Consider the following 115,803-nt stretch of genomic DNA (forward strand, 5'->3'; position numbering starts at 1 on the left):
ATACTGTACATAGACAATAACGAACTGAACATTCCACTAGCTAAACATTCTGTACATAGGTAACAACAAACTGAACATTCCGCTAGCTAAACATTCTGTACACAAGTAACAACGTACTGCCATGGGCGGCTATTTCTCCAGACCTCTCCCACATAGAAGATGTCTCGGATGAGATTGAGAAATCAATCGGAACACATCGCAGGTAACTTCCATATCTCGAGTATCGTTAAGTTGAAATGAACCGACGTTTATCCGAATGCTTGGGTAAAGGGAAGTAACTCGGTTTGTTTGGCTCCTCCTGCTTCGAGTTTGGCTAACTCAGTAAAAATGCGGACATATATTCCGGGCCTGTTCGTTGTCAACCGATCTCACGGGGCATGAGGTGTGATGAACCTTGTGTACATTGGCTCACACACAGGGCACATCACACCATGTACCCCTCGAGGTCGGTTGACCACTTGTAATGTGCCGCCGCTGCCTTGCCAATATCTACTAAAATGGTTGTAACATCCGATATTGACATTGTTAACAGAGTTGATACACCGCCGCTCTTAGAGGGCGAGACCCGTGAAGATCAGGGGTAGAATAGGTCTTCAGCAACCAATGTTTGCCGCAAAAGGCGACTATGCTTGTCATAAGATCCGACTAACGGGATCGGGTGGTCAGGCTCGCTGACTTGGTTGATACATGTCATCGATCTCAATTGCGTGGATCGATGCTCATGATGTCAATCACTAGATTGTCTGGTCAAGACTCGATTATTTTACAGACCGCCGTCATATAGCTGGAATATTGCTGAGTGCAGCGCTAATCAACAAACAAACAAAACAAACAAACTTAGATGGCGAGCCTCCATGTCTAGTGTTACCATTATGGGTTCTGGCAATGACATTGTTAGGATAAAACATTGATCAGACGACTGACCAAATATGATTTTGTATATTTTCAGTAACAACATTCACACCACTTTATATGAAGCACAGTTACTTTTTCCGCTAGTATATATCTGTTTCCTTAATAGAATCGCTATTCATTATCGGCTGTTAAGCAAGTGCGTGCCATGTAAAGCAATGGTTTCAGTAGCATTGTATAAAACACACTAAGTCTTAAAAAAGACGGATTCATTTTTCCTCCTTTTTACCAGGAAATATTAGGTAATGATTTGAAAATAGGGAAGAACTGAACGTTATCATACTCATACATTTCCGAGTATGTCTCATATTTTGCATGAGGAAACAAGGCCTGGTTTCTTGTTATTGAGGGTCTGGTGAGGTGAAATGGGTTTTAATATAACGTCGCGTCCAAGATTATTGCACTTTAATAGCCATGTTCATGCACGCGTGTTTGTGTGTGTGGCTGCTTGTACTAGTCCGGACTGATGCCGATTTATAGTGCAAGCACACTGAGATACCATGCCGCAGTTCAACATGATGCCCTACTAAGGCACAGTATACTGACTCCGAGCCGACCAGTCCTTGTTTTAGCCCCTTAATACCTAGCGCCAGACATGGCAAACAAGTAACAACAAGTACCATATTTTAACGTCTTTAGGTATGACGCAGCAAAGCCCAAATAATATGCTACTAGCAAACAATAAGATCAATTATACATTAAATTTTCTATCTGCGCACGGGCAACAAATTGCAAGGATGTCATAGTTACTTCACTGTTCACGGTTCTGTGTTGAATCGAAGCTTGTTCTTGTCGATGGTTAGGTTTGACAGTGACAGAGGGTTGGGGTTAGGTTTGAGGGCCACACTGTAGTCGGGGTCGTCCTGGTTGTGGTTATCGGGACTACAGCTCTTTGTGGAAAGTTGGCGAGGGGGGTCTGTCCCCCGATGTTGATAGGGTAAGGAGTAGATGGACTCTAGGGCGTCATTCCCTTCAGGGGTAACCCGGTGGGGTGGAGAAGCAGAGAGGGTGTTGCCTTGTCTCCTGGATAAACACATAACTCGTGGATGTCTATTTCTGTGATAACAGTTTAACAGAAAATTTATAATGAAGATTTTAAGTAACTTTGTCTTCATGAATATCATGAGTATAGGCATGGTATCATTTCTGAAACGTTAGATTTGCTATGAATGATTTAAATATTAATACACGTCGATGTTAAATGTGGCACCAACCTTTTCATATACAGTATGCAGATAATCCCAAAAGCCACAACTCCAGCCAAAAAGCCAACAGCAAGGAAAACAAGCTGCAAGTTTGATCCATCTGAATCTGACACAGAACGTGTACATAAATAAGGAGATATAAATGATTTGGATACATCAGTTTGCAGACCTACATATACCGATATACGAACTGTCTGGTACAAGAGAAACTATTATGAAGGATGTAGAAATCAAATAGCTACAGGAGCCTGTTAACCAGTTAAAGAGCGACCTCACCTGTTGACCCTGATCCATTGGTGTTTGGAGCTGTTTTCGTCCCCGCTGAAATAATATAATCAACAATATCAACAATTATGAACTAAACAGTTAAGGGCCACTATTTAAAGTATCAGAATATGAATGCGTCGGATAGTTCATTTATGTAATGATATTCTCCTGCCGACACACACATTTCATCTTGTAGGAATGGTGGCAGGTGTAAACAGACCAGTGTCATTTAAAGTCTCTATGTTTCCGGTTGTGAAGCTAATATGACGTGAGAGTTAGAAATACAGTCAATTGAAAGTTCAATAATGTAATCCGTTTGTGTTTGAATGATGTTTTGCTGTCTTGCAACCAGACAATTGTAAGTGACAAAGGGCATACCTTTACATGTGACAGTGACGTCAGAACCATTGTGTCCTGCTGAAAAAAGAATTCAATTGATTGACGGAATCGTTTTCTCTCAATGATAAACCTATTAGTTATTATAACAAGTTATATAATTAATGCTGCCATGTGTAAAAGTAAATTACCTTCCAGTCTCATCCATATCTTGTCGGGGAGATAGTCACGGATAACATCCACCTGTAAACTCCACTCTGATTGGCTGATGTTAATCTCCTTCATGAAGTGGACTGCCAGGTCGCCACCATGGATTGTGTACACTGTACGTGTCTTGTCCTTGATGGACAGGGGGCGGTCGGGTAGCCTAGTGGTTAAAGCGTTCGCACGTCACGCCGAAAACCCGGGTTCGATTCCCGACATGGGTACAATGTGTGAAGCCCATTTCTGGTGTCCCCCGCCGTGATATTGCTGGAATATTGCTAAAAACGGCGTAAAACCATACTCACTCACTCACTCACTTGATGGACAGTGTGGTCACGTGGCTGTTGCCCAGTCTGACGTCCAGCAGGGTGACGCGGCTCGCAGCTCCACTGACTGTACAGGTGCAGGTGCTTGTTTCCCGAGATGACATCTTCAGTCGGTTGCTGCTGATGTAGACCTCCTTGCCTGTTTGTGTCTTGCTGTCACACAACAAGACACTGGCGACTTGCTCTAAAATAATGTGTTCTACTTGTCTCAGAAAGAATTTGTCCAATAATAAATCACTTCGAATTGGAATTGTCGAAGTGTCTGCTATTTATACAACTAAAACAACATTTTGTATCATTACTTGCAATTCTTTTTGCCGGCACACATTCAAATCTAAACTAAGTAACCAAAGTATAACTATCTAAGAATGTAGGTTAATATTAATGTCCGCAGTTTTTATACACTTCAAGTTCACAGGTCACCTTCCGGTACGTTTAATGTTTCGCATTTTAAAGTTTGCTGTTCGATCTATTTGGGTGTTGAAGAGTAGTATTAGCTATGACCCTGTTCATGTCATCCAAATGTTATTACTATTCTTAGTGACTGTTAATGCCAATTTTAACATTATTTCTGTTTTATCACGGCGGTAAGAAAGCCCAAATTGATGCAGGTCTTGGACGTTTACTTTAGTGAAATCCAGCGCACGGAAATGGTGAAAACAAACCTAGAAACATTATCAAGGCGAACCTGGATTCGACCCCACTGTCATGCTTCTGGCACCCCAAACAAATTACATTTGGGGTAAAAGCCTAAATAGCGGTTCAAACAATATAAATGGATCAATGAAAATCTTTGATTACACCAGTTGTTCGCGAAATAGGTAAGCCTGGTTCCCTTCCGGCAGCGCCCGCCGCATGTTTTGCTTGAAAACTTGGATATAATACGGGTTAGATAAACAAGGTGGAGCTCCTGCTTTTGAAAAAAACAACAGCTGGTGCTGTTATATAAAATCATGAGATAAAAGTAATCTTAACATTATTCTCATATACCAAGATTGTACAAACAATGTTAAGATCTTTTCGCCTCTTTGTAGGCCTTTATAACTGACTGTTAACCATTTGGATCACGGCTAGCCCGTTTACTAATATAGGTTTCAGCTAATGTAGGATGGGTTGTTTCGGATCCCTGTCAACCAGGTATCGGATTGTGAACGGGGTGTCCTGCTTCATAGTGTTTCGGGTTCGACTAAACAGTTTCAATATACCATCAGCACCAGCTTATGGCGTCTACATTCGTCAATTGCTTAGGTACTATAGAATTATTTTCATTACAACTAAGATTTTCAATCAAGGTTTCACCATCAAGGGCCTGGTTAAGTCATACTAGAAATTGAATGGTAGACATGCACGCCTCCTTACCCACTTGCACGTATTTTAATGAAAATGGCGGGTGCTAGCCGTAGAGCAGGACATGACTACCCATTTCGCGAACAGCTGGTACCAATTCAATGATCCAATCACATACTTTTCATTATTCACCTTTACTTTTGCCCGACGGAGTCGGCAGATTCTCGGGATCTGTACTCTCAGTTTACCTTTAACACACTGATGTATTACCACCAGATGTGACGGGCGTTTCTCTCCCACGTGGAGGTCCTTGAGGTGAACGATAGAGGAACTCGTGTCACTCTCCAGGATACAGTACCTCTTCTGACTACACTCCTCCAGAACCTCCGTGATCGCAGCCTGATAAGCCCTCTTCTGATGCACATCCGACGCGTTTAACAAACATTCCCCAAAGTCATAAAATTCATCATCGAAATTTCCTTTACAGGATCCGTCGTCACCGTCCTTCCTTACAGGTACTCTTTGCAAGAAGTGTTTGACCAACACTGATTCATTTCTGGAACACTTGATCTCTTCACTCCCCTGATTGTAACAAACGTTATTAGCTGTCCCATCTATGTTTGCCACATCTACTTTGTCACAAATGATGGAACCTGAAGTATAACGGAAAAAAAGCGCATGAGCTTATTTCACAAAGATAATTGATTTGAATTTTGAATTCAGTAGCATGGAATCTAAGTGAAGAGTGAGTATATATTCAACGTTGCATTGGCAATAAGAGAGTCACAAAGTTTTCAATGTGTAGAAATAAAGAAAGTTAATGACAAATACGGCTGACCTAAACAAGTATTAGGCACCTTTCAGAGGACAAAACTGTATACCTTGAAGCAGTGACAGAAGATAAATTCTGTCTCTGAAAAGAAACTCCCCCAGAAATTAACTCACCAACTCTACATAACAGATTGACAGGAAATAGAGAAACTGAACAATTCCTGTTATTTGATCATGATTTCAGTGTCTGATATTTCTCCTTAACATTCATCAAATAAAATATGCATCGTCACTGAAAATAATCTTGTTTGAAACTTTATTCAACACTTCATCAAGAAAATCTGAAGATATTCTGGTAGGGGGTCTGGGATTTTTTCAGCTATTGCTGCAAAACCAGATATCATTTATATCTAAAGCTATGAGCCAAAATATGTTTTTCCAAACACATTTGCAACAGTTTTACATTGGCAGACAGTTTCTTTATTTTACCAACAATATGGAGCATTTTATTTGCGACAAAGTAACACCCCAACCCCAACCCAAACCCAAACCCAAACCTCTTCAGAATATCAAATTTTTGAATCTCAAATGGATCATGGGAGGAATCCTTACAAAATTGGCATGATTTAAGTGGGTTATATTCCTCTAACGGAATATGCATTGACAGTGAATACAATTTTATTTAAAGCCTCATTCAAAACTTCATTCAAGTAATATGTATTCAGTTACAGCTTTCGTTCCAAACAAATCTGTGAGTAACTATATAATGCCGATCAGTTTTGACCATTCTGATAATCTGAGTATATTGCCTTAGAGTAATATATCAATGCCTGATCACAGATAGGAACATTTTTGCTCAAATGAGTAGTATGCGACATGGCTCAGAGCGTGGCCGAACTCAAGTTTATGTTTGCTGCATTGGGCCAAGCTTGGTAAGCAGAAATCGAAATACCCGAGGCCTTAGTCGTCTAAGCCCAACATGCATCACTCGTGTAAGGGGAAATTGAAGTCCTCCAGAGACGGTTCTTAGTTCACGTCGGCTGGCTCGAGGATCAGTTATGGGCAACTCCCATAGCTCATCTTTGGCAGGTAATTACTTCTAAAAAGCCCCTATGTTTTCTGCATCTATCGAGGTTTTCATCGTCCAATGTTATTGTCCCTCTTTGCGGTGGTGCCTACAATACAGCTGAAGACAGAAGTGTCCCCTGGTTGTGCTAGAGCGCTCAGACAACCCGGTGTCTCTGCCATTCGAACTGTGCTGGGGAATCTTCATGTTCGGGCCACCCGTGAAGTGGGCAAGATGATTGCCCTTGACAAGATGGGTGACAAGCCTGCACGTGTCTACTTCACCTCTATGCATTTAATGATCACCACACGGGGGTGTCCCAGTTGCCTGGTGTTGTTGACATTGATGCAGATTTCAGCACTCTTTATCCTCCGTGGTTCCGTTTTACTGTATACAGTAGGCCGACATTTACCTCGCCATGCCCCTGAGATTAGATCGTACCTGGGATTGTTCTCGGTCAGTGTCCGGGAGATCCTTCCCACCACTAGAGCTCTGAAGAAATTACCCGACCCGTCCAAGGGGTCCCATCCAGTCTTGTTTCTACATTCAGTCCTTAATACTAGACCCGTGAAGATTCCGGGGTTAGAAAGGTTTTCAGCAACCCATGCTCGCCGTTAAAGGTGACTATGCTTGTCGTAAAAGGCGACTAACGGGATCGGGTGGTCAGGCACGCTGACTTGGTTGACGCATGTCATCGATCCCAATTGCGTAGATCGATGCTCATGATATTAATCACTGGATTGTCTCTGGTCCAGACTCAATTATTTACAGACCGCCGTCATATAGCTGGAATATTGCTGATTAAATGATTCATGGTATTGAAGGACCAGAGTAAAGCAGTCATTTCTATAGTATCACTACATCCTTCGAGTTTGAGTTCAGAGGTTAATACAGCACCGTTAATAATTTGACTCATCATACCACCCTCCTCTACAGTTTATTCCTTGTTGGTTGTCCAAACAAACTAATATATTACCATCAAGAACAATTTCAAAGACAGCATGCGTGGAGTTTATGTATATCATCAGTCAGTCAACATCAGAATTGACAAAGTAGGATATAAATAATCAAAGAAACTGTAACCAGAAATTATATTCAACAGCTCTTCTCATACAAATAATGTTAAGTTTGTTTGTTTGTGTGTTGTTCATCGCCGCACCCAGAAATATTCCAGCTATATGGCGGCGGTTTGTAAACAATCGAGTCTGAACCAGACAATCCAGGGACTGACATCATTAGAATCGATCTACGCAATTGGCAACTAAATCTGCGAGCCTCACCACTCGACCTTGTGAGTCGCCTCTTACAAAGCATAGGTTGCCGAAGACCTATCCTCACCAGGATCTTCACTGGTCACAGCGTATAATGATAATACGATCTGAAGGATTCTAGGACTTAGTTCTATAGGATGCAACAGTGTAGACATCTACTTACAAAGACAGGAATTCGCCAGTAACACCAATAATCCAAACACGCTGACCGTCTCCATGGCTGTACGCGAATCATTTGAGTTCATATTTCCCAATCAATTGTGATCGTGAGTATGGTGGCCGAGAAGGGACATCGCTTTCTCGCTCGTGAGTCATATGCAGCCGGTTTTAGATTCAATGATAGCTCATTAGCTAAGCAGTCATGTATCTCACTACAAACAAATACGACTCAGTAGTGTCAAAACGGCCAATGAGGCACTTGTTGAATAAAATGTTGAATCTGTCAAAATCCGGCCTTGATGTTTCATGCTCTATAATCGAAACGGATCTGATATTCAGTCCTGTCATTTGTGTTTTCCTTGTCGTGAAACTTCTAAACTGTTCATCATAAGGTTTTATGCGTCCCTCGTTAGTTTTTCGGAAGGCACATTAAACGACATGTACCCCTCGAGATACTGATACAACTTATGCCGGGCGTAAAAGGAAAATGAGGGGTACAAATTACATGAATAGATCACTGAAAATCAGTGATGACGCCAGGTGTTCGCGAGGGAAGCTTTCTCCTGGTACTGGGCAATATACTTTCGCTTTTATCCTTGATAGTTAGACGAGGTCCGGAGTAACCTATCTTTTATCCTTGATAGTTAGACGAGGTCCGGAGTAACCTATCTTTTATCCTTGACAGTCAGACGAGGTCCGGAGTAACCTATCTTTTATCCTTGATAGTTAGAAGAGGTCCGGAGTAACCTATCTTTTATCCTTGATAGTTAGACGTGGCCCGGAGTGACCTATGCCTGTCTCGGGAGGCAACAGGAAGGATTGGGTGGCTGGCCTCGGCTGATTGCATGCATCGGATCCCGAAGACTTTGGGCGTCTCTCATAATGTCAGTCACTGGTTTGTCTGATTAATTACAGGATGCCATGATGTAGCTTGTTCTATATGTTGTCGAGGTCTACGACTGCTGAACTGTGTCCACTGTGTAGAACTCAGATGAAACCCACGACCACTGGTAAATTAGTGTCAAACAGAGGACTACAATCAGGGCGTATGCGGGATTCGAACATTCCTTCATCGGCTCCTGGCACGACTCGGGGACGCAACACTCAAATGCATGTTTTGCGTCTGTCGAGGAATTAACTGACCACAGGTTGACAGACTGAGTAAAGTAAAGTTTTCAAAACAAGGATTGTTTTCTCTGCATCCACAACAACCAAACTGTCTGGAAGTAAATGGAGAAAGGGACAGGTGTAATTAAGCTGTACCCATAGGTTCTTCCATTTTGATTATAGGTAGAAATTGTATAGCTGAGTAAGGTACAGAAGAACTTGAGATTCTACACAAGTCTTTTGTGCCTAGTATAGATAAGGTCTACCTCGAAAATCCCATTTATCTATAATACATTTCATCATATTGTGCTTAACATATGATCTATAAGTGAAATGGATGCAAATGATCATTACAAATTTCAAACATAAGGCTCTTTTCTTGTTGATACACATATGGACAAACACATGGTAGGAGACAGATTTTATTGCAGGCAAAGCATGGTGACAGGTCTTTTTTACAAGTTGGTTATAATCAAAAATCAATTTATCAGTGAATAATCATGTCCTGTAAACTGTCCTTGAATTAACTGTGCTTACATCAAGGGTTCCTGTAATAAAATATGGAAAAGCAGCTCCAATTTTCTATTTTTCGAGCCTAAATCCTTTGTTTAAAATTCAGACCTCGATGTTTATGCACTGTTCAATGCCATCACAAGGTGTTTACAATAACTAAAAACGACAAAACCCTTTCCATAACATAACATAGTCTACAAGCACCATGCACAATAAACAATGGTCCCTAGAGTGGAAGGTCGGTGGTTCGATCCCCTGGCCCCGTCACACCAAAAGATGTTAATAGATGGTACTTGCTGTTACCCTGCCTGGCGCTCAGCATCATACAGCCATGACTGGTCGGATCGATCTCTGTTCAATCCGCCTGAGGCCGTGTTGTCCATTTTAAACTACAGCATGGTATCTCAGTGGGTTAGCGCTGTAAAACCGGCATAAGCCCGGACTAGTAGCCACAAACATGCATGCACGTGAAGATCAGGGGTAGAATAGGTCTTCACCAACCCATGCTTGTCGTAAAAGGCGACTTTGCTTGTCGTATGAGGCGACTAACGGGATCGGGTGGTCAGGCTCGCTGACTTTGTTCACGCATGTCATCGGTCCAGATTGCTCGGATCGATGCTCATGATATCAATCACTTGATTATCCGGTCCATACTCGATTATTTACAGACCGACGTCATACAACTGGAATATTGCTGAATTCGGCGTTAAACAACAAACCAAACCAAACCAACCTTTATTCTATAGCCCTCAGTGACCTCCTTGATATTTTGCCCCATTCGGTGTCGGGGTCTCAGTGCGGCCGGCTCTATAGTCAATGTTCAGATGGCGTAGGTACTGTGATGCAGCCTCTGACGTCTTCAGCCTTGATGGAGGTGGAATGGGGTTTAACGTCGCGTTCAAGCTTGTAGCACCTATATAGTGACGTGCATGTGCGTGCGTTCGTGCGTTCGTGGCTGCTTGTACTAGTCCAGACTTATGCCGATTTTACAGTGCTAGCTATAGCCCACATGAGATACCATGCCGCACTTATCATGAATACCCAACTCAGACACAGAGACGGCCAGTCCTTGTTTTAAATCCTTTATACCGAGCGTCAGGCAGGGTAACTGATTTCAGCCATTTGACATGGACAGTTAAATACTTCCTGCGAACGTTATGATATTTTATCTCTCTGTAATTGACTTAAAGTGGCTAGGAAAACTGATATTCGCAACAAAATTGCAATCAGCTTTTTCATTTTACTTGACTTTTGAGAAAAAGCAAGAGAATAAGGCAAGATTAGAAAATGAGGAAAGTACTTTTTGTTATCGAAGACAATGGTACAATTGCTAAATATAAATTATAAACTAGATAATGCCTATAGTTATTCAAATGCGACCTGGAGAACGTTTTAGTTACGCTTCTGTTACTCAACGGCGTTAGTTTGGGAGTAGAAGTGCAATGACGGCATAGGACGCCAGACCTCTCCCCCTGTGTACAACATGACTGGAGTGAGATAGTTCGACGTCTACGACAGGACCAGAAACAGCTGGCAAAACTAGTTCATTTGGGACAATCATTGGTCGTCATTTGCAACAACAACCCCTAGACTGTGTTCTATCAACTGGTGTATTCAGTGGTTCGCCGCTGCCCCGCCTGCATCAACGCAATTGGGGTCTTATCCAATATTGTCACCTGGGTTTTGTCAATGACATTTTATGATACAACATTGATCAGAGTGAGTGATGGAGTTGAGTTTAACTCCGCTTTTGACAGTATTCAAGATATATCACGGCGTGTCAGCTTAATGTGGGAGGAAAGCCCCAAGTGATGCAGGTCTCAGACGTTTACCACTTCGGTGAAACCAACGAGCACGGGTATGGTGCTGACAAACCTAGAAACATAATCGGGGCGAACGAGGATTCGAACCCACAATCATAGGTTTCTGGCGTGCCCAAGGGACGCAACTCTGCATAGCGAATCGCGTCGCCTCAGGGGTCAGGCCTCAGGGGCCACCCGTGCTCCCATTGATCAGAAGAATGTCAAAATATGATTTTGTATATTTTCAGTAACATAACATTTACACCACTTTGTATGAAGCAGGGGCATGGGTGTCTCAGTCGTGTAGGGTGCTGCAATTGGTTGTGCAGAGTTTGGTCCCTTGGCACGTCAGAAACCTCTATGACTGTGGATTTGCCCAAATTGTGTTCCTAGGTTTGCCAGCACCATACTCGTGTTCATGGGTTTCAACAAAGTGCCACACCTAAGACCTGCATCACTTCAGGCTCTCCTCCCACATTAAGATGACAGCCTTCATGTAACTGGAATACTGTCCAACTGGGCGTAAATCCCACTCACTCACTCACTTTTACTCACTCACTCACTCACCCACCCACTCACTCACATGAAGCAAAGTTACTTTTTCCGATTTAATTCCGGATTTAAATAATGTGACATAGTGAACACATAACAATATATTTAACATTACTACACGAACTGAATTTGCTTTTTAAGGAGGTTGTTATATACAGATTGTTTAATGAGTCAGTTAACATTAGAATTAAAACTGCTTTAAATTTTTTTTCAGTTATGTCTCAGTGATTACTAACATGAAGTCAACAATGTATCAATTAAATTGTTAATTACAATAAAGATAAGTGACATGTTTCAAATGATTCATGGTATTGAAGGACCAGAGTAAAGCAGTCATTTCTATACTATCACTACATCCTTCGAGTTTGAGTTCAGAGGTTAATAAAGCACGGTTAATAATTTGACTCATCATACCACCCTCTTCTACCGTTTATTCCTTGTTGGTTGTCCAAATAAACTAATATAATACCATCAAGAACAATTTCAAAGACAGCATGCGTGGAGTTTATGTATATCATCAGTCAGGCAACATCGGAATTGACAAAGTAGGATATAAATAATCAAAGAAACCGTAACCAGAAATTATATTCAACAGCTCTTCTCATATAAATAATGTTTAGTTTGTTTGTTTGTGTGTTGTTCATCGCCGCACCCAGAAATATTCCAGCTGTATGGCGGCGGTCTGTAAACAATCGAGTCTGAACCAGACAATCCAAGGACTGACATCATTAGAATCGAACTACCCAATGGGCAACTAAATCTGCGTGCCTCACCACCCGACCTTGTGAGTCGCCTCTTACAAAGCATAGGTTGCTGAAGACCTATCCTCACCCGGATCTTCACTGGTCCCAGCGAATAGTACGATCTGAAGGATTCTAGGAGTTGGTTCTATCAGGATGCAACAGTGTAACATCTACTTACAAAGACAGGAATTCCCCAGTAACACCAATAATCCAAACACGCTGACCGTCTCCATGGCTGTACGCGAATCATTTGAGTTAATTTCCCTGTCATGTGATCGTGAGTATGGTGGCCGAGAGGGGACATCGCTTTCTCGCTCGTGAGTCATATACAGCCGGTTTCAGATTCAAACATAGCTCATTAGCTAAGCAGTCATGTATCTCACTTCAAACAAATAAGACTCAGTAGTGTCAAAACGGTTAATGAGACACTTCTTGAATTAAATGTTGAATCTGTCAAAATCCGGCCTTGATGTTTCATGCTCTATAATTGAAACGGATCTGATATTCATTCCCGTCATTTGTGTTTTCCATGTCGGCCGGACACAGGCTCGTTAAACTACTAAAATGTTCATGAAATGTAGAACGAAAGGCCGATTTCCAAAGGAGCAGGGAATGGTGTACTGTCGAGAAATTGATACACATAAATTATAGCCACAAAACATTCACATATTCATAAGGATTTATGCGTCCCTCGTTAGGTCTTCAAAAGGCGCATAAAGCCACGTGTACCCCTCGTGATACTACATACTGATATTGGGCGTAAAAGGAAAATGAGGGCTACAAATTACATGAATAGATCACTGAAAATCAGTGATGACACCAGGTGTTCGCGAGTGAAGCTTTCTCCTTCTATTGGGCAATATACTTTCGCTTTTATCCTTGATAGTTAGACTAGGTCCGGAGTAACCTATCTTTTATCCTTGATAGTTAGACGAGGTCCGGAGTAACCTATCTTTTATCCTTGATAGTTAGACGAGGTCCGGAGTAACCTATCTTTTATCCTTGATAGTTAGACTAGGTCCGGAGTAACCTATCTTTTATCCTTGATAGTTAGACGAGGTCCGGAGTAACCTATCTTTTATCCTTGATAGTTAGACGAGGTCCGGAGTAACCTATCTTTTATCCTTGATAGTTAGACGATGTCCGGAGTTACCTATCTCTTATCCTTGATAGTTAGACGAGGTCTGGAGTAACCTATCTTTTATCCTTGATAGTTAGACTAGGTCCGGAGTAACCTATCTTTTATCCTTGATAGTTAGACGAGGTCCCAAGTAATCAATGCCTGGCGTGGGAGGCGACAGAAAGGATCGGGTGGCTGACCTCGGCTGATTGCATGCATCGGTTCCCGAAGGGTTTGGGCGTCTCTCATAATGTCAGTCACTGGTTTGTCTGATTAATTACAGGACGCCATGATCTAGCTTGTTCTATATGTTGTCGAGGTCTACGACTGCTGAACTGTGTCCAATGTTTAGAACTCAGATGAAACCCACGACCACAGGTACATTAGTGTCAAACAGAGGACTACAATCAGGGCGTATGCGGGATTCGAACATTCCATCATCGAATCCTGGCACGACTCGGGGACGTAACACTCGAATGTGTGTTTTGTGTCTGTCGAGGAATTTACTGACCACAGGTTGACAGACTGAGCAAAGTAAAGTTTTCAAAACATGGAGTGTTACCTCTGCATCCACAACAACCACGACAGAGGAACTTGAGATTCTACACAAATCTTTTGTGCCTTGTATGGATAAGGTCTACCTCGAAAATCCCATTTATCTCTAATACTTTTCATCATATTGTGCTTAGCATATGTTCTATAACATGATCATTCAGATTACAAACATAAGGCTCTTTTCTTGTTGATACACATATGGAGAAACACGTGGTAGGAGGCAGATTTTATTGCAGGCAAGGCATGGTTTAACATAGGGGAGGAAACCCAGAATAATTGATCAAACACAGCGGGAAATCAATCCTTGAGTTAAAGGTCTTTTTTACAAGTTGTTTATAATCAAAAAGGAATTTATCAGTGAATAATCATGTACTGTCAATTGTCCTTGAATTAACTGTGCTTACATCAAGGGTTCCTGTAATAAAATATGGAAAAGCAGCTCCAATGTTTTATTTTTCGAGCCTAAATCCTTTGTTTAAAATTCAGACCTCGATGTTTATGCACTGTTCAATGCCATTACAAGGTGTTTACAATAACTCAAAACGACAAAACCCTTTCCATAATCCTTTCCCAAACATAACATAGTCTACAAGCACCATGCACAATAAACAATGGTCCGTAGAGTGGAAGGTCGGTGGTTCGATCCCCTGGCCCCGTCACACCAAAAGATGTTATAAGATGGTACTTGCTGTTACCCTGCCTGGCGCTCAGCATCATACAGCCATGACTGGTCGGATCGGTGTCCGTTCAATCCGCCTGAGGCCGTGTTGTCCATTTTAAACTACAGCATGGTATCTCAGTGGGTTAGCGCTGTTACACCGGCATAAGCCCGGACTAGTAGCCGCAAACATGCATGCACATGAAGATCAGGGGTAGAATAGGTCTTCACCAACCCAAGCTTGTCGTAAAAGGCGACTTTGCTTGTCGTATATGGCGACTAACGGCATCGGGTGGTCAGGCTCGCTGTCTTGGTTGATGCATGTCATCGGTCCAAATTGCTCGGATCGATGCTCATGATCTCAATCACTTGATTATCCGGTCCATACTCGATTATTTACAGACCGACGTAATACAGCTGGAATATTGCTGAATTCAGCGTTTAACAGCAAACAAACAAACATAGCATGCATAATATAATAGTCTATAACTGAAGAAAACATGATCTTGAACGCGACGTAAAACCCAATTTGACATCACCCTACAATATAAATATCACTAAATGATCACCACGTCAAAAAGTAAACGTTACAAATGACAAGGATGAGGAGTTCAACATTCCATCAGATGACGCTATCAATGTTAATGTCAGGTGTGGTCACCAACGATATCGACAGTACAAGATGCAAAATGGTCTGTAAATGGTCTCCTTAATAATAGTGCAATAAACAAAGCAAGAAGCATTGACACTCTGTCAGCAAGGCTGGCAAGGCTGGCAAGGCTGGTTTATCGTGTCTGTCGGTGAACAGGCACCAGGTAATAATCATTGCATCCTGCTGCTCCCTGGTCACGTGGGTCATCCGGCATGTGGTAGTGAGGTTTAGCAGCAAACCCTTCTGGTGATCCGATTGGCTGCTTGACACGTGACTCATCCGGTTGAGAGTAGTAGACCACGCCCTTATCGCCTCCTTCGTTATACGTGGAGCCCGAGTGTGCTGACCTCCCGAAACACAATAATGCTCAGTCACGCGCAGAGTCTTTCAGAACAAATGGATAATATTCGGCGTTAAACAACAAAAAAACAACTGAAGACACAACTTTGCGCGTAAGACCCCAACATGATGCTGTTCACAGAAAATAACCCATTTACTAGAATCATCAAGTATAGCTGCAGTGTTGACCTGGCGTGACATTACGAGCGTCAGGCAGGGTAACTGATTTTCAGCACTTTGACATGGACAATTAAATACTTCCTGCGAATGTTATGATATTTTATCTCTCTGTAATTGACTTAAAGTGGCTAGGAAAACTGGTATTCGCAACAAAATAGCAATCAGCTTTTTAACTTAACTTGACTTTTGAGAAAAAGCAAGAGAACAAGGCTAGATAAGAAAATTGAAGAAAGTACTTATTTTTATCGAAGACAATGATACAATTGTAAAATAATAAATATAAATTATAAACTAGATAATGCATATATTAATGCAAATGCGACCCGGAGAACGTTTTACTTATGTTTCTGTTACTCAACGGCGTTAGTTTGGGAGTAGAAGTGCAATGACGGCATAGGACGCCAGACCTCTCCCCTGTATACAATGCAACATGTCAGGAGTGAGATAGTTCGACGCCTACGACAGGACCAGAACCAGCTGGCAAAGCTAGTTCAGTTGGGGACAATCATTGGTCGTCTTTTGCAACAACAACCCCTAGGCTGTGTTCTATCATCTGGTGTATTCAGCGGTTCGCCGCTGCCCCGCCTGTATCAACGCAATTCTTACCTGATATTGTCACCTGGGTTTTGTCAATGACATTTTATGATACAACATTGATCAGAGTGAGTAAGTGAGTTAGTGAGTGAGTGAGTTGGGTTTAACGCCGCTTTAAACAGTATTCCAGTTATATCTCGGCGTGTCAGCTTAATGTGGGAGAAAAGCCCGAAGTGATGCAGGTCTCAGACGTTTACCACTTCGGTGAAACCAACGAGCACGGGTATGGTGCTGACAAACCTAGAAACCTAATCGGGGCGAACCGGGATTCGAACCCACAATCATAGGTTTCTGGCGTGTCCAAGGGACGCAACTCTGCACAGCGAATCGCGGTTCCTTAAACGACTGGAACACCCGTGCCCCTTTCACGAGTGACGAAGTGCAATTTATATATTTATTTTTTTTTAAATTCGAAAACAGTGTCTGATAAATTACTAAGTTCTCCCTGTCGCCCCTTTACCACCGCCGTATAAAGGGGGTTTGCGAAAAGAATATAGTTCGTGAATAACACTAGCCCTGTTAATATATGTTATGTGAAATATATTATTTCATATCGAGTATTAAGTTCCGTGGACATTTTTGTTTGTCATAATTAAACATTCCTGTTTAAAATGAAAACAGAAATCATTTTCAAACAGCAATTTTTTTATTGGCGTAGGAATACATAAACAGTTAGTACTGTGACCATGTCGAACGATCAGCTGAGCACTCTCCAGGCTTACAAAATCCGTCAAATTTGATCAAATTGTATCACAGATAAGTATGAAAGTTAACATAAACACATTTATAGTACCCCGAACATTGTAACTGAAACATTGTTGCTTGCTGTCATAAATTAAATTAGGAAAGTTCAATTCTCGGAAAATTCAAGCGGGCACTTTTCGCCTCGGCGGTACGTCTGCTGTCGCCAATTGTGCCTTATGTCTGGCCAAGCATGTCCGGCGCACGAATGATATTAACATTGCCATAGATGTTATATCCAGACATCAGACTCGTCAATAAGTTTCTGTGGTCAGTTGAAGAGAAGTTATGCACCTGCGGTTGAGACTGAGTACAGTCGGCATCTGACGTAAACAAAGGGGGATAACTCTTTAATGTTTTGATTCAGGAGAAAGTAGTTCCGGCACCTTGTTTATATCAGTCACTAGTGACGTGTGGTCACCAACGATATCGACAGTACAAGATGCAAAATGGTCTATAAAAACACTGTCTCCTTACAAAATAGTGCAATAAACAAAGCAAGACGACGCATTGACACTATTTCAGCAAGGCTGGAAAGGCTGGTTTATCGTGTCTGTCGGTGAACAGGCACCAGGTAGTAATCATTGCATCCTGCTGCTCCCTGGTCACGTGGGTCATCCGGCATATGGTAGTGTGGTTCAGCAGCATCTCCTTCTGGTGATCCGATTGGCTGCTGGACACGTGACTCATCCGGTTGAGAGTAGTAGACCACGCCCTTATCGCCTCCTTCGTTATACGTGGAGCCCGAGTGTGCTGACCTCCTGAAACACGATAATGCTCAGTCACGCGCAGGGTCTTTCAGAACGAATGGATAATATTGTTGTGTTTCTGCTGTTGTTGATATGTCTCACAAGTTGTATACATTATGACAAATACTAGTTCAAGCCCGTGTTCTTATTGGTTACCTTTTGACACAAATAGCCATGATGAAACCAACAGAGACAAACCCTGTGACAAAGCCAACACACACAAACACAATCTGGGTGTGACCTGCAATGAAAAGGAAACAATGGAAATATGTTATCCAGGACAAAACAGAATATCCTGACGTCGGAGTGCCTGGGGACAGATTAGACCCGTAAAGATCCGGGGTAGAATTGGTCTTCAGCAACCCATGTTTGCCGTAAAAGGCGACTATGCTTGTCATATAGCTAGAATATTGCTGATTTCGGCGTTAAACAACAAAAAAACAACTGAAGACACAACTTCGTGCGTAAGACCCCAACATGATGCTGTTCACAGAAAATAACCCATTTACTAGAATCATCAAGTATAGCTGCAGTGTTGACCTGGCGTGACATTACGAGATACGATGCCTCAGAGTAATCATTTATCTATGCCCATTCCAGCCTTCACCCCCACCACCCCCGAGATGCGTTCATGATGTACTTGTAAAATATGTAGATATTAACCACCTGCCACAGATGTAGTGATAAATACAATAGTACTATTTTCTTAATAATTCAAACACTCTTCACCTGACCAAGATCGTAGCGCCACATGTGTGTCATGAGTCTCTAAATCTGAAACAATTTTCAAAAAATGATATGGGGGCATATAGATCAATGCAATAACAATGTAGGACAAAGACGTCCAGTTTGACCAACTCAAGTTTTAAACTATGTTTTTCTATCCAATTGACGTTTTCTCTTTCAAAAGAAAATAAATAAGATGTCAGAAGAATGTATTCATTGAACCATGCTCGATAAACATTGTAATACATACACAATATATTTTGATTCACATTCTGTTTCCTCTCCAAATACAACATGCCCTGAATGGTCTAGGAACCTCAATTCAGCTGCTTGCAACTGACAACAGCTAATATCATTATTAGAATATCCCTATTTATTATGGTTGAGAAAGAGGTGCCTCCTTTCAGTATCACTTTCGCTTGATGCGGTTCACCTGTTTTAATCCGATATTGAAGAAGAATAACTGGGTGAATTTGGAATAAATAAAATTGTCTCTCCAACAGACCATAGAGTATATATTTTATTAAACAATCGCATTCTCACCCAATCAGCTCGTGGTAAGTTACCATACCTTATACATACATGATAGATTATGTTTCATTTCCTTAGCACTGTACGTTGATGCTAATAACGTTTCGTTTTTTCGTTGGTGTCAATCTAACTTTCAAATGATGTCAGCTTAATTTTGTGAATAATTATGCTGAATGAGTGAGCGAGCATATATAGACAAGTAGAAATAGTGAGTGAGTGAGTGAGTTCGGCTTTACACCACTATTAAGCAATATCACGGCGGGGGACACCAGAAATGGGCTTCAAACATTGCACCCATGTCGGGAAGAGAACTCGGGTCTTCGGCGTGACGAGCGAACGCTTTAACCACTAGTCTACCCCACCGCCCCTCCAAGTAGAAATAGCAAAGGACATACCCTTACATGTGACTGTAACGTCAGAGCCGTCGTGTCCTGTAAAAACGGAAGATAATTAATTAACGAAGACGTTTAATTTTAATGATAACATTACACGTTTTGTCATCAAAGGTGCCCTATTAAATAATTACCTTCCAGTCTCATCCATATTTTGTCAGGGAGATAGTCTCTGATAACATCCACCTGTAAACTCCACTCTGATTGGCTGATGGTAATCTCCTCCATGAAGTGGACTGCAAGGTCGCCACCATGGATTGTGTACACTGTACGTGTCTTGTCCCTGATGGACAGTGTGGTCACGTTGATGTTGCCCAGTCTGACGTCCAGCAGGGTGACGTGGCTCGCAGCTCCAGTGACTGTACAGGTGCAGGTGCTTGTTTCCAGAGATGACATCTTCAGTCGGTTGCTGCTGATGTAGACTTCCTTGCCTGTTTCGGTCTTGTTGTCACACAACAACACACTGGCAACTTGGTCTGAAAAGTCATATCACGATTGATAAGTTCTTCATGAGGAAGGGTGGTCGGGTATCCTAGTGGTTAAAGCGTTCGCTCGTCACGCTGAAGAACCGTTTTCGATTCCCGATATGGGTACAATATGTACCCCGCCGTGATATTGCTGGAATATTGCTAAAAGCGGTATAAAACCACACTCACTCACTCACTCACTGTATGAGGAGTCATAAATTTTATTTAACAAGGGATGATGCTTTGCTTTAAACATGATATACAGGAAAGTATATGATCATATTATGGTCTTATTTGCATATGTGAATATAAGTACGCACATCTGAAACTATGTATATATAATTATATATTCATGCATACACTCCTTCGGATGTATACAACGCTTAAATATTATATTATACATTGTGATAAATGGCAAGACAACTGCAGTAGGGTTTCCACCTGCCAGTGACAAATCCCAGGGTACAGCATGTTCCTTGAACACTTGCCACTTGGAAATTCTGGCTTAGAATAGATCCCCAGCAACCTTTGTCGAGCGAGGCGACTTAATATTGGGCCGACCGTCGTACAGCTCGAATATTGTTAATTGCTGCATAAAACGACAAACAAATCACTTTACTTTGGAGTGTCAGATATTTGGGTCAACTTGTTAAAAAGAGTACAATGCAATTATAGAAAGGAATAAAACAGAGAGCAACATATAGACTTGAATGGTTAGAATAGTCTGGTCAGCTGGCAGTTTCGGTACGTTTGATTCGTGACATTCAGATTCCACTATTGTAGTATGTGAGCCAATCTATGTAATGAGCATCACCTTGAAAACTAGTGCACAAAGACATTGTTTCAGTGGTAACATGGCAGAAACTAAAACAAACGTGGAATATAGTCTCGCTTAAAGTTAAAAATCTTCACTTTATGTCCCTGTAAATGGCAGGCTGTAATTTACCTTTAACACACTGATGTATTATTATCAGATGTGACGGGCGTTTCTTTCTCTCTCCTACTGGGAGGTCCTTCAGGCCATGGATAGAGGAACTCGTGTCACTCTCCAGGATACAGTACCTCTTCTGACTACACTCCTCCAGAACCTCTATGATCGCGGCCTGATAAGCCCTCTTCTGATGCACATCCGACGTGATTAATAAACACTCTCCAATGTCATAATATTCATCATTGAATTTTTCTACACAGGATCTGTAGTCTGCACCCTTGTCGTTACCGTCCTTACTTACATGAGCTCTTTGCATGAAGCCTCTGACCAACACTGATTCATTTCTGGGACACTTGATCTCTTTACTCCCCTGATTGTAACAAACGCTAATAACGTCCCCTGGTATTTCTGCCACATCCACTTTGTCACAAATGATGGAACCTGAAGTATAACAGAAAAAGTGCATGAGATTATTTCACAAAGATTATTGATTTGTATTTTGAATTCAGGAACAGGGAAGTTCAGGACAACGTCAGTGTGAAGAGTGTGTATACATTCAACGTCGCATTGGCAATAACAGCGTCACGCAGGTTTCCCAGCATCCGGCGGGAAATGAAACAGAAGGAAAAAGAGAGGTTCCAGATTACCTAGTCAAGGTGCTCAAAACGTACAATGTAAAACGAAAGGGCTAACATACAGTCTCAAGGCTTTGACGATGTACACCAAATATTTGACAACATTTAAACATAGTCTGGTCGACCATTGAGAGCAAACTGAAAACTCGAAAAACTGAAATATTTGAAAACGGTCCAAGAGGAAAGCAGTTGCAGATAAGAAAGCAACCGTCACATAAAGCACAGAAATCGGTATCTAAAAATAGTCGCCCTCATGCATATTCATGACCATCTCCACACGCGAGCCCGAAGCAGATGGTCATGAATATGCATGAGGGCGTCTATTTTGAGATACGGAGTCCTGTGCATAAAGTCATATTCTAATTAAAAGACACTTTTACTAATGACCTATTTCAAATTATAAATGCTGCTTAAAACACGGTATAAGCAGATTTAATATTTGAAACGCATTTATACAATAAAGTCCGACATTCTTTGCCATTGTCGCAGATTTTCATGCCATGTACTTTCTCAAACATCAACTCAGCTCCCCGCTTTATATGTCAACTATAGTGGAATCTAATCCTATCTGCAACACAGAGATATAATTATAAGTAGCATATAGTTGCTTCCAGTTCACTTGAAGAACGCATTTATGTATGCGACCGTGTTTCTAAACACATTTGAATTGTCAAACTTGATACTTTTTTTCAAGAAGCGCGAAATACAGTTTGACGGCGGAAATTTAAGAAATAAGTTAATTCTTTCGGCTGAGGGAAATATTTGACTCACCATACCAGAGCCATACAGCGATATAGAGAGAGCATATTCAAAACACTACAGGTTCATAACAAATACAGTTGACCTCAAAACCGTATCACCATGTAATTACCAGTGGCATGGGTTGTTTCATTGAAATATGGTGTCCCCCGCTGTGATATTGCTGGAATATTGCTGAAAGCGGCGTGAATATTAGTCACAAGTACATTAAACTTAAGTAAGTCGTGGTTAAATTTATCAACAAGGGCAAAGAAAGCTGTCTTTCAATTGCAGTCTGTTGTGTATAAACTTGGCGTTGTTACACCTCACATTTTCTTTAACCTGTTTGATTGACAAATACAGCCGATCTTATTGTATGGCCAAGAATTATGGGGCTGTCGAGAGTTATATTCTATCGAAAAGGTTCACAAAAGATTTCCTAATGTGGGCATGTCAACTCCCAGTAATATGGTTTATGGTGAATGTGGGAGGTTCCCACTATATATAACATCCTATACTCGATACCTACGCTATTGGCTGAAGTTATTATGTGTGCCTGAACATCAGTTGCCAAGGAAAGCCTATAATATGCTGGTATATCTTGATAATATTGGGAAGAACACATGGGCTTCCCGTATACGTCTAACTCTTATTAATTATGGCTTTGGATTCACATGGATCTCACAATTTATTGGTGACATAAATGTTTTTACAACAATTTCGTACTCGTGCTGTTCATATGTTCCGACAGGACTGGCATTCTACACTTTCAGGAAGTTCGAGATACGACACATATCGTAATATCAAGTTTCTCCTTGAACCAGAGTCGTATCTTTCAAATTTAAGATGCAAACACCAACGCAATACATTTATACGCTTTAGGCTTGATCTGAGTGATTAAAAAGAGAATAGAGGAAGATATTTAGATATTGAAAAGTCACTAAGAATTTGCCCCGTCTGTAACCTTGGTGCTGCAGACGAATTTCATGTTATGTTTATTTGCCCTGTACCATTGAATTGAAGTGAATAAAATTGAATAATGCTAACAGGAAATCGGCCTAGATGATGTTTTTGCGTCTCAATGAAGTGGTTCAAGTATTACGGTGAAGGTTCAGGTTTGGGTACATGAAGCGAATATAGATTCTGATTAAAACCGATCTCCAGTAATCCCAAATTGCAATCTGCAGAAAATATCTTCCGATACCTGAACATTCCTCATTCTGCCATATTAGAATGGAAACCACCTGTGTTATCATTACAGGTTTTGAACTTTGATTCGATTTTCTTTTGTTTAATTCGAAACCACACGCTGAACATATCTAATCTACGTGTGAATCATCTACATTGAAAACACGAGGTTTATCTCCCAGTTCTACATCCCTGGAGTCCAGGACAGGTCAGATTGCAAGACTAAAAAATGTCATGGAAAAATAGTTTTCAAATTCATGATTAGAATTATCCATGTTTGACAAATGGTCGCCTGCTTAACAACGACTAAAATACGTTTGTCAGTAAATTGCATTTGAGTCAAGCATTAGGTGGGAAGGAGGAACTTTAGCGACGGACACACTATCCATTATCATTATCAAACAATACGTAATGTGATGAAAAGGACAAACTGTTATTTGTGCGCATTAATCTACTTACCAGAGCAATAGGATACCATTAATACCAGTATTGTTCCAGACACCCTCACGTCGCCCATGGCTGCACACGCGTGCTGTGACTTCAAAACATTTCCTCATATCGACTCTCGGGTGAACGAGTCGGTGACTTATTTCCTGTGACCTGTGATAGTTTGCCCGTTTGGAAATGGGTCGGTCTGCAGAAATGTATTTTTACAATAAAAAAAATTTCTGCTCATGTTTTTGCATCAATAACCTTTACACCTTATATTTCTATAACACTACAGTACAACTAATATCCCTTTCACTTTAATTAACTATCTTTTGAACAGCCTCTGCTGATAACATTGTAAGATTGTGTCCATTAACAGTCGTGTGTGACCACTGGTAGTTAATGGGGCGCCGGTGTCCCGGTATAAACTCTCCCCCGTACAAATTCTCCCCCCGGAGATTTTATACCGGTACAGATTCTCCCCCGGAGAGGGGCTAGCAGTTGGTAAAACCCCGCAAATCGAAACAGTTCATTTATGAACAGTTCATTTATGATTTCCATTGGCGTGGTTAGGACCGCTCCACTAAAAAAAAGTCGAACAGTGCTCGATTATCTTGAACCGCATGGTTAGCCCAGCGGTTCTACCCGAGCCAATGGTAATTTTACAGAATGATTGCAAAATGATTGTGTGGGTTTAGAGAATTGAGGACGTCAAATCATTCTTCAACTTCATCATTTATTCTAATTCTTAGTTTCATATTCTAACATTCTTGTTCTAGTTGAAGGGTGCCGTTGCCACGAAATACTAAGGTAGCGCTGTCGGCTTGATTGACTGCAAAATAATGCAGAAACGTCTATGAATATACTAATATTTAGACGCAAATATGAAAATAAACGGTCACATTAATAATGTCTTACTTCTCGGTTACTGAAGTTTTGTATTTAATTGCATAATTACCGTTTTATAACCTCTACGGTCCCCCGCTCACAGCACAGTCTCTTGCACATAGCGATACCAACAACAACATAAAAGTTACTTCCCTTTACAACTTAAATGAAGACCGCTTAAATATAAAATTAACCCAAACAATTGATCAGAACCCAACAGATTGACATAGTCCTTTATAGAGCAAGGATTGGGCTGTTTTCTCACCCGATTGACTGACATACAACATTCACATGGTTTAGAATGGTACAATGAATGGTAAAGAATGCAAATTACACCATTAAGCGATATTTCATAAGAAAATATCATATCTCCGTTAAAACATAAAACCAATATTTATGAGTCAACATATTGATATCAGACTTTATCACTGTATTCAATTCCAAAATTTTAGATATAAGCTTTCGGACAGTTCAGTTCAAAATTCTTCAACCATTAATACATCACATGATATGTAGCTAGACGACGGGAATCTACAAACAGCTGAACACATCCTTACCACATACATTTCCTTATCTATTATTTAGGTCTATCACAAAATACCACACACACACTGCATAGCATAAGCGTTTAATAAACCTAAAACTATTGAACTGCATGACACGTCTGTATAAATAATCGGGGGGAGAAAATATTCTAGGGTTTGATTGGTAGTTAACCCTTGAGAATCTACAAATAGGAGAACACTTTTGTAACACTTACATTCCCTTAATTGGCATTTTAATTTTAATACCTCTAGTAAGTGCCGTTTTAAGTTTAGGATCCAGTGAAATGCCAAAATACTGCTTTTGCTTACAAAAACAAGAAATCCACAGAACCCGAAACTGACTCACTTAAATTTATACATGCCAACAGCCATGCACGCAAGTTGATTACCCAAATGGGGGAAGATGTGAAGCCGTTTTTTAAGTGTCCCCCGTCGGGTATTGCTTGAACATTGGGTGAAGCCTAACTAACGAAATCTGTAAGTAAAAGAACTATTTGTGAAACCAATCAACAACCAACAAGAAGTATACAATCAACAAATGTATTACAAAAGTAATTAAGTTTACAAATCATTACAAATTTACTGCACAGCAATTACAATGGCAGTAAACAATAGAGTTGTAGTACAATATTCAATGGCAATAAATACTTGCTGTGGTCAGTACCAAATACAAAAATACAGTGGTGATAGCAAAAGTCAGTGATAATAATATATAATCACCCAGTGGCGACAGTGGTCAAGCTTCCGATATGGGCTAGGCAGGGAATCAGGGACGATGAGTGATCCTCACATGAAAGCTTGTTCCGATGTGATGAAAATGCGTGAGAGACACGTTAACACGTTATTGTCCCCTTATATACAGCCCAACTAACTACTGGAAAGTTCTACACAGAGCCTTCACCAGTATAACGGCACGAGAACATTACAGAGGTTTCTATAACAAACTATCACCGTCCGCGGTATACCGGACCGGAAGTTTACACACCACACTAGCATCTAACTATAGTAACTTCCTGACGACTGATCACTGTCCAAACACAATACAATGAGCGTCTACCGAATCCCAACAGAAACAATGCAACATAGTCACAATCATTGTCAAACAATGAAATACGCTGCCATATAACAGCTTGTAAACATCAGTCATATTGCCAAGTCGTTTGTAACATTCGCTAGAAATACAGGCGGGAGTGACGTGTGGTACCTTATACAGCGCACAAGCCACAACTCAGGCGACATTAAATAACATCGGTGGCGGAGAGTTGTTGGATGGATGGCACTGTTTGGCAAGTTTGACTCCTACCCCTTCCTGAAGCTCATGTGTCACATGCGGTGTCTCCTAAGAGACTTTATTCGCAATATGAATCTGTTCAACCAGCAGTGAATGGGTACCCGGTAGGATGAGATAATACTTTGATTGTTTACCTTCTACGGCGTCATAAGGCAGCTTGGGTTGTACACTCCCCAGGAAGCTGAGAGTGAGTGAGTGAGTGAGTGAGTGAGAGGCTGGGAGGGTGGGTGGGTGGGTGAGTGAGTATGGAGTCACAGTAACAAGTGTGACCATCCTGGTTTGTGTCATCCTACCCCGACGGCATGATCCTTACTCATGCTGTCAGCCACTGGTTGCCATGTCAAAACGAACATGACGATGATTCTGGCATACTGCAGACTGCGTGGTGTAAGACAACATTCACTCAGTCACTCGTTGTATGGGAAAACCATCGTTTCAAGCAAGGAGACATTGAAGAAATCACCAGAAACAAGGTGGTTTCTAGTGTATCTGGGGTGTCACAGAATATGAAACAACGGAAGTGGGTACAGTGATAGAGGTTCACTTTTCTGGTGTTCCCAGCTGTGCTATTGCTGGAATATTGCTAAAGGCGGCGTAAAACCATACTCATTCACTCACTCACTAAGTAGCCTTTCATCTGTGTCTCGCATACTGTGCCGTTTATTTCAAGTTTCATACTTGATTGAAATTCACATAAAGACATGGTAAGGATTCAGTTTTTATTGCAGTGTCATTTAATATGATAGTTGTAATATTCATGACTTGATGGCCAAGTTCGATGGCCAAGTTCGAGTATGCTCACATCACATCATATTGTAAACGGACAAGTTTAAAATGGTTTCATACATGTTAATCAAGTTATTTAGATACGTGCTATTTCTAAGGTAGCCTTAAATATGGTGCATGATGAATCCTCTTTGTACAATGAATAATGTAGTGAGAATAAAAAGCTCTTTAAATCCGAAAACCGAAGATAATACTCAGATCACTCAGCCACGCAGAAAAATGATATAGCAGTTTGAACATTGAGAGACGAGGAAATACTTTGATAGAAGTAAAGACTAAGAGAGTTAAATTTCTGTTATGTATATATACATGTGTAACCGGGGCTGTTCATAAATAACACGGGTTGTTGTATGTGAAGAGGATTTATTGACCGTCTGAACAAACGCCCTGAAACATATACCTAAAAAAATAAATATACACTTAAATACATCTTTCACAGTGGTTAAAGCGTTCGCTCGTCACGCCGAAGACCCTGGTTCGATTCCCCACATGGGTACAATGTGTGAAGCCCATGTCTGGTGTCCCGGCCGTGGTATTGCTGGAATATGCTTAAAGCGGCGGTAAACCATACTCACTCACTCACTCAGTCACCTATGTATGTGGGTGGTACGTGTCATGAGTGTGCTGAAGACTTAAAAAACTTTAATTGTTATAGAGTTGCAGTTCAATAAGATGGCATGGTGTGTTGTCTATATAAGTCCTCATACATCGTAACATAGCTCCAGATATCGGCATCTCCACCTTGCCTACAGTTTGTCACCGACAGGGAGATATAGCAACAGAGATTCAGAAACTGTTAAAGTTCATATACCGCTATATTGCCTTACATGTAAAATACTTCAGGTTTAGTATTGGCCAGTGATGTGCTGATGCACCGCTACCGACAGTTTGGATAGTGTTATGTTCTCAGTGTAAGTCACAGTCCACTAACATGGAGTTGTACCGGTGTTAGTTATGTATAACAAAGAGGTTAAGGAAGAGAATTTATGAATGTCAACTTCCTTATTATGAGGAGCACAACGTTTCAGAGTACATGCTTACTCCTTCATCAGGTGAATCGTTCATCTGATGAAGGAGTAAGTATATACTCCGAAACGCAGTGTTTCTCATAATATAGAAGTTGACATACATACATTCTCTTCCTTATGTGTATCCCTTCTAAATGCCTTTCAAAGACTTAACAAAGAAGTTATCATCCATGAAACTCCTTGTCATGGTTACACCCCACTTTTAAAAACACTCTCAGAAAGGTGAGGTGAGGTGAAATTGGGTTTATTATTGATTATTGCACTTATATAGCGACGTGCATGCACATGTGTTTGCGTGTGTGTGGCTGCTTTTACTAGTCCGGACTGATGCCGCTTAGCGTGCTAGCCCACTGAGATACGATGCCGAAGTCTATCATGAATACCCCACTCAGACACAGTATACTGACTCCGAGCCGACCAGTCCTTGTTTTAGACCCTTAATGCCGAGCGCCAGACAAGGTAACAACAAGTACCATCTTTTAACGTATTTTGGTATGACGCGGCCTGGGTCCGAACTCCGCACCTTCCGCTCTCCGGGCGGATGCTCTTCCGCTAGACCATGGAGGCGGTCACTCTCACAAAGACTCTCATAATGGAGGCATCATCACATGCTCGTATGTGACAAGTATTTTACAGCCCACCAGTAGACTCTTGCTATTACAGAGGTTCAAGACTGATTTTGCATGACAACTGCCTATTGATATAATATGTCACACCAGGCTACTCCTTTGTGCCAAACATGACGTTAGATCGAGGGCTGTCTGTGTCATCCCTATCTGTATCGCTGGACCGCGATAGAGCCCTGTGCTCAGTTTTTGGAGGGGGTGCAATTAGAATCTTCGGAGCACTGTGATCAGTTTCAGGGGAGGATTCAACTTGAATCTTTACAGCATTGTTGTCAGTTTCAGCTGAGGATTCAAGTTGAATCGTCATAGCGTTGTCGTATGTTTTAGGGGAGGATTCAAGTTGACACTTCATAGCGTTGTGGTCGGTTTCAGAGGGGGGTTCAGTTTGAATCGTCATGGCGTTGTGGTTGGTTTGAGGGGAGGATTCAACACTTGAATCAGTGGGATTCAGGGGACGTGGGCCCCCGACTGTGGGTTGATGAGAGGAGGACACACCCAGAACCTGGTGGGGTACGGCGTAGATAGGATCCTCGTAGTCGTTGTCTTCCGGTGCATCGTGGGCTGTTTGTGGAGCAGCAGTCGGTTTGAGTTGGCGCTGCTTCCTGTACACAATAATAACTAATGTACTAGTTCACTGTAATAACTGTTTTATGTCATAATGGCTACCTGTAAAGGAAGGAATAACTGACGGTAGCGAAACCCGGGCACAATACGGTGATGTTCATAGATTGGAATACACAACTGATTTTTTTAGAAAGGGCTCTTAATGAAACGCCAATATATGATATCAGTTCAAAAAGGGTTGGGATTTGTCATGTTACGCATTATCCGTACCCCAGAATACGTTCATTGCGCGACACAATTCCTATCATGATCACTAGATCAGCGTGCACTCATATGACATTCCCCGCTCCATGGGGAGCATACAGCTCGATTTGCCTTTACCATCACACCCATTTGGGTATCCTGCTTATTTTGGGTATCCTGCTTATTTTGGGTATCCAAGCTTATTTCGAAAGTCATTTAGGAGACATCACTTGTAACATGTGTTTCAGTGTCAGGCAGGACAAGAGGCCTAGAACATCTCAGGAGTCACCCATTCACAACTCTCCGAAGCCGGCGTTGCTTGACTCTTAACTGGGAAGTTAACAGCAAGAAACATATTTAATCATCTTTTGTTTGGTTCCTTTGTTTGTTGTTTAACGCCGCACTCAGCAATATTCCAGCAATATGACGGCGGTCTGTAAATAATCGAGTCTGGACCAGACAATCCATCGACTGACATCATGAGCCTCGATCTGCACAATTGGGATACGATGACATGCATCAACCAATTCACCCGATCCCGTTTTCATCTCACAGTAAAAATATGATTATATTTAATTAAATGGCAGTTTAAGTGCTTCTGCTCGCAGGTTCATCTGTTTGTGACGAGGTGCAATTAGATGATCTAAAAGAAGAAAGCATAAACGTTTGTTACAATAACCAACACAAAAGCATCCAGTGCTCCAGGAATGAGAAACTCCTGGTGCTGAAGATACTGCAAAGGGCAACAGTAGATGCTGACTGTAAAGACTCCAGTACGGAGTACAGTTGTTGTCGCGCTAAGCTCGGTGACAAACTGTATGACATTGGAGGATGTTCTCTCAACCAGACAGATGCTGCTGCCAAGAGGACCTACCAGGCAGCCATCACGGAGGTTCTTGAGGAGTGAAGATAGAAGAGGTACTGTATCCTGGAGACCGACCTGGGATCGTCAATCCACGCCCTCAATGATCTTACAGTGGGCGACGCAGGGGCACGACCATCACATCTGATGGTCATTTATAAGTGCATCAAAGGTAAAGTGAGTGAGTGAGTGAGTGAGTGAGTTGGGTGTTTGAGTGAGTGAGTTTGGTAACGCTACTTTGGGCAGTATTTCAGTTCATGCAGGCTTTGTACATATCTATCATTTCTTTGAGGCCGGCGGGGGCACTGTTGGCCCAGTCGTCTAAGGCGGCGGCGCTGTGCAGAGTTGCGTCCCTTCGGCACGCCAGAAACCTATGATTGTGGGTTCGAATCCCGGTTCGCCCCGATTATGTTTCTAGGTTTGTCAGCACCATACCCGTGCTCGTGGGTTTCACGAGAGTGGTAAACGTCTGAGACCTGCACCACTTCGGGCTTTTCTCCCACATTAAGCTGACACGCCGTGATACAACTGGAATACTGTTAAAAGCGGCAGACGGGTTTGTCATACCCGTGTTCGTGGGTTTCACCGAAGTGGTAAACGTCTGAGACCTGCACCACTTCGGGCTTTTCTCCCACATTAAGCTGACACGCCGTGATACAACTGGAATACTGTTAAAAGCGGCGTTAAACACAACTCACTTGAGGCCGGCGACACGCCATAAGACTGGCATGTTGCAAACAACGGTAGACACGGCAGACACACGGTAGACAAACGGAAGACACACGGTAGAAACACGGCAGACACGCAGAAGACACACGGAAGACACACGGAAGACACACGGTTGACACACGGTTGACACACGGTAGACACACGGTAGACACAGGGAAGACACACGGAAGACACACAGTAGACACACGGTTGACACACGGAAGACACACGGTAGACACTCGGTGGACACACGGTAGACACACAGTAGACACACGGTTGACACACGGTAGACACACAGTAGACACTCGGTGGACACACGGTAGACACACAGTAGACACACGGTTGACACACGGAAGACACACGGTAGACACACAGTAGACCCACGGTTGACACACGGAAGACACACGGTGGACACACGACAGACACACGGTAGACACACGGAAGACACACGGTAGACACACGGTAGACACACGGAAGACACATGGTAGACACACGGTAGACACACGGTAGACACACGGTAGACACACGGAAGACACACGGTAGACACACAGTAGACCCACGGTTGACACACGGAAGACCCACGGTTGACACACGGTAGACACACGGAAGACCCATTGTAGACACACGGTAGACACACGGAAGACACACGGTAGACACACAGTAGACCCACGGTTGACACACGGAAGACACACGGTGGACACACGGTAGACACACGGAAGACACATGGTAGACACACGGTAGACACTCGGTAGATACACGGTGGACACATGGTAGACACACGGTAGACACACGGTAGACACACGGTGGACACATGGTAGACACACGGTAGACACACGGTAGACACACGGTGGACACATGGTAGACACACGGTAGACACACGGTAGACACACGGTGGACACACGGTGGACACACGGTGGACACACGGCAGACACACGGTGGACACACGGCAGACACACGGTGGACACACGGTGGACACACGGTAGACACACGGAAGACACACGGTGGACACACGGAAGACAGTTATGTATTCTATCATAAACTGCAGATGGCAACACAACACCAGTAATAACTTTTTTAGTGCTCCAATTAGGCCATTTACAAAAACGTCCAGTGAACATAGTTCATAGGAGCTAATGCATTGCACACAACCGGACATGCCATATTGACGGGGGATATGAGTATTTCATGCTTGTTACTCCTGTGTTTTGAATCGTTGGCGTAAGGACCTGGGACATATTTGTTACGATGTTAATGTTCAAGGAATCGCAAATCTGGATGGCAAGTCAGCTGGTAAAATGGGTGTCGTGGCGCTCGCCTACTACATCAGCACCACCGTCGTGGCCCTGGTTGTCGGCCTCACCCTCGTCCTCGCCATCAGACCAGGACGGGGAAACATGATGCAGTCCACCACACAGGAGGCTGGACCAGCTCCCCATCTCTCTTCCAGGGATGCTTTTCTGGACCTCCTCAGGTTTCATTTCATATCAACGCAATTGCCAAATATGTAATATGCCTACTGGGTCCTGGGTATGTGTGAAAATATTTTCAGTTATTTCACAACCCACTCTTGCCGGAAAAGGCGACTATGCTTGTCGTAACTGGCGACTAACGGGATCGGGTGGTCAGGTTCACTGACTTGGTTGATGCATGTCATCGTATCCCAATTACGTGGATCGATGCTCTTCACATCAATCACTGGATTGTCTGTTCCAGACTCGATTATTTGCAGACCACCGTCATATAGCTGGAATATTGCTGGGTGCGGCGTTAAACAACAAACCAACAGTTATTTTTCACTGGACATTTTAATGTATTGCTCAGTGTTAATTGACTAGTTTGTAACAAATGTTACATTACTGAGGCCAATAGATCTTCAGCAACCCATGCTTGCCGTAAAAGGCGACTATGCTTGTCGTAAGAGATGACTAACTGGATCGGGCGGTCAGGCTCGCAGACTTGGTTGATGCATGTCATCGATTCCAATTGCGTGAATCGATGCTCATGACATCAATCACTGGATTGTTGGGGCCAGACTCGATTATTTACAGACCGCCGTCATATAGCTGGAATATTGCTGAGTGCGGCGCTAAACAACAAACCAACCAACCAACCAACCAATTGCGTGGATCGATGCTCATGATATCAGTCACTGGATTGTTTGGTCCAGACTCGATTATTCACAGTCAGCCGTCATACAACTGGAATATTGCTGAGTGCGGCGTTAAACAACAAACAAACAAATCTGACTGTAGAGCTACCACTGAAACCCGAAAAAAATGTATTTAACGTTGTCGAAGCCACGTAAAATCATGACTTTTTTCACAAATAGGTATTTGGTATTGGCATCACACTGTTTAGTATCAACAATGATTATCTTTCATATTTTTAACTTTGTGAAACACTTTAACTTAGACAAGAAACATGTTATAAACGTCGTCCCGGAAAATATCGTACAGGCAGCCATTCAGCAAACAGGGACAAAGTATGTTTACATGGACAGAAGTGTCGTGAATATTTCACATGTCGTACAGGGACCTGGAAGAAATGCTTCTTTGGAGGATATACTTACCCCCAATACCACCGGACTGAGGCCACAGAGGCTGGCACAATGGGAACAGAAGAGTGTTTATATGATAGGGGTGAAAACGGGTGGTCAGGCACGCTGACTTAGTTGATGCATGTCATCGATCCCAATTGCTCGGATCGTTGCTCATGATGTTAATCACTGGATTGTCCGGTCCACACTCGATTATTTACAGACTGCCGTCATATAGCTTGAATATTGCTGAGTGCCAACCAACAAACTAAGATGAGGGTCTTGTTGTCGCTGGCTGACGCTTTGTCACAAATAGGTGCTCATGTTATCAACCACTGTTTTCCCCCCAGACTCGATTATACACAGTAATAATCCGCGGCGTGAAACAACACTCACTCGCTCACTGATCGTTACTCATGCTGTCAACCGCTGTTTTTTCCCATACTCGATTATGTACAGTTACATATCCGCAGCGTGAAAGAACACTCACTCGCTCACTGATCGTTACTCATGCTGTCAACCGCTGTTTTTTTCCCATACTCGATTATGTACAGATATATATCCGCGGCGTGAAAGAACACTCGCCGCTCGCTGACTGCTCGTGCTCTGTTCAACAGGTATACTGGCGTACTGTGTCGTGTTCGGGCTCTGTTTGGGAAGACTAGGAAAGGCCGGTGAAGTGATGCTAAGATTCTTTACCTCGCTCAATGACATCACCATGACAATGGTTACGCTTGTTATTTGGTACGTATGGAATACAGGTTACGTCATATATGTCAGATAATGCTGAAAGCTTCTGATATGTGATATGATAAAAATAACAACATGCAAGAACGAAGTTACAAATGCTTTTTAAGAAATGTGTTCATGTCCGCAAACAGGATCGAGAACCAGTACCAACAAGCAATATGCAATCTCAATCACACATGATATGCAAGAGGCGACAAACGGGATCGGGTGGTCAGACTCGTTGACTTGGTTGATGCATGTCATCGTATCCCAACTGCATAGATCGATGCTCATGATATCAAGCACTGGATTGTCTGGTCCAGATTCGATTATTTGCCGACCGCCATTATATGGCTGGAATATTGCTGGGTGCGGCGTTTAACAACAAACAAACAAATAGACACAGAGACCTAAATAAGGAAAACTCTGACAATAAAACATGAAAACATTAACATAAAATGAAATAATATAAGATTTTCTGAAGTAATGATTAAGAAATACGTGAAATGTGGTCATTTTATAATGTATTCTTTCATATTTCATTTGTTTTAGCCATTTATATGTAAGTGTTTCGTATGGCTAACTTGAAACGCACATGTTTGCACAGTGGAGTAATATCTCTACCTAGGTATTCGCCCATAGGGATCCTGTTCCTCACAATGTCCACGATCCTGGCTGTCGAAGACCTGCTGACCACAGGTCGTCAGCTTGGCATGTACATGATCACCAACCTTGTCGGGTACGCTGTCCACTCCGCTATCGTCCTCCCCCTCATCTACTTCGTGCTCACCAGAAGGAGCCCCTACAGGATCACTCGTGGAATACTACAGGCTCTGGTCACTGCAGTCGGAACAAATTCAAGGTTTGATTTGCATCGTAATTATAAGAATATCAACGCACAATGCCATTCAGAAAGTGGTCAAATGTGACAAATGTTATAGTTGGGATAGGGGGCACGGGTGGCCCAGTCGTCTAAGGCGCCGCGATTCGCTGTGCAGAGTTGCGTCCCTTGGGCACTCCAGAAACCTATGATTATGGGTTCGAATCCCGGTTCGCCCCGATTTTGTTTCTAGGTTTGTCAGCACCATACCCGTGCTCGTGGGTTTCAGCGAAGTGGTAAACGTCTGAGACCTGCATCACTTCGGGCTTTCCTCCCACATTAAGCTGGCACGCCACGATATAACTGGAAGACTGTAAAAAGCGGCGTTAAACCCAACTCACTCACTCACACTCACAATAGTTGGGATAACACTTTCTTAGTAAAGTACAGATTCTAGTCCTTTTGGGGGGGGGGGGGGGGGGGACTCGAAGCCACACTGCTGTAGTGAAGCACCTAAACGCGAGCACTCAAAGTCAGTGGTTTCAACCTCGAAGGTTTGGTTGTCTAGATCACGTACTTTGAGTACCCCTCTGACAAGTGTAACTTGGCACGGCGTTGCCATTCGGCAAGGAGGCATTGTTCCAATTCCTGGCGGTCGACCGGAGACACTGGGTGACTTGGCGATCGAGGTGGTGCCATAAAAATTCAATAGGGTTAATGTCCGGCGGGCATGACGACCATGGTGAAACCTGAAAGTTCGCGTTGTTCAGAGAGTTCTGCGTCAACCATGCCGTGTGCGGAGTCGCATTGTCGGGCTGGAAAATGATCCCACAGGACTGTTGCTAGATGAAAGGCTCCGCGAATTAAATCTCGATATCGCTGTGCATTCATGTTACCATGAATAACCACGAGCCTGGTTTCCAAGTCACCGCAGATTGCTGACCATCGAGACAAACTCTGCTCTCATCGGAGAACCTAACACGTGTTCAGTCACGCAGTTGCCAACGTCGAAGTCTCCTGACCCATATCAGTCTCTCGAGGCGATGTTGAGGTGTCAACAACATTCCTTGGTAGGGTCAATGTGCTTTGATACCATGGGCTCGTAATCTCCTGTACACGGTTTGTCGACTGATCCTGTGCCGCAGTGCCGTCGCTGCAGTTAACGTCGCCGTGCCGAAGCGGTTTCAGAGGTGAATTGTCCCGATGTTGCGTTCTTGAATGGACGTGGTCACCCGTGGACGACGTGCGTCGCTCCCTGTTGGGCCATTCCAACGGCTCTCTCCCTGTCTACCGCTTTACAGTCTTTACATTAGAGGGGGAACTGGTGGTCAAGTCGTCTAAGGCGGCGCAATTCGCTGTGAAGAGTTGCGTCTCTTAGGCACGCCAGATACCAATGATTGTTTCTAGGTTTGTCAGCACCATACCGGTGCTCGTGGGTTTCACGAGAGTGGTAAACGTCTGAGACCTGCATCACTTCGGGCTTTCCTCCCACATTAAGCTGACACGTCGGTATACAACTGGAATACTGTTAAAAGCGGCGTTAAACATAGCTCACTCACTCACACTTTACATTTGAACCTTTCTAAACGGCATTGTCTATTCATGATGAACATTGTTTATAACAGCGCTGCTACACTTCCGGTGACCGTCCGCTGCTGTGAAGACAACTTGACGATTGACCGGACCATCTGCCGCTTTGTTCTACCGATAGGGGTCACCATCAACATGGACGGCACCGCCATCTTTCAAGTCGTCACCGTCGTCTTCATCGCACAACTGAATGCGATACCGCTAAACGTCATCGACATCTTCATAATCTGGTATTTAACTGAGTTACAAACAGTTAGTCACAAAAAATGTCAAATGATGCTTAAAATGTAACTTAAGATCATTAGTGTCCTATCCTTAGTAAGTGAGTGAGTGTGGTTTTATGACGCTTTTAGCAATATTCCAGCGATATCACGGCTGGGGACACCAGAATGGACTTTACACATTGTACCCATGTCGGGAATCGAAGCCGGGTCTGCGGCGTGACGAGCGAACGCTTTAACCACTAGGCTACCCCACCCACCAAGTGGACTGAATCAAAGAAGTGGGATATGTACGTGTAGTATGGTGCACAATCGAAGACGAATTCCTGGCTAAATCCTGATCATAACAAAGAAACACAAACGCACGCACGCACACACACACACACGCACGCACGCACGCACGCACGCACGCACGCACGCACGCACGCACGTACGCATAGGAAGTCCCTCAACGGTTAAGTGGTCCCCTGAAACCAAACCGACATTTATTTTAAATATTTTTTATACACCACTGATGAGTAAACTTTCAATCTTTTTCATTTATCATTCGTGATGGAATAGTCATTCATGGACTCAATAATTTTAGTACAGCATGCCATCCAGCTATATGATCGACAAGGTGCTCGCTCCATTAGACGCTATGTATTTCATGGGTTGTTTTCAGTCAAAGGGAAACCACATCCAACACTCCATATAAATTAACGGCCCGTGACAAGAAAACCTTGCTAGTGTTCCAACCGAAATAGAAAAATGTATTTTGTTTCATTTTGCATGTTATGATTGTTAAGCTATCATCTGTTAACGACTCGCTGTTAGGCATAAGTCATAATCCTTATATACGATGTTTCATCGGTTTTGCTGGGACCTGTTGTTCGTGTTTTGAAAGTGCAAGTGGACAAATCGGTTTTTTTGTCAGAAAGGATACAGAAGACCCATACTGTCAGATCATTTTCTTCAACATCACGTCTTTTGGCCGCCATTCGTCTAAGCTGCAGCGATTCGCTATGCCGAGTTCTTTCCCTTTGGTCACGCCAGAAACCTATGAATGTGGGTTTGAATCCCGGTTCGCCGCGATTATGTTTCTAAGGTTGTCAGCACCATACCCGTGCTCGTGGGTTTCAGCGAAGTGGTAAACGTCTGAGACCTGCATCAATTCGGGCTTTCCTCCCACATTAAGCTGACACGCCGTGATTGAATTGGAATACTGTTAAAAACGTCACTCACTCACTCACTCACTCACTCACTCACTCACTCACTCACTCACTTGTAAAAACAGGCATCATAACCTTTCATTTCTGTACCCTCTCCTGTAACCAAAACCTCAAGGCAGTAGTCACTTTAACATTTACGTATAGGATATATCACGCCGAGGAGGCGAGTTTTATACAACTTTTGAACCGTCAATGCAATGTTCTCAATGCAAGAAATACCAGAACAAGATAAGAAAACATCTACATACCTTATAGAGAAACAATACAGTGTATCGTGGTATAATTCGCTAAAACCATGCGAGAGAACAAATATGTGCAGCATACACGAGCCAGGAGTCATGACATGATAATTTGAACAACTCTTACCTGCCTCGTTAGCTCCGTTGGAAAACAGTGGGTTACAAAACGTATCACGATATGTGAGGTAGCAGGTTCAATTCACGCCATGGACGTTTCATGTGAAAAGAAATTGTGACTTTTAACCAATTACCGAACACAAATGTATTCACATCAAGAGGCAAGTTTATAAAACGGCAATTGTGTAACCAAGGTATTACACTTGAAAAGTACAACCTCTAAGCAGGTTTAGAAGAGACCCATTTGAAAACCTAGGTCTGGAAGAGAACCGCTTCTAAACCTGAATTGGGAAGATGAACTGGTTACCCGACGTTGTCAGGAACCTAATTCAATATAGGGTAATACGGTGATACGCAGCCGTAACATCCCTGCCCCTGCCAACGGGCCGACATGTCCAAAGTCCCGTGAAGATCCGGGTTAGAATAGGTCTTCAGCAACCCATGCTTGCCGTAAAAAGCGACTATGCTTGTCGTAAGAGGCGACTAACGGGATCGGGTGGTCAGGCTCGCTGACTTGGTTAATGCATGTCATCGATCCCAATTGCGTGGATCGATGCTCATGTTGTCAATCACTGGATTGTCTGGTCCAGACTCGATTATTTTCAAGCCGTCATATAGCTGGAATATTGCTGAGTGCGGCGTTAAACAACAAGCAAACAAAGACTTGCCCATATGTACAGCTACATTACAATAAGCAGATCTTACTTAATCATACCCTTTATTCATCTTCAGCTTATGTACAACTTTGACCAGCGTTGGCTCGGCAGGGATCCCCGGGAGCGGCTTTGTAACGCTGTTTGTGATCATGTCCGCCGTCGGCCTGCCTCCTGATGACGTCTACTTCGTCCTGCCCGTTGTCTGGCTCCTGTAAGTCCTTATTAAATAGTAAGGGTGCGCGGTATGACCTGTAAATCGGTAAATTGAGGTTCATTCTTTCCATGATACGTATCTCAATATAATGTTTTAATGCTCGGTATATCAGGTGATACCTGTGAAGACTCGGGGTAGAATAGGTCTTCAGCAACCCGTGCTTGCCGTAAATGGCGACTGTGCTTGTCGTAAGAGGCGACTAACTGGTTGATGCATGTAATCGTATCCCAAATGCGTGGATCGATGCTCATGCTGTCAATCACTGGATTGTCTTGTCCAGACTCGATTATTTTCAGAAAGCCGTCATACAGCTGGAATATTGCCGAGTGCGGCGTTAAACAACAAACAAAGCAAAAAATATATCGGGTGATTTCAAAAAGCGATTAAGACCCGGTTACCCCATATCCATGTACGTCTTTCCATTGGGAGGTGGGTAGTCCATTTCTGGTGTATCCCGCCGGGATATTGCTGGTATATTGTTATAAGTGGCGTAAAACCATACTCCCTGATTTACTTTTCCAGGGGCCGTGTCATCACCATGGTGAATATCAGCGGAGACTGTGTGGCGGCGGCCCTCCTTGCTCACTACTTCCCCCGACAAGGTGCTGGAGCTGTACACAGGGAGCAAGAAGAGAACATGATAGAACACGCAGACATTGTGTAATGGGAGCCAAGTCGTCTTCAGACATTGTGTAATGGGAGCCAAGTCGTCTTCAGACACTGTGTAATGGGAGCCAAGTCGTCTTCAGACATTGTGTAATGGGAGCCAAGTGGTCTTCAGACATTGTGTAATGGGAGCCAAGTCGTCTTCAGACATTGTGTAATGGGAGCCAAGTCGTCTTCAGACATTGTGTAATGGGAGCCAAGTCGTCTTCAGACATTGTGTAATGGGGGCCAAGTGGTCTTCAGACATTGTGTAATGGGAGCCAAGTCGTCTTCAGACATTGTGTAATGGGAGCCAAGTCGTCTTTAGACATTGTGTAATGGGAGCCAAGTCGTCTTCAGACATTGTGTAATGGGAGCCAAGTCGTCTTCAGACATTGTGTAATGGGAGCCAAGTGGTCTCCAGACATTGTGTAATGGGAGCCAAGTCGTCTTCAGACATTGTGTAATGGGAGCCAAGTCGTCTTCAGACATTGTGTAATGGGAGCCAAGTCGTCTTCAGACATTGTATAATGGGAGCCAAGTCGTCTTCAGACATTGTGTAATGGGAGCCAAGTCGTCTTCAGACATTGTGTAATGGAAGCCGAGTCGTCTTCAGACATTGTGTAATGGGAGCCAAGTCGTCTTCAGACATTGTATAATGGGAGCCAAGTCGTCTTCAGACATTGTGTAATGGGAGCCAAGTCGTCTTCAGACATTGTGTAATGGGAGCCAAGTCGTCTTCAGACATTGTGTAATGGGAGCCAAGTCGTCTTCAGACATTGTGTAATGGGAGCCAAGTCGTCTTCAGACATTGTGTAATGGAAGCCGAGTCGTCTTCAGGCATTGTGTATTGGGAGCCAAGTCGTCTTCAGACATTGTATAATGGGAGCCAAGTCGTCTTCAGACATTGTGTAATGGGAGCCAAGTCGTCTTCAGACATTGTGTAATGGGAGCCAAGTCGTCTTCAGACATTGTGTAATGGGAGCCAAGTCGTCTTCAGACATTGTGTAATGGAAGCCGAGTCGTCTTCAGACATTGTGTAATGGAAGCTGAGTCGTCTTCAGACAGTTGCACACCTTAACGTGCTGAAAAACTTATGGGTTCGAATCGCGGTCCGCCCTGAATTATGTTTCTAGATTTGTCAGCACTTTACCTGTGCTCATTAGTCTCACCGAAGTGGTTAATGTCTAAGACCTGCATCACCTCAGGTTTTTCTCCCACATCAATCTGAAATACCCAAAACAAACTCAATTGGTTTTTAATTAGTGATGAAGATGCGAATGTTGTTTGTAATATAACTGAATCAAAGACCGGTTATATGACATCGAGACTAACTTTCCTAAGGTATGAGCGACATATGTTTGGATCCCACCTTACATTAAAATACTAGCCTCTGATTGGTTAAGGAGAGGGCAATTATTTTATATATAGCCCACTCATGTAGCCCGCAGAGAAATCAATCGGAACACATCATAGGTAACCTGCATATATCGAATAAGTATCGATGAGTTGAAATTAACTGATGTTTAGCAGGCGTATGGGGTAAAGGGAAGTAACTCGGTTCGTTTGCGCCCTCGTCTGCTACGAGGTTTACAAACACAGTGAAAATGCGGACATATAAGGTCCTGCGTGAATGAATGTCTGTAAGATCATTCGTTCTCGGGGCATATGGTGTGATGTACCCTGTGTGTGAGCCTGACGGCTAGGGGTACATAGGCTCACACACAGGGTACATCACACCTGACGGCTCGGGGTACATAGGCTCACACACAGAGTACATCACACCATATGCCCCTCTAGAACTGTTGACAACTTATAATGGTAATATGTATTTTGGAGGACTGTTCTGAATGACGTAAACCCCACCAGCCTTCTTCCACATTGATACGTCGTCATAATGACACGATGAGACCTACTACAACACGTACCATGGAGTGAAGCAGTACAGACCCAGTGTATGACATCAGGTAGACATCAGACCCGTGAAGATCCGGGGTAAAATGGGTCTTCAGCAACCCATGCTTGCCGTAAAAGGCGACTACGCTTGTCGAAAGATCAACGGAATCGGGTGGTCAGGTTCGCTGACTTGGTTGATGCATGTCATCGATCCCAATTGCGCTGATCGATGGTCATGATGTTAATCACTGGATTGTCTGGTCCAGACTCGATTATTTACAGACCGCCGTCATATAACTGGACTATTGCTGAGTGCGCTGTTAAACAACAAACAAAAACGTTCTATGTGTTGTGTGTTTATTATTTACGCTACAGCAGGCCAGTATTTGATAATAACCAACGTCCCACATCGCCGGGCTACGATGACAGGCAATCAACCAAGTCACTGAGCCTGACAACCAATCTAATTAAGCATGTCGTCTCTCACGACAAGAGCTGGGGCGTTGGGGTGTTCACCTTCAACTCACGACAAGACCTGGAGAGTTTGGGTGTTCACTTTTAACTCACAAGACCTGGAGAGTTGGGGTTTTCACCTTTAACTCACGACAAGACCTGGAGAGTTGGGGTGTTCACCATTAATTCACGACAAGACCTGGAGAGTTGGGGTGTTCACCTTTAACTCAAAACAAGACCTGGAGAGTTGGGGTGTTCACCTTTTACACACGACAAGACCTGTAGGGTTTGGGTGTTCACCATTAAGTCACGACAAGACCTGGAGAGTTGGGGTGTTCACCTTTAACTCACTACAAGACCTAGAGAGTTGGGGTGTTCATCTTTAACTCACCCGACCTGGAGAGTTCGGGTGTTCACCTTCAACTCAAGACAAGAGCTTGAGAGTTGGGATGTTCACCTTCAACTCACGACAAGACCTGGAGAGTATAGGTTTCCACCTTTAACTCACGACAAGACCTGGAGAGTTGGGGTGTTCACTTTTAACTCATGACAAGAGCTGGAGAGTTGGGGTGTTCAGTTTTAACTCACGACAAGACCTGTGGAGTTGGGGTGTTCACTTTTAACTCACGAAAAGAACTGGGGCGTTGGGGTGTTCACTTTTAACTCACGACAAGAACTGGAGAGTTGGGGTGTTCACCTTCAACTCACAAGAGCTAGAGAGTTGGGGTGTTCACCATTAACTCACGACAAGACCTGGAGAGTTGGGGTGTTCACCTTTAACTAACAACAAGACCTGGAGAGTATGGGTTTCCACCTTTAACTCACGACAAGACCTGGAGAGTTGGGGTGTTCACCATTAACTCACGACAAGACCTGGAGAGTTGGGGTGTTCACCTTTAACTAACGACAAGACCTGGAGAGTTGGGGTGTTCACTTTTAACTCACGACAAGACCTGGATAGTTGGGGTGTTCAGTTTTAACTCACGACAAGACCTGTGGAGTTGGGGTGTTCACTTTTAACTCATGACAAGAACTGTGAAGTTGGGGTGTTCACTTTTAACTTACGACAAGAACTGGAGAGTTGGGGTGTTCACCTTCAACTCACAAGACCTGGAGATTTGGGGTGTTCACCTTTAACTAACGACAAGACCTGGAGAGTTAGGGTGTTCACTTTTAACTCACGACAAGCCCTGGAGAGTTGGGGTGTTCACCGTCAACTCACGACAAGAGCTAGGGAGTTGGGGTGTTCACCTTCAACTCAAGACAAGACCTGTAGAGTTTGGGTGTTCACTTTTAACTCACAAGCCCTGGAGAGTTTGGGTGTTCACCTTCAACTCACGACAAGACCTGGAGAGTTGGGGTGTTCACCATTAATTCACGACAAGACCTGGAGAGTTGGGGTGTTCACCTTTGACTCAAAACAAGACCTGGAGAGTTGGGGTGTTCACCTTTAATTTACGACAAGACCTTTAGAGTTGGGGTGTTCACCATTAAGTCACGACAAGACATGGAGAGTTGGGGTGTTCACCTTTAAATCACTACAAGACCTGGAGAGTTGGGGTGTTCATCTTTAACTCACAAGACCTGGAGAGTTCTGGTGTTCACCTTCAACTCAAGACAAGAGCTTCAGAGTTGGGATGTTCACCTTCAACTCACGACAAGACCTGGAGAGTTGGGGTTTTCACCTTTAACTCACGACAAGACCTGGAGATTTGGTGTGTTCACCATTAATTCACGACAAGACCTGGAGAATCGGGGTGTTCACCTTCAACTCAAAACAAGACCTGGAGAGTTGGGGTGTTCACCTTTAACTCACGACTAGACCTGTAGAGTTGGGGTGTTCACCATTAAGTCACGACAAGACCTGGAGAGTTGGGGTGTTCACCTTTAACTCAATACAAGACCTGGAGAGTTGGGGTGTTCATCTTTAACTCACATGACCTGTATAGTTGGGGTGTTCACCTTCAACTCAAGACAAGAGCTTGAGAGTTGGGATGTTCACCTTTCATTTCTGTACCCTCTCCTGTAACCAAAACCTCAAGGCAGTAGTCACTTTAACATTTACGTATAGGATATATCACGCCGAGGAGGCGAGTTTTATACAACTTTTGAACCGTCAATGCAATGTTCTCAATGCAAGAAATACCAGAACAAGATAAGAAAACATCTACATACCTTATAGAGAAACAATACAGTGTATCGTGGTATAATTCGCTAAAACCATGCGAGAGAACAAATATGTGCAGCATACACGAGCCAGGAGTCATGACATGATAATTTGAACAACTCTTACCTGCCTCGTTAGCTCCGTTGGAAAACAGTGGGTTACAAAACGTATCACGATATGTGAGGTAGCAGGTTCAATTCACGCCATGGACGTTTCATGTGAAAAGAAATTGTGACTTTTAACCAATTACCGAACACAAATGTATTCACATCAAGAGGCAAGTTTATAAAACGGCAATTGTGTAACCAAGGTATTACACTTGAAAAGTACAACCTCTAAGCAGGTTTAGAAGAGACCCATTTGAAAACCTAGGTCTGGAAGAGAACCGCTTCTAAACCTGAATTGGGAAGATGAACTGGTTACCCGACGTTGTCAGGAACCTAATTCAATATAGGGTAATACGGTGATACGCAGCCGTAACATCCCTGCCCCTGCCAACGGGCCGACATGTCCAAAGTCCCGTGAAGATCCGGGTTAGAATAGGTCTTCAGCAACCCATGCTTGCCGTAAAAAGCGACTATGCTTGTCGTAAGAGGCGACTAACGGGATCGGGTGGTCAGGCTCGCTGACTTGGTTAATGCATGTCATCGATCCCAATTGCGTGGATCGATGCTCATGTTGTCAATCACTGGATTGTCTGGTCCAGACTCGATTATTTTCAAGCCGTCATATAGCTGGAATATTGCTGAGTGCGGCGTTAAACAACAAGCAAACAAAGACTTGCCCATATGTACAGCTACATTACAATAAGCAGATCTTACTTAATCATACCCTTTATTCATCTTCAGCTTATGTACAACTTTGACCAGCGTTGGCTCGGCAGGGATCCCCGGGAGCGGCTTTGTAACGCTGTTTGTGATCATGTCCGCCGTCGGCCTGCCTCCTGATGACGTCTACTTCGTCCTGCCCGTTGTCTGGCTCCTGTAAGTCCTTATTAAATAGTAAGGGTGCGCGGTATGACCTGTAAATCGGTAAATTGAGGTTCATTCTTTCCATGATACGTATCTCAATATAATGTTTTAATGCTCGGTATATCAGGTGATACCTGTGAAGACTCGGGGTAGAATAGGTCTTCAGCAACCCGTGCTTGCCGTAAATGGCGACTGTGCTTGTCGTAAGAGGCGACTAACTGGTTGATGCATGTAATCGTATCCCAAATGCGTGGATCGATGCTCATGCTGTCAATCACTGGATTGTCTTGTCCAGACTCGATTATTTTCAGAAAGCCGTCATACAGCTGGAATATTGCCGAGTGCGGCGTTAAACAACAAACAAAGCAAAAAATATATCGGGTGATTTCAAAAAGCGATTAAGACCCGGTTACCCCATATCCATGTACGTCTTTCCATTGGGAGGTGGGTAGTCCATTTCTGGTGTATCCCGCCGGGATATTGCTGGTATATTGTTATAAGTGGCGTAAAACCATACTCCCTGATTTACTTTTCCAGGGGCCGTGTCATCACCATGGTGAATATCAGCGGAGACTGTGTGGCGGCGGCCCTCCTTGCTCACTACTTCCCCCGACAAGGTGCTGGAGCTGTACACAGGGAGCAAGAAGAGAACATGATAGAACACGCAGACATTGTGTAATGGGAGCCAAGTCGTCTTCAGACATTGTGTAATGGGAGCCAAGTCGTCTTCAGACACTGTGTAATGGGAGCCAAGTCGTCTTCAGACATTGTGTAATGGGAGCCAAGTGGTCTTCAGACATTGTGTAATGGGAGCCAAGTCGTCTTCAGACATTGTGTAATGGGAGCCAAGTCGTCTTCAGACATTGTGTAATGGGAGCCAAGTCGTCTTCAGACATTGTGTAATGGGGGCCAAGTGGTCTTCAGACATTGTGTAATGGGAGCCAAGTCGTCTTCAGACATTGTGTAATGGGAGCCAAGTCGTCTTTAGACATTGTGTAATGGGAGCCAAGTCGTCTTCAGACATTGTGTAATGGGAGCCAAGTCGTCTTCAGACATTGTGTAATGGGAGCCAAGTGGTCTCCAGACATTGTGTAATGGGAGCCAAGTCGTCTTCAGACATTGTGTAATGGGAGCCAAGTCGTCTTCAGACATTGTGTAATGGGAGCCAAGTCGTCTTCAGACATTGTATAATGGGAGCCAAGTCGTCTTCAGACATTGTGTAATGGGAGCCAAGTCGTCTTCAGACATTGTGTAATGGAAGCCGAGTCGTCTTCAGACATTGTGTAATGGGAGCCAAGTCGTCTTCAGACATTGTATAATGGGAGCCAAGTCGTCTTCAGACATTGTGTAATGGGAGCCAAGTCGTCTTCAGACATTGTGTAATGGGAGCCAAGTCGTCTTCAGACATTGTGTAATGGGAGCCAAGTCGTCTTCAGACATTGTGTAATGGGAGCCAAGTCGTCTTCAGACATTGTGTAATGGAAGCCGAGTCGTCTTCAGGCATTGTGTATTGGGAGCCAAGTCGTCTTCAGACATTGTATAATGGGAGCCAAGTCGTCTTCAGACATTGTGTAATGGGAGCCAAGTCGTCTTCAGACATTGTGTAATGGGAGCCAAGTCGTCTTCAGACATTGTGTAATGGGAGCCAAGTCGTCTTCAGACATTGTGTAATGGAAGCCGAGTCGTCTTCAGACATTGTGTAATGGAAGCTGAGTCGTCTTCAGACAGTTGCACACCTTAACGTGCTGAAAAACTTATGGGTTCGAATCGCGGTCCGCCCTGAATTATGTTTCTAGATTTGTCAGCACTTTACCTGTGCTCATTAGTCTCACCGAAGTGGTTAATGTCTAAGACCTGCATCACCTCAGGTTTTTCTCCCACATCAATCTGAAATACCCAAAACAAACTCAATTGGTTTTTAATTAGTGATGAAGATGCGAATGTTGTTTGTAATATAACTGAATCAAAGACCGGTTATATGACATCGAGACTAACTTTCCTAAGGTATGAGCGACATATGTTTGGATCCCACCTTACATTAAAATACTAGCCTCTGATTGGTTAAGGAGAGGGCAATTATTTTATATATAGCCCACTCATGTAGCCCGCAGAGAAATCAATCGGAACACATCATAGGTAACCTGCATATATCGAATAAGTATCGATGAGTTGAAATTAACTGATGTTTAGCAGGCGTATGGGGTAAAGGGAAGTAACTCGGTTCGTTTGCGCCCTCGTCTGCTACGAGGTTTACAAACACAGTGAAAATGCGGACATATAAGGTCCTGCGTGAATGAATGTCTGTAAGATCATTCGTTCTCGGGGCATATGGTGTGATGTACCCTGTGTGTGAGCCTGACGGCTAGGGGTACATAGGCTCACACACAGGGTACATCACACCTGACGGCTCGGGGTACATAGGCTCACACACAGAGTACATCACACCATATGCCCCTCTAGAACTGTTGACAACTTATAATGGTAATATGTATTTTGGAGGACTGTTCTGAATGACGTAAACCCCACCAGCCTTCTTCCACATTGATACGTCGTCATAATGACACGATGAGACCTACTACAACACGTACCATGGAGTGAAGCAGTACAGACCCAGTGTATGACATCAGGTAGACATCAGACCCGTGAAGATCCGGGGTAAAATGGGTCTTCAGCAACCCATGCTTGCCGTAAAAGGCGACTACGCTTGTCGAAAGATCAACGGAATCGGGTGGTCAGGTTCGCTGACTTGGTTGATGCATGTCATCGATCCCAATTGCGCTGATCGATGGTCATGATGTTAATCACTGGATTGTCTGGTCCAGACTCGATTATTTACAGACCGCCGTCATATAACTGGACTATTGCTGAGTGCACTGTTAAACAACAAACAAAAACGTTCTATGTGTTGTGTGTTTATTATTTACGCTACAGCAGGCCAGTATTTGATAATAACCAACGTCCCACATCGCCGGGCTACGATGACAGGCAATCAACCAAGTCACTGAGCCTGACAACCAATCTAATTAAGCATGTCGTCTCTCACGACAAGAGCTGGGGCGTTGGGGTGTTCACCTTCAACTCACGACAAGACCTGGAGAGTTTGGGTGTTCACTTTTAACTCACAAGACCTGGAGAGTTGGGGTTTTCACCTTTAACTCACGACAAGACCTGGAGAGTTGGGGTGTTCACCATTAATTCACGACAAGACCTGGAGAGTTGGGGTGTTCACCTTTAACTCAAAACAAGACCTGGAGAGTTGGGGTGTTCACCTTTTACACACGACAAGACCTGTAGGGTTTGGGTGTTCACCATTAAGTCACGACAAGACCTGGAGAGTTGGGGTGTTCACCTTTAACTCACTACAAGACCTAGAGAGTTGGGGTGTTCATCTTTAACTCACCCGACCTGGAGAGTTCGGGTGTTCACCTTCAACTCAAGACAAGAGCTTGAGAGTTGGGATGTTCACCTTCAACTCACGACAAGACCTGGAGAGTATAGGTTTCCACCTTTAACTCACGACAAGACCTGGAGAGTTGGGGTGTTCACTTTTAACTCATGACAAGAGCTGGAGAGTTGGGGTGTTCAGTTTTAACTCACGACAAGACCTGTGGAGTTGGGGTGTTCACTTTTAACTCACGAAAAGAACTGGGGCGTTGGGGTGTTCACTTTTAACTCACGACAAGAACTGGAGAGTTGGGGTGTTCACCTTCAACTCACAAGAGCTAGAGAGTTGGGGTGTTCACCATTAACTCACGACAAGACCTGGAGAGTTGGGGTGTTCACCTTTAACTAACAACAAGACCTGGAGAGTATGGGTTTCCACCTTTAACTCACGACAAGACCTGGAGAGTTGGGGTGTTCACCATTAACTCACGACAAGACCTGGAGAGTTGGGGTGTTCACCTTTAACTAACGACAAGACCTGGAGAGTTGGGGTGTTCACTTTTAACTCACGACAAGACCTGGATAGTTGGGGTGTTCAGTTTTAACTCACGACAAGACCTGTGGAGTTGGGGTGTTCACTTTTAACTCATGACAAGAACTGTGAAGTTGGGGTGTTCACTTTTAACTTACGACAAGAACTGGAGAGTTGGGGTGTTCACCTTCAACTCACAAGACCTGGAGATTTGGGGTGTTCACCTTTAACTAACGACAAGACCTGGAGAGTTAGGGTGTTCACTTTTAACTCACGACAAGCCCTGGAGAGTTGGGGTGTTCACCGTCAACTCACGACAAGAGCTAGGGAGTTGGGGTGTTCACCTTCAACTCAAGACAAGACCTGTAGAGTTTGGGTGTTCACTTTTAACTCACAAGCCCTGGAGAGTTTGGGTGTTCACCTTCAACTCACGACAAGACCTGGAGAGTTGGGGTGTTCACCATTAATTCACGACAAGACCTGGAGAGTTGGGGTGTTCACCTTTGACTCAAAACAAGACCTGGAGAGTTGGGGTGTTCACCTTTAATTTACGACAAGACCTTTAGAGTTGGGGTGTTCACCATTAAGTCACGACAAGACATGGAGAGTTGGGGTGTTCACCTTTAAATCACTACAAGACCTGGAGAGTTGGGGTGTTCATCTTTAACTCACAAGACCTGGAGAGTTCTGGTGTTCACCTTCAACTCAAGACAAGAGCTTCAGAGTTGGGATGTTCACCTTCAACTCACGACAAGACCTGGAGAGTTGGGGTTTTCACCTTTAACTCACGACAAGACCTGGAGATTTGGTGTGTTCACCATTAATTCACGACAAGACCTGGAGAATCGGGGTGTTCACCTTCAACTCAAAACAAGACCTGGAGAGTTGGGGTGTTCACCTTTAACTCACGACTAGACCTGTAGAGTTGGGGTGTTCACCATTAAGTCACGACAAGACCTGGAGAGTTGGGGTGTTCACCTTTAACTCAATACAAGACCTGGAGAGTTGGGGTGTTCATCTTTAACTCACATGACCTGTATAGTTGGGGTGTTCACCTTCAACTCAAGACAAGAGCTTGAGAGTTGGGATGTTCACCTTCAACTCACGACAAGACCTGGAGAGTATGGGTTTCCACCTTTAAGTCACGACAAGACCTGGAGAGTTGGGGTGTTCACTTTTAACTCACGTCAAGAACTAGGGAGTTCAGGTGTTCACTTTTAACTCACGACAAGAACTGGAGAGTTGGGGTGTTCACCTTCAACTCACAAGAGCTGGAGAGTTGGGGTGTTCACCATTAACTCACGATAAGACCTGGAGAGTTGGGGTGTTCACCTTTAACTAACGACAAGAGCTGGAGAGTATGGGTTTCCACCTTTAACTCACGACAAGACCTGGAGAATTGGGGTGTTCACCATTAACTCACGACAATACCCGGAAAGTTGGGGTGTTCACCTTTAACTAACGACAAGACCTGGAGAGTTGGGGTGTTCACTTTTAACTCACGACAAGACCAGGATAGTTGGGGTGTTCAGTTTTAACTCACGACAAGACCTGTGGAGTTGGGGCGTTCACTTTTAACTCACGACAAGAACTGGAGAGTTGGGGTGTTCACCTTTAACTCACAAGAGCTGGAGAGTTGGGGTGTTCACCATTAACTCACGACAAGACCTGGAGAGTTGGGGTGTTCACCTTTAACTAACGACAAGACCTGGAGAGTTGGGGTGTCCACCTTTAACTCACGACAAGACCTGGAGAGTTGGGGTGTTCACCATTAACTCACGACAAGACCTGGATAGTTGGGGTGTTCACCTTGAACTCATGACAAGACCTGGCGAGTTGGGGTGTTCACCTTCAACTCACGACTAAATAAGAAACGTTTGGCGACAACACAATCTGATTCGCGTTTTCATTCTAACTTGGTGTACTTACTATTTCCCGTTTCAGGATCATGGTCCCGTTCCACAAAGTGTTTGTAAAAGTATGGTTATTACGAGTTTCCTTATCGCTACGACAGCTTGGTGGAACGGAGCCTAGTTTTCTTCCGCGACACAACCGGTGGCACGTGACTGTGTACACATTTAGGTCATACGCTCATGAAATAGCAACAAGTAGGAGAATTAACATTTTGTCAGGTCGTTGAAATATAAACAGTTGTAGTTAGTGAGTGATTTGGGTTTAACATCGCCAGTGTCACATTGAACAGAACTGTCTTCTGACAAGTTTCCAAATATTATCATGAAGTATCATGAAGTTCACGTACAACTCTGCCTGTGATGAATTGAATTAATTACTCCTTGACATTTGTCTGTACAAGTAACATCAAGTAAATTAGTATAAGAATGAACCTCACGTTGTGTTTGTTTGTTTGAATAGTCAGTGAGTCAGTTGGGTTTCACGCCGCTTTGGACATATTATGTTGTATATGACGGCGTGCCAGCTTGATAAGGGAGGCAACAACAAGCAGCCATAATAATTAACCTTTACTTTCTGTGACTTCACTGGACTATAGTTAGTGAGTATTGTGTTACGCCGCTTGTAGCAATATTCCAGTAATATCACGGCGACACCAGAAATTGGCCTCACACATTTTACCCATGTGGGGAACTGAACCTGGGACTTAGGTGTGACGAGCGAACGCAGTAACCACTGGACTTCTCCAGCGTCCCCATTGGACTATAAAACTATAAATAAACATTCCTTGTATAAATGTTAACATTTTCTCCTGCTGTATTGAACTAATTATTTGAACTAATAGCGTTTTGAAAGTAAATAAGAACATGGAGTTTATCGTCTCCCTCCCTTCCAATTATAACATGACACGTCACTGGCAGTAAAACACTGTTTTGTATTAAAAGAATATATAGAAAAATATGTATTACAGTAATCAAACAAAACCATGCAAGGATATGGCATGCATTCATACAGTACTTTTATCAAATACAACAAAAGATCAATCCCAGCTATGCATCATATATGAACAGTCAATGATGAAGATTAAGCTGCCTAGAGCTGCATATACAGTAAACTACGGTTATAACGAACACGCTTATAACGAACTGACGGATATAACGAACTAACTTTTTGGTCCCGACTATTTGCTGTAGTTATGCTGTACATATGCTTGTAACGAACTACGGTTATATCGAACTAAAAATAGTAGTCCCTTTGAGTTCGTTATAACTGTAGTTTACTGTATAACATTTTAATGTAAATCATATAAACGACAAATCAAACTGAATATTCAACCTCCCCGAAATAAACTGAAAAACTTGTACTGTATACATGAAAAAGGTCAAGATCTATATACAAGGAAATAGTCAACTAAACATTTTTTAAACCTGGTGCACTCAATCTCTTTCATACTCATTAAGACAGATGATGTTTAGCTGGGGATACGAGGCTGTGCGTTGTAATATCAGGCGAGGCATACTCTGTTTGAAAACGAAAACGAGTTTATGTCTGATATTGGTGCTCAATACAATGGACCCATGAAGATCGGGGGTAGAATAGGTCTTCAGCAACCCATGCTTGTCGTAAGAGGCGACTATGATTGTTGTAAGAGTCGACCAACGAGATCGGGTGGTCAGGCTCGCTGACTTGATTGATGTATGTCACCGTATCCCATTTGCGTGGATCGATGCTCATGATGTCAACCACTGGATTGTCTGGTCCAGACTCGATTATTTAAAGACCGCTGTCATATAGCTAGAATATTTGTGAGTGCGGTGTGAACAACAAACAAACAAAGAGAACAGTTTTATGAATATAACTCTCTTTGTTGTTTTTGTGTGTGTGGTTAAATCTGCACTCCAGCACTAAGATCATTTTATTCCATGAGTTAGAAAGGTAATGGGCCCGTGAAGGTCCAGGGTAGAATATTGCTTGTTTGTTTGTTTGTTGTTTAACGCCACACTCAGCAATATTCCAGCTATATGAAGACGGCTAAATAATCGAGTCTGGACCAGGCAATCCCGTGACTGACATCGTGAGCAACAGTCCACGCCGTCGGGGTACGATGACACAAACCACCGACCCTGATCACACGATCTCCTCCAACGACCAGTATAGGTTGGTGGGATCTTTTTATTACCCCGGAACCCCCACAGGGATAACCTTCTCTGATATATCAACAACCATCTGTACACCATCCCACTCACCAGGATGTTGAATACTTCGACTGATGGTTTGATGTTAGCATGAATGAAGCCACGGGGCCCCACAACGCCTCCTTCTCTCTCTTGTTTCTAGGTTTGTCAGCACCATACCAGTGCTCGTGGGTTTCACCGAAGTGGTAAAAGTCTGAGACCTGCATCACTTCGGGCTTTCCTCCCACATTAAGCTACCACGCCTTGATATAACTGGAATACTGTTAAAAGCGGCGTTAAACCCAACTCACTCACTCACTCACTCACTCCTTCTCTCTCTTCTCCCTCTCCACTCGATGACCCTGCGTTTTGGGGGATTATGCAGCGGACGATGGTGACAATAGTTATGACCCCTGTTCCATAACACGGTCTTAAGTTCGTGTCAAGATATGTGAGTTAGGAAATCTTCGCGAACACGTGCCCCTTACACAACAAGGCCTGAACCACGTGTGCGGGAATACACGCTACTGCGTATCAAGTGGTATTTAAATCCTTGTCCTTGTGCATGCTCACTGTGACTGTTTGTCATACAACACGAGCACAAAAGAGAAGGAAATGAGAGGACACGATTTCCCGAAATAGATATTCCTCTGTAAAATGGAACCTGTTCGCTCACATCTGATATGAACACATTTATGGAGCATATGTATCAGCTGTGACAGTATGAAAATTCCTTATCATGATGATGAATCTGCCTGCGAAAAGGATGTGATACTACAAATAGGTGTTATGATGAATATGACTGTCCAATGACTTTTTTCATGTACGACATTACATTTTTAACATGAGATATTAATACATCATTATCAATGAAAGTCATCAAGCTTTATAAAGTGTTCTGCAAAGCCAGCCAAACATGAAAGTAATAAACATAACAATTGCACAATGCATGGAATGGATATCGGGTTAACACACGATCATACTTCCATACAGTTCAGTAAAATATACAACTAAAACGGTAAAACCCGTTATTAACGCAAATGAACGCACTAACACCGACAAAACGATCTTAATGTTCATCGAACGAATGTGTTGATTGCTTTTTGAACATTTGCGCTGAATGTGAAATCCGCAATTGTCATTGCAGAGAACTGAATATTCCACTAGTTAAACATTCTGTACATATACAACAACGAACTGAACATTCCACTAGCTAAACATACTGTACACAGACAACAACGAACTGAACATTCCACTAGTTAAACATACTGTACACAGACAACAACGAACTGAACAATCCACAAGTTAAACATTCTGTATATAGACCATTACGAACTGAACATTCCACTAGCTGAACATAATGTACATAGACAACAACGAACTGAACATTCAACTAGTTAAACATTCTGTACATAGACAACAACGAACTGAACATTCCACTAGTTAAACATACTGTACACAGACAACAACGAACTGAACAATCCACAAGTTAAACATTCTGTATATAGACCATTACGAACTGAACATTCCACTAGCTGAACATAATGTACATAGACAACAACGAACTGAACATTCAACTAGTTAAACATTCTGTACATAGACAACAACGAACTGAACATTCCACTAGCTAAACATTCTGTACACAGACAACAACGAACTGAACATTCCATTAGCTAAACATTCTGTACATAGACAACAACGAACTGAACATTCCACTAGCTAAACATTCTGTATATAGACAACAACGAACTGAACATTCAACTAGTTAAACATTCTGTACATAGAAAACAACGAACTGAACATTCAACTAGCTAAACATTCTGTACACAGACAACAACGAACTGAACATTCCATTAGCTAAACATTCTGTACATAGACAACAACGAACAGAACATTCCACTAGCTAAACATACTTTACATAGACAAAAACGAACTGAACATTCCACTAGCTAAACATACTGTACACAGACAACAACGAACTGAACAATCCACAAGTTAAACATTCTGTATAAAGACCATTACGAACTGAACATTCCACTAGCTGAACATTCTCTACATAGACAACAACGAACTGAACATTCAACTAGTTAAACATTCTGTACATAGACAACAACGAACTGAACATTCCACTAGCTAAACATTCTGTACACAGACAACAACGAACTGAACATTCCATTAGCTAAACATTCTGTACATAGACAACAACGAACTGAACATTCCACTAGCTAAACATTCTGTACACAGACAACAACGAACTGAACATTCCACTAGCTAAACATTCTGTACACAGACAACAACGAACTGAACATTCCACTAGCTAAACATTCTGTACACAGACAACAACGAACTGAACATTCCACTAACTAAACATTCTGTACACAGACAACAACGAACTGAACATTCAAATAGTTAAACATTCTGTACATAGACAAGAACAAACTCAACATTTCACTAGCTAAACATTCTGTACATAGAAAACAACGAACTGAACATTCCACTAGCTAAACATTCTGTACACAGACAACAACGAACTGAACATTCCATTAGCTAAACATTCTGTACATAGACAACAACGAACTGAACATTCCACTAGCTAAACATACTTTACATAGACAACAACGAACTGAACATTCCACTAGCTAAACATACTGTACACAGACAACAACGAACTGAACAATCCACAAGTTAAACATTCTGTATATAGACCATTACGAACTGAACATTCCACTAGCTGAACATAATGTACATAGACAACAACGAACTGAACATTCAACTAGTTAAACATTCTGTACATAGACAACAACGAACTGAACATTCCACTAGCTAAACATTCTGTACACAGACAACAACGAACTGAACATTCCATTAGCTAAACATTCTGTACATAGACAACAACGAACTGAACATTCCACTAGCTAAACATTCTGTATATAGACAACAACGAACTGAACATTCAACTAGTTAAACATTCTGTACATAGAAAACAACGAACTGAACATTCCACTAGCTAAACATTCTGTACACAGACAACAACGAACTGAACATTCCATTAGCTAAACATTCTGTACATAGACAACAACGAACAGAACATTCCACCAGGTAAACATACTTTACATAGACAACAACGAACTGAACATTCCACTAGCTAAACATACTGTACACAGACAACAACGAACTGAAAAATCCACAAGTTAAACATTCTGTATAAAGACCATTACGAACTGAACATTCCACTAGCTGAACATTCTCTACATAGACAACAACGAACTGAACATTCAACTAGTTAAACATTCTGTACATAGACAACAACGAACTGAACATTCCACCAGCTAAACATTCTGTACACAGACAACAACGAACTGAACATTCCATTAGCTAAACATTCTGTACATAGACAACAACGAACTGAACATTCCACTAGCTAAACATTCTGTACACAGACAACAACGAACTGAACATTCCACTAGCTAAACATTCTGTACACAGACAACAACGAACTGAACATTCCACTAGCTAAACATTCTGTACACAGAAAACAACGAACTGAACATTCCACTAGCTAAACATTCTGTACACAGACAACAACGAACTGAACATTCAACTAGTTAAACATTTTGTACATAGACAAGAACGAACTCAACATTTCACTAGCTAAACATTCTGTACATAGAAAACAACGAACTGAACATTCCATTAGCTAAACATTCTGTACATAGACAACAACGAACTGAACATTCCATTAGCTAAACATTCTGTACATAGACAACAACGAACTGAACATTCCACTAGCTAAACATACTTTACATAGACAACAACGAACTGAACATTCCACTAGCTAAACATACTGTACACAGACAACAACGAACTGAAGAATCCACAAGTTAAACATTCTGTATATAGACCATTACGAACTGAACATTCCACTAGCTGAACATAATGTACATAGACAACAACGAACTGAACATTCAACTAGTTAAACATTCTGTACATAGACAACAACGAACTGAACATTCCACTAGCTAAACATTCTGTACACAGACAACAACGAACTGAACATTCCATTAGCTAAACATTCTGTACATAGACAACAACGAACTGAACATTCCACTAGTTAAACATACTTTACATAGACAACAACGAACTGAACATTCCACTAGCTAAACATTCTGTACACAGACAACAACGAACTGAACATTCCACTAGCTAAACATTCTGTACACAGACAACAACGAACTGAACATTCAACTAGTTAAACATTCTGTACATAGACAACAACGAACTCAACATTCCACTAGCTAAACATAATGTGCATAGACAACAACGAACTGAACATTCAACTAGTTAAACATTCTGTACATAGACAACAACGAACTGAACATTCCACGAGCTAAACATTCTGTACACAGGCAACAACGAACTGAACATTCCATTAGCTAAACATTCTGTACACAGACAACAACGAACTGAACATTCCATTAGCTAAACATACTTTACATAGACAACAACGAAATGAACATTCCACTAGCTGAACATTCTGTACATAGACAACAACGAACTGAGCATTCCACTAGTTAAACATTCTGTACATAGACAACAACGAACTGAGCATTCCACTAGATAAACATACTGTACACAGACAACAACGAACTGAACATTCCACTAGCTAAACATACTGTACACAGACAACAACGAACTGAACATTCCATTAGCTAAACATTCTGTACATATACAACAACGAACTGAGCATTCCACTAGCTGAACATACTCCACAAAAACAAAAACGAACTGAACATTCCACCAGCTAAACATACTGTACATATACAACAACGAACTGAACATTCCACCAGCTAAACATTCTGTACATAGACAACAACGAACTGAGCATTCCACTAGTTAAACATTCTGTACATAGACAACAACGAACTGAACATTCCACCAGCTAAACATACTGTACACAGACAACAACGAACTGAACATTCCACTAGCTAAACATACTGTACATAGACAACAACGAACTGAGCATTCCACTAGTTAAACATTCTGTACACAGACAACAACGAACTGAGCATTCCACTAGCTAACCATTCTGTACACAGGTAACAACGAACAGAACATTCCACTAGCTAAACCTACTGTACACAGACAACAACGAACTGAACATTCCACTAGCTAAACCTACTGTACACAGACAAGAACGAACTGAACATTCCACTAGCTAAACATTCTGTACACAGACAACAACGAACTGAACATTCCACTAGCTAAACATACTGTACACAGACAACAACGAACTGAACATTCCACTAGCTAAACATACTGTACACAGACAACAACGAACTGAACATTCCACTAGTTAAACATACTGTAAACAGACAACAACGAACTGAACAATCCACAAGTTAAACATTCTGTATATAGACCATTACGAAGTGAACATTCCACTAGCTAAACATTCTGTACACAGACAACAACGAACTGAACATTCCATTAGCTAAACATTCTGTACATAGACAACAACGAACTGAGCATTCCACCAACTAAACATACTGTACACAGACAACAACGAACTGAGCATTCAACTAGTTAAACATTCTGTACATAGACAACAACGAACTGAACATTCCACTAGCTAAACATTCTGTACACAGACAACAACGAACTGAACATTCCATTAGCTAAACATTCTGTACATAGACAACAACGAACTGAACATTCCACTAGTTAAACATACTGTACACCTACAACAACGAACTGAACAATCCACAAGTTAAACATTCTGTATATAGACAACAACGAACTGAACATTCCACTAGCTGAACATACTGTACATAGACAACAACGAACTGAACATTCAACTAGCTAAACATTCTGTAAATAGACAACAACGAACTGAACATTCCGCTATCTAAACATACTGTACATAGACAACAACGAACTGAACATTCAACTAGTTAAACATTCTGTACATAGGCAACAAGGAACTGAGCATTCCACTAGTTAAACATACTGTACACAGACAACAACGAACTGAGCATTCCACTATCTAAACATACTGTACATAGACAACAACGAACTGAACATTCCACTAGTTAAACATACTGTACACAGACAATAACGAACTGAACATTCCACTAGCTAAACATACTGTACACAGACAACAACGAACTGAACATTCCACTAGTTAAACATACTGTACATAGAAAACAACGAACTGAACATTCCACTAGCTAAACATACTGTACATAGACAACAACGAACTGAACATTCCACCAGCTAAACATTCTGTACATAGACAACAACGAACTCAACATTCCACTAGCTAAACATACTGTACATAGACAACAACGAACTGAACATTCCACTAGTTAAACATTCTGTACATAGACAACGAACTGAGCATTCCACTAGCTAAACATACTTTACATAGACAACAACGAACTGAGCATTCAACTAGCTAAACATACTGTACACAGGCAACAAAGAACTGAACATTCCACTAGCTAAACATGCTGTACACAGGTAACAACGAACTGAACATTCCACTAGCTAAACATACTGTACACAGACAACAACGAACTGAACATTCCACTAGTTAAACATTCTGTACATAGACAACAACGAACTGAGCATTCCACTAGCTAAACATTCTGTACACAGACAACAACGAACTGAACATTCCACTAACTAAACATTCTCTACACAGGTAACAACGAACTGAACATTCCACTAGCTAAACATACTGTACACAGACAACAACGAAATGAACATTCCACTAGTTAAACATTCTGTACATAGACAACAACGAACTGAACATTCCACTAGCTAAACATACTGTACACAGACAACAACGAAATGAACATTCCACTAGTTAAACATTCTGTACTTATACAACAACGAACTGAACATTCCACTAGCTAAACATACTCCACAAAAACAACAACGAACTGAACATTCCACTAGCGAAACATACTGTACATATACAACAACGAACTGAACATTCCACTAGCTGAGAATACTGTACATAGGCAACAACTAACTGAACATTCCACTAGCTAAACATTAGCTCACACACAGGGCACATCAAACCATGTACACCTCGAGGTCGGTTGACCACTTGTAATGTGCCGCCGCTGCCTTGCCGATATCTACTAAAATGGTTGTAACATCCGATATTGACATTGTTAACAGAGTTGTTACACCACCGCTCTTAGAGGGCGAGCCTCCCTGTCTTTTGTTACCATGATGGGTTCTCGCAAGGAAATTGTCAACTTAAAACATTGATCAGACAACTGACCAAATATTATTTTGTATATTTTCAGTAACAACATTCACACCACTTTATCTGAAGCACAGTTACTTTTTCCGCTAGTATATATCTGTTTCCTTAATAGAATCGCTATTCATTATCGGCTGTTAAGCAATTGTGTGCAATGTAAAGCAATGGTTTCAGAATCATTGTATAAAAAATACACTTAGTATTAAAAAAGCCGGGTTCATTTTTTCTCTTTGTTATCAAGAAATATTAGGTAATGATTTGAAAATAAGGAAGAACTGAACGTATAGCATACAATCGAATATAGAAAAGGTTATGTCTCTGTTATTATACACGACCGATCACAATCATACATTTCCGAGTTTGCCTAAGGAAACAAGGCCTGGTTTCTTGTAACGTCGCGTCCAAGATTATTGCACTTATATAGCGACGTGCATGCACGTGTGTTTGTGTGTCGGGACTAATGCCGATTTATAGTGCTAGCCCACTGAGATACCATGCCGCAGTTTAACATGAATACCCCACTCAGACATGGTATACTGACTCTGAGCCGACCAGTCTTTGTTTTAGCTCCTTAATGCCGAGCGCCAGGCAGGGTTAAAACAAGTACCATCTTTTAAGGTCTTTTGGTATGACACGGACGTTGATCGAACCACGGACCTTCCGCTCTCCGGGCGGACGACCTACCACTGGATCACGGTCAGTTGAGGGTCCGAGAAAAGCTAGTATAATATCCATGAAGCACAGGAAGAATTTAAACTACTTTGTTGTGAAAACCCTATCTTAAAGTTGTCCAGGTACATATAGGCTTAAATGTAACAGCACCGTAAGTCAAACCTAACTGAAACTGTTTTCCCTGAGGTCAGATTTACAGGTTGTTATTGAGTATAGTACCATCAGAAACCCCCGGCTTACACATGTCCATGTCAAAACACGTAATGCCTATTTCCTAATTGGTAAATTGTGTCAACGGAGAATCTCCATAGGCCTTATTCAGGACGCAATAATATGCTACAAGCAAACAATAAGATCAATTATACATTAAAGGTTCTATCCGCGTTCCGGCTACAAATTGTAACTGTATTTTAGGTTCAAAGGTGTCATAGTTACTTATCTGTTTAGGGTTCTGTGTTGGATCGAAGCTTGTTCTTGTCGATGGTTAGGTTTGACAGTGACAGAGGGTTGGGGTTAGGTTTGAGGGCCACACTGAAGGGGTCGTCCTGGTTGTGGATATCGGTACTAAGTCTCTTGGTAGAAAGTTGGCGAGGGGGAGCCGTCCCCCGATGTTGATGGGGCAAGGAGTAGATGGGCTCAAGGGCGTCATTCCCTTCAGGGGTAACCCGGTGGGGTGGAGAAGCAGAGAGGATGTTGCCTTGTCTCCTGGATACACACATAACTCGTGGATGTCAGTTTCTGTGATAACAGTTTAACAGTATATTTATAATGAAGATTTTAAGTAATTTTGTCTTCATGAATATCATGAGTATAGGCATGGTATCGTTTCCGAAACGTTAGATTTGCTATGAATGATTTAAATATTAATACACGTCGATGTTAAATGTGGCACCAACCTTTTCATATACAGTATGAAGATAATCCCAAAAGCCACAACTCCAGCCAAAAAGCCAACAGCAAGGAAAACAAGCTGCAAGTTTGATCCATCTGAATTTGACACAGAACGTGTACATGAATAAGGAGATATATATCTTTTGGATACATCAGTTTGCAGACCTACATATACCGATATACGAACTGTCTGGTACAGGCGAAACTATTATGAAGGATATAGAAATCAAATAGCTACAGGAACCTGTTAACCAGTTAAAGAGCGTCCTCACCTGTTGACCCTGATCCATTGGTGTTTGGAGCTGTTTTCGTCCGCGCTGAAATAATATAATCAACAATATCAGCAATTATGAACTAAACAGTTAAGGGCCACTATTTAAAGTATCAGAATATGAATGCGTCGGATAGTTCATTTATGTAATGATATTCTCCTGCCGACACACACATTTCATCTTGTAGGAATGGTGGCAGGTGTAAACAGACCAGTGTCATTTAAAGTCTCTATGTTTCCGGTTGTGAAGCTAATATGACGTGAGAGTTAGAAATACAGTCAACTGAAAGTTCAATAATGTAATCCGTTTGTGTTTGAGTGATGTTTTGCTGTCTTGCAACCAGACAATTGTAAGTGACAAAGGGCATACCTTTACATGTGACTGTGACGTCAGAACCATTGTGTCCTGCTGAAAAAAAGAATTCAATTGATTGACGGAATCGTTTTCTTTCAATGATAAACGTATTAGTTATTATAACAAGTTATATAATCAATGCTGCATTGTGTAAAAGTAAATTACCTTCCAGTCTCATCCATATCTTGTCGGGGAGATAGTCACGGGTAACATCCACCTGTAAACTCCACTCTGATTGGCTGATGTTAATCTCCTTCATGAAGTGGACTGCGAGGTCGCCACCATGGATTGTGTACACTGTACGAGTCTTGTCCTTGATGGACAGTGTGGTCACGTGGCTGTTGCCCAGTCTGACGTCCAGCAGGGTGACGCGGCTCGCAGCTCCACTGACTGTACAGGTGGAGGTGCTTGTTTCCCGAGATGACATCTTCAGTCGGTTGCTGCTGATGTAGACCTCCTTGCCTGTTTGTGTCTTGCTGTCACACAACAAGACACTGGCGACTTGCTCTGAAATAATGTGTTCTACTTGTCTGAGAAAGAATTTGTCCAATAATAAATCACTTCGAATTGGAATTGTCGAAGTGTCTGCTATTTATACAACTAAAACAACATTTTGTATCATTACTTGCAATTCTTTTTGCCAGCACACATTCAAATCAACACTAAGTAACCAAAGTTTAACTATCTAAGAATGTAGGTAAACATTAATGTCCGCAGTTTTTATACACTTCAAGTTCACAGGTCACCTTCCGGTACGTTTAATGTTTCGCATTTTAAAGTTTGCTGTTCGATCTATTTGGGTGTTGAAGAAAAGTATTAGCTATGACCCTGTTCATGTCATCCAAATGTTATTACTATTCGTAGTGACTGTTAATGCCAATTTTAACATTATTTCTGTTTTATCACGGCGGTAAAAAAGCCCAAACTGATGTAGGTCTTGGACATTTACTTCAGTGAAATCCAGCGCACGGAAATGGTGAAAACAAACCTAGAAACATTATCAAGGCGAACCTGGATTCGACCCCACTGTCATGCTTCTGGCACCCCAAACAAATTACATTTGGGGTAAAAGCCTAAATAGCGGTTCAAACAATATAAATGGATCACTGAAAATCTTTGATGACACCAGGTGTTCGCGAAATAGGTAAGCCTGGTTCCCTTCCGGCAGCGCCCGCCGCATGGTTTGCATGAAAACTTGGATATAATACGGGTTAGATAAACAAGGTGGAGCTCCTGCATTTGAAAAAAAACAACAGCTGGTGCTGTTATATACAATCTTGAGATAAAAGTAATCTTAACATTATTCTCATATACCAAGATTGTACAAAAAATGTTAAGATCTTTCGCCTCTTTATAGGCCTTTATAACTGACTGTTAACCATTTGGATCATGGCTAGCCCGTTTACTAATATAGGTTTCAGATAATGTAGGATGGGTTGTTTCGGATCCCAGTCAACAAGGTATCGGATTGTGAACGGGGTGTCCTGCCTCATAGTGTTTCGGGTTCGACTAAACAGTTTCAATATACCATCAGCACCAGCTTATGGCGTCTACATTCGTCAATTGCTTAGGTACTACAGAATTATTTTCTTTACAACTAAGATTTTCAATCAAGGTTTCACCATCAAGGGCCTGGTTAAGTCATACTAGAAAATGAATGGTAGACATGCACGCCTCCTTACCCACTTACCCACTTACTCCTTTAGTGAAAATGGCGGGTGCTAGCCGTAGAGCAGGACATGCCTATCCATTTCGCGAACAGCTGGTACCAATTCAATGATCCAATCACATACTTTTCATTATTCACCTTTACTTTTGCCCGACGGAGTCGGCAGATGCTCGGGATCTGTACTCTCAGTTTACCTTTAACACACTGATGTATTACCACCAGATGTGACGGGCGCTTCTCTCCCACGTGGAGGTCATTGAGGTGAACTTTTGAGGAACTCGTGTCACTCTCCAGGATACAGTACCTATTCTGACTACACTCCTCCAGAACCTCTGTGATCGCTGCCTGATAAGCCCTCTTCTGATGCACATCCGACGCGTTTAACAAACATTCCCCAAAGTCATAAAATTCATCATTGAATTTTCCTTTACAGGATATGTCGCCACCGTCTTTCCTTACAGGTACTCTTTGCAAGAAGTGTTTGACCAACACTGATTCATTTCTGGAACACTTGATCCCTTCACTCCCCTCATTGTAACAAACGCTAATAACGTCCCCTTCTATTTCTGGCACATCCACTTTGTCACAAATGAGGGAACCTGAAGTATAACGGGAAAAAAGTGCATGAGCTTATTTCACAAAGATAATTGATTTGAATTTTGAATTCAGTAGCATGGAATCTAAGTGAAGTGTGAGTAAATATTCAACGTCGCATTGGCAATAAGAGAGTCACGAAGTTTTCAATGTGTAGAAATAAAGACAGTTAATGACAAATACGGCTGACCAAAACAAGTATTAGGCACCTTTCAGAGGACAAAACTGTATACCTTGAAGCAGTGACAGAAGATAAATTCTGTCTCTGACAAGAAACTCCCCCAGAAATTAACTCACCAACTCTACATAAAAGATTGACAGGAAATAGAGAAAATGAACAATTCCTGTTATTTGATCATGATTTCAGTGTCTGATATTTCTCTTTAACATTCATCAAATAAAATATGCATCGTCACTGAAAATAATCTTGTTTGAAACTTTATTCAACACTTCATCAAGAAAATCTGAAGATATTCTGGTAGGGGGTCTGGGATTTTTTCAGCTATTGCTGCAAAACCAGATATCATTTATATCTAAAGCTATGAGCCAAAATATGTTTTTCCAAACACATTTGCAACAGTTTTACATTGGCAGACAATTTCTTTATTTTACCAACAATATGGAGCATTTTATTTGCGACAAAGTAACACCCCAACCCAAACCCAAACCCAAACCCCAACCCAAACCTCTTCAGAATATCAAATTTTTGAATCTCAAATGGATCATGGGAGGAATCCTTACAAAATTGGCATGATTTAAGTGGGTTATATTCCTCTAACGGACAGTGAATACAATTTTATTTAAAGCCTCATTCAAAACTTCATTCAAGTAATATGTATTCAGTTACACCTTTCGTTCCAAACAAATCTGTGAGTAACTATATAATGCCGATCAGTTTTGACCATTCTGATAATCTGAGTATATTGCCTTAGAGTAATATATCAATGCCTGATCACAGATAGGAAAATTGTTTGCTCAGATGAGTAGTATGCGACATGGCTCAGAGCGTGGCCGAACTCAAGTTTATGTTTGCTGCATTCAGCCAAGCTTGGTAAGCAGAAATCGAAATACCTGAGGCCTTAGTCGTCTAAGCCCGACATGCATCACTCGTGTAAGGGGAAATCGAAGTCCTCCAGAGACAGTTCTTAGTTCACGTCGGCTGGCTCGAGGATCAGTTATGGGCAACTCCCATAGCTCATCTTTGGCAGGTAATTACTTCTAAAAAGCCCCTATGCTTTCTGCATCTATCGAGGTTTTCATCGTCAAATGTTAGTGTCCCTCTTTGCGGTGGTGCCTACAATACAGCTGAAGACAGAAGTGTCCCCTGGCTGTCAGAGCGCCCGGAAAACCAGGTGTCCCTGCCATTCGAACTCTGCTGGGGAATCTTCATGTTCGGGCCACCCGTGAAGTGGGCAAGATGATTGCCCTTGACAAGATGGGTGACAAGCCTTCCCGTGTCTACTTCGCCTCTATGCATTTAATGATCACCACACGGGGGTGTCCCAGTTGCCTGGTGTTGTTGACATTGATGCAGATTTCAGCACTCTTTATCCTCCGTGGTTCCGTTTTACCGTATTCAGGAGGCCGACATTTACCTCGCCATGCCCCTGAGATTAGATCGTACCTGGGATTGTTCTCGGTCAGTGTCCGGGAGATCCTTCCCACCACTAGAGCTCTGAAGAAATTACCCGACCCGTCCAAGGGGTCCCATCCAGTCTTGTTTCTACATTCAGTCCTTAATACTAGACCCGTGAAGATTCTGGGGTTAGAAAGGTGTTCAGCAACCCATGCTTGCCGTTAAAGGTGACTATGCTTGTCGTAAAAGGCGACTAACGGGATCGGGTGGTCAGGAACGCTGACTTGGTTGACGCATGTCATCGATCCCAATTGCGTAGATCGATGCTCATGATAGTAATCACTGGATTGTCTGGTCCAGACTCGATTATTTACAGATCGCCGTCATATAGCTGGAATATTGCTGAGCGCGGCGTTAAACAACAAACCAAACCAAACCAACCTTTATTCTATAGCCCTCAGTTACTTTGACCTCCTTGATATTTTGCCCCATTCGGTGTCGGGGTCTCAACGCGGCCGGCTCTATAGTCAATGTTCAGATGGCGTAGGTACTGTGATGCAGCCTCTGACGTCTTCAGCCTTGAAGGAGGTGAAATGGGGTTCAGCGCCGCGTTCAAGATTGTAGCATTATATAGCGACGTGCATGTGCGTGCGTTCGTGCGTTCGTGGCTGCTTGTACTAGTCCAGACGTATGCCGATTTTACAGTGCTAGCCCACTGAGATACCATGCCGCACTTTAACATGAATACACAACTCAGACACAGAGACGGCCAGTCCTTGTTTTAAATCCTTTATACCGAGCGTCAGGCAGGGTAACTGATTTCAGCACTTTGGCATTGACAATTAAATACTTCCTGCGAATATTATGATATTTTATCTCTCTGTAATTGACTTAAAGTGGCTAGGAAAACTGATATTCGCAACAAAATTGCAATCAGCTTTTTCAATTGACTTTTGAGAAAAAGCAGGAGAATAAGGCTAGATGAGAAAAGTGAGGAAAGTACTTATTGTTATCGAAGACAATGATACAATTGCTAAATATAAATTATAAATTGGATAATGCCTATATTTATTCAAATGCGACCCGTAGAATGTTTTAGTTACGCTTCTGTTACTCAACGGCGTTAGTTTGGGAGTAGAAGTGCAATGACGGCATAGGACGCCAGGCCTGTCCCTCTGTGTTCAACATGATTGGAAGGAGATAGTTCGACGTCTACGACAGGACCAGAAACAGTTGGCAAAACTAGTTCAGTTGGGACAATCATTGGTCGTCTTTTGCAACAAGAACCCCTAGGCTGTGTTCTATGATCTGGTGTATTCAGTGGTTCGCCGCTGCCCCGCCTGTATCAACGCAATTGGGGTCTTACCCGATATTGTCACCTGGGTTTTGTCAATGACATTTTATGATACAACATTGATCAGAGTGAGTGAGTGAGTGAGTTGGGTGTAACGCCGCTTTTGACTGTATTCAAGATATAACACGGCGTGTCAGCTTAATGTGGGAGGAAAGCCCGAAGTGATGCATGTCGCAGACGTTTACCACTTCGGTGAAACCAACGAGTACGGGTATGGTGCTGACAAACCTAGAAACGTAATCGGGGCGAACGAGGATTCGAACCCACAATCATAGGTTTCTGGCGTACCCAAGGAACACAACTCTGCATAGCGAAACGCGTCGCCTCAGGGGTCAGGCCTCAGGGGCCACCCGTGCTCCCATTGATCAGAAGAAAGTCAAAATTTGATTTTGTATATTTTCAGTAACATAACATTTACACCACTTTATATGAGCAGGGGCATGGGTGTCTCAGTCGTGTAGGGTGCTGCAATTGGTTGTGCAGAGTTTGGTCCCTTAGCACGTCAGAAACCTCTATGACTGTGGGCCCAAATTATGTTCCTAGGTTTGCCAGAACCATATTCGTGTTCGTGGGTTTCAACAAAGTGCCACGCCTAAGACCTGCATCACTTCAGGCTCTCATCCCACATTTAGATGACAGCCTTCATGTAACAAGAATATTGTCCAGCTGGGCGTAAATCCCACTCACTCACTCATTTTTATTCACTTACTTTTACTCACTCACTCACTCACTCACTCACTCACTCACTCACCCACTCACTCACATGAAGCAAAGTTACTGTTTCCGATTTAATTCCGAATTTAAATAATGTGACATAGTGAACACATAACAATATATTTAACATTTCTACACGAACTGAATTTGCTTTTTAAGGAGGTTGTTATATACGAATTGTTTAATGAGTCAGTTAACATTAGAATTAAAACTGCTTTAAAAATTATTTCAGTTATGTCTCAGTGATTACTAACATGAAGTCAACAATGTATCAATTAAACTGTAAATTACAATAAAGATAAGTGACATGTTTCAAATGATTCATGGTATTGAAGGACCAGAGTAAAGCAGTCATTTCTATAGTATCACTACATCCTTCGTATTTGAGTTTCGGAGGTTAATACAGCACGGTTGTTATTTGACTCACCATAAGGTTTATTCCCTGTTGGTTGTCCAAACAAACTGATACAAGACCATTAAGAACAATTTCAAAGACAGCATGCGTGTAGTTTATGTATATCAACAGTCAGTCAACATCGGAATTGACAAAGTAGGATATAAATAATCAAAGAAACTGTAACCAGAAATTATATTTAACAGCTCTTCTCACCCAAATAATGTTTAGTTTGTTTGTTTGTGTGTTCTTCATCGCCGCACCCAGAAATATTCCAGCTGTATGGCGGCAGTCTGTAAACAATCGAGTCCGAACCAGACAATCCAAGGACTGACATCATTAGAATCGATCTACACAATTGGCAACTAAATTTGCGAGCCTCACCACTCGACCTTGTGAGTCACCTCTTACAAAGCATAGGTTGCTGAAGACCTATCCTAACCCGGATCTTCACTTGTCCCAGCGAATAATGATAGTACGATCTGAAGGATTCTAGGACTTAGTTCTATAGGAGGCAACAGTGTAGACATCTACTTACAAAGACAGGAATTCGCCAGTAATACCAATACCAGTAATACCGTCTCCATGGCTGTACGCGAATCATTTGAGTTCATATTTCCCTATCAATTGTGATCGTGAGTATGGTGGCCGAGAGGGGACATCGCTTTCTCGCTCGTGAGTCATATGCAGCCGGTTTTAGATTCAATTATAGCTCATTAGCTAAGCAGTCATGTATCTCACTACAAGCAAATACGACTCATTAGTGTCAAAACGGCCAATGACGCACTTGTTGAATAAAATGTTGAATCTGTCAAAATCCGGCCTTGATGTTTTATGCTCTATAATCGAAACGGATCTGATATTCAGTCCTGTCATTTGTGTTTTCCTTGTCGGCCGGACACTGGCTCGTTAAACTACTAAACTGTTCATCATAAGGTTTTATGCGTCCCTCGTTAGTTTTTCGGAAGGCGCATTAAACGACATGTACCCCTCGTGATACTGATACAACTTATGTTGGGCGTAAAAGGAAAATGAGGGATACAAATTACATAAATAGATCACTGAAAATCAGTGATGACGCCAGGTGTTCGCGAGTGAAGCTTTCTCCTGGTACTTGGCAATATACTTTCGCTTTTATCCTTGATAGTTAGACGAGGCCAGAGTAACCTATTTTTTATCCTTGATAGTTAGACGAGGTCCGGAGTAACCTATCTTTTATCCTTGATACTTAGACGAGGTCCGGAATAACCTATCTTTTATCCTTGATAGATAGACTAGGTCCGGAGTAACCTATCTTTTATCCTTGATAGTTAGACGAAGTCCGGAGTAACCTATCTTATATCCTTGATAGTTAGACGAGGTCCGGAGTAACCTATCTTTTATCCTTGATAGTAAGAAGTGGCCCGGAGTAACCTATCTTTTATCCTTGATAGATAGACTAGGTGCAGAGTAACATATCTTTTATCCTTGATAGTTAGACGAGGTCCGGAGTAACCTATCTTTTATCCTTGATAGTCAGACGAGGTCCGGAGTAACCTGTCTTTTATCCTTGATAGTTAGACTAGGTCCGGAGTAACCTATCTTTTATCCTTGATAGTTAGACTAGGTCCGGAGTAACCTATCTTTTATCCTTGATAGTGAGACGTGGCCCGGAGTAACCTATGCCTGTCTCGGGAGGCGACAGGAAGGATCGGGTGGCTGGCCTCGGCTGATTGCATGCATCGGATCCCGAAGGGTTTGGGCGTCTCTCATAATGTCAGTCACTGGTTTGTCTGATTATTTACAGGACGCCATTATCTAGCTTGTTCTATATGTTGTCGAGGTCTACGTCTTCTGAACTGTGTCCACTGTGTAGAACTCAGACCACAGGTAAATTAGTGTCAAACAGAGGACTACAATCAGGGCGTATGAAGGATTCGAACATTCCATCATCGGATCCTGGCACGACTCGGGGACGCAACAATCGAATGTGTGTTTTGCGTCTGTCGAGGAATTAACTGACCACAGGTTGACAGACTGAGCAAAGTAAAGTTTTCAAAACAAGGAGTGCTTCCTCTGCATCGACAACAACCAAACTGTCTGGAAGTAAAAAGAGAAAGGGACAGGTGTAATTAAACTGTACCCATAGGTTCTTCCATTTTGATTATAGGTAGAAATTTTATAGCTGAGTAAGGTACAGAAGAACTTGAGATTCTACACAAGTCTTTTGTGCCTTGTATAGATAAGGTCTACCTCGAAAATCCCATTTATCTATAATACTTTTCATCATATTGTGCTTAACATATGATCTATAAGTGAAATGGATGCAAATGATCATTACAAATTACAAACATAAGGCTCTTTTCTTGTTGATACACATAAGGACAAACACATGGTAGGAGGCAGATTTTATTGCAGGCAAAGCATGGTGACAGGTCTTTTTTACAAGCTGTTTATAATCAAAAATCAATTTATCAGTGAATAATCATGTCCTGTAAACTGTCCTTGAATTAACTGTGCTTACATCAAGGGTTCCTGTAATAAAATATGGTAGAGCAGCTCCAATTTTCTATTTTTCGAGCCTAAATCCTTTGTTTAAAATTCAGACCTCGATGTTTATGCACTGTTCAATGCCATCACAAGGTGTTTACAATAACTAAAAACGACAAAACCCTTTCCATAACGCTTTTCCAAACATAACATAGTCTACAAGCACCATGCACAATAAACAATGGTCCCTAGAGTGGAAGGTCGGTGGTTCGATCCCCTGGCCCCGGCACACCAAAAGATGTTATAAGATGGTACTTGCTGTTACCCTGCCTGGCGCTCAGCATCATACAGCCATGACTGGTCGGATCGGTGTCTGTTCAATCCGCCTGAGGCCATGTTGTCCATTTTAAACTACAGCATGGTATCTCAGTGGGTTAGCGCTGTAAAACCGGCATAAGCCCGGACAAGTAGCCACAAACATGCATGCACGTGAAGATCAGGGGTAGAATAGGTCTCCACCAACCCATGCTTGTCGTAAAAGGTGACTTTGCTTGTCGTATGAGGCGACTAACGGGATTGGGTGGTCAGGCTCGCTGACTTGGTTGACGCATGTCATCGGTCCAGATTGCTCAGATTGATGCTCATGATATCAATCACTTGATTATCCGGTCCATACTCGATTATTTACAGACCGACGTCATACAGCTGGAATATTGCTGAATTCGGCGTTTAACAACAAACAAACAAAGCATGCACGTCTATAATTGAAGTAAACATAACCTTGAACGCGACGTTAAACCCCATTTGACATCACCATACAATATCAAAAAGTAAACGTTAAAAATGACATGGATGAGGAGTTCCACATTCCATCAGATGACGCTATCAATGTTAATGTCAGGTGTGGTCACCAACGATATCGACAGTAGAAGATGCAAAATGGTCTGTAAAAACACTGTCTCCTTAATAATAGTCCAATAAACAAAGCAAGACGAAGCATTGACACTATTTCAGCAAGGCTGGCAAGGCTGGTTTATCGTGTCTGTCGGTGAACAGGAACCAGGTAGTAATTGCATCCTGCTGCTCCCTGGTCACGTGGGTCATCCGGCATGTTGTAGTGAGGTTCAGCAGCATCTCCTTCTGGTGATCCGATTGGCTGCTGGACACGTGACTCATCCGGTTGAGAGTAGTAGACCACGCCCTTATCGCCTCCTTCGTTAGACGTGGAGCCCGCCTGTCCTGACCTTCTGAAACACGATAATGCTCAGTCAGAATGAATGGATAATATTGTTGTTTCTGCTTTTGTTGATATGTCTCAAAAGATGTATACATTATGACAAATACTAGTCCTTGTTCTTATTATTTACCTTTTAACACAAATAGCCATGATGAAACCAACAGAGACAAACCCTGTGACAAAGCCAACACACACAAACACAATCTGAAAGTGACGTTCACCTGCAATGAAAAGGAAACAATGGAAATATGTTATCCAGGACAAAACAGAATATCCTGACGTCGAGGTGCCTGGGGACAGATTAGACCCGTAAAGATGCGGGGTAGAATTGGTCTTCAGCAACCCATGTTTGCCGTAAAAAGGCGACTATGCTTGTCATATAGCTAGAATATTGCTGAGTGCGGTGTTAGACAACAAACCAACAAATGAAGTCACAACTTCGCGCGTAAGACCCCAACAAGATGCAGTTCACAGAAAATAACCCATTTACTGGAATCATCGAGTATGGCTGCAGTTTTGACCTGGAGTCATAATTAGGAGGGTGTTTGTTTTTTAAAACGACCATCAGTGGATTACTGCCACAAGACACAAGACACATTACGAGACACGATGCCTTAGAGTAATCATCAATCTATGCTCATCCCAGCCTCCAATAGCACTAATTTCTTAATAATTCAAACACTCTTCACCTGACGAAGATCGTGGCGCCACATGTGTGTCACGTGTCTCTGATTCTGAAACAATTTTTTAAAAATGATATGGGGGCATGTAGATCAATGCAATAACAATGTAGGAAGTTTTAAACTATGTTTTTCTTTTCAATTGACGTTTTATCATTCGAAAAAAAGGAAATAAGATGTCAGAAGAATGTATTCATTTAACCATGCCCGATAAACATTGTAATACATAACAATATATTTTGACTCACATTTTGTTTCCTCTCCAAATACAACATGCCCTGATTGGTCTAGGAACCTCAACTCCGCTGCTTGCAACTTACAACAGCTAATATATTTTATTGGAATCCCCCTATTTATTATGGTTGAGAAAGAGGTGCTTTCAGATATGGAAGAAGAATAACTTGGTAAATTTGGAATAAATAAAATTGAGTCTCGCCAACAGACCATAGAGTATAACAATCGCATTCTCACCCCATCAGTTCGTGGTAAGTAAGTTACCATACCTTATACATACGTGATAGATTATTTTTCATTTCCTTAGCACTGTACGTTGATACTAATAACATTTCGTTTTTTCGTTGGTGTCAATCTAACTTTCAAATAATGCAAGCTCAATTTTGTGAATAATTATGCTGAATGAGTGAGCGAGCATATATAGACAAGTAGAAATAGTGAGTAAGTGAGTGAGTGAGTATGGCATTACGCCACTATTACGCAATATCATCGCGGGGGACACCAGAAATGGGCTTCACATATGGTACCCATGTCGGGAATCGAACCTGGGTTTAAGTACTAGTCTAAATAGTCTCCAAGTAGAAATAGCAAAGGACATACCCACATTACATGTAACTGTAACGTCAGAGCCGTTGTGTCCTGTAGAAAAGGAAGATAATTAATTAACGCAGACGTTTAACTTTAATTCTAAAATTACACGTTCTGTCATCAAAGGTGCCTTATTCAAAAATTACCTTCCACTCTCATCCATATCTTGTCAGGGAGATAGTCACGGATAAAATCCACCTGTAAACTCCACTCTGATTGGCTGATGGTAATCTCCTTCATGAAGTGGACTGCCAGGTCGCCACCATGGATTGTGTACACTGTACGTGTTTTGTCCGTGATGGACAGTGTGGTCACGTTGCTGTTGCCCAGTCTGACGTCAACAAGGGTGACGCGACTCGCAGCTCCACTGACTGTACAGGTGGAGGTGCTTGTTTCCAGAGATGACATCTTCAGTCGGTTGCTGCTGATGTAGACCTCCTTGCCTGTTTCGGTCTTTCTGTCACACAACATGACACTGGCATCTTGCTCTGAAAAGTCATATCAAGATTGATAAGTTCTTCATGAGGAGGGGTGGTCAGGTAGTCTAGTGGTTAAAGCGTTCGCTCGTCACGCCGAAGACCCGGGTTCGATTCCCGATATGGGTACAATCTGTCCCCCCGCCGTGATATTGCTGGAATATTGCTAAAAGCGGCGTAACACCTCACTCACTCACTGTATGAGGAGTCATAAATTTGATTTAACAAGAGATGATGCTTTGCTTTAAACATGATATACAGGAATGTATTTGCATTCGTGAATATAAGTACGCATATCTGAAACTATGTATATGTAATTATATATATTCATGCATACACTCCTTCGGATATATACAACGCTTAAATATTAATTTATACATTGTGATAAATGGTAAGACAACTGCAGTAGGGTTTCCAGCTGCCAGTGACAAATCCCCGTGTACAGCATGTTCCTTACAAACTTGCCACTTGGAAATTCCGACTTAGAATAGATCCCCAGCAACCTGTGGTTACACGGCACAAACTAAAACAAACGTGGAACGCGTAAAGTTAAAAATCTTCACTATATGCCTCTGAAAATGGCAGGCTGTAATTTACCTTTAACACACTGATGTATTATTATCAGATGTGACGGGCGCTTCTTTCTCTTTCCCACTCGGAGGTCCTTCAGACCATGGAGAGAGGAACTCGTGTCACTCTCCAAGATACAGTACCTCTTCTGACTACACTCCTCCAGAACCTCCGTGATCGCTGCCTGATAAGCCCTCTTCTGATACACATCCGACGCGTTTAACAAACATTCCCCAAAGTCATAAAATTCATCATCGAAATTTCCATAACAGGATCCGTCGTCACCGTCCTTCCTTACATGTACTCTTTGCAAGAAGTGTTTGACCAACACTGATTCATTTCTGGGACACTTGATCTCTTCACTCCCCTGATTGTAACAAACGTTATTAGCTGTCCCATCTATGTTTGCCACATCCACTTTGTCACAAATGAAGGAACCTGAAGTATAACGGAAAAAAGTGCATGAGCTTATTTCACAAAGATAATTGATTAGTAGTTTGAATTCAGAAGCAGGGAATCTAAGTGAAGAATGAGTATATATTCAACGTCGCATTGGCAATAAGAGAGTCACGAAGTTTTCATTGTGTAGAAATAAAGAAAGTTAATGACAAATACGGCTGACCAAAACAAGTATTAGGCACCTTTCAGAGGACAAAAATGTATACCTTGAAGCAGTGACAGAAGATAAATTCTGTCTCTGACAAGAAACTCCCCCAGAAATAGAGAAAATGAACATTTCCAGTTATTGATCATGAATTCAGTGTCTGATATTTCTCTTTAACATTCATCAAATATGTTAATAAAATATGCATCGTCGATGAAAATAATCTTGTTTGAAACTTTATTCAACACTTCATCAAGAAAATCTGAAGATATTCTGGTAGGAGGTCTGGGATTTTTTTTGGAGACCAGGTATTTTTTCAGCTATTGCTGCAAAACCAGATATCATTTATATATAAAGCTATGAGCCAAAATATGTTTTTCCAAACACATTTGCAACAGTTTTACATTGGCAGACAATTTCTATATTTTACCAACAATATGGAGCATTTTTTTGCGACAAAGTAACACCCCAACCCCAACCCCTTCAGAATATCAAATTTTTGAATCTCAAATGGATAATGGAAGGAATCTTTACTAAAATTGGCATGATTTAAGTGGTTTATGTTCCACTAACGGAATATGCATTGTCAGTGAATACAATTTTATTTAAAGCTTCATTCAAAACTTCATTCAAGTAATATGTATTCAGTTACAGCTTTCGTTCCAAACAAATCTGTGAGTAACTATATAATGCCGATCAGTTTTGACCATTCTGAGTATATTACCTTAGAGTAATTTATCTCCCATAGCTCATCTTTGGCAGGTAATTACTTCTAAAAAGCCCCTATGTTTTCTGCATCTATCGAGGTTTTCATCGTCCAGTGTAAGTGTCCCTCTTTGCGGTGGTGCCTACAATACAGCTGAAGTGAAGTGTCCCCTGGCTGTCAGAGCGCTCAGACTACACGGTGTCTCTGCCATTCGAACTCTGCTGGGGAATCTTCATGTTCGGGCCACCCGTGAAGTGGGCAAGATGATGGCTCTTGACAAGATGGGTGACAAGCCTTCCCGTGTCTACTTCACCTCTATGCATTTAATGATCACCACACGGGGGTGTCCCAGTTGCCTGGTGTTGTTGACATTGATGCAGATTTCAGCACTCTTTATCCTCCGTGGTTCCGTTTTACCGTATTCAGGAAACCGACATTTACCTCGCCATGCCCCTGAGATTAGATCGTACCTGGGATTGTTCTCGGTCAGTGTCCGGGAGATCCTTCCCACCACTAGAGCTCTGAAGAAATTACCCGACCCATCCGAGGGGTCCCATCCAGTCTTGTTTCTACATTCAGTCCTTAATTCTAGACCCGTGAAGATTCCGGAGTAAAATAGGTCTTCAGCAACCCATGCTTGCTGTAAAAGGTGACTATGCTTGTCGTAAAAGGCGACTAACGGGATCGGGTGGTCAGGAACGCTGACTTGGTTGACGCATGTCATCGATCCCAATTGCGTAGATCGATGCTTATGATATTAATCAGTGGATTGTCTGGTCCAGACTCGATTATTTACAGACCGCCGTCATATAGCTGGAATATTGCTGAGTGCGGCGTTAAACAACAAACCAAACCAAACCAACCTTTATTCTATAGCCCTCAGTTACTTTGACCTCCTTGATTTTTTGCCCCATTCGGTGTCAGGGTCTCAACGCGGCCGGCTCTATAGTCAATGTTCAGATGGCGTAGGTACTGTGATGCAGCCTCTGACGTCTTCAGCCTTGAAGGAGGCGAAAAGGGGTTCAGCGTCGCGTTCAAGATTGTAGCACTTATATAGCGACGTGCATGTGCGTGCGTCCGTGCGTTCGTGGCTGCTTGTACTAGTCAAGACGTATGCCGATTTTACAGTGCTAGCTATAGCCCACATGAGATACCATGCCGCAATTATCATGAATACCCAACTCAGACACAGAGACGGCCAGTCCTTGTTTTAAATCCTTTATACCGAGCGTCAGGCAGGGTAACTGATTTCAGCCATTTGACATGGACAGTTAAATACTTCCTGCGAACGTTATGATATTTTATCTCTCTATAATTGACTTAAAGTGGCTAGGAAAACTGATATTCGCAACAAAATTGCAATCAGCTTTTTCATTTTACTTGACTTTTGAGAAAATGCAAGAGAATAAGGCAAGATTAGAAAGTGAGGAAAGTACTTTTTGTTATCGAAGACAATGGTACAATTGCTAAATATAAATTATAAATTGGATAATGCCTATATTAATTCAAATGCGACCTGGAGAACGTTTTAGTTACGCTTGTGTTACTCAACGGCGTTAGTTTGGGAGTAGAAGTGCAATGACGGCATAGGACACCAGACCTCTCCCCCTGTGTACAACATGACTGGAGTGAGATAGTTCGACGTCTACGACAGGACCAGAAACAGTTGGCAAAACTAGTTCATTTGGGACAAACATTGGTCGTCATTTGAAACAACAACCCCTAGACTGTGTTCTATCATCTGGTGTATTCAGTGGTTCGCCGCTGCCCCGCCTGCATCAACGCAATTGGTGTCTTACCCGATATTGTCACCTGGGTTTTGTCAATGACATTTTATGATATAACATTGATCAGAGTGAGTGATGGAGTTGAGTTTAACGCCGCTTTTGACAGTATTCAAGATATATCACGGCGTGTCAGCTTAATGTGGGAGGAAAGCCCGAAATGATGCATGTCGCAGACGTTTACCACTTCGGTGAAACCCACGAGCACGGGTATGGTGCTGACAAACCTAGAAACATAATCGGGGCGAACGAGGATTCGAACCCACAATCATAGGTTTCTGGGGTGCCCAAGGGACGCAACTCTGCATAGCGAATCGCGTCGCCTCAGGGGTCAGGCCTCAGGGGCCACCCGTGCTCCCATTGATCAGAAGAATATCAATATATGATTTTGTATATTTTCAGTAACATAACATTTACACCACTTTATATGAAGCAGGGGCATGGGTGTCTCAGTCGTGTAGGGTGCTGCAATTGGTTGTGCAGAGTTTAGTCCCTTGGCACGTCAGAAACCTCTTTGACTGTGGATTTGCCCAAATTGTGTTCCTAGGTTTGCCAGCACCATACTCGTGTTCATGGGTTTCAACAAAGTGCCACACCTAAGACCTGCATCACTTCAGGCTCTCCTCCCACATTAAGATGACAGCCTTCATGTAACTGGAATACTGTCCGTAAATCCCACTCACTCACTCACTTTTACTCACTCACTCACTCACCCATCCACCCACTCACTCACATGAAGCAAAGTCACTTTTTCCGATTTAATTCCAGATTTAAATGATGTGACATAGTGAACACATAACAATATATTTAACATTACTACACGAACTGAATTTAGTACGTCCCATTTAAATCCTGGAAACCCAAAAGTCCAGAAACTCTACGGTCTTTTCCCAGTCTCGGTCAAAGGTATTTACAAAAATAAGCATGCTGTTTTCATGGGAACATAGTAAGGAACAAAAAATGAAAAACAAAGTTAAAAAACTCAATATTTACACCATCTCGCCCATAGGCCTGCCCTAGGCGAAGATTGGCCAATGGGCCTGCTCATGGGCATGCCCATGGGCGAGAATATTTTCCTTTACTCAAAACTCATGTTTTTGTTTTGCAAATACTTAACTTGTATTCCATCAAGTATCATGACACAAAATTTAACTCATTTTAACTTAATTTAACGATTTTATAGCGATATTGAAATAGTTCGCCCATGGGCGAGAAAAAGGCTTGGCCCATGGGCAAGAGTATTTTCCATTACACAAAACTTATGTGTTTGTTTCGCAAATACATTTGCATGCATTCCTTCATGTATCATGACACAAAATTTAACTCATTTTAACTTAATTCATCGATTTTATAGCGATAGTGAAATATTTCGCCCATGGGCGAGAAAAAGGTTTGGCCAATGGGCGAGCATATTTTCCTTTGCTCAACAGTTTTAGTTTCGCAAATACATAAAGGGATTCTAAGCATGACACATGATTCAACTCATTTTAACTTAATTCAGCTAATTTTTGGCGTTATTAAAATATTTCGCCCATGTTTTCGTCAGTCCCTTTAAAGAATTAAGTTATTGTTTACAAAGTATATTGTTTCATGTGAAACACACTTTGTATGATATCATTACATTACTATTTACAATTTTAGCCATTAACTCTTTTCAAAGGAAAATTGGTAATATCACTTGTACAGATCTGTTTAAGGTTTTTGACTCTATGGTCACCCCCATCTTAACCTATGGCTCTGAAATTTGGGGTACTTGCTACTGTAAAAAAATCGAATCTGTCCAAATCGCCTCTTGTAAGCATTATTTGACAGTTTATCATACAAATTCATGCGCGTGTACACCAATTCATTGGCGTTATTTTTCAACGAATTAAAGTTTAGTTTGTTTCTTTTCCACTTCCCATGTTATGTCTCGTTAATACATCACACTGGGAAATTAAGTGACAATAGATATACAATATGCAGGTACACGTGCGCGTATTAATGGGGGGAAAACCGATTCGTCTTTTATTGCATAACGTCTAGCTGAATATCTCACATTCTAACGAAATCTCGAAATAATTATTTCATTATATGCGGTGCGATGTTTACAGGCGATTGAGTGAATATTATGAGACTAAAGCATCTTTTAAATGCATTGTCTCTTTTGGTATGAAAATGGTAACTGTTCAGAAAAAACAGCCTTCTGATGATAATTCTCATATTCTCATTAGTACGTTGTATCTAATTACAGTGTCGGCATTATTTACAGGTGATTCTACAATACCTGCTCTCGGTCAATTACGATCTACCACAACCCGCATGAATAAACAGTTATGCAGGTGTTGCTGTGGGCAAATACCTAGCCTGTATATGTATTTTTTTTGTGGATACATGCATTACATATTTTCGTTGATATGTGGATATATTAACCATAAAGACAAAAAAATGTTTATTAAAGATGAATTAGTGCCTTGATATATTCAACGAGATGTGTATCATCGTTTAATGGGTCATTCAATAGAAGTATGTTTGGAGGAGATATCAAAGGTGCCGCCCAATATACACAGTGTCGTCCAGTGAACTACCACCCCATCCTGTCCGTAAGAGTTCTGTAATCGGTACACAAATATATTTGATGCGGTGTCAGTGTGTAAGCAGTTTGAATTACGTACGCCACTGGCCACAGAGGTAATCCTCAAAGTATACTAGTAACAATCAACAAGGTCAATGCCGTACTAATTACCTAGTGACGCACGTAACAACGACTGTCAATCTGTCTCCTACAGCTACCATACCATCATCCCTGTCACAACTGGCATATCAACGGCTTATTCAAAATATTGATTGTAGAAATGTCGTTGAGAGACTAACGTATGTCGTATACAGTCCTCATATTTGATTAAAAAAATAGTAAATACGTCAACTGGGAATTCAACTGAATGTTACCTTCCTTATATCAGCTAACAGCCCTGTTTGTGAAAATATGTACTAGACATAAGATCTATAGACTAATAAAATCAATAGTAAGACCGCAAAGACCATAAAACCGAATTAAATATGTCTTGGTATCATCTCTTGTGTATTAGATGATGGTAATGACCTGAAATGTCAGACAGACAGACAGACAGTTTATTCAGTAAGAAGGCCATAGGCCCATAATACAGACAATGGTTGATTGCATGAACTACGCATGCCAAGGAAGTAGTTGATTTAAGTTTCTCTTAGCCGTTGGACTATATATAGATATAAACATGTGTAATATACAACATCAAAGTTAATTTCAGTAAAAGATGTTACAGTTTGAAACTTGATATACTGTTTAAGATACATATTTCTTAGGGCTGAATAACGCTCACATACAAGTAAAACATGAAATTCATCTTCAATAAAAGATATACCATTTTCTATACAATATTTACATAATCGTTCAGTGTATGCAACATTTGTGTATCTCCCCAAGTCAATTGCAAGTTTAAACTTGCTACATCTGAAACGAGTCATACATATTCTCAGATGTACTAGTATGGGGAGCGTAAGATATTTTTCTACATTCAACGGGGATTTAAAATGTTTATAATAAAAGGTATCAGATATACTATTGATAGAACTACACCATGATTGTTGAAGGTTATCAAATAATCTTTGCTTAAAAAGATGAATAAATACCTTCACATTGCCAACATCTTGTGTTAACCATACATATCCAAAACCTAATTTAAACAAAATATTCTTAATGTGAGTAGCCCATGTGGTGCGACCAGAATGGTCCAGTGATTTGAGCATTAAATAACATTCTCGAGGCAGTCTGCGCTCGTCCAAACGCAGTAGCCTGCACCAATACTTGATGGCCCTTGTGGTATACACAAGTTGGAGAGGGGCTCTTCCGCACTCTCCTAAAACCATTGCATTGTTTGTTTGTTTTACCTGTATTTAGAAACCATTTACACATTTTGTTCTGTACATCTTCAATAATTTTACAATATTAGATGCCCCATATTTCTGCGCCGTAACAGACAATAGGTACAATCATAGCATCAAATATCTTAAATAAATCTTGACAGGGTATATTACCAACTTTCTTTTGATATCTATATAATGTCATAATGGCCTTGTTACTCTGTGCAGCAAAAGTATTTAGTGCCTTAGTCCAAACAAGTTTGGGCGTGAACACAATACCCAAATATCTATAAAACGACACGGTTTCAATATATACGAAGGAGAGACATAAAAGTGTTTTATAATACTTGGGAACATGAGCAAAAATATGTAGCAACATAAACATGCATGGAATGGAATAGGGAAAATGGTGAAAACAAATTGAAATAGATTTTAATAAAACATTATTGTAAAAAATAACTTGCAAAAGCGGTGCCCAAAATTGTTTGACCGTGTTATGTGCGTTGTAGACTGACGACTAGCAAGTAATTGTTATGCTGTACGCATGGTTCTATATACAAATTCAGATATACAACCGGTATAAAACTGAGAACTGAGATGCCAAGTATTTCCTGCATTCACACACGGAAGCAAAATACTTGTGTGTATGCCCTCTCCTCTGAAAAATGTAACACTAAAGTATTTGCATTGTAATAAATAAAGTAATAATAAATCTTGGTAAATTTGGTAGGTCTCCGACAGTTATTTTACACATTTGATTGATACGGATTACGTAAATGTAGTCTAGTCACTGTCTCTAATGTATCTGCTTGGTTAGAAATTTCAAATGTCCTGATATAGCACTGTTCCTAGAATAAGCCAGTTTCTTTTATCGGGTATAAATAGTTGATTTGTCTTGTCACGCAGTCATTTATACTTGATCGAATGATTTCCACGAAACATTCCGGCAGAGAGTTCTGTATTTTATTATTTACATGTATTGTTAATTTTAGAAGATGCTTACATCACTGTATCTCAGAACGCAAAACTGATAACATTCAAACATGTAATTAGTACACAGTTAATTGTTACATATAATTTCCTGCATATTCCTTTTTAAACAAAAAGCCTACATGTATACTGAAATCGGTGTCCACTGTTAAAGGGGTATTAGTGCAGTCAGCCATGGTAAATGGAAAGACAATAATAAGGTGGTTAATTATTGTCTGTTGCAGAATATGCAGTAAAAGTGTAGTCATTGATACATATACACATATACAGATGAAATACATGATATGACACAGTGCAAGAACAAACTAAGATACGGTTTCTATTAAAAAGAATTATACAATTATGGGTTTAATTAACATGTTTAATTTTTCAGGCCAACACGGTTGAGATACAGCATCGGCATACTCAACTGAAGTTGTTTTCTGCCGGTCGTAAGTTCATTGTTTGACTGAGCACACTTGTGTCGAGGTTGCGATATTTTCTTCTTTTTGTTGGCAGCCTGCCACCGGCCTGAATTTTAAGAAAGGTTTCATCATGGGACTGTTTATTTCTTCCTCAAGATGTCAAAAAGCTTACAAACTTGTAGATGTGGGGGCGGTTAGGACCAAACTTTTTTTCAGCTCAGAGTGCCACTCTTCCCAGTGTTAGTGGTCCTGGAACCAAAAGTGTCAAACAGGTTATGCACAATACGTCCATCAGATTCAACTGTTCAACAACATTGTCACTGAATTTCAGGTGAACGAGGGGAAAGACAGACGCACGTGGATATACTCTCAGGTTATTATTGTCTGGAGTTCACATTTTGGGGGATTTCATATACTAATTGAACAGAGTTCACCTGCATATGTCCACTTTAGTGAGACAGACTAACCAAAAATGCAATGAGCTGTAGCTCCCAATCCCTTATAACAACGACAACAACAACGAGGGGGAGGGCACAGTAAGGTTAAACCGGGTCCACCAGACAATCTCAGGTGGCTAACGCCATATCTCTCATCAAGTCAGCTCTATTTTTCAGGGCATAATTATCTTTTTACATTTTGAATAAAAGGAATTAAAAAAAAATCATATTTAACAAACCTACACATTACCAAATGCAAAACTTTATAATCCTTTCTGGACTTCGTTCCAATTAACCTGGATCATATAACTCGCTCGAAAAGGTCGTATACGACATTAAAGAGAATACATCTACAGTGTAAAAGTAACTTTTAACTGTATCATATATACTCATGATAAGCAATTATTTTCGTTCCTAATTCGAATGAGCACATTCTGGGGCTAAATCTGCAAAAGGACAGACAAAATATTTCTTAGTACAATGCAAACGATACAAACGTAGCGGCTGATAAAAGAGACAATGACTTAATAATCTGCAATATATCATTTGTTCTCGTTTAATCTATTGTACATGTTGAAGTGATTGTAAAGTTTCAAGGAGTACTTAAATGTTGTGGTATAATGAATGAATTTAGAATATCAATAGCGAAAAACAGTCACCATATGGGATGTGTATGTATAACATGTCTTCCAGCACCACGCTTGTGCCGAGGCCCGTGGTCATAAAACTTATCGGTCCTGTAAAAGGAGCAACAATCCCGCTATGCTTCACTCCCAATTGTCAGACGACCTAATCATCAGACAGACCAGTCAAGTGTGACCAGTGTACCTGCCTGGTCTTACCTCCTAATTACTGAGCTGCCCAATACTGTCATACTGAGTGATAGAGATTAACCAGATTATGATTGTGTTTGTAAGTTGCGTTTGATCTGTGTCGGGTTGCAGTTGATTTATTAGGCAAGACCAGGGGTAGTTTTTTCAATGAAACCTTTCGACCGTTGAGTTTGTTTTACATTAAATACATTGTTAGGTAGAATAATAACACGTTATATATATTAAACACCTCCCTAACCTGGGTATAATCTCACATGTACTCTAAGTACCGTACTATATTACTTTAAGGAGACATTGTCTAGACATTGTATGCTGTCGGAATGACTTTACGCAAATCCCTGCGTCAATGGACCCGTGAAGTTCTGGGTTAGAACAGATCTTCAACAACCCATTCTTGGCGTAAAAGGGCGACAACGCTTGTCGTAAGAGGCGACTACAGGATCGGGTGGTCAGGTTCGCTGACTTGGTTGATGCATGTCATCGTATCCCAATTGCGTGGATCGATGCACATGATGTCAAACACTGGCTTGTCTGGTCCAGACTCGATTATTTACAGCCTGCCGTCATATAGCTGAAATATTGCTAAGTGCGGCGTTAAACAACTAACAAACAAACAAAACTTTCACAACAATCACTATGACGTGGTATGCATATCTTGCAATCAACCTCAATCCAGTTACTGGAATGTCAAACACGGGCTTGGTTAAAACAAGAATTACAGTTAGATCCGCTACATGTTGTAGATCTCCTGTAGTCAAGAGATGCAATACCGAGGCAGCAATGTCAATTTATGAGGGACAGACAACTACTCCAACATATATAAACAGAGCAGCCAAAGATAAAAAAAGAAATCATATCATGTACGAAAATAGAAATCACATCAACACAAAAAGAGAAAGTGTATGAGTACTAAAACCTGCAATAGATATGTGTACCCTACGTACACACATGAGTCCCATTCGACAGTCTACAACACACGAATAACTGTCAAACAAGTTTGGGTACACCTTGTGTTCAGGCAAGTTATTTAATTCAATAGTTTTGTATTAAAATCCTTTTCAATTTGTTTTCACCATTTTCCCTATTCCATTCCATGCATGTTTATGTTGCTACATCTTATTGCTCATGTTCCCAAGTATTATAAAACACTTTAATGTCTCTCCTTCCTAATCTAACGTTAAAACATTTCAGGTCATTACCATCATCTAATTCACAAGAGATGATACCAAGACATATTTAATTCGGCTTTATGCCTATACGGTCTTACTATTGATTTTATTAGTCTATAAATCTTATGTCTAGTACATATTTTCACAAACAGTGCTGTAAGCTGATATAAGGAAGGTAACATCCAGTTGAATTCCCAGTTGACGTATTTACTATTTTTTTAATCAAATATGAGGACTGTATACGACATACGTTAGTCTCTCAACGACGTTTCTACAATTAACATTTTGAATAAGCCGTTGATATGCCAGTTGTGACAGGGATGATGGTATGGTAGCTGTAGGAGACAGATTGACAGTCGTTGTTACGTGCGTCACTAGGTAATTAGTACGGCATTGACCTTGTTGATTGTTTCTAGTATACTTTGAGGATTACATCTGTGGCCAGTGGCGGACGTAATTCAAACTGCTTACACACTGACACCGCATCAAATATATTTGTGTACCGATTACAGAACTCTTACGGACAGGATGGGGTGGTAGTTCACCGGACGACACTGTGTATGTTGGGCGGCACCTTTGATATCTCCTCCAAACATACTTTTATTGAATGACCCATTAAACGATGATACACATCTCGTTGAATATATCAAGGCACTAATTCATCTTTAATAAACTTTTTTTGTCTTTAATGTTGATATATCCACATATCAACGAAAATATGTAATACATGTATCCACACACACAAAAAATACATTTACAGGCTAGGTATTTGCCCTTTCAATTCCCTGTTAACATTGCACCGCATATAATGAAATAATTATTTCGAGATTTCGTTAGAATGTGAGATATTCAGCTAAACGTTATGCAATGTAAGACGAATCGGGTTTTTTTCCCATTAAATACGCGCACGTGTACCTGTATATTGCATATCTATTGTCACTTAATTTCCCAGTGTGATGTATTAACGAGACATAAAATGGGAAGTGAAAAAGAAACAAACTAAACTTTAATTCGTTGAAAAATAACGCCAATGAATTGGTGTACACGCGCATGAATTTGTATGATAAACTGTCAAAACGTTTTGAGAGATTTACTGTAATGAGTAGGCATAGGAAGATTAACAAGGTATTTTTGTCTTAGGGCAGAATATAAATTACAGTTAAAGACTACATGGAATTCATCCTCAATGACATTAACTCCCTTACTACTACAATAGTTACAGAATCTGAGTGAACGCTCTGTTTTACTATATCTGCCGGTTTCTAAAGCTATTTTAAAATTTAAACATTTGAATTTAGTAAAAACAATTCTTAAATGGGTAGGGAGTGGACATGACAAGTACCTTTCAACATTTAACATGGATTTAAAATGCTTATAAAGATCACATTTTGGAGAAGAGTTTACAGCATTTCAGAATTGCTGTAAATTATCTTTGAGCCTTTGCTTAAAATGGAGAATAAAAGCTTTGGAGTCACCCACCTCTTGATTGAGCCATACAAAACCAAACCCAAATTGGAATAAAATATTTCTAACTTTAGTCGCCCAAGTTACCCGCCCAACATCATCTAAAGATTTAAGCATTAAATAGCTTTGGGAAGGTAATCTGTGGGGTTGAAGATGTAAGAGCCTGCACCAATATTTAATTACTTTAGTCATGTAAGTGAGTTGTAAAGGAAACCTCCAACATTCCCACATTCCCCATATTTGAGCAGGTTGATTTGTTTCCTTTCAAATAATGCTTACAAGAGGCGATTTGGACAGATTCGATTTTTTTACAGTAGCAAGTACCCCAAATTTCAGAGCCATAGGTTAAGATGGGGGTGACCATAGAGTCAAAAACCTTAAACAGATCTGTACAAGTGATATTACCAATTTTCCTTTGAAAAGAGTTAATGGCTAAAATTGTAAATAGTAATGTAATGATATCATACAAAGTGTGTTTCACATGAAACAATATACTTTGTAAACAATAACTTAATTCTTTAAAGGGACTGACGAAAACATGGGCGAAATATTTTAATAACGCCAAAAATTAGCTGAATTAAGTTAAAATGAGTTGAATCATGTGTCATGCTTAGAATCCCTTTATGTATTTGCGAAACTAAAACTGTTGAGCAAAGGAAACCTTTTTCTCGCCCATGGGCGAAATATTTCAATATCGCTATAAAATCGATGAATTAAGTTCAAATGAGTTAAATTTTGTGTCATGATATGTGAAGGAATGCATGCAAATATATTTGCGAAACAAACACATGAGTTTTGTGTAATGGAAAATATTCTTGCCCATGGGCCAAGCCTTTTTCTCGCCCATGGGCGAAATATTTCAGTATCGCTATAAAATCGTTGAATTAAGTTAAAATGAGTTAAATTTTGTGTATGATACTTGATGGAATACAAGTTAAGTATTTGCAAAACAAAAACATGAGTTTTGTGTAAAGGAAAATATTCTCGCCCATGGGCCAATCAATGGTGTAAATATTGAGTTTTTAAACTTTTTTTTTCATGTTTTCTTCGTTAGTATGTTCCCATGAAAACGGCATGCTTATTTTTGTAAATACCTTTGACCGAAACTGGGAAAAGACCGTAGAGTTTCTGGACTTTTGGGTTTCCAGATTTAAAGTGGGACGTGTTATTTACTTTTTAAGGAGGTTGTTATATACGGATTGTTTAATGAGTCAGTTAACATTAGAATTAAAACTGCTTTAAAAATTATTTCAGTTATGTCTCAGTGATTACTAACATGAAGTCAACAATGTATCAATTAAACTATAAATTACAATAAAGAAAAGTGACATGTTTCAAATGATTCATGGTATTGAAGGACCAGAGTAAAGCAGTCATTTCTATAGTATCACTGCATCCTTCGCATTTGAGTTTCGGAGGTTAATACAGCACCGTTGATAATTTGACTCAACTTACCACCCTCCTCTACAGTTTATTCCTTGTTGGTTGTCCAAACAAACTAATATATTACCATCAAAAACAATTTCAAAGAGCATGCGTGTAGTTTATGTGTATCATCAGTCAGTCAACATCGAAATGGAAGTAGGATATAGACAATCAAAGAAATCAGAAATTATATTCAACAGCACTACTCATACAAATAATGTTAAGTTTGTTTGTGTGTGTGTTGTTCATCGCCGCACCCAGAAATATTCCAGCTATATGGCGGCGATCTGTAAATAATCGAGTCTGAACCAGACAATCCAGGGACTGACATCATTAGAATCGATCTACGCAATTGGCAACTTATGGGAGTCGCCTCTTACAAAGCATTGGTTGCTGAAGACCTATCCCAACCCGGATCTTCACTTGTCCCAGCGAATAATGATATTATGATCTAAAGGATTCTAGGAGTTAGTTCTATAGGATGCAACAATGTAGACATCTACTTACAGAGACAGGAATTCGCCAGTAACACCAATAATCCAAACATGCTGACAGTCTCCATGGCTGTACGCGAATCATTTGAGTTCATATTTTCCTATCAATTGTGATCGTGACTATGGTGGCCGAGAGGGCACATTGCTTTCTCGCTCGTGAGTCATATGCAGCCGGTTTCAGTTTCAAGGATAGCTCATTAGCTAAGCAGTCATGACAGGTGGCTGGCCTCGGCTGATTGCATGCATAAGCTTCGCTTCCCGAAGGGTTTGGGCGTCTCTCTTAATGTCAGTCACTGGTTTGTCTACGACTGCAGAACTGTGTCCAATGTTTAGAACTCAGATGAAACCCACCACCACAGGTAAATTAGTGTCAAACAGAGGACTACAATCAGGGCGTATGAGGGATTCGAACATTCCATTATCGGATCCTGGCACGACTCAGGGACGCAACTCTCGAATGCATGTTTTGCGTCTGTCGAGGCATTTACCGCCCACAGGTTGACAGACTGAGCAAAGTAAAGTTTTCATAACAAGGATTGTTTCCTCTGCATCGTAAATGGAGAAAGGGACAGGTGTAATTAAACTGTACCCATAGGTTCTTCCATTTTGATTATAGGTAGAAATTGTATAGCTGAGTAAGGTACAGAAGAACTTGAGATTCTACCCAAGTCTTTTGTGCCTAGTAGAGATAAGGTCTACCTCGAAAATCCCATTTATCTATAATACATTTCATCATATTGTGCTTAGCATATGATCTATAAGTGAAATGGATGCAAATGTTAATTACAAATTACAAACATAAGGCTCTTTTCTAGTTTATACACATATGGACAAACACGTTGTAGGAGGCAGATTTTATTGCAGGCAAGGCATGGTGACAGGTTTTTTTACAAGTTGGTTATAATCAAAAATCAATTTATCAGTGAATAATCATGTCCTGTCAATTGTCCTTGAATTAACTGTGCTTACATCAAGGGTTCCTGTAATAAAATATGGTAGACCAGCTCCAATCTTGTATTTTGTGACCCTACGTCCTTTGTTTAAAATTCAGACCTCGATGTTTATGCACTGTTCAATGCCATTACAAGGTGTTTACAATAACTAAAAAAAATAAAACCCTTTCCATAATCCTTTCCCAAACATAACATAGTCTACAAGCACCATGCACAATAAAAAATGGTCCCTAGAGTGGAAGGTCGGTGGTTCGATCCCCTGTCCCCGTCACCCCTGTTACCCTGCCTGGCGCTCAGCATCATACAGCCATGACTGGTCGGATCGGTGTCTGTTCAATCCGCCTGAGGCCGTGTTGTCCATTTTAAACTACAGTAGGTATCTCAGTGGGTTAAGCCCGGACTCAGGTGTGGTCACCAACGATATCGACAATAGAATATGCAAAATGGTATGTAAAAACACTGTCTCCTTAATAATAGTGCAGTAAACAAAACAAGACGAAGCATTGACACTATTTCAGCAAGGCTGGCAAGACTGGTTTATCGTGTCTGTCGGTGAACAGGCACCAGGTAATAATCATTGCATCCTGCTGCTCCCTGGTCACGTGGGTCATCCGGCATGTGGTAGTGAGGTTCAGCAGCATCTCCTTCTGGTGATCCGATTGGCTGCTTGACACGTGACTCATCCGGTTGAGAGTAGTAGACCACGCCCTTATCGCCTTCTTCGTTAGTCGTGGAGCCCGCCTGTCCTGACCTCCTGAAACACGAAAATACTCAGTCAGAATGAATGGATAATATTGTTGTATTTGCTGCTTTTATTGATATGTCTCACAAGTTGCATACATTATGACAAATACTAGTTCAAGCCCGTGTCCTTATTATTTACCTTTTAACACAAATAGCCATGATGAAACCAACAGAGACAAACCCTGTCACAAAGCCAACACACACAAACACAATCTGGGTGTGACGTTCACCTGCAATGAAAAGGAAACAATGGAAATATGTTATCCAGGACAAAACAGAATATTCTGACGTCGGAGTGCCTGGGGACAGATTAGACCCGTAAAGATCCGGGGTGGACTTGGTCTTCAGCAACCCATGTTTGCTGTAAAAGGCGACCATACTTGTCATATAGCTAGAATATTGCTGAGTGCAGGTTAAACAACAAACCAACAACTGAAGTCACAGCTTCGAGCATAAGACCCCAACATGATGCAGTTCACAGAAAATAACCCATTTACTATAATGACTGCAGTGTTGACCTGGAGTCATAATGAGGAGGATGTTTTTAAAACGACTATCAGTGGATTACTGAACTGTCACAAGACACAAGGTGACATTAATAGTTACGATGCCTCAGAGTAATCATCAATCTATGCTCATCCCAGCCTCCCCTTCCCGCCGAGATGCGTTTATGATGTACTTGTAAACTATGTAGATATTAACCACATGCCACAGATGTAGTGATAAATACAATAGCACTATGTTCTTAATAATTCAAACACTCTTCACCTGACGAAGATTGTGGCGCCCCATGTGTGTCACGAGTCTCTGATTCTGAAACATTTTTTTGAAAAATGATATCGGGGCATATAGATCAATGCCAAAAACAATGTAGGACAAAGGCGTCCAGTTTGACCAACTCAAGTTTTAAACTATGTGTTTCTATCCAATTGACGTTTTCTCATTCGAAAGAAAATAAATAAGATGTCAGAAGAATGTATTCATGGAACCATGCTCGATACACATTGAAATACATACACAATATATTTTGATTCACATTTTGTTTCCTCTCCAAAAACAACATGCTCTGAATGGTCTAGGAACCTCAATTCAGCTGCTTGCAACTTACAACAGCTAATATCATTATTAGAATCTCCCTATTTATTATGGTTGAGAAAGAGGTGCCTCCTTTCAGTATCACTTTCGCTTGATGCGGTTCACCTGTTTTAATCAGATATGGAAGAAGAATAACTTGGTGAATTTGGAATAAATAAAATTGAGCCTCTCCAATAGACCATAGAGTATATATTTTATTAAACAATCGCATTTTAACCCATCAGCTCGTGGTAAGTAAATTACCATACTTTATACATACATGATAGATTATGTTTCATTTCCTTAGCAATGTACGTTGATACTAATAACGTTTCGTTTTTTCGTTGATGTCAATCTAACTTTCAAATAATGTTAGCTTAATTTGGTGAATAATTATGCTGAATGAGTGAGCGAGCATATATTGACAAAAAGAAATAGTGAGTGAGTGAGAATTGCATTAAGCCACCATTAAGCAATATCACGGCGGGGGACACCAGAAATGGGCTTCACACATTGTACCCATGTCGGGAATCAAACCCGGGTTTAACCACTAGTCTACCCCACCGCCCCTCCAAGTAGAAATAGCAAAGGACATACCCTTACAACTGGCTGTAACGTCAGAGCCGTTGTGTCCTGTAGAAAGGGAAGATAATTAATTGACGAAGACGTTTAATTTTAATGATAACATTACACGTTTTGTCATCAAAGGTGCCTTATTAAAAACTTACCTTCCAGTCTCATCCATATCTTGCCAGGGAGATAGTCTCGGATAACATCCACCTGTAAACTCCACTCTGATTGGCTGATGGTAATCTCCTCCATGAAGTGGACTGCCAGGTCGCCCCCGTGGATTTTGTATACTGTACGTGTCTTGTCCCTGATGGACATTGTGGTCACGTGGCTGTTGCCCAGTCTGACGTCCAGCAGGGTGACGCGGCTCGCAGCTCCACTGACTGTACAGGTGCAGGTGCTTGTTTCCAGAGATGACATCTTCAGTCGGTTGCTGCTGATGTAGACCTCCTTGCCTGTTTGTGTCTTGCTGTCACACAACAACACACTGGCAACTTGGTCTGAAAAGTCATATCCCGATTGATAAGTTCTTAATACAGAGGGGCGGTCGGGTAGCCTAGTGATTAAAGCGTTCGCTCGTCACGCCGAAGACCCGGGTTCGATTCCCGATGTGGCCATGGGTATAATGTGTCCCCCGCCGTGATATTCCTGAAATATTGCTAAAAGCGGCGTAAAACCAAACTCACTCACTCACTGTATGAGGAGTCATAAATTTGATTTAACAAGGGATAATGCTTTGCTTTAAACATGATATACAGGAATGTATTTGCATATGTGAATATAAGTGCGCACATCTGAAACTATGTATATGTAATTATATATATTCATGCATACACTCCTTCGGAAATATGCAACTCTTAAATATTAATTTATACACTGTGATAAATGGTAAGACAACTACTGTTGGGTTTCAAGCTGCCGGTGACAAATCCCCGGGTACAGCATGTTCCTTGAACACTTGCCACGTGGAGATTCTGGCTTAGAATAGATCCCAAGCAACCTTTGTCGAGCGAGGCGACTTAATATTGGGCCGACCGTAAAGCTGGAATTGTGGCATAATACCACAAACAAATCACTTTGTACAACGCGATTACAGAATGGAATGAAAAAGAGAGCAACATAAAGACTTGAATGGTTAGAATAGACTGGTCAGCTGGCAGTTTCGGTACGTTTGTTTCGTGACGTGCAGTATCCACTATTGATATTGTGGTTTATGGAACACAGTCTCGATTAAAGTTCAAACTTGTGCTAGAAATCTTAATCATAAGTCCCTATAAAAGGCACATTTATTTTACCTTTAACACACTGATGCAAAACCCCCAGATGTGACGGGCGTTTATGTCCCTTTCCCACTCGGAGGTCCTTCAGGTCATGGATAGAGGAACTCGTGTCACTCTCCAGGATACAGTACCTCTTCTGACTACACTCCTCCAGAACCTCCGTGATCGCGGCCCGATAAGCCCTCTTCTGAAGCCCAACCGACGCGTTTAATAAACATCCTCCAATGTCATAATGTTCATCACCTACCGCTCCTGCACAGGATCTGTAGTCTGCACTACTGTCGTCCCCGTCCTCAACAACACCTGCTCTTTGCAAGAAGTTCTTGACCATCAGTGATTCATTTCTGGGACACTTAATCTCTTCACACCCCTGTTTGTAACAAACGTTAGTGGCTTTCCCCTTTATTCCTGCCAAATTCATGCTGTCACAAATAATGGAACCTGAAGTATAGCGGAAAATGTGCATGATCCATTTCAAATCACAAGTGATGCATAAAACACAGGCTCGAAACATTCTAAAATCACTTTAAAGTTAATACACATATTTATCCTCTAACATGCGTATACTATGTTGTAAATTTACGAACAGGAGAAAAATGTTTTACAAAGGTTTAGAATCTAAGGTAAAAAGCCGACTTATAGATCAGTTTGAAGTTGCACTGTATTTTCTTGCACTATATCATGTTGACACGAACCGCGAAAACAGGTATATTCACGAAATGAAATGACATGTATTTGGCTAGACTGGGTGTATGCTATATGGATATGCATGCTATTTTAATAATATTTTCGCAAAAAAATGTTTATTTATATATTGATATTTACATTATCTATGTAAGCAATGTAAATATAAATAGTTAACGCAAGAGAATAAGGCATTATCCGACAAAACAGATTTGAGTAACCTACACGACAAGCGTCAGTGCACTTGTGCAGATTTACTGGGGTAGGCTGTGCCATCCAATGCGAATGCGAGTTCCAATCGATGACAAAATATACATCACCCGTATATGCTAAACGCTCATTTGCAGCATGAATAAACCATTACATTATAATCCACCGAACACATAATCCATATTGAAAAGTAAGGATAGGATATATGGATGAACAACTTCTTTATTAGAATTAAGAGCGACGTTTCGGTGTTGGTTCTAAGTGATATACAGAGTATGGATGACAAGTATATATGGTAGGTGAGTGGGTGAGTGAGTATCGTTTTACGCCGCTTTTAGCAATATTCCAGCAATATCAAGGCGGGGAACACCAGAAATCTGCTTCACACATTGTACCCATGTCGGGAATCGAATCCGGGTCTTCGGCGTCACAGGCGAATATACAGGTAGGAGACAATGCTTATACAGTAGAGTAGATTGAAAATCTTTGAAAAAATAAATACTTATCCCCGCTGTGATGCAGTCATCGGAATAATAATGTTCTAATTTAGCTATAGATTCGGCCATTGGTCCGTCACTTGTATCAAATCTACCTAAGACCATGATTACCTGTCATAAATATTTATTCAGAAATACCTTCGTCGAATCCCCGCTCGTTTGCAATTTCAAATAGTGCCTCTACTTCTTTTAGGTTGCTAAATCACGTGTTGTGGTTCCAACATTATGTTCAGCAAGTGTGTCAGTATATTTCAGGCGATAATTTGACGAATACGGGTGTATTGTAAGATTATGTATCATCAACAAAGGTAGCTTCATTTCCTCTAGGGGTGTCGCTTGGTTGGTTGCTTTAATGTTTAACGCCGCACTCAGCAATATTCCAGCTATATGACGGCGGTGTGAACTAGACAATCCAGTGATTGACATCATGACCATCGATCCACGCAATTTGGATCGATGACATGCATCAACCTAGCCAGCGAGCCTGACCACCCGATCCCGTTAGTCGCCTCGATGTCGGTTGGAATAACGTTTACAGGATATCTGTCTAGATTATGTTTTTTGCGTCTCAATGAAGTGGTTCAAGTATTCTGGTTTGGGTACATGAAGCGGATATAGATTCTGATTAAACCGATCTTCACTAATCCAAGAATTAACCATTTCAACCTACAGAAAATATCATCCGATACCCGAAAACGAATAATCTGTTATTCGTGCGCATTAATTTACTTACCAGAGCAATAGGATACCATTAATACCAGTATTGTTCCAGACACCCTCACATCGCCCATGGTTGCACACGCGTGCTGTGACTTCAAAACATTTCCTCATATTGACTCTCGGTTGAACGAGTCAGTGACTTATTTCCTGTGACCTGTGATAGTTTGGGTTTGTCTACAGAAATGTGTTTTTTCACAATTATTTTATTTCTCCTCATGTTTTTGCATCAATAACCTTTACACCTTGTATTTCTATAACACTACAGTACAACTAATATCTCTTTCACTTTAATTAACTATCTTTTGAACAGCCTCTGATGATAACATTGTAAGATTGTGTCCATTAACAGTCGTGTGTGACCACTGGTAGTTGATGGGGCGCCGGCGAGATCTAGGATTGATTACCCAAATGAGGAAGATGTGAAGCCCTCTTTGGGATAAGGATAAGTTATATTTCATACTGAAAGGCCTCAGGTCCATAGTACAATTCTGTTTTCGAGAGTGGGTGCTGATATGTTTAACAGGTCAAATTCTAATTAACATAGCATGATAAATGAACATTGATAGTCTTTTAGAGTATCTTTATCAGTTGTTGACATGATCGATATAAAGTTTTGTTGAGTTGGATGTACATAAAAATGTAGTTCAATACATTTAGTCTTAGATGGTCGTATTTTGGACAGACCAACAGATGTGAAACTCATCTTCAGTCACATTTAACCACATTGCTCACACATTCTCAATTCTCTGGCTCTGTTTCTACGTCTGGCTACTTCGATCCTATGTCTATTAGAGCTGCATCTAAATTGTGCTAAAATTGATATCAAACAAATAGTATTCTGGGGGAATAGTTGTCTTAAAAAGCTTGTAATAATTGCATTTTTCTGAACTTTTATGTAAGTAAATATCCTTGAGTCTTGGAAGTATAGATACTGAAAACGAATCTGCATTGTTAGGTACACATTGATTATACAAAATATACCCATTTTTACATATGATGTAGCACAAAATCGAGGGACATATTCAAACCTGCCTGGAGTGTTAATTTTCCCCAGCCTCGTGTTCCTTGAACTGTCAACTCGTCCTTACCAGAACCTCGTGTCACACATTGTCCATGCTGGGTGTCGAACAAAGGCTGATGCAGACACTGTACTGGATATATCTAATTTAGCAGCAAAAAGATACAGTGATGTACACTTCAAATGCTCTGTCACTGATTTTAGGAGTGAGTTCCTGTGAGTGAGTGTTAAACTCAGTCTAGACGCAAACAAAACAGTACTATCCTTTGTTAGTGTCGATTGCCAAATTGAAACAATGTGTTAACCCTGAAATCTGTACGTAAAGAACTATTTGTGAAACCAATCAACAACCAACAAGAAGTACACAATCAACAAATGTATTACAATATATAGTAATTAAGTTTACAAATCAATACAAATTACTGCAAAGCAATTACAATGGCAGTAAACAATAGAGTTGTAGTATAATATTCAATGGCAATAAATACTCGCTGTGGTCAGTACCAAATACAAAAATACAGTGGTGATAGCAAAAGTCAGTGATAATAATATTTATCATATAATGGGTAGGTTTCTCGACAGGATAAAGCCAACGGATAAAAACGATATCCGTTGGGGTCATATGCGGATAGAGATGCAAATATCAAAGGTCAAGTAGGGACTACTTTCACTGTTTATAAACAAACATGGCGTCGCACTCGTCATTTGGCGATCGAGTCAGAATTAACCATCGCGAATCTGGATAAACTACTGGGATAATTGCTATCATTATCAAAAGAACAGTCTAATATACTGAAAATCAGTGTCTAAGTGTGACGTAGCTAAGGCATTTTATAGGTTTTGGCAACTTTCGAGATATAAATTTCGAAACAATTTTGCGAGGCCACGAGGCCTAGCCAAGTGGGATCAGTATCCATATCTGTGCTTGTAGACCTCTGCGGCTTGAAACCTTCTCCACAAATTAAAATAGTGTGATTTGGAACCAAATATGTTTGAATTGTTACCTTGTTTCGTTTTGTCGCTGTGTGTACATCTGACTACACTTCTCAACGTTATGACAGACCGACGGTCAACAACGTCTGACCGTGGCCGTGACGTCTCATAGACTAGGGTTAGAGTAGCTTCCCTTTGACAAAGGGCAGTTACTCTAGCGGACAGACCGATGGATTGCCGCGAAAGGCAAATAAAAACAATAGTTGTTTTGCGTATATGTTGCTTCGCCTCTGTATAAGAAACAGATTTCAGTTGGAACTATATTGGCTACTGTCACTGTCCGACTGACACATCACTTACCCTGTGACATAATAAATATTAATGCGCGCATTCCAGGAAAACTCGCAATGTTTCGGTAATGTTTGTGAAAGAGGGAAAGTGATTTTGAAGCACAGAATTAAAGAATGACATTATATGATAAAGAGGTTATCAGGCTTGTGTGTTTGGGGATGGTAAATATCCTGTATTAGGAATAAAAACCAAGGCTCGCTAAATGCAATGTTTATTCCTAATGCAGGATATTTACCATCCCCAAACACACTCGCGTGATAACCTCTATATATTCATCCAGTGGCGACAGTGGTCAAGCTTCCGAGATGGGCTAGGCAGGAAATCAGGGACGATGAGTGATCCTCACATGAAAGCTGGTTCCGATGTAATGAAGAGACACGTTAACACGTACATATCGCCAAGTCGTTTGTAAACATTCGCTAGAAATACAGACGGGGGTGAGTGAGTGAGTATGGTTTTACGCCGCTTTTAGCAATATTCCAGCAATATCACGGCGGGGGACACCAGAAATGGGCTTCACACATTGTACCCATGTCGGGAATCGAACCCGGGTCTTCGGCGTGACGAGCGAACGCTTTAACCACTAGGCTACCCGACCGCCCCACAGACGGGAGTGACATGTGTACCTTGTACAGTGCAAAAGCCACAACCCAGGCGACATTAAGTAACATTGGTCGCCGAGAGTGGTTGGATGGATGGCACTGTTATTCAAATTTGACTCCTACCCCACCCTGAAGCACATGTGTCACATGCAGTTTGTTTGGTATAAGACTTTGTTCGCAATGTGAAACTGTTCAACCAGCAGTGAATGGGTACCCGGTAGGATGAGATAATACATTTAATGTTTACGTTCTAGGGCGTCATAAGGAAGCTTGGGTTGTATACTCCCCAGGAAGCTGAGAATGAAATTCGCGTGCACACTGACCCTCTAACCGGGGTGATAATGTAGCGCTTTGAGCATGCTTTAGGGCGTGGATCCGGTATTCACATGTTTATTTGTTGTTGGTTGTTGTTCTTCTAATTCTTCTATCATCATCATCATCATCATGATGATTATCATTATTATTAGTGGTCATAGCAGTGAGAATGAGAAAACAGCGTATCCCACCGTGTTGCATGTCAAATGCTACGTCCAGCACAAGATGACCTGTTGCCTTTGGAGTGAGTGAGTGAGTATGGAGTCACGGTAACAAGTGTGACCATCCTGGTTTGTGTCATCGTACCCCGACGGCATTGATCCTTACTCATGCTATCAACCACTGGTTGCCATGCCAAGACGAACATGACGATAAATCTGGCATACTGCAGACTGCAAGGTGTAAAACAACATTCACTCAGTCACTCGTTGTATGGGAAAACCATCGTTTCGAGCAAGGAGACATTGATGAAATCACCAGTAACAAGGTGGTTTCTAGTGTATCTGGGGTGTCACAGAATATGAAACAACGGAAGTGGGTACAGTGATAGAGATTCACTTTTCCGGTGTTCCCAGCTGTGCTATTGCTGGAATATTGCTAAATGCGGGGTAAAACCACACTCACTCACTCACTCACTCACTCACTAAGTAGCCTTTCATCTGTGTCTCTCATACTGTGCCGTTTATTTTAAGTTTCATACTTGATTGAAATTCACATAATTATAAAGACACGACAAGGATTCAGTTTCTGTTGCCGTGTCATGTAACGAGATATTTTTAATATTCATGACATGATGGCCAAGTTCGAGTCGCCTGATATGCGCATATGAATGTTATGTTGTAAACGGACAAGTATAAAATGGTTTCATATATTTTAGTTATTTAGATACGTGCTATTTCTAAGGTAGCCTTAAATATGGTGCATGATGAATCCTTTTTGTACAATGAATAATGTAATGAGAATAAAAAGTTCTTTAAATCCGAAAACCGAAGATAATACTCAGATCACTCAGCCACGCAGAAAATTTATATAGCAGTTTGAACATTGAGAGACGAGGAAATACTTTGATACAAGTAAATACTAACTTAAAGAGAGTTAAATTTCCGCTATGTTTATATACATGTGTAACCGGGGCTGTTCATAAATAACACGGGTTGTTGTATGTGAAGAGGATTTATTGACGGTCTAAAAAAACGCCCTGAAACATATAATTAAAAAAATATATATACACTTAAATATTTATTTATATAATATATTATATCATATTCAGTCACATCGTCAAACCGATGACATCATAGAAATAGATAGAATTCATGTTTTTAACAAAATACATTGAAGTCGGTAAGTGATTATTGTGTAACGCCGCTTGAGCAATATTCCAGCAATATCACGGCGGGTTGACACCAGAAATGGGCATCATACATTATACCTATGTCGGGAATCGAACCCGGGTCTTCGGCGTGACAAGCGAACGCTTTAACCACTAGGCGACTCGACCGCCCCAAATACATTGAAGAATGTGTTATAAGTCACAATAACTGCATATGCATTTCTATCCCTATACATGTGATGATATGCTAAATACAACTAATGATTACATCAATACACAAGAAAATACAAGCATACCCTGATGGCGAAACCGGGGCGCAAACTGATTTCACCAAACACAAACTGACAAGACAATGATGCCTGCATCTAAATACAAAAACAAAGACAAACATACTTACTTAGGTAAAACTGGTAATCTTAGCAAACACGCATTATGTGTTACACAAAACATACACATGAACGGACCGCCTCCTTGTTCTAGTGGTAGAGCGTCCGCCCGGAGAGCGGAAGGTCCGGGGTTCGATCCCCGACCGCGTCATACCAACAGACTTTAAAAGATGGTACTTGTTGTTACCATGTCTGGCGCTTGGCATTAAAGGGGCTAAAACAAGGACTGGTCGGCTCGGAGTCAGTACAAGCAGCCACACAAACACACACACACACGTACATGCACGTCACTATATACGTGCAATAATCTTGAACGCGACGTTAAACCCCATTTCACCTCACCTACACATGACCGCTTTTGTGAGTGTGTGAGTGAGTTGGGTTTAACGCCGATTTTAACAGTATTCCAGTTATATCACGGCGTGTCAGCTTAATGCGGGAGGAAAGCCCCAAGTGATGCAGGTCTCAGACGTTTACCACTTCGGTAAAACCAACGAGCACGGGTATGGTGCTGACAAACCTAGAAACATAATTGAGGCGAACCGGAATTTGAACCCACAATCATAGGTTTCTGTCCTTTCCAAGGGATGCAACTCTGCTCAGTGAATCGCGGCGCCTTAGACGACTGGGCCACCCGTGCCCCCTATCAACGCTTTACATTATACATAAATAACATAGCTATAAGTAAACACATACATGATAAATACATACGCTCTCGCTCACCACTAGACCACGGAGGCGGTCACTCTCACGAAGACTCTCATAATGCAGGCATCATCACATGTTCGTATGTGACAAGTATTTTACAGCCCACCAATAGACTCCTGCTGACTATATGAGCTTTAAATCCCAATTCTATAACAGTGAAACCCTGCTGTTATATATGATTTGAGTGTTCACTGCGACTGGCTTGTCAGATAACAATTGTATTAAGGATAACGATAATGAATGGAATGAATTATTCAGATTATGTGGAATAAGAAACAACATCCAGGCTCGACAGCTTGCTATTACAGAGGTTCAAGACTGTTTTTGCATGACAACTGCCTATTGATATAATATGTCACACCAGGCTACTCCTTTGTGCCCAACACGACGTTAGATCGAGGGCTGTCTGTGTCATCCCTATCTGCATCGCAGGACCGCGATAGAGCCCTGTGCTCAGATTTTGGAGGGGGTGCAATTAGAATCTTCGGTGCACTGTGATCAGTTTCAGGGGAGGATTCAACTTGAATATTTACAGCATTGTTGTCGGTTTCAGCGGAGGATTCAAGTTGAATCGTCATAGCGTTGTGATCAATTTCAGGGGAGGATTCAACTTGAATATTTACAGCATTGTTGTCGGTTTCAGCGGAGGATTCAAGTTGAATCGTCATAGCGTTGTGATCAGTTTCAGGGGAGGATTCAACTTGAATATTTACAGCATTGTTGTCGGTTTCAGCGGAGGATTCAAGTTGAATCGTCATAGCGTTGTGTTCTGTTTTAGGGGAGGATTCAAGTTGACTCTTCATAGCGTTGTGGTCGGTTTCAGATGGGGATTCAATTTCAATCGTCATGGCGTTGTGGTTGGTTTTAGGGGAGGATTCAACACTTGAATCAGTGGGATTCATGGGACGTGGGCCCCCGGCTGTGGGTTGATGAGAGGAGGACACACCCAGAACCTGGTCGGGTACAGCGTAGATAGGATCCTCGTAGTCGTTGTCTTCCGGTGCATCGTGGGCCGGTTGTGGAGCAGCAGTCGGTTTGAGTTGGCGCTGCTTCCTGTACACAATAATAACTAATGTACTAGTACGCTGTAATAACTGTTTTATGTCATAGTGGCTACCTGTAAAGGAAGGAATAACTGACGGTAGCGAAACCCGGGCGCAATACGGTAATGTTCATAGATTGGCATACACAACTGATTTTTTTAGAAAAGGCTCTTAATGAAACGCCAATATATGATATCAGTTAAAAAAGGGTTGGGATTTGTCATGTTACGCATTATCCGTGCTCCAGAATACGTTCATTGCGCGACCCAATTCCTATCATGATCACTAGATCAGCGTGCACTCATATAACATTCCCCGCTCCATGGGGAGCATACAGCTCGATTTGCCTTTACCATCACACCCATTTGGGTATCCTGCTTATTTTGGGTATCCTGCTTATTTTGGGTATCCAAGCTTATTTCGAAAGTCATTTAGGAGACATCACATGTAACATGTGTTTCAGTGTCGGGCAGGACAAGAGGCCTAGAACATCTCAGGAGTCACCCATCCACAACTCTCCGAAGCAGGCGTTTAAACATATTTAATCATCTTTGGGAATGTAACCAAAACATATTGGAGAGAGTTAAAAGGTGAAGTCTTTTGTTTGGTTCCTTTGTTGTTGTTTAACGCCGCACTCAGCAATATTCCAACTATATGACGGCGGTCTGTAAAAAATCGAGTCTGGACCAGACAATCCATCGACTGACATGATGAGCCTCGATCTGCACAATTGGGATACGATGACATGCATCAACCAATTCACCCGATCCCGTTTTTCAGCTCACAGTAAAATATGATTATATTTAATTAAATGGCAGTTTAAATGCTTCTGCTCGCAGGTTCAGCTGTTTGTGGCGAGGTGCAATTAGGTGATCTAAAAGAAGAAAGCATAAATGTTTGTTACAATAACCAACACAAAAGCATCCAGTGCTCCAGGAACGAGAAACTCCTGGTGCTGAAGATACTGCAAAGGGCAACAGTAGATGCGGATTGTAAGGACTCCAGTACGGAGTACAGTTGTTGTCGTGCTAAGCTCGGTGACAAACTGTATGACATTGGAGGATGTTCTCTCAACCAGACAGATGCTGGTGCCAAGAGGACCTACCAGGCAGCCATCACGGAGGTTCTTGAGGAGTGTAGTCAGAAGAGGTACTGTATCCTGGAGACCGACCTGGGATCGTCAATCCACGCCCTCAAGGATCTTACAGTGGGCGACGCAGGGGCACGACCATCACATCTGATGGTCATTTATAAGTGCATCCAAGGTAAAGTGAGTGAGTGAGTGAGTGAGTGAGTGAGTTGGGTGGTTGAGTGAGTGAGTTTGGTAACGCTACTTTACACAGTATTTCAGTTCATGCAGGCTTTAGACATCTACAATTTCTTTGAGGCTGGCGAAACGCCATAAGACGGGCATGTTGCAAACAACGGTAAACACGGCAGACACACTGTAGACACACTGTAGACACACAGTAGACACACGGAAGACACACGGTGGACACAGAGTAGACACACGGTAGACACACGGTAGACACACGGTAGACACACGGTAGGCACACGGTGGATACACGGTAGACACATGGTAGACACACGGTGGACACACGGTGGACACACGGTAGACACACGGTGGACACACGGTGGACACACGTCGGACACACGGTAGACACACGGTAGACATACGGTAGACACACGTCGGACACACGGTAGACACACGATAGACACACGGTAGACACATGGAAGACACACGGTAGAACACGGTGGACACACGGTAGACACACGGTAGACACACGATAGACACACGGAAGACACACGGTAGACACACGGTAGACACACGACGGACACACGGTAGACACAAGGTAGACACACGGTAGACACACGGAAGACACACGGTAGACACAAGGTAAACACACGGAAGACAAATGATAGACACACGATAGACACTAGGAAGACACGGTAGACATACGGTAGACACACGGAAGACAGACGGTAGACACACGGTAGACACAAAGAAGACACACGGTAGACACACGGTAGACACACGGAAGACACACGGTAGACACACGGTAGAAACAAGGTAGACACACGGTAGACACACGGAAAACACACGGTAGACACACGGTAAACACACGAGGACAAATGATAGACACACGGTAGACACACGGAAGACACACGGTAGACACACGGTAGACACACGATAGACACACGGAAGACACACGGAAGACACACGGTAGACACACGGTAGACACATGTCGGACACACGGTAGACACAAGGTAGACACACTGTAGACACACGAAAGACACACGGTAGACACAAGTTAAACACACGGAAGACAAATGATAGACACACGGTAGACACTAGGAAGACAAGGTAGACACACGGTAGACACACGAAAGACACACGGTAGACACACGGTAGACACACGGAAGACACACGAAAGACACACCGTAGACATACGGTAGACACACGTCGGACACACGGTAGACACACGGTAGACACACGGAAGACACACGGTAGACACACGGAAGGCACACGGTAGACACACAGTAGACACACGGAAAACACACGGTAGACACACAGTAGACACACGGAAAGCACACGGTAGACACACAGTAGACACACGGAAAACACACACGGAAAACACACACGGAAAACACACACGGTGGACACACGGTAGACACACGGTGGACACACGGTAGACACACGGTAGACACACAGTAGACACACGGAAGGCACACGGTAGACACGCAGTAGACACACGGAAAACACACACGGTAGACACACGGTAGACACACGGTGGACACACGGTAAACACACGGTAGACACACAGTAAACACACGGAAGACACATGGTACACACACGGTAGACACACGTCGGACACACGGTAGACACACGGTAGACACACGGCAGACACACGGTAAACACGGAAGACACACGGTAGACACACGGTAAAGACACGGAAGACAAACGATAGACACACGGTAGACACTAGGAAGACACGGAAGACACACGGTAGACACACGGTAAACACACGGCAGGCACACGGTAGACACACGGTAGACACACGGAAGACACACGGTAGACACACGGAAGACACAAGGCAGACACACGAAGACACACGGAAGACACACGGAAGACACACTGTAGACACACGGAAGACACACGGTAGACACACTGTAAACACACGGAAGACAAACGATAGACACACGGTAGACACTAGGAAGACAGGGAAGACACACGGTAGACACACGGTAAACACACGGCAGGCACACGGTAGACACACGGTAGACACACGGAAGACACACGGTAGACACACGGAAGACACAAGGCAGACACACGAAGACACACGGAAGACACACGGAAGACACACTGTAGACACACGGAAGACACACGGTAGACACACGGAAAACACACACGGTGGACACACGGCAGACATACGGAAGACACACGGAAGACACACGATAGACACACGATAGACACACGGAAGACACACTGTAGACACACGGAAGACACACGGTAGACACACGGAAGACACACGAAAGACACACGGTAGACATACGGTAGACAAACGTCGGACACACGTCAGACACACGTCGGACACACGGAAGACACACGGTAGACACACGTTAGACACACGGTAGACACACGGTAGACAAAACGACAGACACACGGTAGACACACGGTACACACACGTCGGACACACCGTAGACACACGTTAGACACACAGAAGACACACAGAAGACACACGGTAGACACACGGTAGACACACGGTAGACACACGGAAAACACACGGTAGACACACGGTAAACACACGAGGACAAATGATAGACACACGGTAGACACACGGAAGACACACGTTAGACACACGGTAGACACAGGGTAGACACACGGCAGACACATGGTAGACAAACGGTAGACACATGTCGGACACACGGTAGACACAAGGTAGACACACGGTAAACACGGAAGACACACGGTAGACACACTGTAAACACACGGAAGACAAACGATAGACACACGGTAGACACTAGGAAGACACGGAAGACACACGGTAGACACACGGTAAACACACGGCAGACACACGGTAGACACACGGTAGACACACGGAAGACACACGGTAGACACACGGAAGACACAAGGCAGACACACGAAGACACACGGAAGACACACTGTAGACACACGATAGACACACGGCAGACACACGGTAGACACACGGCAGACATACGGAAGACACACGGAAGACACACGATAGACACACGATAGACACACGGAAGACACACTGTAGACACACGGAAGACACACGGTAGACACACGGAAGACACACGAAAGACACACGGAAGACATACAAAAGACACACGGTAGACATACGGTAGACACATTTCGGACACACGTCGGACACACGGTAGACACACGTTAGACACACGGTAGACACACGGTAGACACACGGCACACACACGGTAGACACATGTTAGAGACATGTCGGACACACGGTAGACACAAGGTAGACACACGGTAGACACACGAAAGACACACGGTAGACACACGGTAAACACACGGAAGACAAATGATAGACACACGGTAGATACTAGGAAGACACGGTAGACACACGGTAGACACACGAATGACACACGGTAGACACACGGAAGACACACGGTAGACACAAGGTAGACGTACGGTAGACACACGGTAGACACACGAATGACACACAGTAGACACACGGTAGACACACGGTAGACACACGGTAGACACACGGAAGACATACGGTAGACACACGTCGGACACACGGTAAACACACGGTAGACACACGGAAGACACATGGTAGACACACGGTAGACACACGGAAAACACACACGGTGGACACACGGTAAACACACGGTAGACACACGGAAGACACATGGTAGACACACTGTAGACACACGGAAGACACACGGAAGACATACGGTAGACACACGTCGGACACACGGTAGACACACGGTAGACACACGGAAAACACACACGGTGGACACACGGTAAACACACGATAGTCACACGGAAGACACATGGTAGACACACGGTAGACACGCGTCGGACACACGGTAGACACACGGTAGACACACGGTAAACACGGAAGACACACGGTAGACACACTGTAAACACACGGAAGACAAACGATAGACACACGGTAGACACTAGGAAGACACGGAAGACACACGGTAGACACACGGTAAACACACGGTAGACACACGGTAGAAAAACGGTAGACACACGGAAGACACACGGTAGACACACGGAAGACACACGGCAGACACACGAAGACATACGAAAGACACACGGAAGACACACTGTAGACACACGGAAGACACACGGTAGACACACGGAAGACACACGGTAGACACACGGTTGACACACGGAAGACACACGGAAGACACACGATAGACACACGGAAGACACACTGTAGACACACGGAAGACACACGGTAGACACACTGAAGACACACGGAAGACACACGGTAGACATACGGTGGACACACGGTAGACACAAGGTAGACACACGGTAGACACACGAAAAACACACGTTGGACACACGGTAGACACACGGAAGACACACGGTAGACACACGGAAGACACACGGTAGACACACGGTAGACACACGGAAGACACACGAAAAACACACGGAAGACACATGGTAGACACACCGTAGACACACGTCGGACACACAGTGGACACACGGTAGACACACGGAAGACACGAAAGACACACGGTAAACACACGAAAGACAAACGATAGACACACTGTAGACACTAGGAAGAGACGGTAGACACACGGTAGACACACGGTAGACACACGGCAGACACACGGTAGACACACGGAAGACACACGGTAGACACACGAAAGACACACGGAAGACACACGGAAGACACACGGTAGACACACGGAAGACACACGGAAGACACACGGAAGACACATGGTAGACACACGGTAGACACACGGAAGACACACGGAAGACACACAGAAGACACACGGCAGACACATGGTAGACAAAGGATAGACAGTTACGTATTCTATCATAAACTGCAGATGGCAAAACAACAGAAGTAATAACTTTTTTAGTGCTCCAATTAGGCCATTCACAAAAAGGTCCAGTGAACATAGTTCACAGGAGCTAATGCATTGCACACAACCGGACATGTCATATTGGCGGGGGATAAGAGTATTTCATGCTTGATACTCCTGTGTTTTGAATCGTTGGCGTAAGGACCTGGGACATATTTGTTACGATGTTAATGTTCAAGGAATCGCAAATCTGGATGGCAAGTCAGCTGGTACAATGGGTGTCGTGACGCTCGCCTACTACATCAGCACCACCGTCGTGGCCCTAGTTGTCGGCCTCACCCTCGTTCTCGCCATCAGACCGGGACGGGGAAACATGATGCAGTCCACCACACAGAAGGCTGGAGCAGCTCCCCATCTCTCTCCCAGGAATGGTTTTCTGGATCTCCTCAGGTTCCATTTCATATCAACGCAATTGCCAAATATGTAATATGCCTACTGGGCCATGGATATATGTGAAATTATTTTCAGTTATTTTCACAACCCATGCTTGCCTTAAAAGGTGACTATGCTTAACGTAAGAGGCGACTAACGGGATCGTGTGGTCAGGCTGCAAATAATCGAGTCTAGACCAGACAATCCAGTGATTGATGTCATGAGCATTTTCCACGCAATTTGGATACGATGACATGCTTCAACCAAGTCGGCGAGCCTGACCACCCGATCCCGTTAGTCGCCTCTTACTACAAGCATAGCCATCTTTATGGCAAGACTAGGTTTGCTGAAGACCTATTCTCTGCCCGGATCTTCACGGCTGATCAGGGAGATTGCAATACATATCACATACAAACTTCGTTAATCATTGTTTTTAACGAAAATGAAAACTGGTAGGCATACCATTTTTGAAAGTACACATTTTGGTTCTGACTGCATGTAGGGTTACCACTGAAATCTTTGAAAATTGTCCTTAACGTGGTCGAAGCCACGTAAAATCATGACTTTTTTTCACAAATACTTGTGTAGTATTGCATATCACACTGTTTTAGTATCATCAATGATTATCTTTCATATTTTTAAATTTGTGAAACACTTTTGTTAAGACAAGAAACATGTTATAGTTCTCAGGAATCCTTTTCAGAAACGTCGTCCCGGAAAATATCGTACAGGCAGCCATTCAGCAAACAGGGACAAAGTATGTTTACATGGACAGAAGTGTCGTGAATATTTCACATGTCGTACAGGGACCTGGAAGAAATGCTTCTTTGAAGGATATACTAACCCCCAATACCACCGGACTGAGGCCACAGAGGCCGGCACACTGGGACGGAAGAGTGTTTATGTGACAGGGATGAACACAATCGATGAGAGAACATTTACTTCAAACAGACACTGACTTTGGGAATTCGTTTAGTTTATCGCCACTTTGAACAATATCTCGGTTATATCACGGTGTGTTAACCAGTAATGGAGCAGTCGGGCGTAAACTAAATGTTTTCTCACTACTAGTGTAATGTATTTTATAACATTTCAATGTTTCAAACACTTTAAATTACTTGATGACGTAGATCGAGTCGCTTTGCTTCGGAAACATAGCTGAAGAAAGATCAAGCTGACTTTGGTTTATAATGAACGTGCAATGGTAGTTGTATTTTAGGGCATCAAGGCACACATTTCCGCAGTAATGGGGCAAATTGAGATGCGAAAACTTTTATTAAATTCAGGGCGGGCGGAAGATGGGAAACACAGACAAACATATGGACAACGTTCCTGGTAGGACTGATTTCGCATAACTTAAAAGTGTTTCCTGAATTTAGGTCTTTGGGAAGTGTCGATACCAACCCGTGTGCCCCTAAGGTTCCAGGGATTCAGTTATGACCATGTGGGGCGAAATTGGTCCCCGGTACAAGTGATTGTCCCAAGACGAGGGTCGTGTTGTCGCTGGCTGACATTTTGTCACAAGTGTGAATCGTTGCTCATCTCTATCCCAGGCTCGATTAAATACAGTTATTTATATCCGCGGCGTGAAACAACACTCACTCGCTCACTGATCGTTGCTCATGCTGTCAACCACTGTTTTTCTGCTCGTGCTCTGTTCAACAGGTATACTGGCGTACTGTGTCGTGTTCGGGCTCTGTTTGGGAAGACTAGGAAAGGCCGGTGAAGTGATGCTAAGATTCTTTACCTCGCTCAATGACATCACCATTACAATGGTTACGCTTGTTATTTGGTACGTATGGAATACAGGTTACGTCATATATGTTAGCTAGGCTGATAAAAATAACAACATGCAACTACTAAGCTACTGATTTTTTTAAAGAAATGTGTTCATGCCCGCAGACAGGATCGAGTACCAGTGTCAACAAGCAATATGCAATCTCATCACACATAAAATGCAAGAGGCGACTACCGGGATCGGGTGGTCAGGCTTGTTGAATTGGTTGATGCACGTCATCGTATCCCAAATGCGAGTACTGATACTCATGATGTCAATCACTGTATTGTCTGGTCGAGACTCGATTACTTTACAGACCGCCGTCATATAGCTGGAGTATTGCTGAGTGGGCGTTAAACAACAAACAAACAAACAAATACACACAGAGACCTAAAGAACACTGTGACAATAAAAACTAACACATTAAAATGAAATTTTCTCATATTCAGATTTTCTGAAATAATATATAAAGAAATACGCAAAACAACATTGATTTAATGTTTAAATTAGTGAAATATGGTCAAAATATATTATATTCTTTCATATTTCATTAGATGCAGCCATTTATATGTAAGTGTTTCGTATGGCTAACTTGAAACGCACATGTTTGCACAGTGGAGTAATATCTCTACCTAGGTATTCGCCTATAGGCATCCTGTTCCTCACAATGTCCAAGATCCTGGCTGTGGAAGACTTACTGACCACAGGTCGTCAGCTTGGCATGTACATGGTCACCAACCTTGTCGGGTACGCTGTCCACTCCGCTATCGTCCTCCCCCTCATCTACTTGGCGCTCACCAGAAGGAACCCCTACAGGATCACTCGTGGAATACTACAGGCTCTGGTCACTGCAGTCGGAACAAATTCAAGGTATGATTTGCATCGTAATTATAAGAATATCAATGCTGCACAATACCATTTAGAGAATGGTCAAATGTAACAAATGTTATATTTGAGATAACACTTTCTAAGTAAAGTACAGATTCTAGTGCTTTTCGGGGGTCCCTTCCGGGATTCGAAGCCACACTGCTTGAGTGAGGCACCTAATCGCCAGCACTCAAAGTCAGTGGTTTCACCTCGAAGGTTTCCACAAAATGAAAGTCCGAGAACTGGTTGTCTAGATCACGTACTTTGTTTACCCCTCTGACAAGTGTAGCTTGGCACGGCTACCATGGCCGAAAGTGGCTGAGTGGGTTAATTCACTGACTTTGTGTGCTGGCGATCAGGTGCCTCACTCTGGCAGTACGGGTTTGAACCCCGGATAGGATTACAATCAAACGTTAACAGGCAGACGGGCAGGCCCATAAACATGATAAAGACTCGTGGGAAAGTCACAGTCATGACACATGACGAGGTAAGTCTGTAAAATGTCAGAATACTCATCATTATGTCACGTTAATATCGGGTATGCCAACCTTAGGCATTAATGCACGTCGATGGGCCTATGGCGTCAAACGTCGGATGATGTTTGGGGGTGTGTGGCGAGGAGGCATTGTTCCAATTCCTGGCGGTTGACCGGGGCCACTGGGTGACTTGGCAATCGAGGTGGTCCCATAAACGTTCAATTGGGTTAATGTCCGGCGAGCATGGCGGCCATGGTAAAACCAGAATGTTCGCGTTGTCAAGGGGGTTCTACATCAAACAGTCCGTGTGCGGCGTCGCATTGTCGGGCTGGAAAATGATTCCACGGGGCTGATGCTGGATGAATGGCTCAGCAACTGGTCGCCAAACTAAATCTCGATATCGCTGTGCATTCATGTTACCATGAATAACCACGAGCCTGGTTTCCAAGTCACCGCAGATTGCTGACCATCGAGACAAACTCTGCTCTCATCGGAGAACATAACACGTGTCCAGTCACGCAGTTGCCAACGTCGAAGTCTCCTGACCCATATCAGTCTCTCGAGGCGATGTTGAGGTGTCAACAACATTCCTTGGTAGGGTCAATGTGCTTTGATACCATGGGCTCGTAATCTCCTGTACACGGTTTGTCGACTGATCCTGTGCCGCAGTGCCGTGGCTGCAGTTAACGTCGCCGTGGCGAAGCGGTTTCGGAGGTGAATTGTCCCGATGTAGCGGTCTAAGATGGACGTGGTCACCCGTGGTCTTCCGCTTCTCGGCCTGTCTGTTGTCCGGCCCATCTGACGTAACCTTTGCATTAACCTGGTAACGGTTATACGGGCGCATCCAAACATTCTGCCAATGACGGCGTGATTCGCTCCCTGTTGGGCCATTCCAACGGCTCCCTCCCTGTCTATTGCATTACATTCTTTACATTTGAGGGAGCACGGGTGGCCCAGTCGTCTAAGGCGCGCAATTCGCTGTGAGGAGTTGCGTCTCTTAGGCACGCCAAAAACCTTTGATTGTGGGATCGAATCCCGGTTCTCCCCGATTATGTTTCTAGGGTTGTCAGCACCATACCCGTGCTCGTGGGCACCGAAGTGGTAAACGTCTGAGACCTGCGTCACTTCGGGCTTTCCTCCCACAGTAAGCTGACACGCCGTTATATAACTGGAATACTGTTAAAAGCGGCGTTGAAAATAGCTCACTCACTCACTTTACATTTGACCTTTTCTAAACGGCATTGTATATTCATGATGAACGTTGTTTATTACAGCGCTGCCACACTTCCGGTGACCGTCCGCTGCTGTGAAGACAACTTGAAGATTGACCGGACCATCTGCCGCTTTGTGCTGCCGATTGGGGTCACCATCAACATGGACGGCACCGCCATCTTCCAAGTCGTCACCGTCGTCTTCATCGCACAACTGAATGCGATACCGCTAAACGTCATCGACATCTTCATAATCTGGTATTTAACTGTGTTACAAACAATTAGTTAAAAAAATGTCAAATGATGCTTTAAATGTAACTTATACGAATTAGTGTCATGTAGAGTGAGTAAGTGAGTGAGTATGGTTTTATGACGCTTTTAGCAATATTCCAGCAATATCACGGCTGGGGACACCAGAATAGGCTTCACACATTGTACCCATGTCAGGAATCTTCGGCGTGACGAGCGAACGGCGACCCGACCGCCCAGTGAAATGAAGAAGTGGGATATGTACATGTAGTATGGTGCACAATCGAAGACGAATTCCTGGCTAAATCCTGATCATAACTAAGAAACACGCACGCAACACGCACGCACGCACGCCATATAAATTAAGGGCCCTTGACAAGAAAACGTTGCTAGTGTTCCAACCGAAATAGAAACATGTATTTTGTTTCATTTTGCATGTTATGATTGTTAAGCTATGATCTGTTAACGATTCGCTGTTAGGCATAAGTCATAATCCTTATATACGACATTTCAGCGGTTTTACTAGGACCTGTTGTTCGTGTTTTGAAAGTGCAAGTGGAAAACTCGGTTTTGTGGTGAGAAACGATACAGAAGACCCATACTGACAGATCGTTTTCTTCAACATCACGTCTTTTGGCCGCCATCGTCTAAGGCGCAGTGATTCGCTGCGCAGAGTTCTGTCCCTTGGTCACGCCAGAAACCTATGAATGTGGGTTTGAATCCTGGTTCGCCGCGATTATGTTTCTAGGTTTGTCAGCACCATACCCGTGCTCGTAGGTTTCAGCGAAGTGGTAAACGTCTGAGACCTGCATCAATTCGGGCTTTCCTCCCACATTAAGCTGACACGCCGTGATTGAATTGGAATAGTGTTAAAAGCGTCACTCACTCACTCACTCACTCACTTCTAAAGACAGGCATCATAACCTTTAATTTCTGTACCCTCTCCTGTAACCAAAACCTCAAGGCAGCAGTCACTTTAACATT

At 42.2% G+C, this 115,803-nt stretch overlaps 5 protein-coding genes and 1 pseudogene across 5 annotated transcripts; 1 reads left to right on the forward strand and 5 right to left on the reverse strand.

The window, feature by feature from the left end:
• Positions 1 to 1,670: 1,670 nt before the first annotated feature.
• LOC139474129 (uncharacterized) lies at positions 1,671 to 7,863 on the reverse strand (annotated as a pseudogene).
• Positions 7,864 to 17,904: 10,041 nt separating this feature from the next.
• LOC139475926 (uncharacterized) lies at positions 17,905 to 24,195 on the reverse strand. The gene is made up of 7 exons (XM_071259141.1): positions 24,177 to 24,195; positions 21,172 to 21,597; positions 19,893 to 20,234; positions 19,762 to 19,797; positions 18,830 to 18,883; positions 18,266 to 18,350; positions 17,905 to 18,121 (listed from the first exon to the last, which is right to left on the reverse strand). The coding sequence occupies exons 1-7, from the start codon at positions 24,193 to 24,195 to the stop codon at positions 17,905 to 17,907; spliced, it is 1,179 nt and encodes a 392-aa protein (XP_071115242.1).
• Positions 24,196 to 32,982: 8,787 nt separating this feature from the next.
• On the forward strand, positions 32,983 to 46,831 carry LOC139474130 (excitatory amino acid transporter 4-like). The gene is made up of 7 exons (XM_071257005.1): positions 32,983 to 33,158; positions 35,581 to 35,814; positions 37,398 to 37,592; positions 39,883 to 40,017; positions 40,543 to 40,680; positions 46,030 to 46,164; positions 46,690 to 46,831. The coding sequence occupies exons 1-7, from the start codon at positions 32,983 to 32,985 to the stop codon at positions 46,829 to 46,831; spliced, it is 1,155 nt and encodes a 384-aa protein (XP_071113106.1).
• Positions 46,832 to 62,544: 15,713 nt separating this feature from the next.
• On the reverse strand, positions 62,545 to 70,506 carry LOC139474131 (uncharacterized). Its single transcript, XM_071257007.1, has 7 exons — positions 70,458 to 70,506; positions 65,482 to 65,886; positions 63,784 to 64,125; positions 63,634 to 63,669; positions 63,265 to 63,309; positions 62,998 to 63,088; positions 62,545 to 62,806 (listed from the first exon to the last, which is right to left on the reverse strand). Exons 1-7 carry the CDS (start codon positions 70,504 to 70,506, stop codon positions 62,545 to 62,547), a joined length of 1,230 nt encoding a protein of 409 aa, XP_071113108.1.
• Positions 70,507 to 73,421: 2,915 nt separating this feature from the next.
• On the reverse strand, positions 73,422 to 90,967 carry LOC139474132 (uncharacterized). Its single transcript, XM_071257008.1, has 7 exons — positions 90,952 to 90,967; positions 76,201 to 76,611; positions 75,274 to 75,615; positions 75,140 to 75,178; positions 74,315 to 74,359; positions 73,756 to 73,846; positions 73,422 to 73,635 (listed from the first exon to the last, which is right to left on the reverse strand). Exons 1-7 carry the CDS (start codon positions 90,965 to 90,967, stop codon positions 73,422 to 73,424), a joined length of 1,158 nt encoding a protein of 385 aa, XP_071113109.1.
• An 885-nt stretch (positions 90,968 to 91,852) lies between these two features.
• LOC139475914 (uncharacterized) lies at positions 91,853 to 97,165 on the reverse strand. Its single transcript, XM_071259130.1, has 7 exons — positions 97,108 to 97,165; positions 94,999 to 95,424; positions 93,862 to 94,203; positions 93,731 to 93,766; positions 92,828 to 92,872; positions 92,199 to 92,289; positions 91,853 to 92,069 (listed from the first exon to the last, which is right to left on the reverse strand). Exons 1-7 carry the CDS (start codon positions 97,163 to 97,165, stop codon positions 91,853 to 91,855), a joined length of 1,215 nt encoding a protein of 404 aa, XP_071115231.1.
• Positions 97,166 to 115,803: the final 18,638 nt, after the last annotated feature.

Source organism: Haliotis cracherodii, unplaced genomic scaffold (genome assembly GCF_022045235.1).
Source record: "Haliotis cracherodii isolate W230 unplaced genomic scaffold, xgHalCrac1.p SCAF_3, whole genome shotgun sequence".
Lineage (NCBI taxonomy): Eukaryota > Metazoa > Mollusca > Gastropoda > Lepetellida > Haliotidae > Haliotis > Haliotis cracherodii.

What these genes read in the sequence shown, in the direction of transcription:
- LOC139475926 (XM_071259141.1), bottom strand. An exon ending in ATCTTGGTCAGGTGAAGAGT is followed by an intron (nt 18,351 to 18,829) that starts GTTTGAATTATT and finishes TTTTCATTGCAG; the next exon opens with GTCACACCCAGATTGTGTTT. An exon ending in ATGGCTATTTGTGTCAAAAG is followed by an intron (nt 18,122 to 18,265) that starts GTAACCAATAAG and finishes ATCGTGTTTCAG; the next exon opens with GAGGTCAGCACACTCGGGCT.
- LOC139474130 (XM_071257005.1), top strand. Translation starts at nt 32,983, where the DNA reads ATGGGTGTCGTGGCGCTCGCCTACTACATCAGCACCACCGTCGTGGCC. An exon ending in ATCGACATCTTCATAATCTG is followed by an intron (nt 37,593 to 39,882) that starts GTATTTAACTGA and finishes ATTCATCTTCAG; the next exon opens with CTTATGTACAACTTTGACCA. An exon ending in CTGCCCGTTGTCTGGCTCCT is followed by an intron (nt 40,018 to 40,542) that starts GTAAGTCCTTAT and finishes TTACTTTTCCAG; the next exon opens with GGGCCGTGTCATCACCATGG.
- LOC139474131 (XM_071257007.1), bottom strand. Translation starts at nt 70,506, where the DNA reads ATGGAGACGGTATTACTGGTATTGGTATTACTGGCGAATTCCTGTCTT. An exon ending in GATATGGATGAGACTGGAAG is followed by an intron (nt 63,670 to 63,783) that starts GTAATTTACTTT and finishes TTTTTTCAGCAG; the next exon opens with GACACAATGGTTCTGACGTC. An exon ending in CAATGGATCAGGGTCAACAG is followed by an intron (nt 63,089 to 63,264) that starts GTGAGGACGCTC and finishes TGTCAAATTCAG; the next exon opens with ATGGATCAAACTTGCAGCTT.
- LOC139474132 (XM_071257008.1), bottom strand. An exon ending in AATACATCAGTGTGTTAAAG is followed by an intron (nt 75,616 to 76,200) that starts GTAAATTACAGC and finishes ATGACTTTTCAG; the next exon opens with AGCAAGATGCCAGTGTCATG. An exon ending in ATGGCTATTTGTGTTAAAAG is followed by an intron (nt 73,636 to 73,755) that starts GTAAATAATAAG and finishes ATCGTGTTTCAG; the next exon opens with AAGGTCAGGACAGGCGGGCT.
- LOC139475914 (XM_071259130.1), bottom strand. Translation starts at nt 97,165, where the DNA reads ATGGGCGATGTGAGGGTGTCTGGAACAATACTGGTATTAATGGTATCC. An exon ending in AATGGTATCCTATTGCTCTG is followed by an intron (nt 95,425 to 97,107) that starts GTAAGTAAATTA and finishes GCTATACTTCAG; the next exon opens with GTTCCATTATTTGTGACAGC. An exon ending in TTTGCATCAGTGTGTTAAAG is followed by an intron (nt 94,204 to 94,998) that starts GTAAAATAAATG and finishes ATGACTTTTCAG; the next exon opens with ACCAAGTTGCCAGTGTGTTG.